We start from the raw sequence: 121,896 nt of genomic DNA, 5'->3' as shown, positions 1-121,896 counted from the left end.
AGACCTGCCCTACGACCCAGCAATTGCACTGCTGGGGATTTACCCCAAAGATATAGATGCAGTGAAATGCCAGACACCTGCACCCCGATGTTTCTAGCAGCAATGTCCACAATAGCCAAACTGTGGAAGGAGCCTTGGTGTCCATCGAAAGATGAATGGATAAAGAAGATGTGGTCTATGTATACAATGGAATATTACTCAGCCATTAAAAACAACAAATACCCACCATTTGCTTCGACGTGGATGGAACTGGAGGGTATTATGCTGAGTGAAATAAGTCAATCAGAGAAGGACAAACATTATATGGTCTCATTCATTTGGGGAATATAAAAAATAGTGAAAGGGAATAAAGGGGAAAGGAGAAAAGATGAGTGGGAAATATCAGAAAGGGAGACAGAACATGAGAGACTCCTAACTTTGGGAAACCAACTAGGGGGGGTGGAAGGGGAGGTGGGCGGGGGGTGGGGGTGACTGGGTGATGGGCACTGAGGGGGCACTTGATGGGATGAGCACTGGGTGTTATTCTATATGTTGGCAAATTGAACACCAATAAAAAATAAATTTATTAAAAAAGTTCCTTTAAATTCCTCACAGATCCTATACACAGAAATAGTTATTTACTTGTTTTGATTATGTAAAACAAGAATAGAAACTACACTACTATTGGAAACATTAAATTTCATCATAAAGTAAGAAAGCAATTTAGGTAGATAAGAGATAAAATTCTGTTGAGGTCTCTCTATGTAGAAAGATACATTTACATAATTAGCATCCAAGAAATTTCTATCATTTAAAACTAAAAATTAGAAATAATTATGTCATCCTTTCCTATATAACTTAGCAATTGTCAAGGATTTTCACCCACATTTTATTTTAAGTCAAGTGCATTCTTGGATGACTATTAAATCATTAATTCATTCATTTATCTATAGATACATGAACTCACCACGGCATGGCAAGTTCTCTGTCAGATGCTGAGCCTCCACTAGGGAAAATGTGTAATTTCTAGAACCAGACGTGGAGTCAGGTAAGTGGAGGCATGGGAATTTGGGTGAAAATTTTCCAGGCAGAGAGAACTTTGTGTTCAAAAGGAGAACATGGGGTGCTTAAGGGCTTAGTGGTTCTGAGTTCCCGGAATGAAAAATGAGAGAGCCAAAGTGATCATTTCTTTCCCCTTCTTGAGAGGGAGAGGAAAAAAGGCAAGTGCTTCATGACTTTTTCCATCAATATTTTACCAAATTTAGTTTGATAGAGGATTAAAATTCAGTGTTTAAAGATGTAATGTGTTATTCCCATTTAATTAGTTGATAATATCCAAATATATAAATAAATTTAGTAGTTTATATACTACCTATGTGTAATTAAAAATCAAAAGGAAAAATTTTTTTTCTACAAGTAACTCCATCCTCTGACCATGTTTTTATACTCTCAGTGCAGTGGTGTACTGGCAAATGTTTGTCAACCCACTTTTGAGAAAATGAGCGCATGAATATGTGTCATCATTTCTATGATGTAGGTGGTCCCCACATGAGAATCGTAACCCACCAGTTTGACTCTAACTGGCTCACAAAATCCTGAAAACCTAACAACTGGATTTTTCAGAGCAGAACAAGCCTGTTCTGGCACATTGTTATTTTTTTTTTTTTGGCACATTGTTATTTAATCTCTGTTAGCATTTTTTTTTTTGCTTCAATAAGTTATAATAGTATATAATAAACTTTCTCTAAACTGTAAGATTTCATGTTTTGACACATTTATATACTCAGGAAGCCATTACTACACACATACAATATCCCCATCATGTACATCACCACAGAAACTTCCTCCTGACTCTCTGTGAGCCCTCCCTCCTAACCCCCCAGTCCACCACCCCCAACATGGGCAGCCTCTTGATCTTCTTTCTGTCACTATTGATTAATTTGCATTTTCTCAAGTTTAGTAAGTAGACTTATACATTATCTACTCTTTTGTCTGGATTTCCCCACTCATGATAACTATATTGAGACTCACCTATTTGTTGCATGGACCATTAGTTCATTTATTGTTATGGATGGGTGGTGCTCCATTGACTGGATACAGCACATTGCATTTAACCAGTTACCTGTTGATGGACATTGGTTTTTTTCCAGTGTGAGGGCTGCTACCTAGAGCTAATATAAACATTCTTGTGTAAATAGAGTGGAAATAAGCTTTCATCTATTTTGAGAAAATACCCAGGGATGGAATGGTCAGATCTCAAGGCAGGTGTACATCTAATGTTTGAAGAAATAGACAGATTATTTTCCAAAGTGGTTGTGTTCTTTACCTTCTCAACACTAGTACATGAAAATTTCAGTTGAGTTCTTTTGCATCCTTGCCAATACTTGGTATGATCAATCTTTTTCACTTTAACCATTCCCATAGTTACGAAGTGGAGTCTCCCTGGGATTTTAATTTTCGTTGACCTGGTAATTGGTGTATTGAGCATCTTTTTAATCTCATATATTGTTTGATAAAGTGCTCAAATCTCAAATCTTTTAAAATATTTCTCTCCTTTCCTTCTTTCCTTCTCAAATGAGCATCTTTCCTTCTCAAATGAGGATCTTGGTATATTCCAGATATAAGTTCTTATTCAGAGATAGGGTTTACAAATATCCCCCACCCTGGTCTGAGGGTTATCTCCTCAGTCTTCTAACATTTTTGTTGAAAAGAAGCACTCTTTAATTTTTATAAAATCCAATTATCAACGCTTTCTTTTAGGGATTGTGTTTTTTTTGTGTCTTTTTTTTGCATATTCTTTTATTGGAGTTCATTTTGCCAACATATAATATAACACCCAGTGCTCATCCTGTCAAGTGTCCTTTTCAATGCCCATCACCCAGTCACCCCATCCCCCTGCCTGCCTCCCTCTTCCACCATTCTTTCTTAGTTTCCCAGATTTAGGAGTCTCTCATGTTTTGTCACCATATTTAATTTTACCTACTCATTTCCCCTCCTTTTCCCTGTAATCCCTCTCACTATTTTTTATATTCCCTGTATGACTGAAACCATATAATGATTGTCCTTCTCTGACTGACTTACTTCACTTAGCATAATATCCTCCAGTTCCATCCACATCGAAGCAAATAGTGGGTATTTGTCATTTCTGATGGCTGCGTAATATTCCATTGTGTACATAGACCACATCTTCTTTATCCATTCATCTTTTGATGGACACCCAGGCTCCTTCCACAGTTTGGCTATTGTGGACATTGCTGCTGTGAACATCGGGGTGCAGGTGTCCCGGCGTTTCATTGCATCTGAATCTTTGAGGTAAATCCCCAGCAGTGCAATTGCTGGGTCGTAGGGCAGGTCTATTTTTAACTCTTTGAGGAACCTCCACACAGTTTTCCAGAGTGGCTGCACCAGTTCACATTCCCACCAACAGTGTAAGAGGGTTCCCTTTTCTCCGCATCCTCTCCAACATTTGTTGTTTCCTGCCTTGTTAATTTTCCCCATTCTCACTGGTGTGAGGTGGTATCTCATTGTGGTTTTGATTTGTATTTCCCTGATGGCCAGTGATGTGGAGCATTTTCTCATGTGCTTGTTGGCCATGTCCTATGTCTTCTTCGGTGAAATTTCTGTTCATGTCTTTTGCCCATTTCATGATTGGGTTGTTTGTTTCTTTGCTGTTGAGTTTAATAAGTTCTTTATAGATCTTGGAAACTAGCCCTTTATCTGATATGTCATTTGTAAATGTCTTCTCCCATATTGTCTTTTAGTTTTGTTGATTGTTTCTTTTGCTGTGCAGAAGCTTTTGATCTTGATGAAGTCCTAATAGTTCATTTTTGCTTTTGTTTCCCTTGCCTTCATAGATATATCTTGCAAGAAGTTACTGTGGCCAAGTTCAAAAAGGGTGTTGCCTGTGTTCTCCTCTAGGATTTTGATGGAATCTTGTCTCACATTTAGATCTCTCATCCATTTTGAGTTTATCTTTGTGTATGGTGTAAGAGAATGGTCTAGTTTCATTCTTCTACATGTGGCTGTCCAGTTTTCCCAGCACCATTTATTGAAGAGACTGTCTTTTTTCCAGTGGATAGTCTTTCCTTTTTGTCGAATATTAGTTGAGCATAGAGTTAAGGGCCCATTTCTGGGTTCTCTAGTCTGTTCCACTGATGTTTGTGTATGTTTTTGTGCCAGTACCACACTGTCTTGAGGATCACAGCTTTGTAATACAACTTGAAATTCGGCATTGTGATGTCCCCAGCTCTGGTTTTTTTTTTTTTTCAATATTCCCCTGTCTATTTTGGGTCTTTTCTGATTATTTGTTCCAACTCTCTGAAGAAAGTCCATGGTATTCTGATAGGGATTAAATTGAACATGTAAATTAAAATTCGGCATTGTGATGTCCCCAGCTCTGGTTTTTTTTTTTTCAATATTCCCGTGTCTATTCCAGGTCTTTTCTGATTATTTGTTCCAACTCTCTGAAGAAAGTCCATGGTATTCTGATAGGGATTAAATTGAACATGTAAATTGCTTTGGGTAGCATAGACATTTTCACAATATTAATTCTTCCAATCCACAAGCATGGAATATTTTTCCATCTCTTTGTGTCTTCCTCAATTTCTTTCAGAAGTGTTCTTTAGTTTTTAGGGTATAGATCCTTCACCTCTTTGGTTAGGTTTGTTCCTAGGTATCTTATGCTTTGGGGTGCAGTTGTAAATGGAATTGACTCCTTAATTTCTCTTTCTTCAGTCTCATTGTTAGTGTATAGAAATGCCGCAGATTTCTAAGCATTGATTTTGTATCCTGCCACATTGCTCAATTTCTGTATGAGTTTTAGCGATCTTGGGGTGGAGTCTTTTGGGTTTTCTATGTACAGTATCATGTCATCTGTAAAGAGGGAGAGTTTGGCTTCTTCTTTGCCAATTTATATTGTAGCAAATAAGTCTTTGCCTTAAGCATGGCCACAAGGACATTTTACTGTCTTTTCTCATAGAATTTTAGTTTTAGGTTTTACATTTAAATTTGTCATTTAGGGTAGCCTGGGTGGCTCAGCAGTTTAGCGCTGCCTTTAGCCCAGGGCATGATCCTGGAGACCCCAGATCGAGTCCCACGTTGGGCTCCCAGCATGGAGCCTGTTTCTCTCTCTGCCCCTGTCTCTGCCTCTCTCTCTCTTTGTCTCTCATGAATAAATAAATAAAATCTTAAAAAATAAATTTGTCATTTATTTTGCATTAATCTCTGTATATTGTGTAAGATATGAATAAAAGGTTTAATTTGTTTTGTTTTGTTTTTGTATATATTCAATTTTTCCAGAATCACTTGCTGGGAAAACTATCCTTTCCTTATTGTACTTTCTTTATAACTTTGTCAGAAATCAGTTGTTCATACATGTATGGGTCTATTTCATAATTCTCTATTCTGTTCTATTGATTTATCTTTCTATGTGTTTTCAACAATACCATACTGTCTTGATTGGTTTTATAATGAGACTGTAAATCAGGGAATATTAGTCTTCTAACATTGTTCTATTGTTTCAAACTGATTTTGTCTCTTTTAATCCTTTGCATTTCCACATGGATTTTGTAATCTATCAATGTCTATAAAATACATGGTCATATTTTGGTTGAGGATGTATTGAATCTACAGGTCAATTTGGAGATAAGTAGCCTCTTAAAAATATCAAGTCTGCTGATACATGAACATGATATATCTCTCCATTTACTTAGGACTTACTCTCAATGTTTTACAGTTGTAAGTGGACAGCCATTGCACTCTTTTTGTCTCATTAATCTCTAAGTGTTTCATGTTTTTATTGTTGTACATGGTATCTTAAATTTCAATTTCTGATGGGTCATGGCTAACTGTGTTAGTACAATTGTTTTTTGTATATTGATTTTATATTCTGCAACCTCACTAAACTTTATTTGTAGTAATTTTTCATAGATTACATTGGATTTTTTACATAGATAATCATGTGGTTTGTAAGTAAAGGAACAGTTTAGCTTCTACTTTTCCAGCCTCAATACTCTATTTCTTGCCTTGTTGCACTGGCTAGAACTTCCAATATAATGCTGAATAGGAGCAAGATGAGAAGACATCTGAGTCTTGTTCTGCATCTTAGGGGAAAATATTCAGTCTTTATCATTAAGTATGTTGTTTACTGTAGGACTTTTATAGATGCCCTTTATTGGGTTGAGGGAGTTCCCTTGTGTTCTTTTTTACTTCTTATATTTGTATTTTCTTTCTGTTTGATAGACTTCCTTTAACATTTTGTAAACTGCAGGGCCCATTGGTGATCAACTCTTTCCAATTTATATGTCTGAAAAAGTGTTTCTTATACTTTTGTTTTTGAAAGATATTTTTGCTGGGTATAGAATTCTAAGCTGGTATTTTTTTTTTCTCTTCAGTCTCATAAACATGGGGCTCCATAGTTTGCTCATTTATTTCAATTGTTTCTTATAGAAACCTACTGCTGTTACAAATTTTGTTCCTCTAAATGTAATGTGTTGCTAAATGTAATGTGTATCTCTTTTTCTTCAAGGTATAATCAGCACACATATTTTCCATCTTACACATTGTAGTTTTTAACTTTGAAGGTCTGTTCGGATGTGTTTTTTTTAATTTTTTAAAAGATTTTATTTATTTATTCGTAGAGTCAGAGAGAGAGAGGCAGAGACACAGGTAGAGGGAGAAGCAGGCATCATACAGGGAGCCTGATGTGGGACTCGATCCAGGGTCTCCAGGATCATGCCCTGGGCTGTAGGCGGCGCCAAACCGCTGTGCCACTGGGGCTGCCCTGGATGTGTTTTATATCTTCCATGTCTCTACTTAGCTTTTGGAACATGTGGAATACAGTTATAAAAACTGTTTTAATGCCATTTTTTTGTTATTTCTAACATCCATATAAGTCTGAGAAGTTTTACAGGATTTTTCTCTTTGGAGGTTCTACTTTCCTTCATCAGTACATATGAAGTAATCTTTGATTATATACCAAAATTGAGTATTTTATTCTGTGCCATACTGAATATTTTTATATCCCTATAAATATTTTTATATTCAATTTTGGGATTCAATTAAAGTAGTTGGGGGCAGTTTAACACTTTCATGTCCTTCTTTCATGTCCTTCACAGGATGGAATGAAAGCAGTACATGATTTAGGGCCACTTATTTCCCACTTTCCAGGTCAAGAACTTTCTGAGCACTATATTCAATGTACTATGAAATGCAATTCACAGTACAATGATATACCACCTCACACTCATTAGGATGACTACTATAAACAAAATTAACCAGTACTGGTAAGGATGTGAAGAAACAGAGCCTTGAGTACTCTTGTTGGGAATAGACAATGGTACATCCACTATGTAAAACAGTATGATAGTTCCTCAAACAGTAAACAGAGTTACCATGTGATCAGGCAATTCCACTTATGGATATTTACCCAAAAGAACTGAAAGCAGAGTCTCTAGGAGATATTTGTACAACTAAGTTCATAGCAGCATTATTTGTAACAGCTGAAAATGGAAGCAAATTGAATGTACATGGATGGATGAATGGATAACCAAAAGGTGGTACATCTATACAATAGAATATGATTCAGTCTTATAAAGGAAGGGGATCCTGACACCTGTTACATTGTGGATAATCCTTAAGGACATTATGCTAATTGAAATAAGCCACCCACAAAATGCTAGTACTATAACATTCCACTTATATGAGATACTTATAGTAGTCAAAATCATGGAGACAGAAAGTAGAATGGTAGTTCCCAGGGGCTGAGGTTAGTAGGAAATGGGGAGTTATTGTTTAATGAGTATAGAGTTTCAGTTTTGTAAGATAAAAAGATCATAAAAGATAAATCAATTTTTTAGGTAGATGGATGTTGATGATGATTACACAAAATTATGAATATATTTAACTTCACTGAACTGTGCACTGAAAAATAAATCAGATGGTAAATTTTATATTGTGTGTATTTTAGTACAATAGAAAAATGTAAAAAAAAAATGGAGAGATAAAATTTTTCCCAGACAAACAGAAATTGAGGGAGTTCATCACGCCTAGACCTGCCTTAAAGAAGTGCTTTGAATATCTTCAATTTGAAGTGAAGGAACACTGAACAAACACAGAAGTGCATGAAAAAATGAACCTTGTAAGGATAGACAAAGACCTGATACATGCAGGAGGCCACAGCACTGCTGGGCAGCATGTAAATCACTTTAAACCCTAGTATGAAGTTAAAACACAAAATTATTAAAATAACTGTATAAAAGTAGATTTCTTAATTTGACCATAGATATGAATACTAGATAGAATAAATCCAGAGAAAGGTAAATAGCTATATCTTTTTTAAAAAGATTTTTTATTTATTTATCCATGATAGTCACAGAGAGAGGAGAGAGAGGCAGAGACACAGGCAGAGGGAGAAGCAGGCTCCATGCTGGGAGCCCGATGTGGGACTCGATCCCAGGGCTCTGGGATTATGCCCTGGGCCAAAGGCAGGTGCTAAACAGCTGAGCCACCCAGGGATCCCTAAATAGCTATATCTGAGTTAAATTGTAACATTTTAATATAATGCTTGGTTTGGGTCTTGGAAAGCCCAAAACTTATTGTGTTTTGTCCAATTTTCCTTTGGCTTTGGATCACTGGCTTCATTTTTGAATTGGCAATTTCAATAAAAAATATATGTATCACTTGTAGGATATTTTTTTAAACATTTTTAAATTTAAATTCAATTTAGTTAACATATAGTGTATTATTAGTTTTAGGGATAGAATTTAGTGACTTGTCTGTTGTATATAACACCCAGTGCTCATTATATCATGTGCCCATATTAATGCCCATCACCCAGTTACCACATTGTTCTAGGTGCTTTATCAAAAAAAATTAATAGGCTCTTTAAAAATAAATTAATTAAGAACATCTTATGTGGATTTTCTCAGTGTTCTTTGGAATGAATACAGTAAAATGTTTTATTAAACTTTGTAATTACAGAAAATTTTTATTATTTTCCCTATTTTTTCAATAGCTTCAAAACCAGACTGACAGTCTTTCCTTTTATACCCTTTAGTGATATCAGCTCTGTTGCCTAATCTGTTGACTGAGTAAAACAGTGCCCTCCTTCACGTGGGTGGGCTGCATCCAGGCAGGTGAAGGCCTGAGCAGCTCAAAAGGCAGACCTTCCTCTGAATTATGGAGCCCTCTTCTTGCCTGGCTGTCCTTGAACTGGGATGTTGGCTTTTTTTCTTCCTTTTGAACTCTAATGAAAAGACTGAATATTTCTTGGTCTTGAGCCTGCTGGCCATCAGACAGGAAGGACACCAGTCCTCCTGGATCTCAGGCTGTGTAGACAGGCTGGACCTAAATGATCAACTGTTCCAGGTTCAAGCAAGATGCCCTGCAGATCCTGACACTTGCCAGTCTAGTTGCTTCCTATGATAAATCTTGCTGTATGTATGGCTCTGTTCTGCTAGGTTCTGTGTCTCTGGAAAACCCCAGCTAATACACAAGGTCTGCCAAGCACTTTTGAAAACAACCCAAAATTGAGTAGAAAATAGAGTCCCAGGCAGCCCTGATGGCCCAGCGGTTTGGCGCCACCTTCAGTCCGGGGTATGATCCTGGAGCCCCGGGATTGAGTCCCACGTCAGGCTCCCTGCATAGAGGCTGCTTCTCCCTCTGCCTGTGTCTCTACCTCTGTCTCTCTGTATCTGTCATGAATAAATAAATAAAATCTTAAAAAAAGAAAAAAGGAAAGAGTCCCTGAGGTCTGCTTATGAGGTTGTGCAGCTTCGGACATCTGACAAACCAGACCTTACCACTAATTTGTAATGATATCGAAAAGGAAGAAGGAACTTCTGGACTCTTTCCTGTGATTGCACTTTGCCAGGTTGAGCTTGCTCAATACTGGGAGTCACATTTACATCTGTCCCGCTCACTGGGGTATTTTATAATTACTGGAATTCCTCTGCCCTTTTTGACTAAATAATGAATTCCATAATAACACGGTGCACACATGCACATGCCGAGTGAGTGGTGAGCGCAAAGCCGGTTGGCCCAAGTGCCTGCCCTTTGACTGTGCTCAGATTCCTGCCTAATTACAAAAATATTGTGTAAATGTCAGTCACATGAATCTGTTTGTGAAACCCCATTGCCATGTGTGCATTCTCCCAGGACAGCGCACGGCGTGATTCAGCACCAAGACGATTCCCTCCCGAAAGACACAATATGGGGTGAAACCCCACTAAAGTGTAGCAAATGTGGACAAAACGCTGCAGAAATGCCTTCCTGACACTAATGCTTCCTGATTTAGTAGGATGTACCAGCGGGGGCACAGGCCTGGCTGTGTCTGCAGCAGGCAGGTCCCTCTGGGGCCCCCGTGGTTCCAGAAAACCCTGGCGTTCTGCAGGTGGCAGCTAAGAGTGAGATAAATAAAAGTGCTAGTCTTGAGTGTCACGTTCAACAAACTAAATGTGAGTAAACACATATCCATGGAAAGAAACTGAGCAAACTTTGTTCTCACAGCTCTATGGAACATGGCAGGTGTTCTGAAGTTTGAGAACTTGCACCTTCCTGCAAGTGGACTCAGAGGCAGCTTTTGTTGGAGGCCTTGCTGGGGGTCCAGGCATCCTGTGTGAGATTGAGCACTGATGCTCTGGGCTCCCCAGGAAAGCCAGAGCCAGCTTTCCTTCCTGGTTCGGTCACAGAAGTTCCTTTTTATCCCTGACCAGGTGGGCCCCGGTGAGCACTCCCCACCCTGCAGGGACCCGTCCCTGGGATCTGAGCCCCTGCAAACTCCAAGCCCCACTGAGAAGCCCACTTATCTGCGCAGCATCTCCCAGTTCCTTCCTTCCTTCCTTCCTTCCTTCCTTCCTTCCTTCCTTCCTTCCTTCCTTCCTTCCTTCCTTCCTTCCTTCCTTCCTTCCTTCCTTCCTTCCTTCCTTCCTTCCTTCCTTCTTTCTTCTTTCTTTCTTTTTCTTCTTTCTTTCTTTCTTTCTTTCTTTCTTTCTTCTTTCTTTCTTTTTCTTCCTTCTTTCTTTCTTTCTTTCTTTCTTTCTTTCTTTCTTTCTTTCTTCTTTCTTTCTTTTTCTTTTTCTTTCTATTTTATTATTCATTCATGAGAGACACAGACAGAGAGGCAGATACATAGGCAGAGGGAGAAGCAGGCTCCATCTAGGGAGCCCAATGTGGGACTCGATTCCAGGACCTCGGGATCTCGCCCTGAGCTGAAGACAGATGTTCAACCACTGAGTCACACAGGTGCTGCTCCCACTTGCTTTCTTGTTAAGCCCAAGCAAATCCCTTCTGTGACCCTCCTCCTGGCTTCCACGGGTCCTTGCACCCTGCCTGGTTCTGCTTACTCCCTTCCTGTGGGCAAGGCACAGAATCCTGTCCTGTCCCGTGTGTAGCTGTGTGAACTGCTTGCTACAGGCTGCCAGCTGCTCACCCTCCCTCTGCGGCAGGTCACGCCTGCTGAGCTAATACCTGGTCCAGCAGCTGCTCAGGAGGCTGTGTGCACTGGGGCCGCATGATGGCAGGATTTACCAGGCCAGCTTCCCCGCAGACAACTTCCTCCAGCTACTTCTCCTTCTCATGGACAGTTCTCTGGAGGCCTTGGATGTGCCCTCCCCTTAACTACCTGTTGTGATATGACCTGGTGGATGACCAGCTGGAGGCGGGGTCCTCTGGGAACAGTGAGGCCCAAGGAGATGGAGGTCACAGTCAGGCACCTGAGAAGAACTTAATCCTTACTCAGGGCACCAACTGTGTCCTTCCTTCCAAGAGGCGGGCCTGCTTGCACGTGCACCTGCGATCTGCACTGTCTTGGCCTCCTTGCTCCCCCCCTGTGGTTGACCTGGGGGGACCAGCTGTTGCCCACACCATCCGGCATGGCCATGGACCAAAGCCACTGTTTGGATGGTAAGACTCTGCCTTCAAATACTTTCAGATCCTACCTGTCTCCCATCCCAAAGCCCAGAGAATGATCTGTACCCTTGGAAGTTGCTTACATATGATTTTGCAGACACTGGAGTCTTCATTCCAGTTCTGAGGGTACCACTTCATCACAGGGGGCTTGAATGTGCTCTCTGCAGCTCTAGGCTCCCCCTCGTGGTCTGCAAACTCTGACGGCATTGACTTGTGGCACGCTTCTGCCTGTCTGCCAGCTATCCCAGAGTCTTCCCTGAGCTCCCTTGTGCCAGGTTGGGGGGAAGGGACATGACATGAACAAAGTCCTCTTGGAGGAAACGAGACATTGATTCCCAGCCCTCATATTCCTGCTAAGATCCATTGCTGTCTTCTGAGGGATGCTGGAAATTTGACCTCAAGTCTTCTCTGCCGTTTCCAAGAAGTCCACCCAGCCCTGTAAGCGGGATGCCTTCCCTGGAGACACATTTGGGGAGACACAGCGGGCCAAGGAGGGCCGAGGTTCTGGTGCAGGCTGACCTCGGTGTGGTCAGCCCGATGGCTGTCAGCATGAGCTAGTGCACCGCTCGGACCCTATAAAATGCAGCTGGTAGCACCCACTGCATGGTTTTGCTGTGAGGACTGAGTAGTCCATCTAAGTGGCCAACAGGGGGCTAGTACACAGTAGGCACTTAATAAATGCTATCTTTCACTGTCAATACAGAACGTGCTCTGTGTGACTTCACCTCCTTGTCTAATCCCTGACCCACCAGCAGTTCTTCCAAATCAGATCCTCTCTTCTTCCTCCCCCCAGGTCACCTGGGTCTACCTTTGGGGGGTGCTCGTTCCTCTGAGCGCAGTGGCCAGTTCCCTCTGCTCCCCCTTCAGAGAGGGGCCAAACCCCCATGGGTCCTCGAGCTCCGTTTGCCTTCACCTGGCGCGTGGACTGCTGTACGGATGCCCCGTGGAGAAGACGACGCTGACAGAGGGTGTCCATCAGCAGCAGCAGGGGAAGCCCTTCCGTTGCTCCGGAGTCTCGGGATCCTGGGGGGAGGTACCCTACACCTGTCTGTACGCTCGCCACCAATGTGTCCAGGCTTCATCACGGAGGTCTTAAGAAGTCACAGCTCTCTGTGTCGCCAGCCTCACGACTACAGAGAATATACTCCGTGACTAGGGTGCTTTCAGGAGTATGGTGTTCATCAATTTTATACCGATTGGCTTAGTAGATGAACAAAGATATTGGTTAATGAGTGTCTGCTGGGTAATCAGACATTCTCCTCTGACACCACATCCCAAGGATTAGTCCGACTGTGGCTACAGCCAGAGGTGACTCTCCGTCCATCCCCAGCTAACCGTGTCCCGCACTCCCGGCCGAGAGCAGGGATGCTGCTCCTTCATTAAGTCAGCCGGGCCCACCCAGCAAGTCCTCCAGGTCGGCCCACAGCACAGCTTCTAGTGTGATCGGAGTCTAGTGAGAGGGGAGGCAAGGCGCGGGCAGCCAGCAAGGAGGTGTCCCTGTGAAACGGGCACGTGGACAGGTCGGGGCCTGTGGGGAGCGGCTGGGAGTGGGGAGTGTCTTGGGCTGGACGCTCCTGAAGGAGACCTGGGACCTGAGACCCAAATAAGTATTGGTAGAGAGATCCAGACGTCTGAGCAGCTGATGGGAAAGTGCTTCGGGCAGAGGGAGTAGGATTTGGACACAGGCAGGTGACGGGGCCTGGGGAGACGAAGCCCCGGGGAGGCGGCGAGGTGGGCAGGGGCCGACCACGGAGGGCACGCGGACGCTGCTGGTCACCGGGGCTCTAGCCGGGGAGTCCTGCGTTGTTCATGCGGAGTCCCTCTGGGTCCTGGGAACGTGTTGCAGGCACGGAGCACACAAGGGCCCGGTGACGGGCGCCCTTGCAGGTGGAGAGCATGCCCCGAGGTCGGCCGAGCAGCGTGTGCCCTGCGGGAAGGCACTCGTGTTTTCCCCGCTCTCTTGTAATCTTGTCCGTGCAGAGGGGTTAGGTTGACTCTGTGGGTGCTGGGCAGGGGCTGCAGGCGCGGCTGCGGGTGTGCACGGGGCAGATCGCGATTCCCAGAGACAGAAGCATCTGGATTCCTCAGGGCGTAGTGTGAGAAGGAGGCCCCTCGCTGACGCTTGCTCATCTGAGAAAGGAGGTGGCGGCCCTCTTGTCTGTGGGGGTGGGGAAGGCGAGGGCATCGAGGCTTCCTTCGTGGGCATGGGGTTGACACGATGGCACCTTGGGTAGATGGGTTTAAAGCCCCTGCCAGAGGACTGAGCACAGAAGCCAGGAGGAGGTCGGCAGGCATCAGCACCCCCAAGAGAGCCCCGGGCATGAACAGGGGCTTCCCTTCCTTTCCAGGGTGCTCCAGGGTCACCGACCCTGTTGGAGAGCAAGCGACCTCGGGTGCGGGTTCCGTTCCATTCACAGCATCTCAGAGTCGTCAAAGGAAAGTCGGTGCTCCAGCATTTCATAACCCAGACGGCTGCTCTGGGGAAAGAGCACCAGGCAGGGAGTCCAGTGGCCTTGCTCCTCTGCTCCTGGCAGTTGCCACCTGACTGGGGTTTTTATAGGTTGCCTGTCTGCTGTGCTCTCTGGACCGGAACCAAAGTCGTATCCCTGCTTCCTCAGTAGCCCCAAGATGTGTGTGGGGTTCTGAGAGGTTGGTGGGGTCTTGGCCTTGCTGATGTCATCAGAAGAACAAAGGGAGGATCATGAAGGCAGGGCTCCTCCCCCCGCAATGCGCACATGGGCCACCTGGGCCTAGCTCGGGAGCAGGGTCCGACTCACTGCGCTCTGGTTATTGCACCCATTTCACAGGGGAGAAAGCCAAGTCCCAGAAGGGCCCCTCGCGGCCTCGCAGAGCTGATGTGGGGCTAGACCCCAGGCTTTCTGCCCGGCACCTTTCGTTTTATTGCCTCTTCCAGGAAGAGGGGTCTCCCCACAGCTGCCCTGTCACCCGCATGCCCAGAGGCCCGTCCATCTGAGCCCCGGTCCCACCTCTAACATTTTTGTGTGAGTGCTCAGTGCACGCCAAGAATCTAAATAACCCATGACCTCATCCTGCTGGGCCTCCGTCCACATGAGCTTTTGTTCAGCAATTTCTCCTCGTGCTACCAGCCCTGGGCACACTCACACAGGACTCACTCACTTCCCGTAACCCCCGCCCTCGAGGAGGCCAGGAAAGCCCTCTGCTCACTCGTGGCCCCAGGAGAGACTAAGAGAAAACAGATGGCTGGAGCGGTGACATCTCACAGCGCCAGCAGCTCCCAGCCTCGGCGTGTCACAGGGACCTGGCGCCCTCCCCGGGCCTCCCCTGGCCCCCCAGACACAGCAGGGTGAGCCCAGCGCTTGCCACCAGCCCTCACCCCCAGGCACCCAGCTTCCCACAGGGACCCAAGGCCCCTTCCCGGGTGGCATGGAACCCTCCAGGCCCCAGCACAGGGCTGCTCCTCTTCCTGAGAGCCCTTTAAAAGCACCCACACTTGGGGCTCCTGGGTGGCTCAGTCGGTGAAGCGTCTGCCTTCAGCTCAGGTCATGATCTCAGGGTCCTGGGATCAAGTCTCACACTGGGCTCACTGCTCAGCGCAGAGCCTGCTTCTCCCTCTCCCCCAGCCGCTCCCCCTGCTTGTGCTCTGTCTCTCTCTCTGTCAAATAAATAAATAAAATCTTTAAAAAAAAAACCCAAAAAACACCCCTGCTTTCACTTTTCACATGGAAAGGACATTAAAGGCCACTTTGTTAATTAGTTCGTGAATCCAGTCCTTCATCCTTCAACTCAAAGATATAAATTGAGCATCTAATATGTACTGGGCGACAGCGATTGGCCTGCCAGGACCTGGGCCTGCCTTTCCATGGAGCCCCAGCCCCACTGCACCCTCTGTGTAGACCCTCTGCTGTGTGGACCCCTCTCCCACGAGCCCCTGGTTGTCACATGGACCCCCACTGCATCTCCCTTGGGGAGTGGGTGCCCAGCAGCCCGTGGATGCTCCAGTGTCGCCCGTGAATGGAGGCTGTGGCACTGCAGGCAGCTGTGAGCAGGGAGCAGGAATCCTAATCCCGCTTCCTTCGTGCATAAATTCTAAATCTGCCCCAGAAGCCACAAACTCCATTTCCCTGCTGTTCTCCAGCTCTGCACCCTGGGGTCCTTGTCAGGAGCTCACCAGGGTCACCTTTCTCCTAAAATCCAGTGCCTAGACCTGAGCCTGGGCCCAGTGTGGCCAGGACCTGGGGGTGGGGGGTGATGCTGAGCATGTCCTGCATGAGTACAGCCCAAAAGTGGGTCCCAGGGCCGGGTCCCCACCCTCACCCCACTTCTGCGGAGGAAGTCCTGGAAGAGGGGAAGTTTGGTCTGAGTGTGGCCTTTGTTTCATTCTCCAGACTGAGCTGCCCCAAGGTTTCCGATCTTCAGACTCGGAAAGGTCCCCGGGCTGGCCCATCCCTAGGCAGGAGTGTTCCTCAGCCCTGGGTCAGCAGCTTAGAAGCCCCACTCCTACCAGGCTCGATGCTGGGACTCTGGGCTGGGCCTGATTCCAGAACCAGCTCTCTGACTGGGCTCTGGTGTGGAGGTCTGTGCACTCCTGTCTCTTCCTCTGTCCTCAGGCTCGGACTGACTGTCCTCCATCACGAGACCTGATGACCGTTCACAGTCACAGGATACTCACAGGATACTCACGGTCCAGACCTCTGCCATGGCCATGGCTTCTAGTCACAAGCTAGAATGACCGTCCCGTCGGCAGGACTGGCAGGGCAGGTGTGGGCCTGGGTCTGGTCCTGAGAGGCCTGGACTCTGTGCTCCTCTGGGGGAGGCTGGTCCTCTGTCGGGTGCTGGTCTGCAAACCCCTTGAGGTACAACCAGCCCCATCACCTTGCTGTGTGTCCTCACATCTCAGCCAGGGCCTACCTAGCAGCAGGGACCTCAGGACACAGATGGGAATTGACTTGAGCTCTTTAGCAGGTGATGCCACTTCCATCGGGTGGCTTTTCTGCCTTACATCGGGCCTTCCTGTCACTCCTTCCTGTGTTCCCAGGCCGGAGGGCCTGCCAGGGTTCTGGTCCAGGCTGCTCAGGCCTCCCAGCTCCCCACGGGCTCCTTCTGCATCATTTGCTTCTCCAGGTCATGCTCTGTCCCCAGGACCAGTCCTGCTGTCCTGAATGTCCACCTGCCTCCTTTCACCTCCCCTGTGTCTCCTGCCTCAAACAAGTCCGTTTCCCACTAAGTCGGATGTTCTAGAAACTTTGGCCGGGCCCCACCTAGTGTCCACAGAGAACTAGGAATCTCTCATTATGACATTTCTGATGGTCACATTCAACCCATTTTTTAGCCTGTTGAGACCTTTTGCTCCATCATCCAATGTATTATCTGTCCTGGCTTCACCGCAGTCGGGAGTCTGCTGGCTGTGCCTCTGGTGCTCATGGGTCGCTGGATGGGAATGTTTGCAGGCCGGGGCTGGAGGACGGCCCTGCGCGGTCCCTGTCATGCTCTTCTCAGACCCCCCTCTATGCTACGTCCTCAGCATCAGACAGCAGCCTGCTCCCCTCCACAAAGCTCGTCTTAATATCATAGACCAGAAGATCTACCTGTCGCAGGAACGCTCACTGGATGGCAGGTCTAAGAGGGCCGCTCAGTAAGTGTCCACTCAGGGCACGAATAGAAGAAGAAATGCATTCAGAGCATCTTTGGCTGATACAGAAGAATGAGGGTATAACCTGCACTTTCTGGCCACAGATAGACCAACCACTAAGCAAAGTAAGATAAACTGATAAATGGACATTTATTCACTGAAGATTCTTTAAGGGAAATGTGGTTATACATTCTTATTTGCAATTGCAGATAACTAATATAGTGGTGCAGAGTCTCTCTCTCTCTATATATTTTTTTTTTCAAAAGATAACTTCACTATCAACTAGCTGGCCACGGGAAGGTATGTTACCTTCAGACACGCACATTCTTTGTATATCAGAAATCAGTACTCTTCACCAGGTGATAAATGAAGAGCTACATTGGGTAAAATGACTTTCAAAAATGCACAGTGAGGGACGCCTGGGTGGCTCAGTTGGTGAAGTGTCTGCTTTCAGCGCAGGTTGTGATCCCGGGGTCCCAGGATTGAGCCCCATGTCAGGCTCCCTGTTTAGCTGGGAGTCTGCTTCTCCCTCTCCCTCTATCCCTCCCCCTGCTCATGTTCTGTCAAATAAATAAATAAAATCTTAAAAACATGCACAGTGAGCCAGGATCGTCATCCATCCAGTTGCAGTCCTCATCTCTACCTGCCCCATCCTCAAATACCACGCAGAAGCTCCAGGAACTGGGTCACAGCTGCTGGGCTGTGTGCTTCCTGCTGTCCCTTGGCCCCTCTGTGGCCCCAGCCTGATGCTCTTGATCCCAACAGGGACCCAGGTGAAGTGAATGTCAGGTGCCACATGATGTTATCTGGCTAATAAATTTCCTTGGGGGCCTCACTTCACTCCATACACTCTTCAATATTCTTTAGTGGAAACTTGACCTTTCTATTGTAGTGGACATTGATGCCCAGGGAGCATGGGTGCCCTCTGCCCTGGACCAGCCTGTGAGCTGACCCCACATCTCCTCCCTCAGTCCACCCTCCTCCTCCCTCTGACCACGTCCTCCTCCCTCTGACCATATCCTCCTCCCTCTACACTCCTCTTCCCTCTGTCTACCTCCTCCCTCTGACCACCTCCTCCTCCTTCTATCCTTCTCCTCTTCCCTCTACCTCCTGCCTCTGACCACCCCTTCCTCCCTCTGACCACCTCTATCTCCCTCTGACCACCTCTTCCTACCTCTGTCCTCCTCCTCTTCTCTCTGACCATCTCCTCCCTTTGACCACCTCCTCCTCCCTCTGAGCATATCCTCCTCCCTCTCCACTCCTTTTCCCTCTGTATACCTCCTCCCTCTGCCCCCTCCTCCTCCCTCTCTCCTTCTCCTCTTTCCTCTGTCCACCTCCTCCTCCCTCCCTATTCCTCCTCCCTCTGTCCACCTCCTTCTCCCTCTGTCCTCCTCCTCCTCCCTCTAATCACCTCTTCCTCCCTCTGATCACCTCTTCCTCCCTCTCTACTCCTCCTCCTTCTGTCTACCTCCTATTCCCTCTGACCACCTCCTCCTCCCCCTGACCACCTTGCTTTCCCTCTCTCCACCTCCACCTCCCTCTGATCAGGTCTTCCTCCCTCTGACCACATCCTCTTCCCTCTCCTCTCCTCCTCCCTCTTTCCTCCTCCTCCTCCCTCTGTCTACATCCTCCTCCCTCTGACCACCTCCTCCTCCTTCTATCCTCCCCCTCTACCTCCTTTCTCTGACCACCCCTTCCTTCCACTGACCACCTCTTCTTCCCTCTGACCACCTCTTCCTACCTCTGTTCTCCTCTTCCCTCTGACCATCTCTTCCCTCTGTCCACCCTCCTCCTCTCTCTGACCTCCTCCTCCCTCTAGTCTCCTCCTCCCTCTGTCTACCTCCTCCCTTTGACCATGTCCTCCTCCCTCTGACCATATCCTCTTCCCTCTACACTCCTCTTCCCTCTGACCACCACCTCCTCCTCCTCCCCTCTACCTCCTGCCTCTGACTACCCCTTCCTCCCTCTGACCACCTCTTCCTCCCTCTGACCACCTCCTCCTCCCTCTGACCATATCCTCCTCCCTCTACACTCCTTTTCCCTCTGTCTACCTCCTCCCTCTGCCCCCTCCTCCTCCCTCAGTCCACCTCCTCTTCCCTCTCTCCTCCTCCCTCTCTCCACCTCCCTCTGTCCATGCTCTCTCCCTACTCCTCCTCCTTCTGTCTACCTTTTCCCTCTGTCCTCCTCCTCTTCCCTCTGCCCCCCTCCTCCTCCCTCTGCCCCCTCCTCCTCCCTCTGACCTTCTCCTCCTCCCTCTGACGCCTCCTCCTCCCTCCCTACTCCTTCTCCCTCTGTCTACCTCTTCCCTCTGTCCACCTCCTCCTCCCTCTGTCCTCCTCCTATTCCCTCTGCCCCCCTCCTCCTCCCTTTGATCACCTCTTCCTTCCTCTCTACTCTTCCTCCTTCTGTCTACCTCCTATTCCCTCTGACCACCTCCTCCTCCTTCTGGCCACCTCTTTCTCCCACTGTCCTCCTCCCCCTCCCTCTGTCTACCTCTTCCTCCCTCTGTCCTCCTCCTCCTCCCTCTGTCCACCTCCACCTCCCTCTGATCAGGTCTTCCTCTCTCTGACCACTGTCCACACTGGCTCAATGTTGAGCTCTGGTGAGGGGCAGGGCGTCTGACTGCTGCCACTATTATTATTCTCGAGTCCTTATCCTTCAAGGTGCCTGGCCAGGTGAGCCCATGGAGCTGATGATGGTGTCCGTGGCCCTGGGGACAAAGTCCCAGATGGATGTGGTCCCATTCTTGGCACCTGCGGGGAGGCCTCCTATGCAGTCTCGACAGCACAGTGAGGACTTGGATGGAGTAAATCCTCCCTCTCCTATTTCTCAGTCATCTAAGTGCAAAAATAACATTTTCCAACTTCTTTTTTTGATCCAATATTTATTCTGCACGTGATAAATGAATCCAGCCATGCAATAGCCTCATCCGTATATTGACTCCTTCCAGGGACGCATCAGTTTGCATCGCCGTGATTGTGACTCGTCTGGGTTAGAAATCCCTTCTCCGTCTGGCTGATGTGAAACTTACTTAAAACTCTAGAACTTGCAATTTTTGTCTTAAGCAAAAAGGGGAGTTCCAGCCAATCTTGCTGGTTGTATTTATAGCATTTTATTTCCTCAGAGAAGACAGGAAAAGCGAGCGCTTGCCTTCCCCTCTCATGTGGCTCCTCCTCTGCTGTCCCCCAGCTGGAGGGCTGGGGGGAGCGGGGCGGCACCAGCGCCCCTGTGCCAGGTGCTCAGAGCGAATGCAAGATCGGAGGGGGATTATGTCACTCCTTCGAAGGATGAATTAAACGTGCTTCCTTCCGTGTCTGATTGACAGCACCACCCCGGAGACCGGAGCATATAAAGCAGCGGCTGCTGCCCGGCGGCCAGTGCGGGGCCGACCCCAGCTCGCCTGCAGGGAGGGCTGAGCCTCCTCCGGCCTCGGTCCTGGTCCCTGCGCCGCACCGGCCCTCGCCACCCCTGGCTCCCGCACCGGTAAGCACTTGATGAAATCACTACAGAATTGGGACATTGTACTTTAGTTTTCAGAAGAGGCTGTTTTGATTTCTAAAGAGGGAGGAGGGAAAAGTGCCAAACAGATTCCTAATGTAAGGTGGGGGCTTGACTGTTAACTCGGGTTCATGCGGCGCGAAGAGCGGATGCCAGGAAGCCCTGGGGAACCTCCTGGTCGTGCTGGCAGCTTTCCTGGCTGTCTTGCGGTCGCAAGGTCCCTGTGGCTCTCCAGAGCATACCTGCCTGCGAGCCTGCTTTCGGCTGCGGAGTAGGAAGCTCCCGCAGGGATGTCTGTCGTTGATGGGGGCCAGGAGGGGGTCGTCCTGGAAAAATCCTCCTGAGAAAGTGAGGACACGGTCTGGGACATCATAGACTCCAATTCTAAATGTTACTAACAGCCCAGGAGCGTCCTGAACGTTGTTCATGGACAGTACTTGCCGCAGGTCCAGGGAAGTGTGCGAGGACCGGGGAGCCTGGCGGGGGCTGCAGGGGAGGGGGATGCTCTGCACAGATGCATGGGCTGGGGTCGCGCAGCAGGAGGCTGCTGTCTGGCGGGGGGTGGGGGTTGGGGGGGACAGGACGGTGAGGGCGGGGGTCCTGAGGGAGGGGACTACATGTGGCTCAGCAAACTCATTGTCGCTTTGCTTGAGGATATAAAAGAACTTTAGAAGCCCCTCGTGAGTTCTAATTACATTCCGCTGCAGAGAGGCTTTGAAAACCTTTCTTGGGGAAACAGAGCTGACATTACACCCTGAGTGCGTGGAAGCAAAGCGCACGGCGAGGGCAGCGTGTGTCCGTGTGTCTGTCCCGCGTGCGGCGGGTGACACGGCGTGCACGCAGCACTGCCCTGGAGCAGCCTTGGACACAGAGTGGCAGTCCCCGTGGCTCATGGTCCTGCTGTGGTGACCCCATGAGACACGAGGGGACCGCCCCTCACTCATTTGTCCCCCTGATACCCGGGGACACTCCTCTTTGAGGGGTCAGAGGCTGGATTTGGGGAGCAGGAGAGTTCAGTTTGCTCTGTTGAAGCTGGGCCTCCAGCGCTTGAGAAAGTGCGTGTTGGATGGAGCCACCCTCTGCTGGAGCGGCTGTCACCCCCATCTGCGGGGGACGGACCGCACACATCTGGGCAGGGCTCCCGATGTGCTCACCCCGGTTTACACTGACAGCACTTATGTGCAGCTCCCTGAGCGCCAGGTGTTATTCTGACTTTGGAGGCTTACGGGTGACCTCAGTCCTTTGAGAACCAGAACGATCATGTCCCTTCTGTGCTGGAAAGCCCAGGGAACGCGGTCTGGGGGCAGCCACGTGTCCAGCAGGTGCCCGCAACGCCGTGCGATGCGCCCTTCATGGTTTGAACCCACTCAGCTCCCTTCTCACCGCGCCCGTCAGGGGATGTTTCAGGTGACTACTCCTCATCGTACAGGTGACGGGACTGAGGCGGGGAGGTTGAGGAGGCCGCCGTCCCGGCCCGGCGTGGAGCCCGCCGTGTCACCGTGCGGCACTCGAGAGCACCCAGGCACAGGGACCTGTCTGTGTTGAGGCTGCGCAGACCTGAGAGGGGCCGGGGGCCCTTCAGAGCGGCCTCTGCTCCTGGGGCACATTCCTGCATCCCAGGAAGCTGTCCGGGTCCCATTTACCAGAGCCTCCCGGAGAGGGACACTCCCTGGGTTTCCCCGACCCTGCGACACTCGCGAGCTCTGCTGCCGTCCTGGGGGAGCGGTCAGGGTCTCTGCGTGGCTTTGGTCCAGAGCAGGAAGCAGCTCCTGCTGGGGGACCTCCGTGCCCCACGTGCCCGCGGCGGGTGCTGGCGCGGGAGAGCCCAGGCGGAGCAGGGGTTAAGAGCGGACGGGCTTCTGTCCAGGTCTCCTGAGTTCTGGCCCTGCGTCTGCTGGCCTGCACCACGCCAACTGAAAATCCTCAAGAATGGAAAAACAGGCCTGCAGGAAAACAGAACAGCCGAGTAAAAGTGATTGCTAAGTGGAATGCTATGTTTTTTTGTGGTTATGATACACCAAATTAAATTTATTTTTCCTGCATACAGCTAATATTTATTCTATTTAACTTATGCACAACTTTTTTTTTCTTGGTTATTTGCTCAGAAATGTCTTCGCAGTTGATTTTCTAAACAATGCTGACATTTTCCTGAATTCATGCGTCCTGGGTTTAAGTCCTGGTCACACGTCTCACCAGGACTGGTGGCTCTGGGCCAGCACTGAACATTGCTGGTTCTTCATTTTCTCATCTGTAAAATGGGCGTGATAGTGATAGCACTTGGCCCCTAGGTCATTATGAGGATCAAATCATGTGAATATTGAGATGGTGATTAGCACAGAGCTTTGCCAACACGTGCTGGTCCAATAAAAATCAGCTACAGTTACAAGAGCCCTCTTTGAAAAGCTAAATCCTTATCTAGCTTTTACTTCCCACAAATGCACTAGTTTTGATTCCGATGCACAAGCTGTTCACTAAGTGGAAATTCCAGGTGCCACAGAAAGTTGCCACCATGTGCGCCCACGTAACAGGAGTCTGATTCCCCCGCAGGGTTCGGCTGCGGACGGCAGGATGCTCGGGGCGCTCGTGCTGCTTGCCCTCTGGGCCTCGTCCAGCGCTCAAGGTGAGTGTGGGCCGCACTCCCGGTCATCAGGGCTGCTCGGGCCCCAGCAGGTAACGTGGCCGGTGCTCCTCAGAACATCTGGAACTTCCATTAAAGTAGTATTTACTTACTTTCAAGTCTATATAATAGGAAATGACTTATTTTGGGGAAATCTAGGCATTAGATTAGAGATGCAACTTTCGCTGTGCACATTGAGCCTATTTTTTTTTTACATGCTGAATTTATAACCGTGGAAGTGCTTGATGTTTTTGAACTCTTTTCTTCCACGTTTTTTCCTACTTGAAAATATAACTATTTCCCCCTGTGCTTATTTTCATACAAATGGTTTTTAACGACCATGTAATATTCCATCAAGAGATAACCCTGGCATTTTTTAGACCAATCTCCATCTCCATCATTACTTTATCATCATTAGCGTAAACGATGCCACCAGGAATCCTGTTGTGATTCATCTCTACTAGTACTTGTGATTATGTCCCAAGAATAAGTTCCGAAAATAAAATTGCTGAGTCGAAGGCTTTATTTTAAGGATTTCTGCTGGATTACCAAGTGGCTCTATTAAAGGTGGTAGAGTTCTCACTTTGATCAGCAACTCCATGGATATGACGTTTTAATGCACCCCCTAGAAGGCGGAAAGCTGTGCTTCCTTTAAACATTCTGTTGAGTAAATTATTTTGAGTTATTTTAACCGTCTTGTCTTGGGACGGTCTGCTCACTTTTCTGTTAGTCCTTCAGAGGGTGACTTAAAACCACGTATTTGTGGACTTGAGCCCCAGCACTGCCTCGGGGCTTTACCTGGAGCATTCAGTAAGAGTTGAGGAATACACCTTCTGCAAAATAAAGAGACACCCATGTAGCTTGTGTAAGTCAGACGATCTCCATGAGAAAGCAGCCTGTGATAGCAAGGGCGGAGACCCTCTTCTTTTTTTTTTTAAGATTTTATTTATTCGTTCATGAGACACACACACACACACACACACACACACACACACACAGAGAGAGAGAGAGAGAGAGACAGAGACACAGGCAGAGGGAGAAACAGATTCCACGCAGGGAGCCTGACGTGGGACTTGATCCCGGGCCTCCAGGATCACGCCCTGGGCTGAAGGCAGTGCTAAACCACTGGGTCACCAGGGCTGCCCTAGAGACCCACTTCTTTGACAGGATGTGTTCTAGGGACAGGGCCATAGCTTAGCCCCGATGTGGGTGGGAGGACAGTGGGGTGTACTGGGAAGGTGTGCAAGAGCCTCGCTCAGGGCAGCGCCTCCTCTCTTGAGAAAGTCCGGCTGCAGAAAGTGCCAGGCAATCTAGACAGAGTGCTCAGTTCGCCTCCCGGCGCTCGCTCCCCACACGGTCCCCCACGAAGCGAGCTCTGTGAACCAGTAGCTGTCTCGGGGGCCCCACGTGGGGAAGCAGCACCAGAAAATGAGGATCACGGTTTTGCATAACAGAGTCCACGAGCACCCTGGTGAGAAGGGAGGGGACCAGAGGGACACCGGCGCCTCATTAGTGCCCTCGCACCCGAGATCCCGGTCTGCTGCCCCGCCTGCTCGTAACCTCCTTGCTCTGTGCCCCCAGCAGCTGGTGACCAGGACGAGGACATGGCCTTTGACCTTTTCAGGATCAGCAACATAAACCGAAAGACCATCGGGGCCAAGCAGTTCCGGGGGCCCGACCCCAGCGTGCCAGCGTACCGTTTCGTCCGGTTTGACTACATCCCGCCGGTGAGCACAGATTACCTCAGCAGGATCGCCAAGATCATGCGGCAGAAGGAGGGCTTCTTTCTCACGGCCAGCCTGAAGCAGGACCCCAAGTCCCGGGGCACGCTCCTGGCGCTGGAGGGCCCCGGTGCCCAGCGGCAATTCGAGATTGTCTCCAACGGCCCGGCAGACACGCTGGACCTCACCTACTGGATAGACGGCACCCAGCACGTCATCTCCCTGGAGGACGTGGGCCTGGCTGACTCGCAGTGGAAGAATGTCACTGTGCAGGTGACAGGGGACACCTACAGCCTGTACGTGGGCTGTGACCTGATCGATAGCTTCACACTGGACGAGCCTTTCTACGAGCAGCTGCGGACAGAAAAGACCAGGATGTATGTGGCCAAGGGCTCTGCTCGGGACAGTCACTTCAGGGTACGTACGGCAGGCCCGCGGTAGAGGACTTTGGGGGACGTGCAACAGGCCCTCAGTAGAGGCTCGGAGCCGGAGAGCCGGTTTGGCTGGGAGCTGACCGGCGGGGGCCTCTTCACCTGATGCCCATTTTGGAGCAGGTCAGGGGACACATACCGTGTGTGGTATGTGTCACACTCTCACATGCACATAACCACACATGTGCATGTGCACACACGTACACATGCACATGCCCACACACCGGATCACACATGCATACATACAAATTGCATATGCACATGTGTGCACACTCACACACACACACACATCACCACACACGTACATAGGCACACGCACCTGTGGGCACACACATGGGCACACATGCGAAATGTCATGTGTGTATGCAGACATATGCACACATGTACATCCAAACACACACGTGTGAGTGTACAAACACTATGCATATGCATGTGTGTGAACACTCTCACACTCACACCACCACACACATACATAGGCACATACACACACACACACACCTTTCTCAGCCACAAATACACAGAGCAAATAGTCCCAGGTGCTTTCTTACTTGTGCAAACAGTCATTGGTTTCCAGTTTAAAGACTGATTTGGTGACCAAGGCATCAGCCTCCTTCGGATGTTCTGGCAACCGCAGGCTCTGTATGTGGAACCCACTGTCCTCTCCCCGTTTAGCCCTGAGACGCTAGGAGAGCAGGTTAGCAGCCATGCTTTTTAAGAAAACAACTGTTGATTTATAAGAGGATAGTATCATGTTCATCTTTTTTAAAAAAGATTTTTATTTATTCATGAGAGACACAGAGAGAGGCAGAGACATAGGCAGAGGGAAAAGCAGGGTCCCCGAGGGGATCCTTGGGACTCAATCCCAGGACCCCAAGATCACGACCTGAGCCAAAGGCAGATGCTCAGCCACTGAGCCACCCAGGTGCCACCATGCTCATCTTAAAATACATTCATGCTAAATATTTTTTGGAAGATCATTCTAAAATCACAAGCATTCAGAGCCTGCAAACAAGTGTCATTGCACTGTCCCCCTCCCCCCGCCATGTGTGGCTTCCTTGCAAATAAATGCGCATTTAAATACAGTTATTTGAGTAGAAAGTGAGAATTCTCACCGGTCATTGAACTCACATCTGGTGACTGTCAGTAAGCTCCTGTGGCCTCTGCTGCATGAGCCGCTGACCGCTGGTGGTGTGGAAGGCACTATCACCTATGGGACCTATTGTCCACGTCTGTGATTAGACCATCAGCCAGACACCAGGAGCCATCAGAGGCCCCTGCAAAGGAAGTGCAGCCTGGATGTGTTGGGAAGACAGAATTTAGCACACCTGTCTCAGGGCCACCCTCACTGTCTTCCTACATAAGGTCCCTCATCTCTGCCATGCTGAGAGCAAAGCATCAGAAGTACCAGACACAGGAAAACCTGTGGTAAAGAGCTCAAACCTGCTGGGTGTAGAAGCACAGCAGGAAATACTCTGTCTACTTTAAGATCCTATCTTGTATTTTTTAAATGTCACTTAGTCTCAGACATCTGATGCGTGTCCACTGATCTCTTTCTCTCCTCACATGCATTTCTAGGGTCTGCTGCAGAATGTCCACCTAGTGTTTGAAAACTCAGTGGAAGATGTCCTGAGCAAGAAAGGTTGTCAGCAAAGTCAGGGAGGTAGGTGTGTTTTGAACAACCTACTTCGTGTTTCCTTTCTTGTCTTGGATGGATTTCTACTATGAGGTGTGAGCTTGGTGTGTATATATCCATGTGTGCATGTATGTGAGAGTGTGTGTCTGTATGCGTATGCCTGTGTGTGACTCAGTGTGTCTGTGCATGTCTATACACATGTATGCATGTATGCTGTGTGCCTGTACACATGTGTGTCTGTACACATGTGCCTGTACATGTATGCACACACGTTTCCATGTGCATGTATATATGTGCATGTGTGCTTGTAAATGTATATGTGCATTGTGTGTGCATCTCTCTAGGGGACTGTGTGTCCATACGTGTGTGTGCCTGTGTGTCTTTGTGTGCATATGTGTATTAGTACATGTGTCTCTACATATGTGTATCTGTCTATGTGCGTCTCTGTGCATGCACATATGTGCACATGTGTATCTGTATATGTGCATGTGTGTGGGTGTGTTTCTATACATGTGTGTCTCTGTGATCCTGTACATGTGTGTATCTATGTGCATGTGTGTATCTGTATACATACATGTACGTCTCTGTCTCTATAGGCCTGTGTGTCTGTACATCTGTGTGTGCCTGCGTGTCTTTGTGTGGATGTATGCGTGCATATATCCGTACATGTGCATGTGTGTCTGTATATGTGTGTATCTGCCTATGTGTGTGTCTCTGTATGTGCATGTGCATATGTGCGCATGTGTATCCATATATGTGCATATGTGTCTTATATGTATGTGTGCCTGTGTGCATGTATATGTGTGCATGTATGTACGTGTGTGTGTGTGTATATGGGGGCACCCTAGTGGGGACTTAAGAAAAAATATTTTAATAAAGTGCTATTATTGTGTTTGAGTGAGTTTGCTGGTTAACTTAGACATATTGACATCTGAAAATGATAAAGTGCTTGAAAGATTAACTTTGAATATATTTTAATAATCCAAAATAATCAGTTTTACAAGCCAAAAAATCAATCCCTGCATTTGAACATGCATACTTGCAAATTTCCCCATGAATTAATGTGTGAACATCATCTCTGTAAGCTAAAACCACAGATATTGGCCCCATTAGGTTTAGGGAGGTTTCCTCATGCTCCTCAGAGTTGTCCACAGATCCCATCCTGAAAACATCGACGCTGCTTGAACCACTGGCCGATGATCTCACGGCGTCTGTTCCTTGCCTTCTGCATTTACCTGCAGCCGTAATTTGACAACACGTTCTTGAGCATTTACTTGACGAAGTTCCACTCTGCTGGGCTCTTTACACGCAATGTCAGTGAATCTTCAAATGCCTTTGAGACGGGCTTGTTAGTATTTCAGTAAAGAAGCTGCGGCGCCGGGTGGGGGAGGTCCCACAGTGACCAGGTGTGACTCCCTGTGGGTGGCTGCCCCATGTCCCCACCCTGGTCTCCCAGGGCAGGATTTATGTTCATTGACATCCTTTGTGTCAACCGTACATTCTGACACGTGTAAATCATTCCCTTGTGATGGATCGATGTGTCCAGAGCATGCAAGGATGTGCTATCTGTAATGTTTGATGGCAGCTCCGTGACCCGCACTCCCGAGAGCTGCAAGCTGTACCCAGCCCTGAGTAGATGCTGGACCCCCTGGGTGTCCAGCGTGCTGGTGCTGGGCGAGCCGCGTGGGCCGGGAGTCACCGCTGAGGCTGTGCACCTGTCCATCTGTCCATCTTCCACTGTCTGTCAGTTGAACTATGGGGCGGGAAGGGGATCTGGATAGCGATATTTGGCCAGACGGTGGAATGGAGAGAGGTCCGCAGCACCTGCCCCGTTGCACAGGCTCCCGTCACAAGCCTCTGGTTTGTAGGAGCTAATGGGGTGCAGCCCATCTAATAGGCCAACTGCTTGTCCCTGTGATTTAAGCCACTGCCTTATTTTAGGGAGAATGTGGCCATCACAAAGCAGAAAGTTCAGAAAAGGCTAGGATAGTAAATGGATCTGACAGTAACTGCACCAGGAAGGTTCCACAGACACAGAGAAAGAGGACGGTGGCCCTCAGGTGCTCTGACCCGAGGGGGCTGTGCTGGTGTTTACGGGAAAGCTGAGTGTCACTATTGGGGCTGAGCTCCGCAGGGTGCAGAGACCCCTCACCCTCCATGGCAGGACAAGGAGACTTCAGTCCCGGTCCCAGCCCTGACCGCCGGTGACCCTGCCTCACCTCTTGTCACAGGGGGACAGACTCCGTGATGATGGAGTACCCATCCTGAGTCCTGAGGAGGTGCTCTGGGGTCAGTCTAGAATCAGGCGGCCGTGGGCCGCGGGTGCGTGCGTGCGTGTGGTCTTGTTTTCAATCTGACACCCTTGTGCAGGGACGGACGTGCTTACATTGGTGTGGTGCATGCCCCTGGCTGCCCAGCAGGGCAGGGGAGCTCCCAAGGTCACTGCGACAGCAGCAAGGATTTATGACTGAGAATAAAACCCCAGCAGAATGAGGGCATTCGCAAGGCGTGACTCAGCATGGAGCCACCAAGACGTGGGGCATCTAACCCCCGTGACACTCACGTGCTGGGGGCCACGGCCATGTCGAGGCTGGCCCGGCCCGGCTCCCACGGGGGATGACCCCGTCTCTGGATGGGCCCAAGGTAGTTTCCAGCTTGTGTCAGCTACTCCGTGGGGAGGACCCCAGAGAGTCTGTGCAGCTCCAGGGGAAGCGAATCCCCCAGTGGCACTTCTGAGGGGTCTGTCCTTCCCTCCCGGGGATGCTGCAAGGCCCACAGACGGGCCGTGAGTGCAAGGTCTGCCAAACGACCTGAGTCCGCCTTGATGCGGAGTGAGGGGCCTAAATAAAGGATGTTTGGGATAGAGAAATAGGCAAGAGAGGAGCTGCTGGGGCTACGGGATTCACCGAGAACATGTGGGTGGAGGTCGACTCCGGTGGGGACAGACGTGAGGGCCGTCGGAGAAGGAGACCGCCACCTGTCATCTGGCTGAGTCACTGGTGGGGGCAGAGCTCCAGCCCGTGTGCAGACAGACAGTCTCCAGGGCTTCTGCCGTCTGTTGGGTCCTGTCCTGGGCACCACCCCCGCGTGTCCGGCTGCCGGCAAGCCCTGTTGGCAGGGTGTCGCTGTGGGCAGAGCCCTGCTTTGCCAGCGGGGGCCGTGACGGACACGGTGCCACTCCTCATCCCTCCCGTCTGGGGTGGACCTCGGGCGTGGCGTGGGCCTGGCCTTGTCTGGGCGCCGCCTCCATGCGTCCAGGCCGCACTCACCCCGCCCTGTGCTTCCCGCAGCCGAAGCCAACGCCATCAGTGAGAACACGGAGACACTTCACCTGAGCCCCCAGGGGGGCCCCGAGTACGGGGGCCCGGGCGCCCAACGGAGGCCGGAGGTGTGCGAGCGCTCCTGCGAGGAGCTGAGCACCATGATCACCGAGCTGTCCGGGCTGCACGTCATCGTGAACCAGCTGCATGAGAACCTGCGGAAAGTGGTGGGTCCCAGGCTGGCAGCTCCTGGTGGGGACGCATCCCTGCACTCATGGGGCGTCGGGTGGGAACAGGGCGATGAGGGAGGGCTGGGGGCACGGAGGACTCTGAACGACAGATGCCCTGGGGCTTTGCATCCTCAGGACGGTTCCAAGCCAGGGATGCTCATGTCCCCAGCGAGAGGGAGGGTGGGAGGTGGGGGTGAGGGTGCGGCCGCACAGGAGCAGCCAGGGTCTCAGAGGTGTGCCAGCCTAGGAGAGGGGCTGACAGAGCCAGGCCCCCTGGGACGCGCCCCCAGCTGGGCTCAGGGGACGGGGGCAGGTGGTGCCTATGCAGAGCCAGACAGGCAGCAGGGGGAGCGCAGGGCGGGGAGGTCTGCAGGTCTGGGGTCTCCTCCTGCCTTGGAGGCGTCGCAGAGCCGCTCTGCAGAGGGCACAGCCAAGGGCAGCTCGTGCAGAGGCCAGGGCGCTGCTTGGGAGGCCCCCACAGGAGGCTGTGCACCTTCTGGGGTTTGGCCCTGGGCAGGAACGGGGCAGGACTTCCAACGGCACCTTCAGCACTGCCCACAGTTTGCGGGGAGGAAGTTAGGAATTCGGAGGCAGGACAAGGGGTCTTCCTGGGTGCGTTGCGGGCATCACAGCCTCGGACCCCTGCAGGCTGGACTCTCATGGGGGCAGCAGGGGATAAGAAGGGCTTGGGAAGAGTCTGCCTGACTGGGGGGCAGGGACATGAGTGACCTCCCGGAACCTCACCAGCAGTGTGTTTCTGTGCATTTAGGGCAGAGAGGACCCTAACTTTCTTGTGATTTTCACGGGGCCTGTGGCCCCCACTCAGCAGCCCCGGGTGGGGAGACGAACCCACAAAGCATTACAGGGAGGGGGCTCTGGAAACACCTGCTGCTGGCAGTCCACGGCCCTTTCACTTGTTTGATTTTGTTTAAAACCCAGTAACTTTCCCTCTGGTCTGTGACAGTAAGAATTAGGTTCACACATGTCCTTGCTGTTGTGTCATCAGGCCAGGTCGGTTGTTTTTGGAGGTGCGTGTGAATTCACGAGTGGGGTGTTAGTTTTTAGCGGCACTGGGCGAGGAGGCCCCGTCTCCATCCAACACCAGTCGCCGCCGCTGGACCCCGAGGTGTAGGCGCCCCAGGGCTGGAGCTGCTGGACAGACGTGCAGGGGCAGCTCCCACCGTGTCAGCTGGGCACTGACGCACAAGCAGAGCCCTGGAGGGCGACGGCGGCTGGCCTGCCCCCCACGACCGAGATGACATGACCCTTCCACCTAGATCTGATCCCGTGTCCCCGATGGGGTCCTGTCGCCCCACGCAGAGCCTTCTGCACAGGCCGTGGGCGCGCTGCGGTTAAGAAGGTGCGGGAGCACAGAGAGTGGGTACGTTGTACTTGTCTACACTTCAACGATTCCCCCCAATCTTCCAGTCCAATGATAACCAGTTTCTCTGGGAGCTCATCGGTGGCCCGCCCAAGACGAGGAACATGTCCGCGTGCTGGCAGGACGGCCGGTTCTTCGCGGAAAACGAGACCTGGGTGGTGGACAGCTGCACGAAGTGTACGTGCAAGGTGAGGCGCGGGGAGCCCTCCCTGCGGGGTGGGCAGAGAGGCCCAGTGCGGGGTGGCCGGGCCCCCAGGCTCCCCAGGGGCGCGGCGGCAGGCAGGCCGTGTGCAGGAGTGTCAGGAGGCCGAGTGTGGGGCTGTGCAAGTGGCGTTGACCCTACGTCAGGCTCCGACCGCCTCGCTGCTTCACACAGAAGAAACCGAGCTCCGGGAGGTGACTGGCTTGTCCCGGGTCATGCAGGGGGCGGGAAACGGCCGGGGGGAGGCAGCCAGTGTGAGTAACTCCAGGTGGGTCTGCGGGGCCTGGAGGTGAGGTCACTGCCCACGCGGGGGTCGGTAGGTAGCCTGGCCTCTTCCCCTCCATGAGCTCACCGGCTTCCACTGCAGGTGGTCTTGGGGGTCAGTGGGCGACGCTGCCCTGGCCCTACTGCCCGTGGTGCCCACAAGGTCGCCGGGGTGGGCCCAGCATCCTCCCGGCCTTTCCAGTCCAGCCCTCGCACCAAAGCTTGTTCTGTTAAATGACCATTACACGGACCTTTCTCTGCTTGCAGAAATTTAAGACCGTTTGCCACCAAATCACCTGCCCACCGGCAACCTGCGCCAACCCGTCCTTCGTGGAAGGAGAATGCTGTCCGTCCTGCTTCCACTGTAAGTGTGCCGCGGAGCTCGGGGCGCCCGCCGCTTCACCCCTTAGTGCCTGCGACCCGCAGCCCACGGAGGGGCCTGCACCTGAGAGCGGATGGCAGGGAGGACCCCGAGCTGTCCACATGCATGGCCACAGGGATCAGGAGCCAGAACGTCCTTGCAGTCAGTGTCCTGTCCTGTCGCCTCTCAGTGGGGAAGCTGGGCTCGGTGGCCCCAGTGCAAGGACAGGGCACTGGCTTACAGCCCTCAGCAGGCGCCCTGTCCCGGCTCGGGTCCCACCCTCCAGCCGCTCGCCGCCGCCCTGCTCTCCTGCCACTGGGCTCCGCTGCGTTTGCCCCTCTGTGACCCACGTGGGCCCTTTCCCCTCCTTCCCTGTGTGAGCGTGCCCGCCACCCCGCTGGCATCCCTGCCCTGCCCCCTGGGACGTTTATTCTGAAATGCCCTGATTCACCTCTCACTGGTTTCCATCCTCGGTGGCCTGGTCTGGGGGCTGCGAGCCCGAGGTCACAGGCTGGGGACGCCCTGCAGGCTTTGCCCGCGGCCCCCTTCCCTTTCACATGCGCCCTCGGGGGGCAGGTGCAGATGTGCTCAGATTCCGCCACTATGATGTGGAGCAAAATATGACTTTACAGGTCTCAGATTCATTACCTGTAAAATACGGGATGGTTATCCCCACACATAGGGTTAGTTTTATGGTTAAAACAGACAATATTCAAGTAGACTTGTCTGTGTCTGACGTGCACATTAGGAGGTAGATGTGCCTCCGGTTGGGACGCGTGGCGTGAGATGAGAATAGGACCCCGACAGGCAGGGGCCCGATTCGGGCTACAGGGAGGTGCCCCGCGCCACCGAGAGCCCTTTCCATGACCGTACTGTCTTGTTTCCTGCTTTTGGGAACACTTAATCCTCGCTCGGCACACGACCCGAATATGAGGGCCGGAAAGCGGTGCCGTTTGTGGCTCCCAGGAAAGATCCCTCCCCTGGAGACCCCGTCTTTTCTCTTACTCAGAGATTGCCATTCGCTCTGAAGACTTTCTTTAAGGGAAATTCCCTTTTTATTTAACTTTTCCTGATTTAAATTATTTGGTACTAAATTTGGTGACCTGTAATCTCAACCAAAAGTTGAACAACTTCATTATCGTACGTAACACAGCCGTGGAGGTGAGAAGGGAAGCTATTGAAACCTTGTTAGTCCAGTGAGACCCCGTGTAGACGTGATTCCGGACTCTCTCTCCTGAGCCACCTTAAGGAATCCGTAGGCCCCTTCCCTGACGCAGGGGATTAGAGCGGCTCCGTGTGCAGACGGTGGACACCGTGGCCTCTGTGGCACTCTGTCCGCATCCCCATGTGCCGTCTGTCCTGCCTGGAGAGCAGCCCCTGCTCCCCGACCAGGTGTGGACGTTGGGTGACTCTGGTGGTGGCCCTGCTGGGCAGCGTGCTTGGGCAGGTGTACACACGCACACCTGCCTCCTGAAGCACGTGGGGTCCACCTCGTGGGCTGCCTCACGGGCTGCACCGGGCGGAGGCTTGACGGGCTCCTGTGCTTCCCACCCAGCGCTGGACGGCGAGGAAGGCTGGTCCCCGTGGGCCGAGTGGACCGAGTGCTCCACCACCTGCGGCTCCGGCACTCAGCAGAGAGGGCGGTCCTGTGACGTCACCAGCAACACCTGCTTGGGGCCGTCCATCCAGACGCGGGCCTGCAGCCTGGGCAAGTGCGACAATCGCAGTGAGTGTCGGGGCTGCGCTGTGTCGGGGTCGGGGTCGGTGTCGCCAGCAGTGGGGTTCTGGGGCCAGTGGGGGCGGGCTGCTGTCAGGGGACCCGGGACCTTGTCTGGGGGCTGCTGCCAGGGGATGCACTCTCTCTTGCTGTGCATCCTCCTGTCCTTCTCCTGCTCCATGTCCTCCTGTCCTCCTGCTGCGTGTCCTCCTGTCCTCCTGTGGCACATCCTCCTGCCCTTCTCCTGCTGCGTGTCCTCATGTTCTCCTGCTGTGCATCCTCCTGTCATCCTGCTGCGGGTCCTCCTGTCCTTTTCCTGCTGCACATCCTCCTGTGCTTCTGCTGTGCGTCCTCCTGTCCTTCTGCTGTGCATCCTCCTGTCCTTCTCCTGCTGTGCGTCCTCCTGTCCTTCTCCTTCTGCGCGTCCTCCTGTCCACCACTGTGTGTGAGCAGACGCCCAGGCCACAGCCTCCCCTGATGACCTCCTGCCCCCATGTGCTAGTCCGGCAGGACGGGGGCTGGAGCCACTGGTCGCCATGGTCTTCCTGCTCTGTGACCTGCGGTGTCGGCAACATCACACGCATCCGGCTCTGCAACTCGCCTGTCCCCCAGATGGGGGGCAAGAATTGCAAAGGGAGCGGCCGTGAGACGAAAGGCTGCCAGGGCGTCCCCTGTCCGAGTGAGTGGGGTGAAGGCCAGGGGGGAGAGGGCACTGCAGACAGCTGGACCGGGGCCCTGGGGCCAGGCCCACTCCTGTCCAGGATGGCGCAGAAGGGGCATTGCCATCCCCCACTGGCACCGTGCTGGAAGGCGGCCTGGGGTGACCTCAATTACCTGGGAGCTCTGACCTCATCTGGTTAGCTTGGTTAAAGGACAGCCCAGCCACGACTCAGGGAAACACCAGCCAGACCATGGAAACAGTTGCTGTGTGCCCGTTCCTGGGGGACGTGTAGATGGCGTGGGATGCTGGGGGGGCACAGCTTCCCCTGCCGCCGGGGACAAGCCAGACCTGGGACCCAGGGCACCGGGAGAGCTTTCTGATGCCCGATGCCTGCACGCTGGCAGCCAGGGAAAGGAGAGTGCAGGTGCCTTCTCTGGGGGCCCCTAGAATGCACCTGAGCTCCTCCGGCCCTGGCTGACCACCCCGTCTCCACGCACCATGCCCGCAGGCGCACCCGCGTGATCTCTCTTCCCAGAGCTGAAAACCAAGCCAAGTGCAATCTGTCATCTACATTACCCCTGAGCTTAGGGCTCTGAAAAGACACCTCCCAATGTTCCCACCATGGGTGGAGACCCCATTCCAATCTGGATCTTCCCTTAGGAGCCCCTGCGTGGGTCACCTTCCCCTCGACTGTCTGTGCTCTCTGTCCACAGTCGATGGCCGGTGGAGCCCCTGGTCCCCGTGGTCCGCCTGCACCGTCACCTGTGCCGGGGGGATCCGGGAGCGGACACGCGTCTGCAACAGCCCCGAGCCCCAGCACGGCGGCAAGGACTGCGTGGGTGATGTCAAGGAGCAACAGATGTGCAATAAGAGGAGCTGCCCCATAGGTGGGTGTGCGGGGAGAGGGGCACACCCCGGCCCCGCCGCTTGCTCACATCCGTCCCTGTGGTCTGGACCCTGCAGCCAGAGGGCTCTTCGAACAAGCCACCGGGTTTTTATTCTGATTGCAAACAGAAAAATAGAAAGTGTAAAATTAAAAGCAGAACAGTAGAAAACAGAAAAGAAAGCGCAGTTCTGCACACGTGATGACGGCTGCTTTCATCATCCCGCTCCTCAGTGTTTTTTTGTAAAAACAGGAAACGCACAGTGCAGAATGTTGGTGTGACAACCACTGTCCATGTGCCTGCGTAGCCTCCATATGTTTACCACCAAGGACCTATTCTGGGAGGTGGTGACTTTGGGGGGCCCGGGATCGCGGTGGCACATCGCCGGCCGCTGTCTCCCTCTGAGTAACTCAGTCTCCCTGTGGCTGAGCCAGAGTCGTGGGCAGATGCGTAGCCTCTTGGGGTGCAGGCGGCACTTCCGTCCTTCTGTGAGTTGCTCGGCGGTGCTCGCCTGAGCTCATCTGGCCCCGGGTCCTCCCCGCAGACGGCTGCTTATCCAACCCCTGCTTCCCCGGCGCCCAGTGCAGCAGCTTCCCCGACGGGTCCTGGTCCTGCGGCTCCTGCCCCGTGGGCTTCCTGGGCAACGGCACGCACTGTGAGGACCTGGATGAGGTGGGTGCCCGCCCCGGGGATGGGGTGCCCGCGGACACAGGGTCGGGGCTCACGCCCGCTTATCCCGCAGTGCGCCGTGGTCACAGACGTCTGCTTCACCACGAGCAAGGCCCACCGCTGCGTCAACACAAATCCAGGCTTCCACTGCCTGCCGTGCCCCCCTCGATACAAAGGGAGCCAGCCCTTCGGCGTCGGCCTGGAGGCAGCCAGGACCGAGAAGCAGGTGAGCAACCGGGCCTTCTGTGTTCTGGGGAAAGGCTGTAAATCAGTTGGGCAGAACCCAGAGCCCTGGGTGGAGGGGTTGTAGAGAAGAACAGGGCAGACTCCCTGGAGGAGGCGGCAGGAGGTGCTGACTGCAAGGACGCAGGTGGAGGGCTGTTGGAGCCTGTCCACCATCCTGACCGGACCACCCTGGTGGAGACACAGCTGAGCCTGAGAGGAGCCCGAGAGGACGCAGGGGCCACTGCACGCTGCTGACCACACGGTCACCTGTGGGCTTGGACGCCCTGCAGGTGCTGCTCCGGAGCCCCCCGGGAATTGCCTCCAGAGGGAGCCCAGCTCCGAGTCCTGGAGGCCTGCCCAGCACCTGTTGTCCCTGCAGCACCCCCGGGCAACCCTGCACCCCTGCGCCTGTCCCCAAGTGCCTGCCTCCACCCCTGCACCTGAGGACAGGGTCTTGCCGTATCCTAACCACGCGGCCCTCTCCCCACAGGTGTGTGAACCTGAGAACCCGTGCAAGGACAAGACTCACGCCTGCCACAGGCACGCGGAGTGCATCTACCTGGGGCATTTCAGCGACCCCATGTACAAGTGCGAGTGCCAGACGGGCTACGCGGGCGACGGGCTCATCTGTGGGGAGGACTCGGACCTGGACGGCTGGCCCAACAAGAACCTGGTCTGCGCCACCAATGCCACCTACCACTGCATCAAGGTGAGGGCCGGGGCGGGGGACCCGCAGGTGCTCCTGTCCACCACCTCCCGCCATCCAGGGATTCCCACATGGGACGGCTGTGGCCACTGGAGATAATTCTGGGGTCTGAACATCTGGGAGCTCTGGGGGGTTCCCTTTGCTCCCTGTGGCTTCTTGTCTCCAGGTGGTAACTTGCTGGGCAGGGCTCCCGTTTTGGTACATTTGCGAGTCTGGGGGAGCCTGGGTGTGATGGCAGCGGGCTGTAGACCTGGCCCCAGGTGGGACCCGTGTGGGACCCGGGGTCCCTGCTGCTGTATGTGGACTCTGGGATTCTGTGGCAGCCAGGGAACGGGACTGAAATGCGTGCTTCACCAGCCAGTTGGGTTTGAATTATAACATAGTTGGAGTTGGAGTGAAACGAAATGTCCTTCCTAATTACGCCCAGTTACCCACCGTGTGAAGAGCTGGTTGGGGAGATGGTTTGGACTCTATGTCTCAGTTTCCAAGCAGATGTCCACACCTGACTCCTGGCGCTGTTGGCCGAGGAGGGCGGAGGGCGTGTGAGCTGGCGCTGCGGGAGGAAGGGGACCCCCGGGCTTTGCCCTCCTCCAGGCTTCCAGAGTGGGGCCCTCACTCCCATGGCTTCTGCTCTTGTGTGACGGCGTCATGGGGGGTTCTGGGCAAGCGCCACGAGTGACCCTGCTCTGGACCCACGGCAGCGGTACGGCGTCTCCAAGCGCAGCCTCCCCTCCCTGAGGACAGCTCCTGACCTTGACACCTCAGTTCTGAGCCCACGGGGTCACTCCCCTGCCCCCCTGCATGTTGTATAACTCGGGCACATCCTCTGCTTGCAGGACAACTGCCCCCTGCTGCCTAACTCTGGGCAGGAAGACTTTGACAAGGACGGCACTGGGGACGCCTGTGACGATGATGACGACAACGACGGCGTGGATGATGAGAAGGTGGGGCCAGCGGGGCTGCTGTCGGCCTAGGGAGTGGGTGGCCAGGGAGGAGAGCTCCGACTCAGACCGCCGTATGCGTCCGTGATCTCCCTTCCTGCATCCATCACTCACTTCACTCACGCCTGTGACGTGGACGTATCTGTTCTCACCGTGATGCACGCACCACGTCATCTTTGCCATAAGAAAATCTCAACATTTGAGCAGGAGGCATATTTAATGTATAAATAATCACAAAATGGTTAGGTGGCAAGAAAGCGTGGCGGGGGCTGGCCGGCTCTGGGTGCGAGGGTGTCCGCGTGGCGGCCGTGACCTGCAGCCCTGCACAACCCCACTCGGTATCCTGGCTTCTTCCCTTCCCTTTCTGTAGGACAACTGCCAGCTTCTCTTCAACCCCCGGCAATTTGACTATGACAAGGATGAGGTTGGAGACCGCTGTGACAACTGCCCGTACGTGCACAACCCCGCGCAGATCGACACGGACAACAACGGCGAGGGGGACGCGTGCTCCGTGGACATTGACGGAGACGGTCAGTCCTGCTCCTTGCCCTGGACGCGGGTTTGCGGCCTCGCACGTCGGCGTCCTCCCGTGGGCCTGATGTAAGCTCGCAGCATCCACGGGCTGGCGCGAGGTTCAACGGCACCTCCGCTGTACTCGCGGGAGCCCGACCTCGCTGGCCCGTCCCTTCCTGAGGCCAGTGGGGGAAGTTTCCAGCCTCGGGTCCTCCCTTCCTAAGATGGCAGGTGTGGCATCTTCCTTCCTGTGACACGAGCCCCTGGTCCTGTGCCCCGTGTCCTTCGTGCTTACCCCCATCCGAACCCCAGGAGTGCTATCCTGTGTCCTCGCCACGCCGCGCCTCTGAGACACGCCTGATGGTAGTGGCTGCCTCCCTGTCCTGGGGCGTCTCCACCCGCACCCTTGGTTCCAACCATTCACGAGTCAGCCACAGTGAAGCTGCCCTCAGGGGACCCCCCAGTGTCAGGAACGTCCGACAAGTCCAGGTTGTGTTCCGCCGCAGAGGCTGGCGCCCTCGAGAGCAGCCCTTGTCCCCATGGTGGTCGGCCCTGCCTGTTGGCGTCTGTGGCCTGGGCCCAGGGCCGACGGGCACCTCTCTCCCCATGGCAGCTGGTGCTCATGCCAGCCCTCCTGGGGACCCGTCCTCACTGGCCTCCCTGTGCCGTCCCCGGGGTCCCAGCTGGCCGGGCGGGAGGCGCCTCAGCCTGTCCCACGCACTCCTTCTGACTCGGTGGTTGTGATATTTGGGGTTGCCGGTTGTGCACGGGGTTAAGTCACGTTCCAAGACTCCAACATTGATGGGATTCATCACACCTGGAAGCCCTGTCGGTCTCTGCTGCCATCACTTCCCTCCACGTAGCAAACGGGTGACGAGGAGGCAGTCGAACCCCAGGAGCCACTCAGTGTCTGGGGCTCAGGCCATATTTTCAGGGTGATGGGAGGGAAACAGTCCACACGGTGAACTCAGAGCTCGCACCGTGAGAACACAGCTCAGCGTGCAGCGTTTTCCCGAAACGCCGAGAGCGCCTCTGGTTTAAACTAAGGGGATCTAAACTTTAATGGGAAATCTGACATATGGTCTTCCATAAACCCAATAATATTTACACTTCACCATAATCTTAGATCCTTTTTTATTAAATAAAAGCGTGGCTATAAGTTACTCTAAATGCAGTAGGAAGGCTCTGGGCTTTTTCTAAACTCAGCCCACTTCCGTGTTTCCTCTGGAAAACCTGCAGATGTGTTCAACGAGAGGGACAACTGTCCGTACGTCTACAACACCGACCAGAGAGACACCGATGGGGATGGTGTGGGTGACCACTGCGACAACTGCCCCCTGGTGCACAACCCCGACCAGGTGATTGATGGTGCGATGGACCGGGTGTGTTCAGGGACACAAGGGGCCCGAGGGCCTCATCAGTAGTCAGTGGACGTGCCTTGTGGCTTTCTGTTAGCGCTGCCAACAAGTGACAGCATAGGCTTTTCAATAATTTTAATTGAAAACATTTACTGAACCCGGCACTCCACTCTCATATCTCGGTGGCTCCGGGCCAAATGCGTGGGTGCCTTCGCCTCCCCTGCTGGAGGGAGCCGTGCCTCCTCCATTTATCTTCCCATTTCCCTGCAGCAAACGTGGGAGCTGCTTCCCTCTTCCAGATTTTGCTCTGGAAGACGCAGCGATCGTAACGTCCTGCTGCCGTGTGTGGGGTGTACGGCTGCAAACGATGTCACAAAGGCGCTTGATTCCGTGGCGTTAATTCTTTCCAGTCCTCTTTCCATGTCACGAGCCCACGGAGACTGGGCATGGAAGGTGGAGGGCACAGCCCGTCCCTGGGGGCTCACATGGGTCCCTGTTCTGTCCCCCAGACTGACGTGGATAATGACCTCGTGGGAGACCAGTGTGACAACAATGAGGACATCGATGAGGACGGACACCAGAACAACCAGGACAACTGCCCCTACATCTCCAATGCCAACCAGGCCGACCACGACCATGATGGCCAGGGTGACGCCTGTGACTCGGACGATGACAATGATGGTGTCCCCGACGACAGGGACAACTGCCGGCTTGTGTTCAACCCTGGCCAGGAGGACTCTGATGGTAGGTGCTGAGCCTGGGAGCCCAGGGGCCCGTCTGCGGGGGGTGGGGGTGCCGAGCCTCCCCTGCAGCACGTGTCCACTAGCCCATGGGGCCAGGGCAAGCTCTTTGCATCTCGGGGCAGCAGCATCTTAGTGTGAAAGCTGTTAGTGGTCTCCGTGGAGAGGTGCCAGTCACGCACGAGATGAGGTGGGGACCTGGGGTCATGACAGGGAAGGTTGGGATTTAGTCTTTCAGGAGCAAAGCAAGCAAAACATGCTGGGTGTGAAATATCAGGAAGAGGACTTGGTTTTCCCGCAGCTGAGTCCATGCAGTGTGAGGCAGCAGGGTCTGGCCTCAGGAATTGGGGTTCTCAGGAGGGTCTCCAGTAGACAGTGAGGTGCATGCTGTGCTGGGGGCTCTGGGGGCCCCATGAGAAAGTGACTTTAGGGCTGCAAGTGCCTGTGGGGCTGGTTGGCCTTCAGGAGTGTAGGCGGGATGTGGACATCTGAGCTGACTTGGCTCATGGGCAGGTGGGGGATTCGGGATCTGAGGGTGGCTCCAGGGGGTCCCCGCACCATGCGGATGGTTCCAGCAAGACATAGGGAGCCTGTCTGGACCACAGCACTCCGCTCAGGCCATCCTGTGGGAGTCCAGGTACAGGCCAGGATGGGAAGAGGCTGGCTGGCTCGGAGCATTCAGTGCCATCCAGGCTCATGCACAAAGGGCATGCGTGCCTGCATCTCTATCGGTGGGACATGTGCTACTGGGTGGAACCAAGAAGTGGTTTTCAGAATGTGATGGGAAATTAGCTGAACTCAGTACCATTTTCTCCTTCTGAAGCAGGAGCTAGTTTAGGAAGCTGCCATCGGCCTGGGGATGGTCTCACTCACTGCAGACTGGCAGCTGTGGGGGCTGTGGGTCCCCCGTGTGCAGCCCGTGGTCTGAGTCCCCTGGGTCTCCCTCCACCCCTTCCAGCACCTCACTGGACAAGTAGAAAGAAGCTTCTAGAAAAACCAAGGTCATGTCTCACCAAGGAAAGCCATTTGTAGAAAGAGCTCTGCTTTACCATCCAGATAGATTTGGGGCAGGATGATGAAGAAAGGTCGTAACAGAAGTTCTGGAAACAGCTGGCAGTTCAGTTCAGTCTTCCATGTGTCAGCCCCCTGCCCTGCAGCCCAGTGTTGAGGGGAGCCCTTGGGGACTTGCCAGCTGTTGCGGCTACAACACACGGTTGTGGCCCTTGGGGTGTCACGTCTACTCGTGTGAGGACCCTCCTGAGAGGCAAATGGCAAACCCTCTACTTAGTTTCCTCGTTCTCCTGCTTGTCCTGGTGGCAGGTGATGGGCGTGGGGACGCCTGCAAGGACGACTTTGACAATGACAGCATCCCAGACATTGATGACGTGTGTCCCGAAAACAGTGCCATCAGCGAAACCGACTTCAGAAACTTTCAGATGGTCCACTTGGACCCCAAGGGCACCACCCAAATCGACCCCAACTGGGTCATTCGCCATCAAGGCAAGGAGCTGGTGCAGACGGCCAACTCCGACCCCGGCATTGCTGTTGGTGAGCCTTGGATATGCGCCAGCCGTGTGGGTTCCGGGGGGCAAGGCACCCATGGGCACTCTGGAGGCTAGTGGGGTGGGAGGATTAGGGAGGTCTCTTGGGAGGCCCTGTGCTCCCAGGTCTGCCCATGTGGTCTCAATGGAAGGACTGGAGCATCACACATTGAGATTCAATAAGCCTTTTTATTTTATGGATTTGGTCTGTGAGATGTTACACGATACAGTAGAGCTCTGCCAAAGCACGGTATGTGGGATCTGAGCGTATGAAACCCCACACGTTTCATTAATGCCAGAGTCACAGAACCCGGGGTGGATGGCAGAGAAGAGCCAAGACCCACCTCCTAATATCCACGTCCACTGGCCCCAGGGCTAATCCAGGCTTTTCCCTCAAAAGCCATTCTGACCAAATCCTATGATGCGTGTTCCCTTTGACATCCAGGGTTTGATGAGTTTGGGTCCGTGGACTTCAGTGGCACATTTTATGTCAACACCGACCGGGACGATGACTACGCCGGCTTCGTCTTTGGCTACCAGTCCAGTAGCCGCTTCTACGTGGTGATGTGGAAGCAGGTCACACAGACCTACTGGGAAGACCAGCCCACCCGGGCGTACGGCTACTCCGGCGTGTCCCTCAAGGTGGTGAACTCCACCACGGGGACGGGCGAGCACCTGAGGAATGCTCTGTGGCATACGGGGAACACCGAAGGTCAGGTAGGACGACAGGGCACGCTGAGCCAGTGCCCTTTGACGTGGCCTTGCAGCCGCCATGGCTTTTCAAGAGAGCAGCCTTCATCCAATGCAAAGACGGCTCATCTCCATGTTGTCATTAATTTTGGCTGAATGTACACTGGTTTTAACACTCTTTTATTGAGTATGAACCTTACTAAAGATGCCATGTCTGGTTCTTTTGTAAACGCCAATGATGATCCTCTTATAAACTGAACATATTTCTACCTTCTTCTAGAGGTAGGGGGAAATGGGTTTTAAAAGTTTAAGTGTTTTACCCAAAGTCCCATGTTGAGGAAGCAGAGGATCCAGAATCTGAATCCACGGCTCCGGCTCAAACACCTCTGCCCTGAGCTCAGGACCACATTGCTCCCTGTCAGTGGGTTTTGATCCACACGAGAGATTCATGCTACGAAATCCAGCCGAGGATGATGTAGCAGCATGAGCCTCAGGCGTGAATGTGCAGAGTAACGTCTTTGCTTCCCATTTGGTAGTGAGACTGTGGTCAAGACTCAGGTGCCAACGGGACTCAGGACAGATGTGTTTTCTCAGGTGCGCACATTGTGGCACGACCCCAAAAATATCGGCTGGAAGGACTACACTGCTTACAGGTGGCACCTGACCCACAGACCGAAGACAGGCTACATAAGGTGAGGGTGGCTTCCCCCAACTGGCTCCTACTGCAAGAGTGTCCTTCTGTCAGATGACGCGTCTGAACAATAACAGACAAATGAGCTGACATGAACGCTCACTTCTTTGCTGTCCTCTTCGCTCTTCCACTTTTGTGTATCTTTTTTCTATACTGCATCTTCTACTGCACATCACTTATAAAAAAAAAAAACAGCAACAACAACAAAAAAAACAACTATGGAAGAGGAGAAAATCCAGCTTGTCTTGTTTTGTTTTTTTTAAAGACTTTATTTATTTATTCATGAGAGACACGGGGGGCGGGGGTGTGCAGAGACACAGGCAGAGGGAGAAGCAGGCTCCATACAGGGAGCCCGATGTGGGACTCGATCCTGGGACTCCAGGATCACATCCTGGGCTGAAGGCAGGTGCTAAACCTCTGAGCCACCCAGGGATCCCCACCAACTTGTCTTGTTAATGTAACTTGGAGGATGATGAGCAACTCTCATCCTTGTGAATATCCCAGGCAGGGGACAGAAAGTGCAAATGAACCATGTCTTTGCAAAATTAACATGTGATTCCTTCAGAGAAGACATTCATATTTGTTTCTGATATTGTGGATGGCTGAACCTAAAACATTTTCCAATAAAGCTTTCACGAATATCAGACTAACAGTATTTTGCTCTTTTGGCATTGACAGCGTTTCTCATTGATCTTGATTGCAACAAACATGAATGATTTAAACTTGAGTAATAAGGGCAGGGCAGGTTGGATTCTCCACAAAGGCCAGGAGCGTGTGTGTCCCCAGCGTGAATAAGCAGACCAGGGCAAGAGAAGCATGGCCTCGCTGTCTGGGCATGATGTTCCCTTGTCCACGAGCTGTGACCTGGTCAGGGAGGCAGTGATGCACACAGTCTTGCTCTGGGCATGAGGATCGAGCCCTGTCCTTCTTGGCGTGCAGCTCTGGCCTAGTGGGTGGATATCAGTGGGTGACGCCATGTGAAGGCCATGAGGAGGGTGGCCTCAGTGGTGAGGACCTGATGCCAGGCAGAGAGTCTGGAAATGGTGGCTATCTGTCTGTCCACCAGGCAGCTGGGGACTGGAGGGCACTCTGCCTGAAGCTGGGGCGCCACTTACAGGTCGGCTGGGTCTTGGAGCGCTGGCCTATTTATTGCTGCCAGCTGTAAGGAGAGAGCTGGCCTCTCATCTCCGGCATTCACACCTTGTTCTTTCTCCTGTTTTCAGGGTCTTGGTGCATGAAGGAAAACAGGTCATGGCCGACTCGGGACCCATCTATGACCAAACCTACGCCGGTGGTCGACTGGGTCTGTTTGTCTTCTCTCAAGAGATGGTCTATTTCTCGGACCTCAAATATGAATGCAGAGGTGGGTGACATTGTCACTGTGCGGGCGGCTCATGGCACAGAGAACAGGGAAGGGACACACGTTTTATAAAAGTGGCACATTAGGGTGGTGAGCGGGGGCCCCGTCCAGAGCCACTTTCCAGTTATTCACTGGCTCTGCTTGTCTACACTGTGCTTGGTCCTGGGGCTGTGTACATTTTGTACACGTTCTGGACCTCTGGCAGCATTTTAGATTGCTACCCTTGCTTAGAAAGGGAAGGAGGGAAGGAGGAAGGAAAGAGGGAAGGAAGGAAGGAAGGAAGGAAGGAAGGAAGGAAGGAAGGAAGGAAGAAGGAAGGAAGGAAGGAAGGAAGGAAGGAAGGAAAGATGGAATGAGGGAGGGAGGAAGGAAGAAAGAGGAAAGGAAGGAGGGAGGGAGGAAAGAGGAAAATATGGAAGAGGGAAGGAAGGAGGAAAGGAGGGAAGAAGGGACAAAAGGAAGAAGGAAAGGAGGGAAGGAAGGAGAAAGGAAGAAAAGATGGAAGGAGGGAGGGAGGAAGGAGGAAAGAGGAAAGGAAGGAGGGAGGAAGGAAGGAGGAAAGGAGGGAAGAAGGGACAAAAGGAGGAAAGAAAGAAGGAGGGAAGGAAGGAAGAAAGGAAGTAAGAAAAGATGGAAGGAAGGAGGAAGGAGGAAAGAGGAAAGGAAGGATGGAGGAAGGAAGGAGGAAAATATGGAAGAGAGGAAAGGAAGAAGGAAAGCAAGGAGGGAAGAAGAGACGGAAGGAGGACAGAAAGAAGGAGGGGGAAGGAAGGAGAAAAGGAGAGGAGGAAGGAGGAAGGGAGGAAGGAAGGAAGAAAAGATGGAAGGGAGAAGGAAAGAGGAAAGGAAGGAGGGAAGAAGAGAAGGAAGGAAGGAAGAAGGAAAGGAAGGAGGAAAAGAAGGAAGGAAGGAGGGAAGAAGAGAAGGAAGAAGAGAAGGAAGGAAGGAGGGAAGGAAGAAAGGAGCAAAGAAGGGAGGGAGGGAAGGAAGGAAAAAGGGAAGGAAGGAAGGAAGGAAGGAAGGAAGGAAGGAAGGAAGGAAGGAAGGAAGGAAGGAAGGAAGGAAGGAGGAAGGAAGGAAGGAAGGAAGGAAGGAAGGAAGGAAGGAAGGAAGGAGGAAGGAAGGAAGGAAGGAAGGAAGGAAGGAAGGAAGGAAGGAAGGAGGAAGGAAGAAGGAAGAGGGTTCTCTGCCGTTCTCTCTCTGGAGCATACTTGGATCACCGTTTTGCAGACCCAGAAGCGAACCTGCCCCATCTAATGTGACCCCACACCTTCGTGGGGACGTGAACATATTCCCTCCCACTGACGGGGTCGGTGAGGCCCAGAGGTACTTCTCAACAACCACATGTTGAAAATTACACATAAAGAGAGAACGAGGACACAAGATCAAGATCGTTATTTCTTTTTCCCTCTGTTGGGTTGATGTGTTCCCCCCCCACCCCTTCCACACACACGTCCAACCATTCACACATCCATCCAAAGTGTGGAGGTTTTAAAAATTAAGATGATATTTTAGGTTACGGGTAGAAGAAAATAAAATCAAACCAAACCTGTGGTCCACCCATGCTAATTCTGTTTATTGTATTTTTATTTTGCAGATGTCTAAGCAAGACTTGCTCCATCTCCGGAAATGTACTGTAGACGCTGTTACCTAGGCCCCAGTCTCTGCTGGTGCTTCCAGCTTCTCTCTCTTTAGCAGCAGCTCCTGTCCTTGACCTTGACTTTGAGGGTCGCTCACCGTCGCCGACCCCAAGCCCACGTGCCTCCAGAGGGTGCGTGTTCGTGGAACCCGACGGGGAACATCCCACCCGCCGCCGGAAGACAGCCTGATGATGCACCAGACTCTACGTGCAGTGAAAATTGAACATGGCATTACATCGTTTTCTCTTGTTTGTTTAAAAAGAACGACGTTTACATATAAAATGTAATTACTTATTGTATTTATGTGTATATGGAGTTGAAGGGAATATTGTGTGCAAGCCTTTGTCATAAATTAAGCAGGAAAAATATTGCTACACGACTTTCAGTGCTTAGAGCCATTTCCATTCCTGGGTTAGAGCTGTTCCACAGCCGCAGGCAGGTGGCCACGGGGACGGGTCCACTGGAGTATGAAGTGGTGCCGTGTAGCCGAGAGGTCAGGGACGTCACACCTCGGGGGGCCAGCTCCATAGTGGGAACACGCACGGCAATTACAAGAACCCCGCTCCCCTGCCCACTGCCCGAGTCCGTGGCCTCGACAGGGCAGGGGTGCAGCTTCATCTGAGAAGGGACACCCTGCAAGGCAGTGCCCACATGGGTCCAGGCAGGGCCCCTCAGAGCCCCCGTTAGAGAAGTTAGCAGAGCCGAGCAGGCCGCTCCTGCACTGCAGACTTGGGGGAGCTCCCGGCCTGTTGTCCCTTGATTTTCTGATTGCCAGAGTTTCTGCTTGAGCTTCTTTCTCAGTCTCTGCTGCTGGAGATCAGATAAGCGGGCAAACACACCAGCAAATGCACTTTAGCGTCTAACTCCTAGGCTTCGACACTATGCAAGAGCTGCTTACCTAATCTGGCCAAACTTTCCCCCAAGGTTCCACTTATAAACGTTTTGTTAATATTTATTAAATGACTACAGAATGCAGCTCCATTCACTAATAACTTATTTTAAACATGTCAAGTAACACACGTAGTGTGATTCCTAGGGATGAAAACATACCACACGCATGATAATACAAAGATGAAGTTACAACAAAATACCTTCCTGTCAAGACCCAAGCTCTGCAGTATTATGTTGTCACGATAAAGCATGCTTAAAACGGAGGAGGATCAATAAATGATTGTGAAGAGTTTATAATGGAACCTTTATCTATACTGTCGCCAGCGACTGTCCTTCGGTCTGTTACTGTTGCCGACCTGCTGTACATAGGATTTGAGACTTTAATGCTGACGAAGAGTCAGCATCCAGCCTGCTGGGCACACCCGATAACCAGTCATATCATAATATACACACGTTTTCGTTTCTTTTTTTTTTTTTTGCCTTAAATTGCATGATCTTTCTACAGGAAATATTAATCTCACTCCACAGAAGGGGTTTATTGAGAGGAGTTGGTTTTGTCTAATGCAGGCGAATCTTTCTCCCCTTTCTGTCAACAGCGATCTCGTTTCTATGCAAAATAGAGAGGATTCACGACTTTTGTCTCAACTTCCACATTTCATTCGATAAAGTTACGTTTGTTGCTTCCTTTGAGGTTGATTTTTTTGTTTTGCTGCACTTTTGACCTTGTTCTGCAGAGCCGTGTCCCCAGAACAGCGGGGTTTGGGGACTGGACTAAATGTAACGGTCGTGGAGGCCGTGCAGGTTTCTCTGTTGGTGTCCCTTGGCCGAACAACACAGTGCTGTGGGATGATGATGTGAATATTTAGAATGTACCATAGTTTTTTTGGTAAATTATTTATGTTTTTTTTTTTGAACAAACTTCTCTTCCAGATTGATGAAACTTCATTTGTTTTGCCAAAGACTGTAAATATTTATTTATTTGTTCACATGGTCAGAATTTCACCACTGAAACCCTGCATTTAGCTAGAGCCTCATTTTTTATACTTTAAAGATTAATAACAGGAAATAAATTGTAAAAAGGTTTTCTATAAATGAATCTCTCTCCCTTTTTTAAAAAGAATTAGCAGAGTTTCTATTGGGGGGAAGGGAGACCAACCCCAGCTGGGGAGAGCTGACGTCTTGCTTCCCTCTGCATGAGCACGTCTGGTCACAGGGCTCCCCTCTGCCTTCCTGACGTTCAGGTGTAGATTTGGGGTCCAGTAAGGACAGGCCTCAGGTTCCGTCAGCTATCAGCCCTGCACCCGACGGTCACTAGGTGCCCCTTCCCGCCGGCTGCTCTTCCTCCTGACGTGAGAGCAGAGCCAGGTGGTGACTTTCAGCAGGTGTCCCTGAACACAGGACCCCCCCCCTCCCAGATGCACCTGTTCTTGTTCCAAACCAGAGACGGATTCTGTGGCAGTAACACAAACAAGCCCGCCCTTTGTAGGAGCTGTGGGGTGTCTCTGGTTCCCAGCTGCTTCGTGGGGTTTCTGAGGGTTATGGTGCAGTCAGATGTGGGGGAAGATGGGGAAATAAGTGCGATTGGCAGTAAAGCCAGAGGGGAGTCAAGCGCTGGAGCCACAAGATGCAGGACAGACTGCCTGGGGTGATAGGATGAGTCAAGGCCCTGCTTTGATCTGGGAGGTGAAATGGTGGATGTCGTGACATAAATGCCAAGGACAGACCAGCTCTATGTACATGGAACAGGAAGCCTCTGAGGAATCTAGAAAGAAATCAATGAGGAGAGTGATCTTTGCGGCCTGGAGGTGACTGTAGAGGGAATCTAATGAAACAAAACATGCTACATTTCTTGCCGCTGCTCGGGAGCCAGGCAGGAGGGTGAGACACATTTCTCCACACTCTCATTGTCTAGTGACTTAGAGCACAAGTCTGTGAGGGCTGCTCCAAATGCAGTCCAGGGCCCTCGGGACCTGTCCCCTCCCGGGATGGTGTCTGTGCCCCAACAGGAACGAGCATCCCTGGATGGAGACCCAGGACATGGAGACACTGCTCTGCAGGCCTCTCTCTTCCTTATGGGCAAGGTTCCGACACAACGTCATCCGGACGCCTCCAATGGGAGGTTTGGTTCAGGAGAAGCTGCAGTTGCTCAGTGCACGCCATGTGCATCCTCCCCTGCTGCACAACAGCTGGTTCATGGGGCAGTGGAGCATCCTGATTCACAGGGATCCAGAATGGGGCTGTAACCACTGGAGGGGAGGTGGTTCCAGGACACTGGCAGCCAGCAGCTTCCACTATAGGTTAACAGGGGTCCCTCCCGGGGTTTCTGTGGGTTTCGACATCTCAGACAGGTTTTGCTCTGAGTTTCACAAAGTGATGCAGCCATGGCTGCAGAGTGGGACATGGCTTGCAGAGCAGCCCAGACACTGCCACCCAACACCCCCAAGGCCCTGGTCCAGCAGCCCATGGTGAAGTAGAAACCCGGCACTTGCCATGTTCTGTGAAGGACAGAAAGACCCTCAAATAGATCTGATCGGCCACAGGCTGGAATCCCCGTGGGGGAGGGAACAACCCAGGACTTCTGGGGATGAGCCTGCCCTGGCCAAGCCGCTGCTCCCAGGGGAGTGACTTGGCGGGGGACCTGAGGTCCAGGGACGAGAGGAGCCACTGCCAGCACCGCCAAGGGCCCTCAGCTTTGGGGAAGCCGGTGGGCACTCCTGCCAAGAAGTCTAGGGCCCCGAGCCGCCAAGTGTTGGCCCACGGCTGTCCTTGTGGAGCGTGGGCGGCCCAGCCCCTTGGCGGAGCCGGGGCTGTAGCTGCAGGCTGGCCTCGCAGACCGGCTTCCAGCTCACGGTCCTGGAGCATTAGCGCCTGAAAACGCCCAGCACTGTCCGGACACTGCATTCTCCTTAGAGTGGCTGTTTCAGCCCAAACACATCAAATGCATTGTGAGAAGTGGTATTTTGACATCACAGCGTCCAGCAGATGCCCTCGGCACACAACCTGGACACCCTGGCTCTGGTCAGGACATCGCCCGGAGCAGAGTTAGGTCGAGTGCCCGTGTGGGTGGACGTGGGTGCACACGGGATGGCAGTGTTGGGACCAGCTGCCCAGGAGGCGGGAGGACCAGGTTCCCACAGCCACCAGCCGGGCCCACCCCCCTGATCCCCACGGGCCCAGGACACACGGGGACTCAGCCTTGCTCTGCCCCAGGGAGTTTGCTCTTGGCTATAACTTCATGTTAAAAGGATAGTCTGACTGCAAATTAACTGTGAGCATCCAAAGGGCTTTGGGGAAAAAAAAATGGAATAGAAAGAAGAAAAAGTGTTCGTATACTTGGTGACACTTTATTTTATATGGTATTTATTTACTTTCAAATTACTGTTTATTATTTATATAAATTTAGTTTGTTGTTCCACTGATTTATTTTGCTATTTGTGAAACTTGTTTAGTTATTCTAGATTGGGACAGAATGTGTGTAATTTTCCCCACTCTACAATGGAATTATTTTTCTTTTTAATACGGTTGCTGGAACAAATTCCATTGTTGAACAAGACACATGTATAAGGGGCACCTGGGTGGCTCAGCAGTTGAGCACCTGCCATCAACTCAGGGCTTAGTCCCGGAGTCTTGGGATCAAGTCCCACATCGGGCTCCCTGCATCGAGCCCGCTTCTCCCTCTGCCTGTGTCTCTCCCTTTCTCTTTCTGTGTCTCTCATGAATAAATAAATAAAATCTTTTAAAAAAGGACATATATATTAAATATGTTGCTGTATGTTAACATGGAATATTCACTATTATTCACACACCTTGTATGCATCTCACAGCCTCTTGGAAACTTCTGTCTGCCTGAGGCTCTTCCTGTGTAAGTGGAAGATGCGCTTCCAATGGCCAGTCCTGTAGCATCTGTACAGCCGACTGCCTTTGGGCTATTGCATGTCATTTGCAAAAGAATATGATATCTGCCCATTCTGAAATCTATAGCTAAAATGCCAAAATATCTCATTGAAAGAACTTTTTAGATAATTTCTTTATTTTATTTCTTTATTTATTTATTTATTTTCCAAAATCTTTCTTTTCTGGTGCCATAATTTTCAGAGATCTGAAAAAAATGGGAGCACACTTTGAATATTTATTTATTTATTTATTTATTTATTTATTTATTTATTTATGAGAGAGAGAGAGAGAAAGAGAGAGAGCATGAGCAGGGTGAGAGGCAGAGGGGGAGGCAGAAGCAGCCCTACCAAGCAGGGATCCTGATGCAGGACTCGATCCCAGGACCCTGGGAACATGCCCTGAACCAAAGGTAGACACCTCACTGACTGAGCCCCCGAGGCACCGCTGAGTATACCTGAAATGTAATGACAATGTTGTACGTCAATCTTAGAGCAACAAGGTGGGAAGCATGGGAAATGCAGGAAGCTCACAGTGTAGCATCAGTTGTGTTTCTGTCCACTTGCAACATGTGATAGGAAAGTGAAGTGAAGAAACAATCCCATTTACAAAAGCATCCCAAACAATAAAATACCTAGAAATAAATTCAACCAAGGAGGTGAAAGACGTGTGGAATAAAAATGGAAAGCATTGCTGAAAGAAATGAGCTCAAACCTAAACCAAAAGACCTACCATGTTTACAGAAGGAAGGTGTCAATATTGTGAGGACAGTACCGGTACGCCCTGTGGTCAAGGGGTCAGTAGGGTTCTCGTTAAAATTCACATGGCCTCATTTGCAGAAATGGAAAAGGTGACTCTCAAACTTTTATGGGATCCAAGGGCTCTGAGGAGCCAAAACAATGCTGAGAGGTAGGGCAAAAAAGCTGGAGAACTCACACCGTTTGGTATTAAAACTTGTCACAAAGCTACAGTACTTACAGAATTTTTAAAAATTTTATTTATTTATTCATGACAGTCACAGAGACTGAGAGAGAGAGAGAGAGAGAGAGGCAGAGACACAGGCAGAGGGAGAAGCAGGCTCCACTCAGGGAGCCCGACGCGGGACTTGACCCCAGGTCTCTAGGATCACACCCCAGGCCGGAGGTGGTTCCAAACTGCTGGGCCACCGGGGCTGCCTGTATTTACAGAATTTAAAACTGTCATAAGGACAGACCTATAGACCAATGGGATAGACCAGAGTTCAGAAACAAACCTATGTCCTTTTGGCTGGTTGGTTTTCAAAAGGGGCTCCAGGACCACCCAAGGAGGAAGGAATCATCTCCAACAAAATGATGCAGGGAAATTGGATTTCCACATGTAAAAGAAGAAAGTTGACCCTCATCTCACACTCTACACAAAAATCAGCTTAGGATGAGTTGGCAACCTAAGTCTAAGAGCTAAAAGTACAGAACTCTCAGGTAGAAACAGTTAAATCTTTACAACCGAGAATTTGACAATGGATTCTTAAATCTGGCACAAAAAGCATGAGTAACACAACAAACTAGATAAACTGCTTTTTCGAAATGAAAAGCATTTGTGTACCAAAGAACATTATCAAGGAAGTAAAAAGACAAATCACTTAAATGAAAGAATGTATTGACAACCCAGAGATCTGGCAGGGTCTTAAGAGTGTATAAAGAACTCTTACAACCCAACAACAAAGAAGGCAAAAACCTCAATTGAAAAAATGGGCCGTGCATTTGGATAGACGTTTCTCCAAAGAAGATAAATAAACAAATGGGAGGTGCTCAACATTGGACGCCTGGGTGGCTCAGTGGTTGAGCGTCTGCCTTCAGCTCAGGTTGTGATCCCGGGGTCCTGGGTTTGAGCCCCCGCTTCCGGCTCCCTGCAGGGAGCCTGCTTCTTCCTCTGCCTATGTCTCTGCCTCTCTCTGTGTGTCTCCCATGAATAAATAAATAAAATTTTAGGAAAAAAAAAGAGGTGCTCAACATCACTAGCCATCAGCGACATGAAGTGGAAACAACATCACACCCAGGAGAACGATGATGATAAGGACAGACAAGTGTCAGCTAGTGAGGATGTGGAGATATCAGCATCAGGTGGTGGTAGGACACGAAACAGATCAGTTGCTGTGGGAGACAGGATGGTAGTTCTTCAAAAAGTTAAACCCAGAGTTACCATGTGACCCCGCAAGCCCTCTCCTAGTCACACACCCCCAAGACCTGGAAATAAACTCAAATACGTGTCCCTGAAGGTTCTGAACACGTTATCCACAGTCAGAATGCAGAGCAGCTTACACATTCTTGCAGCAGGTGGACAGTAGACCAAATGTGGCCCATCCCCGCGGTGCAGTATTATCCAGCCGTAACAGGAGGGAGCTCAGAAGGCCCCAGGAAGCTAAACCTGTGCCAACCTAGATCGGATTGTATGGAGAGAAACAAGCCAGGCACAGAAGGTTACATCTTGTACTTGAAATATTCAGAACAGTCAAGTCTATGGAGACAGCAGCAGGGTGGTTATTGGGGCCTGGGCAGCGGGGCAGCAGGGTGATTGCTCAGTGGGCACAGAAGTTTCTTTGGGGTGATGTGTTCTTGGGGTGAAGTTTCTTTGGAGCTAGACGGAATGATGGTTTGGCCATGTCGTGAATGCACTAAGCCCCACCAGGATGTACACATTAAAATAGCTAATTTTATGTTTATGTGAGTTTCACGTTGGTGAGGAAATGGGATGTTGAGGAGCACATGGTCTAACTGCAGTACAGACCCAGGGAATGAGTCCCTCAGACACATACTGCAACTGAGCTCAGGACATTTGCTTCATGCAGAGGTTTCAGGTGAGTGTGGACAACATGTCAGTGCAGGGCTGTGAGGACGCCTCCAACCGCCCCCTCTCTGGTGGTTCTGCTTTTTCTCTGGGGTCTGTGCTCCTGCCAGGCCTCCTCGTTCCTGCTGATCTTGGTGAGATTCTGTCCTGGGAAGAAAGAGAAGTGAGAGCAGACTCGGGGGACCCCTGGGTGGCTCAGTGGTTTGGCACCTGCCTTCAGCCCAGGGCGCGATCCTGGGATCCTGGGATCAAGTCCCCTGTCGGGCTCCCTGCATGGAGCCTGCTTCTCCCTCTGCCTGTGTCTCTGCCTCTCTCTCTCTCTCTCTCTCTCTGTGTGTGTGTGTGTGTCTCATGAATAAATAAATAAAATCTTAAAAAAAAAAAAAAAGAACAGACTCGGGAGCTGACTGTAGACCACGACTTAGACCTTGGAGCCTCGTGCTTCCTGTTGGCGAGGCAGGACAGTCGTGTCCTCCCTGGGCCTCCCCGAGAGGAAGGGAGGTGAGATGTGGTGGGTTGGGGAACTCATCGTGGCCTCTGCCCTTCCAGAAGGGCAAACAAGCTGGGGTGTCAGGGGCAGGGAGTGGATCTAGGGTGAGGAGGTCATGGAGGTTTAACTCCACATCTGGAGGGATCTCTGGGCAGGCAGTGAGGGGAACGCCCTCAGAGTTGGCATTTGGAGAAGTCGCTGTGACCTGGCCTCCCACCCCCACCCCTGCAGCCTCTTCCGCAGCCCCTGGCTGTGGGATGCCCACCACGGGGCTTGCTCAGACACAGACTCCGAACTCCCCGAAGCCGCCCATGAAAGATGAGGGACAGGTGCACCTGGGTAGGGCTCAGGACTCCTCCTCGCACCTTATGGATGATCAGTTACCACCCTCCCCGCTCCCCCTGCCAGACCTGGGCAGGAACGAGAAATGAGAGCCAGCTGTGGGCCCCCAGGCCTGGGAGCCCGAGGCAAACGGCTGCAGAGTGAGGCTGGGAGCAGCCAGCCTGGGATGGGTGAGGCAGCTGGCCCAGAGGGTGACTTCCCCAAGCAGCAGCCTGCGAAGGAGACCAGAAGCATCTCAGAAACACCCAAATCCTAATCAGAACGTCCTGGGTGTAACCTTCCCCAGGAATGCATTTGTTAAAGCTGAAATGTGTTTCTCTGTAGGTTGATTTGCTAAGAGAAGATTGTGCTGTTGGAAAAAGGATCCTGAGCCGCAGAGCCCAGACAAAGGGGCGGCGGGGAGGGAGGGCCAGCCAGCCGCCTTCCCAGGAGGCGTGCAAATGGCCAGCCGGCTCCATCCTCAGAGGGCCAGCCAGTCATGCTGCGATGCTTATCAGAGTTTGGTGGTTACAGCTTTTATGATAACAAAAGATTAATTTCCTTGAGTCAGTTCTCTAATAACCAAGGGAACTTTATAATTGGGCTTTGTCTTAGCTGGCTTCCCTTAAAGCAGAGCATGGCCACGGGCGTGGGATCAGGTCATTCATTTTGGAGGTGGTTCTGGGAAGCCGGACCAGGAGCCAGGATGTGAGAGAGGATTAACACGCACACCGCAGAGTGCAAATCCCTGTGAGCCACCCCGCTCAGCAACTCCTGGGGATGTTGGAAGAACTGGATGGTCCCTGTGAAAGAAAGGAGTCGGGTGTTTGTCCCCCCCTAACCCGGGGCTTTCTGCACCCCAGTCCCCCGGCCCTGGGCGGCAGACACTCGTGGGCTGAGCAGCAAGAGGAGGGCGGCTGCAGGGCAGTGGCGCCAGAGGCCCTCCATGTGCACAGGAGGCAGGAGCTGTGGGGGCACAGCAGCTCACGCACAGCAGGTCTGAGGGCACGGCTGGAGCTCAGGGGTTCCTGCAGGGGAGGCAGTTCTGCCCTGGACCGTTCCTCCCGGCCATTTACATCCCAGTAGAGCAGCTGTCCTCCGAATGCACTCAGCCTCCACCTGAGAAGCGTGCCCAGCCCTGCCAGCGTGCACCGTATCCAGGCTGGGCTCCTGTCACATCCATCCCACAGCCCAGCCTCGAGGCCTCTCCTGGGGACTCACCGGCCCGAGTTTAAAACAGCATTTTGCATTGTGCCCCAGGAGTGCGGGGGCACGATCTGTGTCTGGGAGGGATTCCTGTTCCCAGAGGGGCCCCTGTCCTCTGTGGGATGCTGGCAGCAGAGGAAGAGGGGCGGCCTGCAGGTGCCAGAAGGGGCGTCACAAGCGCTGGGTGCACGCTAATGCTGTCCCGTCACCGTCTTCCTTCCCCATCTCGGGCCAACCCCGAACGGAACCCCTCCATGGGCACGGCTGCCTTTGTAGCACCGGAATATGAGGATTTCGCCTCAACAGATTCTACTAATTGAAAGAGCTCAAGACTTCTTCAGGAGCGAGTGGGAGTCGGTACAGCTCCCGGGGCTGGAGTCCTGCCGCTCGGGCCACTGTCCCCACTGCACGCGCCCCTCTGTCCTGCTGCCCAGCACCCCTCACTGGGCCCCGTGGCCGATCCCTCCATGAGCCAGAGCAGAGGAGGCCTGCTGGCCCCGCACCTCTCTCGCAGAGCCCTGGTCTGGAGGTGGCAATGCCAGCGGCTGGAACTGATGGCACTTCTGTGGGGCTGAAGGAGCAGGAAATGGGGAGGAGGGAGGAACCTCCTGGGATTCAGAAGGTGGGGTCCAGGTTATTTGGTGGAGATGGACAATTCTTCCCAGCATATGTGCCCACGGGGGGAAACGTGCTGAGGCTGAGGAGGGGAGCAGGAGCCATTCCCTGACATGCTGTCCCCAAGCAAAAGGACGCACACCATCCGTGCCACCTCCCCCAGGTAGAGGGCAACCCCGGGGACCATCTTCCCCATCTCGCTGTAGGATTAGTGATGGGGGCTGGAGGACGGAGCAGGTTCCAGGTGTGTCTTCAGCCGAGTGAGACGATGACACCAGGGGTTGGACCCACACCCAGTGAGGGGGGCTCCACGGTCTCCGTGAGTTCCCTGCCCATTCCTCCTGCCGCCCTCTGGGAAGGTGCTTAGTGGCAAGACGATGAAAAAGAAGTTGCTGCCAAAATACATTTTGGATGCAGTAAAATTATACTTAAAACATGATTCAATTATAAAGAGGAAAACTAGATCTGTTGATACCTTATTCTCTCACTTAGCTTTAATAACAGATGGGCTGGTCCAGGAAGGCAGTGGAGGTGCTGGGCCTCTTTGCACAATCTTAAAGCAAAATGTGAGGGACTAGGGTCCCTAATTTTGATCCTGGGACTCGTGGGATATGATTTTATCCTGGAATGAACACAAGTTAACTTTTGGAGAAGGCAGGCACTGCTTTGTAACGAGAGGCACAGGTCTCAGGCACCAACTCTAGGCCTGTCGTTTCTGATCCGCCTAAACCACCAAGCACACCAGGAATCGGAGCCCTGCAGGTGCACAGAGACCCCCGAGAGTCTCCTGGAACCCATAGGGTCTGTCAGCACTCCACTTTCCCTCCCCATCACCAAATCCCATAGTCAGTCACATCGCTTTTATCAGGTCCATCCTGGGGTCCAGAGACCCCACCTATCTTTCTTTTTTTTTTTTTTAAGATTTATTTATTTATTTATTTATTTATTTATTTATTTATTTATTTATTTATGATAGACATAGAGAGAGAGGCAGAGACACAGGAGGAGGGAGAAGCAGGCTCCATGCCAGGAGCCTGACGTGGGACTCGATCCCGGGACTCCAGGATCGCGCCCTGGGCCAAAGGCAGGCACTAAACTGCTGAGCCACACAGGGATCCCCCCCCACACACCTATCTTTCTTCCACCAGCATTTGGAAGTTTTAAGTCCTTCTCTCTGTCTGTCTGTCTGTTTTTCTGTGTGAGACCCACTTCGGTTATTACAGACACTGTTTTGTGTTTATTTTGTGTTCAGGGTCTGCTAATAGTTAAATAAACTATAAGTTTTGCATGTTTTAATAACACTAAATTATGGAGTGTTAATCTTATCACGGTGTTTCATGTATTTTCTTATTTTTAAACTGAAGTAGTCTTCAACATTTTAAGTCCAGACATCTCAGTCAAGGAAAGCTGAAAACCCAGAAATAGCTATTACATTACTTGCCAAAACATGACTTAAAAAACATCTCTGCAGCAAGGCATTTGTGGTTCCCTTAATGGCTAGTGAGACTACATCTAGTTTTTACTTTATTATGAAATGGAAAGTTTCAACATTTACATTAAATAAGTAACATGGATTTCATCAAACACTAAGATTCCAAGTTTCCCAGAAAAGAGCAATTAGGATGACCCAAGATAGGAAGAACCCGGATTCCTGGGGCGGCTGGCCCCTGGCCGCACACAGAGCTCCCCACACACATACCCAGACACTCGTCTCTTCGGGATTGGGGGTGTGGGACACCCGACCCATCAGGGCCCGGCCGGCAGACATGCGTGCCTGTGGCCAGACTCACTGCAGACTCAGGGCCCGGGGACTGTCGGGGCCAAGGTTTACGTTGCTCCCTAGAAACAACGTATGCGACTGCACTCCAGGGCTTGCGGCGCGGGGCACAGGGTGACCCAGGGCTCAACGCCCGGTTTGCTCTGAGGAAGGCAGCGTAGAGGGGCACAGAATTAGGAAGGCAAGTGGATCCAACAGAGCAGGATCACCTTCTAAGGGACATGCGTCATTCATTCAGTCCACCATTCAGCAGCGGTGCATCTGGTCCTGCGGCGCCGGAGCCCCTGCGCTGTGGTGGTGACAACACACGCCAGGCCCTGGCCATCCTGGGTCTTACACTCCTCAGAACAAAGAGAAGAGGCCCTAGCAGAGCGGACACTCCAGAGACTCGTTCAGGAACTGGATCCCAACAGTCGGCAAGCTGTTTTGGGGAGCTACAGGGAAAAGCTTCGGGACGATGTCCTGAAAGGGCTCGGATACACAGGCCATCCTGCAAACTTGCTGCTGTTATACCAGTGGACACGGTCATGCCTCGGTCTTTGTCCTTGGCAACCAGAGTGAAGTCTCACGTGCTGGATGTTAAACACATAGTTTGATCTTACGTAAAAATTTGGATATTGAAAAGAAATAGTTTACCGAATACGTCAAGTCCCATTGCACGATCCTCAATCAGACCCCACATGCCTGCTCTCCTCAGCCTGGATGGGCTCCCAGGGCCCGACCTCACCAGATCGGCTCCCGGGGTGTGAATGCCGGCCTGTGTCTAATCGGGTCTGCCTCTGCCTGTCCTTAAGCTTCCCCAGAGGCCAACTCACTGGCTCCTTGTTGAGAGCTTGTCCTGAACATCATCCCCTGTCCGAACCCCAGTCTCTCTGCTGGTGACTTGGGGGCTCTCACCCTGTGCCCCAGACTCTGTGCTCCTGGACCTGGGGGTCCTTCCATCCTGCCCCTACAGACCCCTGCCCAGACCCTGCGGCTCACAGCTCTGTAGGTGGAGAAGGCACACCCACGTGACTGGAAGCTTAGGGACAATTTCCTTCATTTCACGGCTGGGACCCTGAGCTGAAGAGGACATGGGGTCTTCCGGCCCGCACCAGCGCTCTGCAGCCTAGTGTTCTTCCCGCAACAGCAAACATAAGGTGGCATCATCCTTCTGATGATGAAGTGGACCAACATAAGCACACAACACAAAATTAAGTAAGTATTAAACAAAATCTGATTTCCTCATGATCAAGACTTCTCCTCGGACCCATGTGTGTTTTTTCATATCTATTACATTTCCTAAATATGTGCAAATTCTCGTTATGTTATTACATGAAACTGCATCCATCATTATTTTCCTGAAAACAAGCCAAGTTTTAAGCAGCAAAACAGTTTTGTCTACTTATGATTCCAACCATGCCGTGCTTTCTTTCAGATAACTATAGATTTAATGCCACATATAGAAGTTTTTATGTCATTGGAGACTTAAGTAAATTCGGTTTACTTTTCAAACATATGCCTTGGGATAGAGGACATTGTCTTTATAAACTATCTGTAGGTTAACGTTTTCTGGATATGGGTGCAATATTTCCAGATATAAATTGTTTCCTTACTCCACATGCACACAACATGCAGACACACACACACACACTGAGAGAAAACCACCTTGACACAGAATCCACCAAATCACCTGTGCACCTTTATAAACACACCAGCTCCCAGATGTGACCACACTGCAGTGGGAGAGACACGGAGAAGCGGGAAATGAGCCGAGCATTTCCAAGGGTGCAGAATTGCTAACTCTACATGGAAAGGGATTATATTCTCTAGCTGCTGAAAGTAAGAACCAAAAAGACTCACTAGGTTCCTTGGTCCCTAAGAGTGTTACAAAGCCGAGCATGGACCTGGGGCACATCCTTCTCATGGGTTCTCCTGGGGGCTGAGTTCTTAGGCACAGAACGTTTTGTGTAAAATAAATGCAACTGCTAATACTTGGATTTTGAAAACTTGAAAAACACCTTCCCCATTTCCTCTCCAATTTCTCCTAGAGCTAAATTATACCAAATGACAAACATAGATAAAAGGTTGTGGAACGGAGTTGGAACGTGGTACCGAAGGCATTTGTGTGCAAAAGTAGCGGATCTGCATTTATGAGCCATGTTTTCTTACTGCTACAGTGACGCAACGCTGTCACTCCTGGTTTCATCGGCAGGAAGAACCATGTATATTCGTCTGTCTACACCACTTGCCATTCTGCTGACGGACTGGACCATAATGGCTGTCACCACGATGGGTTCCACCAATGCGAGGCCCACTGACATGGACTTTCAATTTTCTCCAAGCAAAACCTGTGTTATAATTTCAAGGCTATTTTGCTCCAACAAATGGGAATATTTGCTACATTGCACCACAAGCATCTGTTTGTGAACCTGTCCTTCACTAGACAGAAATTCATCGGGAATAGGACCTTGCTTCAGGTATTTGTACATGTGACACCAGAAATAAAAACTGTTCTAGTGCCCTTGAGGACACAAGTTTGGCTGTAAAGTGTCCTGTGTTCCAGGAGGGGACCCAAGGGTCAGCTGGGACTTCTCAGTCTGCCCTGAATAGAATATCCTTCCCAGGAGAAGCTTTAAAAGGCTGAACCATGCCGTGTGTGCCAATGTCTTCCATAAAGCAGGAGGAAAGACTAAACCTTGATTTTTTATTCAGATCATTAGATGCCTGATGGAAATCATTGATGTTAAAATGCAGATCCTGCACATATGGGTGCTTTTTCCTAGTTATGAGCCCAAAACATCCTGGGGGAGACAAGAAGGTGGGTGGCGGGGGCAGGGGAGGCCAGGAGAGAGAGCAGGAGCCTATCACCAGGGTCGGCTGCCCTTCCACACTGAGCCTTGGCTGAAGGGCAGGCTTGTGGGGTACGTACACCTGTCCTTTGGGGTTGTGCTTGGGAAATATCTCGGAGAAGCTGGAGGTGCTCCCAGGGGCTGACAGTTGTGCTCAGTGCACTTACTGACCTGGGCTTGAGCTGAACACACTATCTAGAGCTTCCCTGGCACCTGCACAGGCAAAATCTGGTTACGAAGAGTGAAATATTTTGACAGTCAACTACGCTCAATGCTGTGTCCTCAGTGGAAGTATGATGCTGACACATGTTGAATAAGGAAAGGCATCAAGAGGTAGCAACAAATTTATCAAATTCCACAGATTTTGTATCTTAAGGCAAGATACCTGACTTGACTGCAGTGACTTGAAAGGGTCTGAAGGTTCTGTGCCATATTCACACCCCACCTTCAGAAGGTACAGAGGCCGGGGGAACCCAGAGACGCCCTGGTCGGGGAAGGCCAGACACTGTCCATCCCGCGCTGCGTCGTGCAGACACCCTGACGTCAGCCGTCGCTTCTGGAGTGCCCGCAAACCCTACCCCACTGCAGTGGGTCATGTAACATACACTCTGCTGAGTAAGAAAGCTGTAAACAGAGCAATAAAACACGAGCTCTGCAAACAGTCAACAAGCCACAGGACGGTCTAGCACGCTCAGCTGCCACCCCCCGCGGTCTCCGCCGGGACGTGCGGTAATCACTTGCAGGCAGCGCAGGTTTGAGAGATTCTGGACTGGCCCACTTGTGTGCCACACGTCACAGCCTGGCTGTTAATCTGGCATAATTCGTGTCTCCTTGTCCTCAATGATAAAAGCAAGGTGTCTGCCTTTCTGTCTAAGTGATGCTAGAGCACAAAAATCAGAACTTCTGGTGGAAGTCAATGTGTAAAACCCCATAAATATCTGCTCCTGACCATCTAGGATGGAAAACAGATCCTTGCTCCAGGAGCTTACAGAGTTTCTATGTCTCCTTAGTTGTGGTGAAGTGTGTCTCGTGTAATATTTCCAAGGGCCAAACACACCAGGAAACAACTTCCCTTCATCCAGCTGCGGGGCACGTGTTCTGTCCGGCTGCAGAACGGCATCTGCACGGGAGCATGGGAGCAGGTGCTCAGTAGATGTGGGTGCCCTCCCTTCTTCATCCTAGGTGAATTTTTAAATAAGATTTTATTTATTTATTATCACACACACACACACACACACGCACACACACACACAGAGAGGCAGAGACACAGGCAGAGGGAGAAGCAGGCTCCACGCAGGGAGCCTGACGTGGGACTTGATCCCAGGACTCCAGGATCAGGCCCTGGGCCGAAGGCGGTGCTAAACCGCTGAGCCACCCAGGGATCCCTGATCCCAAGTGAATTTAACAGATGATTGTTGACAGTGAATGAATGCTTACCTGAATCACCTAAGCCTCTTTCAAAGCCAAGGCTGTTTATACCAGACTCAGTTTTTACAAGGAAAAATCTTAATCGGTGGCCTCCCTTGGTGCCATGTCTCATAGTTGAGGACACCTGCAGGTGGCACCGGCGTGGCCTTCTGCAAACCTCCCCCGCCATGCCCACTGCCCCTCGTGCCTCAGCTCCCAGGTCCACCCACCACGCGGCTGGAGTTGGGCCTCCCCTGTAAACCCAGTGGTTCCCTCCCCGGGCCCCCGACCCACTGTCAGCTGGCTTCCCTCCACCCCCACTTAAACAGCTGGACGCCCTTTGGAAAGCAGAACGGGGAGGTTGTTTCTCACTCGCTCACAACCCTTCGGTGACTGTTGTTGCTCAAGTCCTAGCTCTGATGTGAGAAAAATCTGAAGATGCTGTGGGATGGGGTCAGTTCTGCTAAAGTGGGGAGGCCTGGAGGTGGCGCAGTGCCAAGCTCAGTCCTGGGGGAGGCACAGGTCCCTTGGCGCTGGCATCTCTGGGCAGGGTGGGCTTCCTGGGCAGGTGTCTCTGAGGCAGGGACCTTCCAGAAGAAACTCCCCTGGGGGGCGGGGTGAAGGTCATGGTGGGACCCGGAGCTGCCTGGGAGAAAGAGTGTCCTCTTTCCTGCCCCGGCTCTGCCCTTGGAGCCCCTGAGGCCCAGCCCAGCAGGCCCAGCTGCCAAGGCAGGCATAGCTCGCACAGCCCTGGGGCCAGCACGACGCCGTCTAGCCCAGTGGACCATCAGCCTAGTAGAAGTGGCTGCTGAGGAGCTAACCCCTCATGGTTACCAGCTCTACCACCAAGCCAGCCTGAAAGTCGCCATCCGTGGGACACACTTTCTGATTCCAGTTAGGACTAGAAGTGACCACCTGCTGAAGTGACGACCTCCACACCCCTCTGACCTCAGACTGGCTCTCTGGTATCTGAGGCCACCCTGGCACGACTGCTGAGACCAGGCGCTGGGTCCTGTCCGTCGGGGGTCATCCCAGGTGGCCAGCTCCCCGTCTGCTGAGAGCACTGTGGCCACACTTCCAGAGGCCTCACACCCCACAGGAGCCTTACCAGCATCAGCAGGGCAGGTCACCAGGTTGGTGAAATGAAAATTGTGTTGAGGAGAGAAGTGGGTGACTCTGGTTTACAGGGTGAAGTGTCTGGGGAAGCCATGCCCGAGAGGCACCCAAACAGCAGCAGGGACCACATGAGAACACCAGGGTGGACCCCACAGGGACTCCAGTGGGTATCCCACGAGGACCCCTGCAGGGAAGGAACAAGGACCCCAGTGGGGACCCCATAAGGACCCCAGGTGGGGACCCCTCAAGGACTCCAGGAGGGGCCCCACAAGGACCTCAGCAAGCACAGAGGACCCCCACAGGGACCACATGAGGACCCCAGTGGGGACTATATGAGGATCCCCACAAGGACCCCACAAGGACCCCAGCAGGGACCCCAAAAGGACCCCAACGGGCACAGAGGAGGCTCAGCACAAAAGTGGTGGGGAGCAGGACTTCAGGATGGGGTTGGTTCTCATGGAGTATCTCACCCGCGTGTTTGACAAGGGGGCAGAGGCGCAACAAAGTGACCTATGGGTCAGATGCTGGCTGAGCCATGAGGGATGAGTTCCCATTCCTGGGCCTCTATAGGACTTGGAGAGATTCCCCTTGTGGGGCCCAGTTCCTGGCAGGAGCTTTGCTGTCCTGCTCCTTCACGAGATGTGGTTTCTGTCGAATGACTCCCAGAACTGCTCATCAGAAGGTTTAGCATTAGAAGAAATAAAAAGATTGGTGCAAATAAAGAAAATGTTATCACCAGCATTTCCAAAGATGGACCCTTTCAAGTGAATCCTGTGATTCTTTTGTAGGAAGTTATTGATTATAGACTGATATTACATTTAGTATTTGCGACTCTTATTCTTATGGGATAACATATAAGATCAACACTGCTGTTTTGGTGTCCTCAGGCACCAGGAGCCTTGGAGGAGCTTGGAGGAGGAGGGTTCCCTCATTCCTTGGCCTGGCATAGTGGTCACAGGCATTGTCACTCCACTGTCACCACACAGATTTCATTGTGGGCAGGCAAGGACAAGCTCACCCACATTTCCTCCTGACTGATTTGGGCTGGGCTGCTGGGATGAGGTAGTTCTTCTTCTTCTTTTTAAAAATCTATTTATTTCAGAGAGAGAGACAGAGTGTGAGCAGGAGGGGCCGAGGGAGAGGGAGGGAGAATGCTCAAGCACACCCTGGCTCAGCACAGAGCCTGACACAGGGCTCAATCCCATGACCTTGAGATCACGACCTGAGTTGAAACCAAGAGTCTGATGCTCAACCGACTATGCCCTCTGGGAGCCCCAAGGCAGTTCTTAAGTGTAAGCACCACGAGCAAGAACATCAATATCAGAATATTGATAATAAAATCCTTATAATTAGTCATGCAGGGATGATTTTAACTATCTTCACATACACTATTGTACTTCGTCAAAACTTTGTGATACAGTTTTGTTAATTTTATCCTGTAAGAAATTGTATTTTATGGTCTCACAAATGGATGCTCAGGGGTGAGCTGAGAGACTCACTCAGATTCGCTCCTTCATGAGGAGCCAGAGTGGGACAGATGGGTCTCCTGCCTTAGATCTTTGTTTCTTTACAGTGTTTTCCACCAAACACCTAACTGAAGTGACTCAGCATGAGATGTCAGCTTACAGACTTGCAAATTCTGATATTGGTCCAATAAAAATGCCATTGTGGTCATTCTCACTGACAAAATACAAGGAAAGAAAGAAAAAGAAAGAAAGAAAAGAAAGAAGAAAGAAAAAGAGAAAGAAAGAAAGAAAGAAAGAAAGAAAGAAAGAAAGAAAGAAAGAAAGAAAGAAAGAAAGAAAGAAAGAAAGCCCCTTCCACAACTACCCATTTATGGAATTATCCAAGGACCCTGGTCCCATTCTGGGTGGGAATATCAGGCTATTTACTTCCATCTGATGGAATAACCCTGACGGAAACTCCCAAACCCCCAAGGCTAGGTGGGGAGACCTTGGATCCCATGATCTGCTGGCCTTGTTTCTCCCGATTTGCAAGATTAGCTACATACAACCTTTCTCATTTTGCAAACACGAAGTTGGTAGTTGCAAATCACTACCAATCCCTTTCAAATAAAATTCAAAATACTATCATAATGTTTGCACAGACAATAAGAAGCCACTGGAGAAGACTGACAACAAACAAGAGATCTTAAAATATTTTTGCTCCTACAGAACAAAGGTTTTGTCCAGCTGGTGAGCAAAGGGGGGTCCAGGAGCATTTCAAGGGCCTGAATACTGGGACCCTTGTGCTGTTTGTTTGTTAAAAGTCTTGGCTGATGACCCTGGGGACACTCACCCTCTCTCCCCAGGCCAGGACTGACCCCCTCCCTGGAGGAGCTGAGCCCGAACCCCGGCTCTGGGGCGCCTGTAGCCACACGGCTTCACGTTGAAACGGACACATCCTCCCTCCCGCCTCTGCTGGGTCTCAGTGAAGTCAGGCTGACACAGGAGTCAGAGCAGGTGGAAGCCTGTCCTCATCACTCGACACCTACACAGCACGGCAGGGAGCTGGACACCACCTGACAACGGTGGCAGGTGTACTTCAGAACCTTCTGCTGTTGGCCAGGAAGCAACCCACAGCCTCCTCTTCCAAAACCAGAGAGTTGCATCATGTCTTTCCATCTGAGAGGTAGAAACCTGGCATCCATGCTTTCCATCAGCAATAAAAAGGTCACAATTTCAAGATTCTGACCAAACTTTTACTGCTGGTGTAGGTAAGGGTTATATGGATTTATTCTTAGCAAGGGGCCAAAAATTTACCATGACTACCAAATCTCAAATTACAGTGGTCCGTCTCTTGTTTCTCAGCTTTAAGAGAATTTTAAACGGTTACCCGCAGAAGTGCTCACCGAGAGCGTGCTCTGTGCACAGTGGGCCCGTGTACGCCGCCGTCTCTGTCAAGGAGTCTCACATACAGTGGTGATTAATAAATGTGTGATGAGGGGTGTGTTATTGAGTGACCTGCATTGTTGTGTCAGCAGGAGGGACACCTGCGACTCCGGGCACAGCGTTCACACTCACACCTATAGGCAAGTATGCAAGCATGACACCCTCCCTGTCCGTGGAGGTGACGTGGCGCACTTTGCTGAGGCATGGTCTACGACTTGGCAGGAGGGGCAAAAGTCAGTGAAGGAGACCTTCCATCTGCAGGAGGGATTGCCCGAGACTTCCTACAACGTGAGGAAAGCTGCCTGTTGCTCACTCAGTGTAAGCGTTCTCGTGTGGGGCTGTCACTTAGACTCCTGAACGTCCCACCCACCAGGCCGTGGGTCATGTGGCTAACACCCTGGGACTGCAGAGCAAGCGTGTGCTGGAAATACGCGGGATGCCATCTCTCCACACACAGCACATTTTTGTCTGAATGAGCAAGGCTTTGCTGCCTTTGGCTGCGTTGGAAATTATCTCTGGTGAGATAAATCTTTTGGCTAAAATATGACCTTAAGGATTCTCAAATGTTCAAGCTTTCATTTCTGCATTAATTAAATGAAAATGGAGCCAGGGTCTCTGAAACTCACATGACCTTAGCTCACGAAGCTGCTCCTAATTATGGCATCCTGTTTATGTTCACCTTCCTGTTGGCCAGGAAGAGAAGAATCCAGTAAGTAAGCAGTCGTTCAACCTCAGAGCCAGGAGGAGGGTCTCGGGCTCCATGGGAAATGGGCCGGCCATGGAGCCAGGCCTCCGTGTCTGTGCTGCTTATTGATGTGTGTTGGTATATTGGCTTCGGTGTTTTCTTTTTTCCTGTGGGGAGACCACGTCCAGTAACTGTTTTATGCAGTACGGCCCAATGGCTATTAAATATGAAAATAATTAGAATCAGGAAAGATGAAATCATAGAACACAGATTGTAGCATCCACTAATAAAGAAAGAGACCTACTCCTATTTTCTATCTGTCCGTCCATGTCTTTGTTCTTTCACTCACTCGTTTATATCAGTTACGGCCTGTCTGCCTGCACTTTCACAACAGTCGGAAATTTGACTTCATTCTGTCCTTCCTACTGGATTGCTGCTCCCACCTCAGCACTCTCAGGGGTGGACAGGCCAGGGGGAGAGGGCGGCCGGAGGGGTGGGGTGTGGGTGGGAGCAGCGGGATGGGGGTGGCGGAATGGGAAAAGCACCTGGAAATCTGCCGTGTTCTTTCTCCTTTCTGGAAATCCAGTACATTCCTCAGAATGTGTCTTCATATGGAACAAAGTCTATCATTTTGTCAATTCTTTATGTTATGAAAGTCTGACGTCATAGAGCAGTGTCTCCTTTCTGGTTTTTCTGCTGTCCTTTCTTCTCTGAAACGTCCAGTGGGGGTATGTGTGGGGAAGTTTGGGCAGCAAAGACCCCAGGGAGACCCACTGCTCGAGCAGAGTGGACCGGGCCATGGAGGCAGCTGTGGCGTTCTTGCCATTGGAATGATTAGCAGGGGCCAGTGTCATGGAAGCTTCGATCATTTATATAGTAGCTTTTAACTGAAGGAGGAAGACTTACTAGCCGAGCACCATCAATACCACTCAAGGCAGCATCCTCTTGTGCGTCTGCAGCAACAGACAGTGCGCCACGGGCAGAGTGTGCACACCCTCAAAGCTCAGAATCTGAAACACGAAGTGCACGCGGCAACATTTACGGGCAACCTCCCGACACTCAGCTCTGAGCAACGATGATGTCACTCAAACTGCCCAGAACACCCGGTGCCTGCGTGTCACAGACCAGCCGGCTGGGTCATGAGCGGGAGGTGAGGTTAATGGCCCAGCCTGGCCCTGACCCCGTGGCTCGTGAATCCAGGCTGTGGTCCTCACCATCTGCTGTGCCCATCCCGGCTGGAACAGTGTAGATGTTCCCACAAGAAGAAAATAAATGGACTATTTTTGTCACCGGTCACCGATGAAACCAAAGTATTGAAGGAAACTTTCTGCCCCGGGCCCTCAGGGAGCCCAGTGGGCGCCTCCCAGCTGAGCGGCCTTGAGAGTCCGCAGGGGCTGCGTGGAGAAGCGGGTCTGCGGGCCCTCCCTGCACTGGTCCCGGGGGTTCGTGCTGTGGCTACGGTATTTCCCCAGCGCACTGGCCAGGTTTGTGGGCCACGGAGCAGGTCCAGGGGGACCTCACGACGAGCACGCAATGCAGAGCCGACCCCATGAGCATTCCGTACTTACTTTGCTGAACGTTGCAGTTCAGATCCAAACCCACTTGTTACTGCAAACTCCCACGAGCTCATGCGCATCGTGCCTCCGTCCACGGTGCGGGGGAAGCGTGGCTGCAGACTCGCTAACCTTCAGAGGAACGGCAGGGATGCGATTCTAACCCAAAAGAAGGATAGGATCCAGGGCTTTTGGTCAAGAAGCTTCAGGGGAGGGGGAGAGGGAATACGGTGCATCTGGAGGGGCCAGCAGCTGCGTCCTGCAAGGCTTGTCGTGGCCCGGGGAAGGAGGGGTGGTAACCCCGGGGCCGTGAAGGGGTGTGTGGGCAGAGGAGGGAGGACCGCTGGCTGTGAAAACCACGAAGCTCCTCTGCGGACCAGGCCCAGGGTACAGATGTGTTCCGTGTCACTCTCCAGAGCGCCCCGGCGGGGGGGGGGGGGGGGGTGAGCTCTATAACCAGCGATCATGTTTCTCAGCATCACCTAAGACCCACCTAAGCACCCAAGAGAAAAGGAGGCCGGGATTCCAGATGGTTCCTTCTGTGAGAGGTTGGGGGTTTCTACCAAACAGGACTACTTGCTGGGGATCGTGCTTGGTCATGGGTTGGACACCAAGTGCCAGGCAGTCGCCCCTCCCCTGCCTCCAGGAATGCTGGAAATGACAGGGGCCCAGAGAGCCTGCGTCTCCCTCGGGCGGATACCACGTGGTCTGGATGTAAGAGACTGTGGTTTGGATGCCAACCTGGTCACTCACGATCATACCATCCTCAGCTCCCTCCTGGGCTTCTGGACACCCCACCTCTCGGGGTCAGGTGCCACCACCACCTGCACATGGTGCTCGGGGCTCCCTGGACAGGAGCAGCACCCACATCCTCTCCACCACAAACCATTCCTCAGGGGGTTACATACGAATCATTTAGGAACTGGTCTTAACTGAGTAATATTTATTTCTTCATTTATCCCAAGGAGAGAACCTTTTTTTTGTTTTTTTTTTTAATAATATGAGAAATTACAGATGTAGTTTTGAAAACAAATAGAAGATGATTTATTTTTAGGTCATAAAATAATTTGAGCTTTTAAAATATAAAGTATAGGGACACCCAGGTGGCTCAGCAGTTGAGCGTCTGCCTTCGGCTCAGGGTGTGATCCTGGAGACACAGGATCGAGTCCCACGTCAGGCTCCCTGCATGGAGCCTGCTTCTGCCTCTGCCTCTGCCTGTGTCTCTGCCTCTCTCTCTCTCTGTGTGTCTCTCATGAATAAATAAATAAAATCTTAAAAATAAAATAAAATAAAATAAAATAAAATAAAATAAAATAAAATAAAATAAAATAAAGTAAAGTAAAATAAAATAAAATAAAATAAAATAAAATAAAATAAAATAAAATAAAATATAAGGTGTAGGCATAAGCCTGAAAGTATAGTTTTGCCAGACAAAATTGCTGGGGATTTGCCTATTCTTAACTCATTTTGCAACATAAAGTGACTTCTCTCTCCACTTCGGTGTGGCTGGTGGCCAGCACAGGCGGCCCGGTGCTGCCTCCAGGACAGGAGAAGGGCCCTGGGCGGTGTGAGAGGACCCCGGGCACAGCCTTCAGAAACCCAGCAGACGACTCGAAATGCTCACCAACCTGTCATCTGGTGAACAAGCCCCACTCACTCCTTCGTGTGAACCAGGACCGCTCGCTGTGTCCCTGACCAGTTTCCTCCTGGAGCACCTGCCGTCAGTGCCTGCGGTCCACTCCCGAATGGCACCCTCACTTAGTCACCGCGTCTGCATGGAGGCCTCGACTGCCCACGGACACCGTCCACCAGACTGCCACAGGGACCTCAGCCTGGACGCTGGGCGGCAACCACGCTCAGCGTTTCCCGCAAGGATCATCCTTTCTCCCCACCCTAAACCGCAGTCCTGGCTCCTGCCCCAGCATCCTCTCTCTGGCTGGCTGCAGCTGGGACCCCCCCAGAAGGGCCTCCTGCTCCCGGGGTCCCTCAGGCTCCTTCCCCACAGCACCTGGGGGTTGGGTGGATGGGTGTCCTCCTCGCATTTCTGTGACTGTGTGGAATTCGGCAGCAGCACCTGTGAAGTAGGCGTGTGCTCTTCTGCTGGACTCGAGGGCCCGAAGTGTGCCTGGAGCCTCATCAAGGGCTTTCCACCCCCGAGGCCTCTGCAGGCGGCTCCTGGTGACCCCGAAGCACACGGCTGTTTAGAGCGGTCATTCCTTTTGTCGCACTGGGTCTCCAGGGTGAGGCCAGGGCCCTCTCTCAACACCTGACCTATGGTTCTCATCACAGGGCATCTTCCATGCCTTCATCCAGTGGCTACCTGCCAGCACCTACCAGGAGCAAGGCAGCCTGGCTCCCTGTTCCCGTGACTCTGGGGTAGTAAAGAGCTGAGGGGTGTCAGGTGCTTGCACGCATGCACCCACCAGGGAGCACCTGCGAGTGACCCTGTCTGCGAAGGGCATTAAGCATGGTGAGGGCATGGTGAGGCCTGTGGGGTCTCAAGGGGCATATGGCAGGCACAGTGCACAGACAGGGTGCTGGCGCAGACAGCCAAGGGAGGGCAGGCGGGAATGAGGAGGAGCGGGGACAGAGGTGCGGGGTGGGGTGAGCACGTCCATCCCAGGAGCGGAGCTGTGGGATGGAGACCAGCCTTCCTCGGAGGGCACCCAGCCTTCCTAGGGATGTGTGCTCACCTGGGTGGGGGTGCAGGGGCTCCGCACCCTTGCTCTTGGCCCCGAGACTGACACTTAGCCTGTCCACTGCACACTTGCAGGGCAGGGAGGACGGACATGGGGTGGACCAGACACTGGCTTTCCAGGGTGGCAGCAGGCAGAGGCTGAGGCCCTCCGACCCCACAGACGGCCGGTGCACCCAGACCTCGTCCAGCCTGTACGGAGCCCCAGAGTGCCGTTCCCTGTAGTCTTTCTTTCTTTCTTTCTTTCTTTCTTTCTTTCTTTCTTTCTTTCTTTCTTTCTTTCTTCTTTCTTTCTTTCTTTCTTTCTTTCTTTCTTTCTTTCTTTCTTTCTTTCTTTCTTCTTTCTTTCCTCTTTCTTTCTTCTTTCTTTCTTTCTTTCTTTCTTTCTTTCTTTCTTTCTTTCTTTCTTTCTTTCTTTCTTTCTTCTTCTTCTTCTTCTTCTTCTTCTTCTTCTTCTTCCTTCCTTCCTTCCTTCCTTCCTTCTTCTCTTCCTTCCTTCTTTCTTCTTTCTTCTTTCTTTCTTTCTTCTTTCTTTCTTTCTTTCTTTCTTTCTTTCTTTCTTTCTTTCTTTTCTTTCTTTCTTTCTTTTTCTTCTTTTAGATTTTATTTATTTATTCATGAGAGACACAAAGAGAGAGAAGCAGAGACATAGGCAGAGGGAGAAGCAGGCTCCGTGCAGGGAGCCCTACGTGGGACTTGATCCTGGGACCCAGGGATCATGACTGAGTCAAAGGCAGATGCTCAACTGCTGAGCCACTCGGATGTCCCTGTAGTTTTCAACAAGGGCTGAGGATGCAGCTTTTAATTTTTATTTTGGGGGGAGGATGCACCTTTTTAATTGCAGAACAAAATTATTGAATATTTTTCCTTTTTCTAAAGGGAAAGAAATGTCTTCCATGACTCCCTCCCCCAGAATCTACCCCGGGAGCCCATGGGAGATCCAAGTGAGTGAGTCCCCTGCTTCAGGCCAGGGGGCCATGGGGTCGCAGGCCAGGATTTCTCCACATTTTCACTATCTCTGGAGACAAATGTAAGGGCCCCATGTAGAGAGACCGCGGCGCACCATGTGGAGAGAGGATCTGGCAAGGGGATCCTGGGCCGTCCTGGGAGCGCGGCCCAGACAGCAGACTCCTGTACAGTTCTTTGCTGTCCTTCCTCTCAACAAAGTCCTGTAGATTCAAGACCTGCTTTGCAAATGGTGCAAACAAAATTGTACTTCTGCATCCTTTGACTGCCAGCTACTTAATCAACCCTTTAAAACAAATGAGACTCCTTCGGTTCCCCATTTCCTTTCTCACTCTTTGATACATCATTAACTTATTTAAAATATTTAAAATATTCTTTAAATATTTTATGCTTGAAATATGCTCTTCATGCTTTAAAATATTCTTCCGATGAGCACAAGCTTCCTCATGCCAAGTGTCACCAGGCAAGTCACCCACAGCCCTGGCGCCTCCCGGACGGACGCTGCGGCCGCACACAGTGACTCCCCTGTGGGCCTTCTGGGTCTGGGCTGTGACTTTGGACTTCATTTTTGCTTAAGCTTTCAATTTCCTATTTGCCTGTGATAGCATGTCATTACTTACCACCTTATGATTCCCAGTTTGCCGAAATTCTTGTGGCACTAGTGAGAATGACCTAACGGTGCATTTGGGGATGAAGGAGCAGCTGCCATGTCCCCAGACACACACCGGGCTCCTGGGAGTCTAGGCGTCTCGAGACCAAGAAAAAGCCATTGTGAAGCAGCCGTGGCGCCCCATTAAGTGTTTCCTCAGTGTTTGAGCCAGAGGGGGAAATGTTTGTTAGACAGCTGGAGAGTAATAAAAATGCACACTTCTTCCCCAAGTTTGCAAATAAAGAGACAGTGGAGCCACCAGGCTGGGCTGGCCTAAGAGCCTCGGAAAGGCCACTCTGGGGACTTGGCCCTGGGGGCACTGCTCAGGGAGGCGGCTGTGTGCCCTGAGATCTCCACGGCCACTGGAACCCACATGCCTCACGGTGGCCATGTGGGTGGACGAGACCCCTGACCCTGACCTTGCTCATGATTCCGGCGTTCTCGGCAGGGTTGTGGCTTGAGCAGGAGGTCGCTCAGAAGGCCCACTGGCCCCTGGAGGGCCCGGCTGGTGTGTTCTCTGGTCAGGAGCCTCAGCGTCCTGATGGCTCTCTTGTCAGCGTGCCCCAGGTCAGCTCGCCCTGCTGGAGGGTCCCTCCACCTCACTGAGAGACCGCAGAGACCAACCCTCAGTGGTCGGGGGCCAGCCCCAACATGGTGTGGGTGTGTGCCCTCACCTCTTATGGGGCCATCATTGTGCTTTACTTCAAGGATATGAAACTTGCTGACTGATTCACTCATTTCAAGTCCCTCCAGCTCCATCGTCCAGGACTAGGGAACAGGGATGGTGCCATATGGTTCCCGTGGAACTGGCACCTGGTAGCTCTCAAGAGATAGTCATTCACGGTCTGATGTGCTGTCTATAAGATGCCCTCTGTGACCTAGATGTGACAGGGTCACTGTTGGTCATCCCTGGACCCAGCCTCCAGGCCAGGCTCTGAGTCGTGCAGAGCACAGGCTGCTTCTTGCCCCATGGCCATCCCAGGGCCATCCCAGTCTTGTGTGTGGTTCCAACAAGCCCCAGTGGCCGATCCCTGAGAGCTACACAAACAGCCAAACACCCTTCTTAAAATCTGCGGGGAGCTGGCCATGCCCGTTGCTCAGGCTCACGCTGTGAAAGTTGGCACATTAACCAGAGTCAAGAAACAGTTGTCTCCGTGTTGGTGAGGGTTCATCTCCATCACTTGTGCCCTCCCCTGGTAATAAAGCACAGCGGATCAGGGGGCCAGGGCTTTCACAGGCAGATCTCAAGCAAGCACCCAGAGAGGGCCCACAGGCTCTGCCCACACCATGTGTTGGTGAGGCTTCAGGGTATGAAACCATAACCCTCAGGAAGGCCTGTCAGTGCAGCCCTTGCCAGGGCCGGGGCAGGTGTCCTGTCTGAAGGTGGAGATTGGCACACACGGTGCTTGGTGAGGGACGGGGAGGAGAAGGGTGTGTGCTGGGAGTGGCACAAAGTGGTGACAGCCAAGCTTTGACTTGAGGTGTTGGGGTGTGGCCCCTTTTCAGTGTCCTTCTGTTATGTTTCCTTTGCTTTTGGCCTCGATTTTGTGGGAAAATTGAGTCTTAGTTATTCCAGGAAGGCCTCTGGCTTCACTCCTTGACTTGTGGGACATGAAGTCTGTGTGACTCAGGCCCTGCCTAGTCTCATCCAGAGTATGGATCCATGGGCTTCTTGGACCCTGACAGCAGCCACTATGAGAGACCTGCAGGCAGCTGGGAACACAGAGGTGCTCTGCAGGGTCAACTTTGTTTTCATGAGCTTATCCTTCGCGAGCTAACCTGTATGTGTCACCCTATTCTCAATTCATACACTGGACACAGAGCCATGGGGTCTTTGACAGTTCTGTGTGGAAAAATTTGGAGTTATTACAGTGGAGCAGTCCACTGAGAAGACCAGATAAATGGTGTTAGGAGTCCAAGTAGGATGTTCTAGCACACAAGCCTCTTCAAGCCAGACAGACTAGACGATGTCTTTATTAGCCATGTCTGACTCAACGTTTTACTGGTTACCCAGTGGGAAGGCCAGGAAGTCACTAGTAGGTGTCATGTTTGAGCTGAAGGAGGGCACAAGTTCTGTGGATGTTAGAACATCTCCCCACAGGGGCCACCCTTCTCCCACCTGTCCCTAGAGTTGCCCTTTGGGTTGGACACCGCTTAGGAGGCATCATCTTCAGAAGGGAGCTGACAGAGAAGACATGGCCGCACATACTCCCATGGGTGACCTGGTCAAAGCAGCAGGGCCTCCATGTGTGGAAGGTGTGAGGAGCCACCAGAAACAGCCTCAGTCTCCTCGTTTCCTTGGGCCTGCTTGCGTCTGAGACTATCCGATGGCCTCCAAAGGCACAGCTGCACCATTCAGTTGTTGTAGTAAATCCACATCCTTTTCATTAACCCATTTTAATAGACAGACTTTCTTTCTTACTGGAGGGACCAGACCACAGAAAGGATGTTAACACTGTTTTGACTTCAACCAGCCGATCTACCTACCAAGTAGCCAAGAAGTCAATGGGATGTGTTACATGGGGTGGCACTGCACCTGTGTTCAGATGCATGGGGCTTCCCTGTAGTCTGTGTGTACGTGCTATTCGAAGCTAGTGAGTCCTACTGGCTTCCTAAAGCCTTTCCTGGCTGCTCTGTTTCTTGCTAAAGCCTCCTTGGCATGCCTAAATGTGGTTATTCCATAGAGATAGGTAGATAGATGGATAGATCGATGACAGAGAATGGCTGACTGCCTGGCTGGCTGGCTGGCTGGATGGCTGGCTGGCTGGCTGGATGGATGGATAGATAAATGGATAGATAAATGGATGGATGGGTGGATATGTGGATGGATGGATGGATGGATGGATGGATGGATAGATAGATATAAATAGATTTGGAGAGATAGTTAAATGGATGGGAGGGTGGATGGATGGATAAAAATAGATATGGAGAGATGATAGATTGGTGAATATTTTTTCTTCTGCTCTTTAGTAGGGAGCAGTACTTTGGTTTGCATTTCACATGGTTTCTGTATTATTTTTCAGGAAATGGGTGATGAGAAGATTTATGTTTATTTTCTCATTGGTTCCCACCTCAAGCTGGATATGAAGCACTGTCTACAATATGGAGACCATTGCTGTAGGCCCACATGGCGATATGAGGTGTTGGTCAGGTTCTCCAGAGACACAGAACCAACAGGATGCACATAGATATGTGTAAGGAGAGAGTTGTTACAGAAATTGGCTCACGTGGGCAGCCCCAGTGGCCCAGGGTGTGATCCTGGAGATCCAGGATCAAGTCCCACGTCGGGCTTCCTGCGTGGAGCCTGCTTCTCCCTCTGCCTGTGTCTCTGCCTTTCTCTCTCTCACTCTCTCTGTCATGAATAAATAAAATCTTTAAAAAAAATAGGAATTGGCTCACGTGATTGTGGAAGCTGGGAGGTCCCATAGTCCGCCCTATAAGCTGGAGAGCCAGGGACACCAGTGATGGGATTTAGGTGGAGGTGGAAAGCCTGTGAACCAAGAGTGTGGATGTCTGAGGGCAGGACAGGACAGGCAGCCCAGTGCAGGAAGAGACAGCGCCAATTTGATCTTGCTCTACCTCTCTGTAGGGTCTTGGGGACCCCTGCCCACGTGGGTCATGACCCTTTTTGTTTATTCTGTGATCTACTGACTCGAATGCTCACCTTTTCTGGAATTACCCTCAGAGAAACACCCAGAGGTAACATCTTACCAGCTCCCTGAGCCACCACCACCAGTGCCTGGAAAGGAAGGAGCCTTGAGAACCCCTGTGCCATAGGGGTGATTAGCTCATGGAAACATGGTTGTCTGCATCTACACTACTCACCTTTACATGGCCTCAGGAGGGGAGTCCGTTTTCACCAACCCACGTCATATCAGAACAACTTGGTTTCAGCACAAATAAGCCTCCCACAGGTTATATTTTTCAAGTTTTTAAGTTGAGGAGAAGAAACAACACACAATTAGGATTTTTCTTTTTTTTTTTTTTAGGCTTATATCTGAAGACACAGTAAAATGATACACTCTGACTTGTCAACCACCTAAATTCCGTTACAAAATTGTAAATATACCAGGAAAACTGGAATCACTTCAGACATTATTTTTGTGAACTTTGGGTACAATCACGCAATGAAGAACATTCCACCAGATCTGCACTGAGTAGACCTCTGACTTTTAAGTAGTGACTTAAGAAAGCATGAATGTCCAAAAGAACCTAACAGAATAAACCTCGGGGAGGGGATTTGGTGAGAAAGAGTAAATCAAAAATGAGGAAGTCTAATCTCCGCTGACCCTACAAGCTGCCAGAGCCCTGGTCCACGTCAGAGCCATGGGAAGAGACGCGGGACTGGCCTGAACAGACTGGAGGAGAGTCTAACTCTTAAATGAGTGCTGACCAACTATTCATGTAATGAGGGTTTGACAAGGTGTTTCTCATCTGTAAGAGCACAAACTGTAGGATCCTGCAAAGCCAAGACACCTACGTCGATATGTAAGTGACCTTCTGATTCATATCTCCTGGTGCATACATAACACTACAAAGAAAACCAATAATTTAGAAGGGTTATTTACAAAATTTGAGCATGATAGAGGTTTCATAGGCAGGAAATTGATTTTTATTATGGTTTTCAGTAAACAAAGAGGCAAGCTGAGACCCCCCTGTGAGCTGGACGACAGGACAGGATGTTAGGAAGACAGACCCCGTTTCTCGGGCTGGCGACCACCCGTCTGCATCCCGCATCCTGCAGTCGGCCTGTCCTGACACCTCTGACGACGCCCCGTCTTCCTTGTTTACCACCCTGGTTCCTGTGTTAATATTTGGTATTTTGTGGTGTACGCGGCGCTGAACCAGGCCCAGGATCCGTGCTCCTCTGCTTATTATTTAAGAATGGATGCGAGAAACAAATATACGACTTTAAAAACATGCAACGCGTTGTATTTTTCAAACAACCTGACATCTACATGAGTAACATTTTTCAAAAATAATAAAGCAACCTCTAAACCACAAATCCCATTAACTTCTGAGTGAATGGTCTTTTGTGAATGTCGTAATTGGAAAACAGCAGAAAAAAAATGCTGTTTCTGTTTGTCCCCTCATCCTTGTGAGGGTCTCTGAATGGTGAGATCAGTGACTTTTACACTTGACACCGGGGCAGGGGGGTCTTCACATCTCCTCCCCCCAAGCAGGAAGGATTCCACCTGCAGAGCCACGGCAAGACATGCTCCAGAGCCCCCTGGAGAGGGTGCTGGAGATGCACTGAGCACAGATCTGGCACACGGGCTACACCGACCTCCCACCAGCGCCATGTCAGTGAGGCAGCTGGTGGATGGGGACACGGGCCCAGGAGGCCACACGTGCTCCAGCTCGCCGTCATCATCATGCAGAGGAAAGCAGGCCTTGGCCCCACTCGGTCATTTCTTTCTCCCACTTTTCTCTGTGACTCATAATAACATACCACCGATGTGAACGTGCCAAAGATCAAAGAAAATCAGTTAAATAACCAAAGTCCATCCAATTTCCTTTCTTGGAAAACATGATGCCATGTCTTCTGGTACGTTCAGGGCAATCGGCTTTTCTGGCCTGACTCACATTTACCATGTGAATGTTTCCCCCTTTTCCTAAAAAACATGCCGCAGGTGTCACTGCAGACAGAAGACACCCGTGTGGCAGTGCCACGTGGCCCAGGATAGGCCGCTCCCTGGAAGGAGCCCTGGTGCTCCCTGGGCGGGCGATCTGGTTCGTGGGAAGGCAAAGTTCACATCGATCATGCTCCAAAAACAACAAACACCCGCCACCCCTCCCAACGAGACAAGACCTGAGTCCACCTGGTCAGACACGCCCCTGGCGGTGGGGTTTTGCCTTGGAACCTGCAGGTGGGTTCATGCACAGGCCCCGCACCTGTGTGTCCCCTATGCCCAGTCAGCAAGCAGCCGTAGCAGTGAGGCCCCCGTCTGACTGGGGGTCTGGCAGCAGCCCCTCTGTGGCCCACTGCCCCCACCTCCGGGTCCCTGTCCCGCTGGACGCCACCCCCCCACACTGTCCCTCTGCCAGGGAGGCCTTCCTGGTGGCTCCTGGTCCTTGGTTGGCTCCTCATGTCTTCAGTCCTGGGGTGACCGCTTCTCTCCATCGCACCTGCTCTGACTGAAGTATCTGCAGACATTTCCATTCTCCCGATCAGAGCCGATCCACATGTCCTCCCAGGGATGTTTAAATTCCTTGCAGATGTGGGAGGACCCCTGAAAGGCTTTGTTGGCAAAGCTTAATGCTGCAGGTGCTCGTGAATGAGGGCACTGTTGGGGGTACAGCTGGTGGGTTGGTGGGAAGGGCCAGTGAGGACGATTCGGAGTCGTGTTCATGGAGAGACAGCCACAGCAGCAGCTGAAGGGGTTCCTCCCGGGTCATAAGTCAACATGCTAGCATTGCTAGATGGTGAGCATGAGCTAGATGGTAGGCATGAGCATGGCCTACAGAGTCGGATGCAGCTGCGCCCACCGTGTCCGACCAGTCTGTGCTGGTTCAAGGGAATGAAATCACCCTCTGGGCAGCAGAATCCTCGTCCACGACTGGAAATACAGGAGCCCACTCACTGCTGAAGTCAGGATTCAGCACAGCACCGGGTGGGGGGCGTCATGAATGAATGGCAGCCAATGGCTGCTGTCTCTCCATCAAGCCTCGGTGCCCACCTCAGCTGAGCAAACACACTGTTCTAGGTGCTTAGGATTCACAGTCAAACACAGACAAAGGTCCTTGGTGGAAGGCTTCGTGCGGAGTAGAGTCTACGAGCAGAACCAGCCCGCGAGGACGGAGTGTAAGTCAGCAATGAGCGTGGTTTGTCAGGGGCCGTGGGAGACCAGGGGTTGGGGACACTCTGTGAGGGCCGGGGGGCTGCCTGACTGAGAAGCTGGTGTGAGGATGCGAGAGGTGGCTTGGGCTGTCTGCACACAGAGGCCAAGGAAGTGCTGCCCACGGGCCGGGAGAGGCTCCGGCCGAGCCACAGCTGGACGCGCAATGCCGGGTGTCCCGGCCACGAGAAGAGCGAGTTCCGGGGGTGGGAGCCTGGGGCCAGGTTGTGGGGCGGGGGGTAGAGGCCGGGGGGCGGGCTGTGTCTGGAAGCACCCATAGCAGTTCAAGGGGCTGGCAGACAGTGCGGTTCAAGGAAGGTTTCTGCTCCGTCTTGTTTTGATTGTGTGTTAAAATGGGCCAGATAACAGCGTGCATGCCGGCTGATGGGAAGAATCCACTGGAAAAACAGTGAAGTAGGGGAAATAAGGAGAGATTTGCTGGAGGAAGGCTGTGGCGTAGGCGAGATGAGCCGGGTCCAGGGCGCACGAGGAGGTTTCCTTTGGATTGGACAAGGATTGTCCTCATGGTGGTCAGGAATGAAGGACAGGAGGACCGGGGAGGGTGGGAGGATGGGAGGATGGGCCCGTGGCCACAGATCAACAGGGAGCAGGAGGGGGAGGCCTGTGGGACAGTGAGTGGACAGTGAGAACGTGGCAGTGGGCAGCCGAGGAGGGAAGAGGGTGGATGGACAGACGGGCAGACACGTGGCCCTGAGAGCTGGGCCTGGGCTCCTGGTGACGCCGCCCAGTCATGGGATGCTCTCCAGTGTGGCCAGCTGGACAGCCGCCGACCAGAACTGGGAGGGACTGGAGTTTAACCACAGAGGGCACGGGGGTGCAGCAGTGGGACAGTAGGCCGTAGCTGTACGGGACAGTCACCGAGCAGTCGCAGGGCAAGAGGCCGAGGTTGAGGATCTGCAAACCCGGGTACGGGGAGACGATGCAGATGCCCGGCACGTCTGCCAAGAAAGTTCATGAGTCGGCTGGAAGGCCACACGAGCTGCTCCTTCCAGCTTGTTGCTTTCGCAGGAATGAGACTCTGTTCCCACGGGGTGACTCTCCTCGGGTCACAGAGAGGAGATGCTGGTCCCTGTCATGGACTGAAGTGCATCCCCCTGAGCTCACGGTTGAAGCCCTGAGCCCAGCACCATCACACTTGGGGATGGGGCCCCTTAGGAAACTATTAGAGTCCAGTGAGGTTCCCTTTATGGGTCCTGATCCCATAGGTCTGGTGTCCTCACAAGAAGAGGAAGATGCCAGAGCCCTGTCCCCACTCCCACAGGCAGAGGAAGGCCATGTGAGCACAGGGCAGGAGGGCAGCGGACTGAATCAAGGAGGGCCCTCAGGGGAAGCAGCCCTGGGCACCTGACCTGGGACTCCCTGCCGCCGGCAGACAGGGCTGGTGGTCCAGCCCCTGGTCCTGGTGCTTCATTGCAGGGCCGAGCTCACTGAGAGACCAGCCGTCTTCTTCCGACATCAGGGTGACCGTCCATCTGGACAGCGATGGCCCCAAGCCTGTGGTTCAGCCAGTATTTGGGGGACCTGGGGTTTGGAAAAGGAGACCCTCAGACCCTCAGCTGAAGCACCAGTGAGTCACATCCAGCTCCGTCGGCACCAGCATCCTCTCTGGCTGCTGCACTGGGGGCCGTGTTCCCGCTGCACAGAGGCACCCGTATCCTTGCCCTCTCCTCACCTCGTCACTCCTGACCACATGACTCCTCTCACTCAGTTTTAACATCTGGGATGCAGACGTGGCTGCCTCATGAAGCTTGAAGCTGTGGTCAGGACTGGTGGGTGGCAGGGGCGGCTGCTGGGCCCACACGGGGCCTAGGACACTGCAAACCCCAGCTGAGCAGGAGCCAAACTCAACTGCTGGCTCAACACGGGCCCTGAAATGCAGGTGCTGAGCAAAGAAAATGATGGATTAGTTCTCTGTCACGTCATGCTCCTGAGAGTGACCACTGGTCCTGGGGGGGAGGGTCCCACTTCACCAGCAGAGCCAGGTCCCCTGCTGCTCTGGCGTCCTTCTGCACAGGATCCTCCAAGCTGCTCACTGGCAGCGTGTGCAAAAAAAACCCCATCTCCTCCCGGAAGGAGGAGAGAAGCAGAGCACCAAGGCACAGGGCAGGGACACTCCTTCTCAGGGGGTCACAGGGACACAGCATCTGCTCAGACCTCGTGCAGAAGGACTCGATCTACAACCTGCTTCCCCACAAGGTGGGCTCTGGGTGGTCTCTAGGGGTGGACACGTCTGCTGAGAACCAGGGTCTCGTTACTACCAAGAAGGAGAGCTGTTCTGGGACAGTTACTCATCGTGTTAACAGGTATTTATTGAACCTGCAGGCCTCTTGTTCTTTTCCTTTTTTTTTTTTTTTTAAGATTTTATTTATTAATGAGAGAGAGAAAGGCAGAGGCACAGGCCGAGGGAGAAGCAGGCTCCATGCAGGGAGCCTGACGTGGGACTCGATCCTGGGTCTCCAGGATCACGCCCTGGGCCAAAGGCAGGCGTTGAACCGCTGGGCCACCCAGGGATCCCCCAGACCTCTTGTTCTAAGGTGACTCTGTGGGATGTGTCCAACAACGCAGGACACTGTCCCCTCCTTGGAGATGCAGTACTGCCCCCCACCCCGGGGTTGTTCCTGTCGTGACAAAAGGGGAAGCAGAAGGTGCCTCCTGTGCATGAAGCAACAGTAGGAAAATCTGGAGGGTCAGGACCAGAGGGGTGCCCAGGCTCTGTTAGGGGTCATGCGCAGGACTCTGGGAGCTTCTATGAGCTTCTGGAAAACCTACCAGCATGGCCGGAATTTTTTTCAATGAGAAACATGAATGTCCATTGCTAAACAACTTCCCAACCTTGGTCGTGAGATTTGCTCTGAACTTCCGGGGCCATCGTTGGCATTTGGCCGACTTCTGTCTCTGAGCCTCGCATGGGTGGCATGGTCCTGGGGAGACAGAAAACCGTGTCTGATGGAGGCACCTCTGGCCTCCACGGGCTCTCAGACACTGTCACGAGCCTGGGGCCTGCGACTTCGGTGTGCATCCATGAGCCCTGCACCCTTGCGGCAGAGAATCCCCGGCACCACCCGGCTCGCCCTGGACACTCTCCACCCGAACAGGACAACCTGTCACTTTGAAATGGCCACAAAGGAAATGTGCAGGTGCCCGCTGAGCGGGAGGGAGCCAATGTCACCCTGGGCTGATGTGGCGTTTGCAGTGTGCAGACCAAGCTGCAGGCTCCCTGTGATGCTCACTGCGCACCCTGGTCCCTGCGTATTCAGGCTCTCACGGCCGGGGCTGGGCCGGGCCGTCCTCCCGTTCGCGGGGGCCGGTGAGCCCGCGGGGGAGGCCGCTCCGCTCTCCCAGGCCTGGCCTCCGCGGCTGCCACGTTGCTCAGAACTTCTGGCAGCAGGAAACCCTCGTCTGCTGGCGCTGCCCCAGGCCGGCAGGAAGTCTCTAAATGTGCATTTGTTTCCTAACAGACAAAAAAATCCTTGACTCCAGAATGATTTCCAGGAACTACAGTGTAAGAACTTAGTATGTGAGATTTTAATTTTCTTCCTAAAAAAATAAAAATGAAATCGAAGTACAAGAAACCAGACTGAACAGAGTACTTTCCGCTTTGCACCACAAATGCCTGTTTTTTTCCCCATCACCTGCCCCAGATCGGGGTCGTCAGTTCCCTGGCTTTTCTGCTGGCAGGAAAGGGGGTGACAGGAGAGTCAGGGGCTCCCCCTTGCCCCGGCTGCCCACCTTGTCCTCTTCCTGGGGCTCCGCGGGGAGGCTCAGGGAGCCCTTCTGACTGCGGGTGTTGGGTCGGGTTGGGGGTGGACAGCAGCAGGCCGGAGGGAGGCAGTGCTAGTGGGTGGTGGGGTGAGTCCTTGGGCTCTGATGGCACCTGCGCATCTCGCCCGCAGGCAGAAGGTGAGCAGCATTAGTGAGTCCTGTCAGTCCTGGCCCTGGGGGTCCCGTGGTCCCTGTGGGACTCTGGGCAGGCCCTGTGCCGTCCATAGGCTCCTCACCGAGACGGTGGCCTTGCTGGCTTGACGGGAGCCTGTGAATACCCGTTTTTGGTCTCAGGTTCACAAGGCCCTGTCTCTACTGCATCCCTGACCTCCTCACCCACTCCTGCACATGCTCTGAACATTCTGGAACACATCAGAGGTACTCCTGACCTAAGGTGCTGCACTGGATCCCCGACTCGGGCCTTCTCTCCCTCCGAGAGCTCCTGGACAGTGTCCGAGTCCATACGTGGGTCACTTCTCAGTAGATCTGATGTGATTTTGAAGTTATCACCTGCCCTACTCATCTCTCTGGCCCCTCATCCTCCCCTGGAAGCCCCCCCTCACTGCTGCTACTCTTCCCTTCCCTGCACAGAACCATCCCAGTCCTCACCCCGGTTTATCACTGTCCTCCCACCGTGAGGGTGTGAGTCTCCGTGGGGCCCAGGCCTGTTTGTTTTTCTTTCTTGCTTCATACTTGTCTCCCCAGAGCCTGGGTTAGAGCCTGGCACATAGCAGATGCTCAGTAAATATTCAGTGAGTGAATTAGCTTGGGCGGAGGGCAGCCGAGTAATCCGGCAGGCACGGCCGCAAGCCTACAGGGGTTCGTTTCACTAGCAAAAGCCTGTTTGCATGAGGTTTGCATACAAAGATGCTTTAAAAATTTCACTGAATTGTCTAGATGCTCACCTTCCTGTGACATCAGTCTGGAAATGTGACGAGCAAATGTTTCACTAGCAGAGCAGATCGACATGAAGAGTGAGTGCTGAGCACACGGATTAACACTGTGGCTTTCACTTTGCAAGCATTCAGTGCTAACACTGTTTTCTGTAAAAACATGTTTTCAAGAGAAGCTAGCAGGATACTGAAACCTCACCAGCATCCGCCCCTTTGACGGCCAGTTTCTCCACTGGTGACACAGCCGACCCGCCTGTACCTGCGTCCTCAGCAGACCCCCAGCCCAGTGGACCACGACCCCACAGCCTCCACAGAGTGGAATGTGCCCGCATCCACGGTGCCAGCCTCCACCTTCAGGCCATCTGGTTATTCCCGGGATGATGCCAGTGTAGCCACAGGGAGAGGCGGGCGCTACGCAGAGTAGTTGGCCTATCTTCTATGGAAAACACAGTAAGGCAAGAAGTTTTAGGAAGAGTGTAACCTCTGATCACTGTGGCTGAATACTCAAGTACACTCGATATTTTGTTTATATAATTGCATCAATTGTTTGTATGACATGATGTTTCTCATTATTTTATTTTATTTTTTTATAAATTTATTTTTTATTGGTGTTCAATTTGCCAACATATAGAATAACACCCAGTGCTCATCCCAGTGGGCACTTGATGTTTCTCATTATGTAGAAGTAATGAGCATTTATGATTTTTGACTTGTAAACAGATGCAAAGAACACTGTTGAGTGCTACATTCAGCTGGTAAGTTTTCATGTAGCAATTGGACTTACTGAAGTGCATGCATTTATTCATCAGTTCATTCTGAAAGTAACTTTAAATGTTTATAAATACAAACAATGTGCTTGTTTTCTGGCCAAAATGTAAATCATGCTTACATTATACTTCTATCTTGGTGTCAGTATAATATTTATTTTCAAATGAAAGAAGATCAATTTTTTATAATTTGATGTCTTGGGTCCAGTAATTACATGCTAATCCATAAGGAATGGGTCAGATCTGAGTCATCATCAAACATGTCATCAAATGTACAGAAATAGTTCAAGGTGTTGAAAGAACAAATCAGAAAAGCCTAGCAACAAATTGGTTCCCTGCTCAGGAACTTGCCCTGGAAGGGTCATCTCTGTGCAGAACTGGTAAAGAACTGACTCACGAGTGGGACACGGTTACCAATGCCCACAGAGGAAGAGCCGGGACACACCCATAAGCTCCTGCTCGGTGGAACCACATTCAGCCCCAGGCACCCCTGAGGTGGCACAGGGCCCCCACTGTGGATGTGGGATTATAGCCTCTGCAATGCAGTGGGCTTCTCCCTACCTTGTCCACCAAAAACACCAAAATCATTTGATCTTAAAAAGGGAACCAATAAATTTTTTTAAGAATCTTTCTTAATGTCTGGGTCATCTGATCTCTCTTGCGTGTTCTCATCTCTCACCCACTCCTTGGTTGTTGGCAACAGATGGTGTTGGCCACCTGAGCTCACAGAGATGGAGTTCAGGATGGGAGAGTCACTAACTACAGTATCTGTCCCCCTCCCCAACTGAGTAAACATATGCTGGTGAAAGGAGTGCCCACAGAAGCCAAGAGAAGGAAGGGGAATTATGTAATGAAATTTCAGCAAACTCAGAAGATGGTGAGGGAATGAAGGCAGCAATGTGTCATTGCTGACACATGAAATGGCCTCGGATATTTGGAAAATGGCAAAAATAGGACAAAATCCAAGTGAGGTTTCAGGCTTCATACCAGGTGGGTGTAGAATGTGGACAAGAAGCAGGTGTGTGTGAGGAGGCTACCTCACTTGCTCCCCGTGCCCCCACTTCTTCCCACCCCTGTTCCATGCAGAGTTCAGGCAATCTGGCATTTGCACCCTATTTTAGGGACTGTGGAGTCCGGCGCCAAAGGATGGGTTTCTATCTGCTCAGCCCCATGCATAAATTCTTAATGTACCTTTTGATAATAATGGGAGTGATGTAGAGGCTGTAGAGCTCAGGGCTTAATCGGAGAAACAGAACCACTGAGAAGCAGCTATGTACACATATCTATGTGAGTCCCTTTATCTCTATGATGTTATGTGTTTCTTCCAGCGTTGGCATTGTGCAGGTGTGGGGACACACCAGCCCTGAAGCAACAGAGAAGCTCATGCTAATACCTGCAAAAACCATCTCACTGTCCCATCTGTAAATATAAACACTCCAAAATTAGACTTGAAGAGAAAACACATAGGATGAAAGAAAAAGACCAAGATGAACAAAGGTAAGTAATGACCCACCAAAACAACACAGAATGTTGAAGGAACAGTGATTTTAAGTACATGTAGTTGCCATTTGCAGAAAGACTAAAGGTGACAAAAAAATTATACTCTAAGAAGATAAAATAGTCCTTGGCTATTATTGTCAAATGGAAAATTAACTGCAAGAAACAGGAGACAAAGTAAAGGAAAGATTTCAAAGATACAGGAAAAAAATGAAAAACCAGTGAGAAATTTTGGACAAAGAACAGTTAAAGGGGATTTGTTTAGGAGATTTATTGCTTGAGTAATGGGAGAAAACAAACAGTAGATAAAAGCAGACCATTCACAGACTGAAGAGCTGCTTACGAGGTAAGGCCCAGGTGCTTACAGGGAAGAGACCCAGTCCATGCCATGAGAACAAGCAGACATGGGAAGAATGAGGCACATCCTTGTGAATTTTTGTGACAAGAAAATGGAGAGTATCCTAAAAATGGCCAATGAGGAAAAATACCATGAGAGGGTCAAAGCATTTCTCCCCCAGACTTTGACATGGTTGAGATTTCTTTGGGTAAAAACTAGTTTCATAATAGGAGGTAAGTAATATTTACTTAGGATTTCATCCAGTCTAGCTATCTGTTGAGTGAACACAGAACAAAACAGCACCAGTCCATGGATCTTTTCTGAAAAGATTACTGTAGGGTGTGTTCCAGAAAAATCATTGCTTAAAACAAACAAACAAGCAAACCAAGAAAGAGAAAGCCCATGGATATGCAGCATGCTTGAGGGTGGCAGGTGCCATGGTGCAAACCAAACCGCAAGTCCAAGTCTGTGGTTTCCAAGAACAATTCCTCAAGCCATTGCCCAGAATTGACCAGTGGAATGGTCTCGCAGGGCAGCGGCAAGGGAGCAGGGTGACTGAGGGAGCAGTCTTCTAATCGTTGCTTGTAAACCCCCTGGGAGAATTTTGTGAGACCATTGATAAAAAAGATGCCACATTTTTAAGTATGTTGGTACATTTTTCCTCATGTGTTTAAATAGTTATGATATCACTGATGGTTTAAAATAAAATGAGCACATCACTAAAAAATACAGACCAGCACACTTAGTGTCACGAATCGATACCATGATTATCCACATCAAAAATACAAGGAAAAGCTCATCTTTAACAGTCAGATCTTTAATTTCACTAGGGAATTTACATTAGTTCTCTAATGAATTTTTATTCATATATAATAGCTTTTTGGATAGAAATTATGGATAGCCTATCATATTCTTTAAAAAAGTATAATTTACTTTAAGAAAGTAAATTGAAAAATATTATAAAGAACTCACACCATTGTGGTTGCATATTTTTAAAAAGTTTCTGGTGTTATTATCAATCCTATTATTTTTAATACCTAATTTGTTGAACCCACATGAAATAGCACAAATTTTATCAGATATTAAATATAGTAGTAAAATTTGATGGGAAATGAGCCAAGTAGGGATTCTCTCTCATTTATTTCACATGTATATGTGTAAAAGTTATTTAATGCCATGATTAGACAATTTAATGTGTCAATTGATAAAAAAATGTTAGATTGGGTTTAAATGGCAAAACTTAATTATATGTTTTTTACATAGGACCTTGTTTAAATATACAGACATAGAGGAAAGAAAGACAAGGAAATTCTAGCAACACTGAACAAGGCAGAAGTTCCCACAGAGGAGGATCCCTGGGTGGCTTAGTGGTTTAGTGCCTACCTTCAGCCCAGGGTGTGATCCAGGAGTCCCAGAATCGAGTCCCACGTCAGGCTCTCTGCATGGAGCCTGCTTCTCCCTCTGTCTGTGTCTCTGCCTGTCTCTCTCTGTGTCTCTCATGAATAAATAAATAAAATCTTAAAAAAAAAAAAGAAGGAAAGAAGTTCCCGCAGAGGAAGGAGGTGGAGAATCCATGGAAGATTTACTTATTCTGCATCTGAGTAAAATTTAGACTTCTATCTAATTATAGTAATGCACCCAAATAAAATTACCTTAAAATATATTTTTAAAAAGTGGACAAATGTAAAAGAAGGAATAGATACATCTACAGCCATATTGTAAAAATTCAGTACAGCTTTGTTAGTAGCTGTAAAACGGGCAAGCAAAGACCCAGTGGTGATATTGGAGAGATGACCAAGGGGACTTACGAAGCCAACCTGGAAGACCGTTCTGGGCGTGGCTTGCAGAGACCCCACTAGGTGCATATGGACGATTCCCCAAAGGTAACTACATGTTGCAGGAGAGAAAATCTCCACATAATTTAGCAGACGATGCCCTTAGGATGTTGTACTTCCTGCAAAATGACGACGTTTGTGTCCTGACCCCCTTCTGATGCCCCGCTCAGCCCTGTCTGGCTTCTGCCTATAGGTCCCCGAGCTAACATACACAACGACGGCCGCATAACCAGCCCCTCGAGGTTTCTCCATCCTCACAGAGTGTATTTCTCAGCATCATCATGCTCTGTTGACTCTGCCCCCCTTACCACATTCTCTTCTTCCAAGTTTATGAGGAATCTCAGTTCCTCACCCCTGTGGAGCATGTCTTTGGCTGCAGATGCCCCACAAAGGCAGGGTTAAACCCGTGTCTGCTCACAAACCTGTTGGAGGTGGAGCCGCCACATGGCTGATTGCACACACGCAGCAAATGCTGGTCAGGTGACTACACAGAGGGTGTCCCATCCATTGTGGGGTGAGGCAAGGCTCTCCGTCCCAGGTGGTCGTGAGAGCGCACACTCCTGGGCTCCGGCTCATACTCTGGCTTTACCTCCTGTGGGCCCCATCAAGGATTGACACCTGTGAGCTGGAAATGCCTGGAAAGGCAGGCCTGGGGACTCCAGGGCAGGGGCCTCTCAACTTCCCGTGTGTATCCATGTCTTCAGATGCCAGAGCTCCCAGTCTGCCATCTGGGTGCTCCTCGGGGTGCTTGGGCCTCTGCTTCGGGCTGCCCCTGCCCGGCTGGCCTGAGCTGCCTGGCCGATGTGACCATGGAAGACAGGGCTGGTTCTGAGACAAATGGCAACTGTCTGTCTGGAGGCTGCAGAGAGAAAGGGCAAGACCTGACCCCTAACCCCTAACTGAGAACTCAGGGTTAGGGGATGAGTGGCCCCCCCAATGCCTCCCGAAACAGGGGAGGAAAAAAAACCTGTTTTTTGAGAAGAAGTCACCTCAGCAGCAGCCTCAGACACCCCAAGGGACGCCCAGTGACACATGCAGGCTGCGTGGCCACCGCATTTTCCGTGGATGGCGAAGGCTTGCGAGCCTGAAGCTTATGTTGAAGACTTAATTTCAGAATCCCACGCCCAGCTTTTCTGTGAGCCTGAAATCCCTTCCTTTCTGGTTGTCTCCGAGAAGAGGCTGCTAAGGGACGCCACCTGTGCCATGCTGAGTGGGCGCAGCGAGACACAGATGGTGGCTCTGCGGGAGATGGGGAGCACAGCCTGCTCCCTGCTGTGGGGAGTGCTGCGTCCTCGTCATTTCTTTTCTCAAGGAGGAAAATCACCCCATTGCATCTTGATAAACATGTGATCCTTCCACTATGAGGACAATGAAATGAGGGACGATGAGGCAAGTTGATGACAGTCTCCTGCTCAGGGACGGGTTTCTGCCCATGAGCGTGAAGAGCAGGTGCTCTGGTGGCTCTGTCTCTGCGCCCCTGCATACACGCTGTCTTCGTTACAGGGCCCGCATTGGGCCCGGCATGAAGAAGCCCAGGGATTCGCTCTTGGGCCCCATTCAGAATGTGCTTTATGCTTCCACTCCTCAGAGAAATTATGTCCAGCACGTGTGGGAGGCTCTGGGATGGGCCAGCCTGTCCCCGGATGCCCACCGCAGCCCGTGCGGAGCAGCCCTGATCCTGCCCGTGGGCCACGGCGCTGCAACGGACAGAGTAGCTGTGTTTATGCAGAATCTGCTACTCAGATTTATGTTTGGAAACCATTTTCTGTTTGTTTTGGTGATTCTGAAGTATGTCGGAGACCGCAATTGCCTTAAACTATGAGCTTGTGATCTTCGCGTCCACTGATGTAGCTCAAGATTTATTTCTTTACTCATGTTCTATAATTTCGTGTATCATTTTAAAATAAAATAAACACTGGCTTAGCAAAAGTGTCCAAAGGAGCTTATTTAGAAAACCCTGCCTCAGTTCACGATCTCAGGGTCTTCACGACACATTTTATGGCACGTTTATTAATTTATTAACAAATTTATATCACTTCAGTTTTCAAATTAATTAACATATATTGATTCTAAAAGATGGAGATGAGCAATGAATGAAACAGGCTGAATCCTGCTGCTATGGAGTCTACTTTCTAGTGGGGCATAGAGGCTTAAGAGAGCGGAACTCGATCTCAGATCTTCAATAGGGCCTGGGAAAGGACAGGGCCGTGCTGGTGGTGGTGCTATGCCCATGAACACCCGCACGACCTGCAGAAGCGGCCCTGCCACTGGAGGAGCCCGGGCGAGAGTGCGGTGCCAGCGACTGGGGACCAATGGAGCTTCATGAACGAACAGAAGGTGCCTGACTTAGATGCAGAAACAAATAGTGTCTTATTAACTCTGGGCTTTGATGTGCAATCATAAAATTGAATTTCTATTTTCTATAAAGTACAGTAAAAAGTAAATTTTAAGTAAAAAGTTAATTTTTCTTTCCAAAGAAGTTCTTTTTTTAATAATAAATTTATTTTTTATTGGTGTTCAATTTGCCAACAGAGAATAACACCCAGTGCTCATCCTGTCAAGTGCCCCCCCTCAGTGCCTGTCACCCATTCACCCCCACCCCCCGCCCTCCTCCCCTTCCACCACCCCTAGTTCGTTTCCCAGAGTTAGGAGTCTTCATGTTCTGCCTCCCTTTCTCAGTCACTTGGGGAATATAAATAATAGTGAAAGGGAATAGAAGGGAAGGGAGAAGAAATGGGTAGGACATATCAGAAAGGGAGACAGAACATGAAGACTCCTAACTCTGGGAAATGAACTAGGGGTGGTGGAAGGGGAGGAGGGGGGTGGGGGGGAATGGGTGACGGGCACTGAGGGGGGCACTTGACAGGATGAGCACTGGGTGTTATTCTGTAGGTTGGCAAATTGAACACCAATAAAAAATAAATTTATTATTAAAAAAAAACAACTTTATTTAAATATAAAAGGAACTTTTCCCAACTGGGATGTGTTTGTTCTCTGATCGGCTAATCGAATTCTACTTTTTCACAATGTGAATTAAATAGAATATGAAGTATTTAAGCTCTTACAAAAGGCTCTAAAATTAATACATAATATTCATATAGTGAAAAATATATTCAGTGTGTGCTCTTCATGAAAGATCAGAATGACACAAATTCTGATGGAAGTATAATCTGTTTCATTTCCTACACCTTTCTGAGCCTATTAATAATGATACATAAGGAACAAATTCATGCCCCCACAGCAAAAATCATTTCAAAAATATTTTCCGGGGATCCCTGGATGGCTCAGCGGTTCAGTGCCTGCCTTCGGCCCAAGGCATGGTCCTGGGGTCCCGGGATCAAGTCCCACATCGAGCTCCCTGAGTGGAACCTGCTTCTCTCTCTGCCTATGTCTCTGCCTTTCTGTGTCTCTCATGAATAAATAAATAAAATATTTCAAAAAAATACTTTCCTAAATGAAAAAAACATAATTCTACAGAAAAGCTGCTTCACTTCACAATTCATTTTAATATTAGTATCCTAGGAATGCTTATATCTCACTAAAAATTTATGTTTGAAGACAATTTTGTGGTTAGCTCTACAAAACTAGTTTTTGTAGTTTTGTAGTTTTGTTGGTAGTGATATTTGCAAGTCCTAGAGTAAGAAAAATACATGCCAGCATGTTGGACTGGGGAACGGAGATGCAGTCGGTATGATTATAGTTAGTTCATTAGATCCAGCCCATGCCTGCTGCTTTACCTGCCTTCAGCGTGGATTTGCAGATGTAGCTTGCAAGTGGCCTTGGGGTAGAAACACAGTCTCCATCATGATCCACACCCAGTCCTGCCACGTGGCTGTTCAAGACGCTTCACTCAGGCTGCGAGTGGCTGCTGGCTGTTGTCTGACAGTGCAGCATCCCGAAGGTCAACACTTGGAAGGAGTTGGACCATTGTTGATGGGGACAGATATGCTTGAAGACTCTGAGGACCCGTGTGTTGTGCCAGGATGGACACGGAGGGAGCCCAAGGGAAATGGAGGGATTGCTGGCACTCCCGGCCAGTGTCAGGTGAAAGAATTGACGTGTGCATTTGTCCTACGAGATGGCCTATTTGGGAAGGTCTCTGGCTGGAAGATCCAGGTAGAGTAGGAATGGGATCTACTAGCTTCTAGGACAGGTCTTGTCTGTTGTTTAAGGATTGACTGGCTTTACCTTCCCCGAGCCTCTGCTGTCCAGGAAGGGTGCTTCTCTGCACATGTGTGACCTTTCCAGCAGATCCAGCACAGCGTGCAAAATGCTCTGTTCCTAAGAAACCACATTCACTCCTTGTGCTCAGTGCCTGCACGCATGCTTCGTGTGTAGCTGCCACAACCATTACTTACGAAGGAGAATCAATGCATCATGTGTAACTATTGCCAAGTAAATAGTCACCTGGGCATGCATACACCTACCACCTGGTACATCAGGGCTGGCCGAAATAGAACTAGGCTTTTGTCAGAACGCACAGTTATGTTCACCAACTTGTTTCTGAGCAACGATTCCTTGTGGTCCCTTTGGTGGGATTTGTGCTTGGCTTCGTGCACCTGTCAGGCAGCACCCACTCTGTGACACAGCAATGCCTGCTGGCTCAGGTTGTGCATGAGGTCAACCAGAGAAAGGAGGCCAGATTCCCCTGGGAGAGGACAACCACTCCTGAGACTGCACCATGCTGTCCTGGGAAGACAGTCAGAGGCCCTCCAGCAAGTCACCAGTCTTGATTTGTGAGCCTTTCTCTAACCGTCCTCACTGGGGTGTCGCCGGAAACCACACAGAAGGCCGTCACAGCCTGTCCTGGGAGCAGATGCTAGCCATCATTTTAATTCCGCAACAGAGGAGAAAGCTCAGCTGAAAAGTATGCAACCTTGTTTTTTTAAGTAACCCAAGATTGTGTCAATATTAGCAGCATTTCAAAAGTGTAAATCAGTGGAACAAGTCCAGGGTTTTGCACAGAGCCTCCTCTTCTCCTCTGACCCTGGGAGCACCTCTCACTGTGCAGAAGAGAAGCCATGGAGGAGGGACAGGGTACCCTTGTGACACGGGCGCTGGCCAGGACGGCCTCCAACCAGGCTGAAGGTGGCACAGAGCCTGTACAGAAGGAGCCAGAACAGGTCCCCAACCTAATCCACCCCACGCGGTGGTCACGGGGTGGGCCATTCCCCGGCAGAGACCCCACAGTCCTGTAGGTCCCCAGCCCTGTACCGTGGAGGCCTCATCAGGTGCTCAGACCTCTCGTTTTGTGTGATTTCAGTTACATTTCCTTGAATAAGTAGCCTGGAATCGAATATTACTTTTAACACTGAATAATGTCAGCGCAGTACCTCAGAGCCAGAAGTCCCCGGAAGGAACCCGAGTTTGAGGACTCACTGTGCGATCAGAGACAGTGGTCACAGTGTGAGTCACACCAAATCACACCCATGTTGTCCTAATACACAGCCCGTGGGCTTTCAAAACACTGTTCCAACCTTTTGTCAACAAGTGTTTCCTGACACCTGCACCTGCTAACGGCAAACTGTGTGTTGCCTGATAGTTAATACCCTGAATGAGCATGTCTAATAGTAAATCCGAGACTGAGAACCATTCCCAGGTTTGCAGAGTGTGTTTTGAGCTTCTTAAGTGTTTTGGTTTGAGTCTATCTCCCAGATACTAACAACAACTCTGGGAGGTAGGCACAAAGTTCTTGTGCACAATTATACAGATGCTAATGGGCGCTGGTCCTGTGGGCAAGTCTGCAGGACTGTTGACGCCACACCCAGAAGCGACAACAGAGCCTTGACTTTTATGAATATTTGCTAATTACGGTCAATGATCTTTTAAAAAGAGTGGTTGTAGATGTTAGGCCAGGGTGCTTAAATCTACTCCTCAAAAGACAAGGCAAGAACACACACATGTACACACGTACACACACACACACGTGCACACAAACGTATATGCATGCAAGCACACACACGCACACATGCACACCAAAGAAACATAAATATTCATTAAGCATCTGTATGTATTTGATGATGTTTTGCAGTAGGAAGATGAAAAGAGAATGCTATTTATTTATTAGGCATTTTTTTTGTATCAGACAATACATGGCCTTTTTATCTACCGTTTATGCGAGACTCTGTGTCATCACCGAGCAGTGGGCATTCTCCTTTCCATGGTGGGATGAAGATTCACAGGTAAGTGCGTTGGGACTTTAGTAAGTGGGTGCCCGCTGACTCCAAACTCCTTGTCTTCTGAGTCCCCCTGCCCTGACCCTGCAGGTCCCCGGGGCCCCTGATGCCCCAGAGGGCATTCCAGAGCTGCTTGGAGGCCCCTGGTTTCAGAGCGGGGGCGTTTTAGGAGGGTTTTAGGGGGGAGGCGAGGAAGGGAGCCCTGGGAGCAGAGCAGCGATGAGCCCAGTGATGCTCTGGCTTCTGTCTCTCACCAAACCTGTCACTACGTGAAGGGTTACAGACACCAGTGAAGGTCACAGAGTCCAGGTGCCTTTCCAGCCCAGATGTCTGGGGCTGATGCTCACCTGCCATGGTATGCAGGTGCTCAGCAGCCATGCTCCTGGGGGCAGAGTCTGTGTGGCGGCCACCAGCCAGGTCCCTGGGCCTTCCTCCTTCCCTTCCAGGTGCCCACATGTGGTGCTCACTCTGGGCAGGCCTTGTGACTCCAGGAGCCCTGGGACCTCAGTTTCTCCTTCCGTAAAATGGGAATAAGAGACTTGTCCCTCCTGAGAAATAACGTCTCGGTGAGGGGCAAACCAGACATCTGTTCAGGTTCTCTCAGGCCTGGCCCACACACAAATAATATGTATTTTTACTGTTGATCAAGGGAAATTGGGGGGTGGGGTGTTCAGTTCTGGGCCAAATACATACCTCTGAGCAAAATCAGGATAGAAGGCAGACATCCTTAGAGATGGACCAGTGAGGGCCAGCTTCCTCTGGACGCTGCCAGATGGGAGTGGTTTGAAGCTCTGCAGGCCAGAGGGCCTCTGTCACCACTGCTCCATTCTGGCGTCATAACCTTAACCATGTGCAAGCACATGAGCACAGCTGTGTTCCAATAAAGCTTTATTTATAGGACAGGTGGCCCCTGTTTACTGACCCTACTCTCAGCTAACATGAGTCAGGGAGCAGCTGAACATCTGGGGAGTGTTTGCTGCTGGAGTTTGGGGCGCTGTCGCCTGCTTCCCCCTCCTCTGGCTAGGTCACCGGGCAGGGGGGCGGCTTCCAGGCCCTGAGCTCTGCTGCAGACAGTGAAGTGTAGAGGTGGGTTTGATACAGTCTGGGTGGATCACGGGAAAGGACAGTGGTTGACCCCAGCGCAGACAAGCTCTGTGAATAGGCTGTTTGCAGGAAACCGGGCTCACGATGGCGAGGTTCCAGCAGGAGCTGGAGCCTATCAGTCTGGGAATAAGAAGAGAGTTCCGGGCCGAAGCCCAGCCGGAGCGGACTGTGCTGTTGCCATGGCCACTGGTGGTGGTGAGCATCTGGGCCGAGGACTGTGGGGCCAGGCCAGGGCTGTGAAAGCCAAGCTCCTGGAGGGCCCTGGGCTTTGGGATCGCTCCATAGGCACTGAACAACAAAGAGGCCGGTCAGGGTCCTTCCATAAAGCCTTAAAAAAATGAGAGTCCACCAAAAGCCTCCCAAATACTGGTTTGCACAAGCTCTTCTGTGCAGACACTTCGTGCAGGCAGTCCATAAGCAGGGTTCCTGGTCCTGCAGGTCTTCCCCTGGAGGTTACACTGAGCACAGCACATTGAGAGGATGACAGGCAGGGTAAAATTATATTTTATGTAGCCTTCTGTTTCTATGAATTCTTAATTGTCTACTTACCTAAAATATCCTTTTACTTACCATTTTGGTTTTTGAATTTACTTTTTATTTGCATGCAGCAAAATTACATTATTTTGGTGTAATGCTGTGAGGTTTTTTTTTTTTTTTTCAAGATTTCATTTATTTATTCATGAGAGACACAGAGAGAGAGAGAGAGAGAGGCAGAGACACAGGCAGGGGGAGAAGCAGGCTCCATGCAGGGAGCCCGATGTGGGACTCGATCCCAGGTCTCCAGGATCACACCCTGGCTGAAGGCAGCGCTAAACCGCTGAGCCACCCGGCCTGCCCAAGTTGTGAGTTTTGACTTGTGTAAGTTTGTATACCTCATCCCCACTATCAAGGTGTTTCTCTGACCTGAAGAATTTCCTCATGCTGACAGTTTAGGGTCAAGCTATCTCCACATCCCTAACCCCTGAGAATTCCCAATTTTTGTCAGCATCCCTAGAGTTTTCTCTTTTCTTGAATTTCACAAAAATGGATTCATACAGTGTGACATTTTGAATCTGGTTTCTTTCACCTAGCATAATGCATTTATTCATCCACGTCCCCGCATGTATCAATAATTAATTTTTTTACTAACCGCTACCCTATTTAACCACTGAAGAACATTGAATGGTTTCTAGGTTTTAGTTATTATAAATAAAGCTTCTATAAAAATTCATATACAGGGTTTTGTGTGACGGTAAGTTTGCATTCCTCTAGTGTAAATACGTGTAAGATCATTGCATCACTTGAAAGTGTATATTTAACTTTGCAAGAAAATATCAAAATGTTTTCTGGGATGGCAGTACCATTTTGTGTACCCACCCACAATGCATATTTATTTCTGAAGTATACATTTTCTGTAGGTTAGAATCTGCACCAGCATTGTGATGTGTCTAAATGTGTGTGTGTGTCATTCTCACAGACATGCCAAGCAGTGGTATACCTTGTGCTTTGAATTTGCATTTCCCTAGTGAACAGTAACATTTAGCATCTTTTCAATTTTATTTCCACCTGTCCATCTTCTTCAGTGAAGTCTCTGTTTATATCTTTTGCCAATTTTTTAATTAGATTTCTGATTTCTTACAGTTGAGTGTTGGAAGTTCTTTATATACTATGCATATAAGTCCTTTGCCATGGAAGAGATTTGCAGATAATTTCTCCCATACAATCTTATCTTCTCTTTATATTTTGCTAACACTGTCTTTTGCAAATGTTTTGAATTTGGATGAAGTCAATTTATTGATTTTTTTTTTTTGCATGGATTGTGTGATTGGTGTTAGATATAAAAACTCACACTTTCATATCTAGCACCACCTCTTCCTCATCCTTTGGTTTGAAGTCTGGGTTAGCCTATGTGCTCTGTCACAGAATGCATTTTATGTACAGAACATTCTTCATGCCACAGTGATCCATTTCATAGTTTCCAAGCTCAATTCAGTGAGAACACTTCCACAATGATTTTATAAAATAATCTTTTGCAGTCTTCCCTAAATATTAACCTTCTTCTTTATTATGCCAATTCATATAAAAAAGGGGACACAGGAGAGGAGGCTGGGGTTGTGTATCCCAGGATCCTAATCTATCCTAACAGACCGAACTAGATCACTCAGCATCCCATGCCATGCCTCCAAAATTCTTTTTTTTTTAATTAATTTTTATTGGTGTTCAATTTACCAACATACAGAAAAACACCCAGTGCTCATCCCGTCAAGTGTCCACCTCAGTGCCCGTCACCCATTCCCCTCCAACACCTGCCCTCCTCCCCTTCCACCACCCCTAGTTCGTTTCCCAGAGTTAGGAGTCTTTATGTTTTGTCTCCCTTCCTGATATTTCCCAACATTTCTTTTCCCTTCCTTTATATTCCCCCAACAAATTACCTAGAAAGCCTTCAAATCATCCCAAAATTCTAAATGACATATATCACATGTAAAAGACAGGAAAAATTATGACCTTTCCTCTTTCTTTTATAGGGGAAAGATGTTTCCTAGTATTATGCATTAAAGAGGAAGAAACAAAAAGCATATAAATTATGGCTATTCACAGTCAGTATTTCTCATATTTATGTTACCTAATGAAAGGCAATCTGGTCATGCTTTGTAATTTTTTGCATGCAATACTGATTTTATTTTATATAGTTTTATTTTATATCATTTTTATTGCCCTACACTGTATAGGATGCTGCTAGAGAAAAACAAGTAAATATTTAAAATCAATATATTTAAAAATAAATAAGTGGCTCAACATTCACTTAAAAATAAAAATTTTATTTTTAATAAAATTTCTTAAAACTTAGAACACATGTATGAAAGATGAGTGAGGAATATGCTGTTGATATATGGAGACAGTTTGGGAAGGTGACAACATTTTAAATATTTTCACTGGGCAGCTGCAGCTGCATTTCTGAAATGTGCATTCAGACAGCCCAGCCTAATTTTTAAATATCACAGGTGACCGATGTTCCACTCTATGAGTCCAACTGAGTTTTCCATAAAAACCTTCCAGCTATTTCCCCATGTGAATTTTTCAGTCTTCCCTAATTGCTGCTTTTGAACATGTCTCTCAATGGGCGGTAGGTCATTTTTTGTCTAGGAAATTCTTTCCCTTGGAATTGAGCACACAGCTCCTGGAAGGGTGCCTATGGAACAGTGGGGAAGAGGTGGATACCATTTTATTTGCCAAAGCAGTCAAAGTAAGCCCCGTGGCCCAATGTGGGCGGATGTCACAGGGAAGCCACCCTCACACCTGCACCCCTCCTGCCCTGCCTGCACATCATTTTCCCCTCCAGGAAAGCTGCTGGCCTATTAAGTTGAAGTTCATGTCTGTAGGTCAACAGGGACTCATCCCACATCTGCATTCACAGAACATTGTACTGACTTTTCCCTTTCACAGAACATTGGCTATTCTCCATCATTCAGGACTTACTTCTCCCACAGAGCACTGCAATTTCTTTATGTTCTTGGTGAGTGTATAGATCTCAGTTATCACCCTCCCTTCTTCAGAAGCTGGAAGGTTCCATAGGCGCTCCTGCCCTCACATCAGTTCTTTGGAGGCAACTCCTGGAAAACCAAATGTGACCTGAGATCAGTCAGGTGGACTCTCTCTGGTCTTGGAATATTGAGCAGAAACACCCAGGATGATGAAGTGGTTGTAGTACTCCAACCAGCCTTCTGGTGCGCTGATTTTCTTCTTGTGGTTTGTATTTCACAGAGATCCTGAACTTTCTTGATTCCTCAACAGCCAGTTCTGTGAGCTCTTGATAGTCTTCAAATACATTATCTTTTTTTAAATTAATAAGCCAATTTCTATTGCTCTCAACCAAAGTACCCCAATATATAATCCATGTTTACTTTAACTGGATTATCAGCGGCTATGTTTCCCAAACTTTTTCAGGCCATGGCACACATAGAATGGTAATATTTTAACAACATCATTGGAGTTGGTGTCATAAGCTGTTGGTGGCCACGGAATACTGTTCTGGGAGCTTTGGCTGCTCTGCGCCCCATTTGGTCATCTTGTGGGGTGAGAAGCTGGTGACCTGGCACACCTGTAAACTATTCTTCCTACACATTGCATACAATTAAGGATTTCTGATTTAAGATGGAGCTACTTACTCTTTTATTCACACATGAAATGTCCCCAAGATAAACATTATGCTCTTCAAGGATGGGATGGTGAGCTGTGACAAGTTATCGTTGGTTGTTATGCCTGATAAAGTAGTTGCTAAATGAAGAGATGGTTTCAAAATAACTGAGTCTGCATCATCAGCTAGTGAGAAAATAAATAAAAAGGTATAAGTATCTTATTATTGGAAAGTTTCCTTTTTATTTTTAATATTTTTATTGGAGTTCGATTTGCCAACATAAAGCATAACACCCAGTGCTCATCCTGTCAAGTGCCCTCCTCAGTGCCCATCACCCAGTCACCCCATCCCCGCACCGACCTCCCCCTTCCACTACTCTGTTCATTTCCCAGAGTTAGGATTCTCTCACATTTTGTCACCCTCTCTAATTTTTCTCTAATTTTCCCTCCTTTACCCAATAATCCTTTTCACTATTTCATATAGTCCCTGTATGAGTGAAACCATATAATGATTATCCTTCTCCATTTGACTTGCTTCACTCAACATAATACTCTCCAGTTCCATCCACATTGAAGGAAATGGTGGGTATTTGTCCTTTCTGACGGTTGGGTAATATTCCATTGTATATATATATACCACATCTTCTTGATCCATTCACCTTCGATGGACATCGTGGCTCCTTCCACAGTTTGGCTATTGTGGATATTGCTGTTATAAACATTGGGGTGCAGGTGTCTGGCATTTCACTGCATCTATATCTTTGGGGTAAATACCCAGTGGTGCAACTGCTGAGTCATAGGGTAGCTCTATTTTTAACTCTTTGAGGAACCTCCACACTGTTTTCCAGAACGGCTGCACCAGTTCACATTCCCACCAACAGTGCAAGAAGGTTTCCCTTTCTCCACATTCTCTCCAACATTTGTTGTTTCCTGTATTGTTAATTTTCCCCATTCTCACTGGTGTGAGGTGGTATCTCATTGTGGTTTTGATTTGTATTTCCTTGATGGCAAGTGATGCGGAGCATTTTCTCATGTGCTTGTTGGCCACGTGTATGCCTTCTTTGGTGAAATTTCTGTTCATGCCTTTTGGCCATTTCATGATTAGATTATTTGTTTCTTTGCTGTTGAGTTTAAGAAGTTCTTTATAGATCTTGGATACTTGGATACCCTTTATCTGATATAGCATTTGCAAATATCTTCTATTGGAGAGTTTTCAGTAAAAATTTTTTTTAAAAAAGATTAAATCAAATCTGAATACTTAGAAGCATGGCATTTATTGATTCATTTACTCAGCAAATACTAAGTGCTTCACACATTTTAGATACTGTTTTACTCTGAAAGAAACAAATAAGCAAAAAAAGATATACTTCTGTTTCTGCTCTCTGGGAATGCATGGGAACTCACTTGTACAACCAAATTCTCAACATACAGTCTTATAGGAAGAGCTGGAATTAAACCAGCGGCCACAGCACAACCACACCGGTCCCTAGCCAGTGTGCAGTCTGATGGATGGTTGCCTGTGCCTTCTGAGTCTGCCAAATACTATGATGAATCTCACCTGTTTGCAGGTGCTGTAACGGTAGAGTGCCTGGCCCTGGGAATGCTGAGGCTGGACACATGTGTGCTAATAGCAGTGATGATGGTAAGGACAGGAGGCCTCTCAAGGTCAAGAGACAGATGACATGGAGCCTGGGAATGGAAGTGATCAACCTATAATGAAACGAGAGACAGATTTATGAAAACATCAGTGTTTCATATTTCCAAAAGCTAATTCCAATATCAAGCTACTCTAGCTAATTTTCTATGTTATAAGTTTTTTATAATATTAAATATTACAGTTGGGAGTGTCTCAAACAATTTTTTACAAGGTGGGGATATTGTCATTTTGGTTAGAACTCAATGTTAAAACTATAGCTATAAATCTTCTTAAAGAAAATGTAGGAAAAAACATTTAATGCTTAGGGTTAAAATCATTTCTTAGATGCAACACACAAAAAATAACCTCTATCAAAATTAAACTCCCCTTTAAAAGAAAGTATCAAGGGAATGAAATTTGTGATTTTGTGAATCATGTGTCTGATAAAAACGTATATCAGATTATATAGAAGATCCAACTCTCATCAATTCAAAAACAAAGAACCAATGAAAAAGTGGACAAAATATTTGAGCAGACACTTCACCAAAGAAGATCTATAGATTCCCAGTGATATTCCACATCAGCAGGTGATTCACCCCATCACAGGCTCAAATCAGGCAGACGGACCATAGCAAGTATTGATAGGAATGTGGAAGAAAGGGGGCTCTCAGACCTGCTGGTGAGGAAACTGCTACAGAGAACTGTTTGGAAGTTTCTTAAAATCCCAAACATATAACCATATATTCCATCCTAGATATTTAACCAAAAGAAAAGAAGGCATAGGTCTGACAAAGACTTGCATCAACTGCTCATAGCAACTTTATTTGTAACAGCCAAGTACTGGGAACAACCCTAATGCCCACCAGCAGCTGAGTGGGTAAGTGCTATGTAGGCATACAATCAAAGGCTCATCAAAAATGACAGGGAATAAACTACTGATATATGTCACAACACGGATGATTCTTAATTGTCCTGAGTGCAAGAAGCAGACTCCAGGGAGTAGGTACTATGTGATTCTGTTTATATAAAGTGACAGACAGATGTGTGGTCATCTGGAGACCAGGGACAAAAGCAGCAGGGATGGGAGAGGGATTGTCAGGGGCATAAGTAGATTTTGAAGGGGAATCAATCTGTCCTCACTTTGGCTGTGGTGACTGTTTCATGGATGCATACCTATGTTAGGACATCAAATAGTACATCTGAAATATATGAAATTATTTTCTGTCAGTTAAACCTCAGTACACATGTGAAAAACCTAATAGAGTAAGTTTCCAGTGGGGTGGTAGCTACATGTGTATGTGGAGAATCATGTGAATATAAGAGAGATTCGAGGGACTGCTCTTGCTGGGCAGAGTCGAGGGTCATCCCAGGCAGAAGTCTTCTGTACGTGAGCACCAAGGTAATGATTTCATTGAAAATGTGCCCCATTTCCTGTATTCGTGTTTGATTTTTGATCTTAACAATCACCTGGTTTTCTAGATCTAGCTGTGTATCCGATGCGGCACCCTGTTAGCATCCAGGGCTGCCGGAGGTGTTCTGTTGAGGATTCCCCGCTCTTCAAGGCCACGCTGGTCTCTCTTCCACAGGATTAGTGTGGCCAGGAGCTCCTTCTGGTGGACAAACACTGTTCCCCAAACCAGAAGACCTTCTCAGTGAAGACTCTCTGTCCCATCTCTTACACCTGACCATCTTTTCCCCCCGACCTCAGATGGCTCTTTCTAGAACATATTCCTGAGGATTCTAACTGCTTATTGTTAAGAGATATTACATTAAAAAGTTTCTGTGTTCAAAATAACTGAAAAGTAAGTTTAACAGATGTTTTTGTTTTGATTTGTATTTTCACTGCACACCTTCCAACAATCAAAGGAGGAAGTGTTTACACCATTTCCCCACATTTTGCCACCAGATATGGTCTTCTCTGAGCATCTCATGATGCTCACCAAACATACTTACACATTCAGCTGAAGGCTGTGCACCTGCAGTGAACAGGGTCAGTCGGGGAAAGGGAAGGGGGGTCAGTAGCAGAGCCCATTTCTATTTCTATACAGATGGTCCTTTATTCTGGAGTTATGTTTGGAGAAAAAATTCCATTCCTTCAACAGATTCTCATTGAGTATAGACTTTATATCAGATATGTTCAAGGGTCTAGGCTGGGGCTCCAAGAGATAAATAAGACAGACACATTTTATGCTCTCCCAGAATTATTATTATAAGTAGTTTCAGATGGTGAAAAATACTCTGAAGAAAATAAGCCAGTAATGGAGTAGGCCCAGAAAACTTAATCAGAAACAATGAGGGAGGTGAGCATTAATACTTTTTAAAGCTCCTCAAGTCATTGGAACCTGGATCCAGAGTCACAGCATGCTGGGGTGGAGGGGCCGGGGTGATGGCAGGGATGTGTGGTGCCCAAGTGGGGTCGGGGGGGGGCCTCTCCTAAGTCTGAATGATGGGGCGAGCTGCACAATAGCAATACAGAGGAGGAACAGACATACAGCTGTGAGTCAGGGGTAATCTCAGTGCTCAGGGAGCCCTGCTGAGGACAGCAGCTGACAAGGGAGCGGGGACAGGCCTGGAGATGATTTGATAAATTAATTTGAAAACCTTATTTTATTTCTCTAGACTAATATCAAAGTTTTACCCAATCTTACCATGTAGTTAGTACGACAGCAGGACTTTATAATCATACGTGACTCTTCCAGATAATTCCTTGAAACCACAGTTTTCATCTGTCTTGCGTTAGGAAATGTCTAAAGCCCTAAATTAGGTGATGCTGGTTGGTCCTGGCCTCGCTGCTGTGTCCACTTGTGGCAGAATGTTCCTCCACGACTCCTCCGGGCAAACGCAGACGCTTTCCGTGTCCTCTGACCCTTCTGAGAACACTGGGCTTCTTCTCAGACTCTGCTTCCCTGTAGCCCCATCTCTACTCGCTCCCGACTTTGGGGGCCCAGGACTGGGTCAGACATTTTAAGGACAAGTTCTGCATGTCTCTGTCACATAGTTCTGCATTTCTTGGGCGGTTGCTCGTTTCCCCTGTTGGACTTCTAAGCTCACTGAAAGCAAGGCCTTCATCTACGTCGAGCCCAGCTACACCCATAAAGCCTGCAGCCTCATTAGCTTTGAGAAATACAGGCTTCAGGAATGGTCACTTCCAGGTACAGTCAACAGAAGATGGCATTCATTTGAGGCGAACTATAAAGTTGGTAGTTTGTGGTGAGGGGTGGGTGGACGTGGGCACTGGGGGTGACACGCAGTGCTGTGGAACACAGGTCGGTCAGAACATTAAAACATGCTCTTCAGCTGCTTCTTCCATCATCGTGGGACCACAGTGGCTGGTGCTGGGGGCATCGCGGGAAGACACACTGCCTTCCTTATCCCACAGGGAGGCACAAACTGTTGGGATTGACTTTAGCCTGCTTCTCAGTCCCCGCATCCTTTAAGTGTCCAGTCCACGCATCCATTGGAAATTGTTGTAGAAATATTGTGATTCGCAATGTGGAAAGGCAGCATTAATAGCTATCATATGTGACTTCAAATTATTTTTATCTTGGGAAAGGAAAACTTTGACCAAGAAATTACTACATATTTACTTTAATATCTCTTGGAGAGAAACATATTTTCTTTGTTTCATTTTGCCCCTCAGCTATCATTTTGAGAGACTCGAAAGGAAAGGAGTTTGAAAAATAGAAAATAGGTGTAAGGCTTTTGGTTTGGTTGTTTGTTTGTTTTTGAGTTTTAATATATTAGGAATATTTAAACTTCCAACCCCTTTGTAATTTTATCAGAAACATCATCCTGAGGCTTAAAATCTATTATTGTCAACATGACAGATCCAAGCTTTTCTTGTGATGAATTACACCTCTCTTCTCTAGGAATTTCTGTTTGTGTTTTCACACATCAGAGGCGCCAGCTGCACTCTGAGTTCTGTTAGAGAAGAAGTAGTAGGGAGGACAGGCCCCGTAGCACTTTCTCAACCAATGAGAGCTTTCTCTCTATGACTTGCGTTTTAGGGCATTTTTTCATTAGTTCATCACAGCATGAAATTTGGGCGTTGTAATCTTTATCAAGACAAGATGGACCAAGGCTTAGAAATATTAATTAATGATGTACATCAAGATCCTAATGTCAAGTTCTTCCACAGGCTCTCCCACCAGATGGAGAAGAGACAATGGCTGTTGAGAACAGAATGACTCAGAACAAGTCTGATCTGAGGTCAGGCAATGAACATGAGCAAAGAGAGTGAAGGAGGAATAAGTCTCTGTGGCTAGTGAACTGTGGTGTGCGGATCGTGGACTTCCATGACCTATAAGTAAATCAGTGGTTTGTGATAAGGGTTTCACCTGAGCTCCTACTAAAAGAAGGTTCAGCTCCATGAGAGTGAATTGAAAAGCCCAACCTCCCCACTCCTGCTGGAGTTGCCCTCTGTGCTGTGCCGCAGATTGTTGGGTGGGGTGGGCAGAAGGTAAATCTGTGCTAAGTCTCCTATGTTGCTGATAATCAAAATATATTGCTTAATATACACATATGGCTTTATTACAATTATTTTAAATGCTTATTGAAGAAATAATGAAAAATGTGAAAACGTATAAGGAATACACTAAAAATAACTACTTGCATTTCTACTCTGCAAGAGTAAATTTACAAATGAGCCCAAAGACTTTCCAAAAACAGGAAAAGCAGGTGAGGGCTGAGGATCTTAGCTGTCTGGGAGCTCAGTGCAATTCAGAGTAGTAACCTGATCACTTCTGAATTACAGGCTTTACTAAGGAGACAAACTGGTTTTATTCTACTTATAACCTAACCTCTTCCTGTGTTCCAGGCACTGAATTAGGTTGTCAAGGTTGAAAGGCAAGCAAGATGGAATGTGCCACTATTTCATGTCTTAAGGGTTGAATTAAATATCCACTAACTTAAAAAAAAATTGATGAACTGGAGTATATCTCAAGAAAACTCACCCAGGTATTGAGGAGTCTTGAAACAGATGGAAGTAAAAACGTTGCATTCCAGGGAAGAATGGTTAAAACCATTCTGCGGTTGCACAGCAGACTTCTAAATACCAGGTAGCTTGGAGTGCCACAGAGAGGAGACTTTACTCCAGGTCACTTCCGAGGGGACACCCGTTCTGATGTAAGGACGTCTAAGGAAAGCCCCATTCGCTCAATGAAGAGAGGACGCCATCTAAGCAGGTCACATGGGAGGTCTTGAAACCTCCACCCCGCCAACTTTCCACAAACTGAGCAGTAGCTTTGGAAGGGAGGAGATATGTGCGTGGACTTATTTTCCTAAAACTCATCCAGGAAGCTGACTCTTGCTTCTCTCAACCATCTCTGCAACTGCTTGAGAATCTCAAACACAATTTAAACTTGAGGATTCAATTTCAAAAGAGAAGATCTGGATGATTTTAGGGAAAAGTGTGGCATTCTAAACATTCTTAAAATTTATAAATTATTCTTGAATGTACATCTCTGCTTACTACTCACCAGTTCTCATTATTGTTTCTCATCCCCTATGGCCTGAGTTCACTCCCTTGCTGCGTCTGTGTCTTGGCGCCACACGGCCCACGTTCACCACTTGGACGGAGGCAGGCCTGTGTGCACCCAGGTCAGTGCCGTGGACCCAAGTCGGGGCGTGCTGACTCTCCAGCGTTCACTAATCCCCAAATTTAACTGTCTTGTTTAAATCACAACCAAGTTTACATTGGACAGATCCTTGGGTCGTGTCAGGATTGTTAATGGTTCTATTCCTTAAAGGAACAAGAATCTATGTTTGCTCTGGGACTTAAATTTAATTCAGGAAGTTATTTCAACGTTGAAAATATACATCCATCTTATATTATTTGCTATGTAAACTTTTCAGAAGATTATGGTGCTGGGAAAATTAAATTAATGCCACAAAACAGCTACTCCTGAGGTTAAAGTCCTCATTTTTTTTTTTTGCAAATAAAAAATAAATATACTCTTCCTAACCCCTTTGAGTTGTAAAATTAATATTCATGACTTTAAATGTGCGGTTGACAAATTCTCAAGACTTGGAATTTACAGTAAATTAAAATACCTTATGTGGAACTAAGACCCCACTCGGGGGCTCAGAGGGAAGTACAGTAAATGTGTGTGTTTACACAGTCCTTCCAACCAAAAATGCTGGTTTGGAACGATCTGGAATACTAACATTCCAGTGGAAATTCCTTGCTCCACATTCACTGGGGCGGCATGAAGGAGCGCTTACATTCTGTAGGTTTCCCAGAATGTTTCTTTCCTTTGTTTGTTTTTGTGTCTCATGGAATGTTACTTTTTTCCAAGGCATTGTGCGTGCGCGTGGGGTGCACGTGGCCCCCCCCGGGGACATGGGGACCAGCCAAAGTGCGTAGGTGGCAGTGGCGGCCCTCTGTCCTTTCCTGCCCCACGGTGACCAAGCAGCTCCTCACCTCCACCCTCCTCTCTGCCCGGCGGTTGGGTCCCCTCCATCACGATTCCATGACGCCCACTCCCCATGGGTGTCCTCTTTGTCACTTGGGGCGCTGACTGGAAACGGTGCCCTGTTCCTTGTAGCATCTGTGAGCTACACGCCTCTTCACACTGTGGGTAAAAAAAAAATGTACATCATTTCATCACACAGGCAAACCCCAGTGAGTAAAATACGTTTCTTCTTCCTAATTATGTGTGTTTTAGGGTTTGCGCTTCCCATCTCTGGTAATAAAATGTGACGCTAGGTTTGGCACACGTATACTGTGCTCTTTGAACTATCAGGAAGCCTGAAATGATGTCAACAGTATGTTCTATAAAATAATCACTTTCAGGTATATATACCTTAGTATAGCTGTAGTGGAATCACACGCCTTTCTGGGTTCTTAGATGTGGTCAGCGCTGTGGGACGTGTGTCTACGGCCTCTGCTGAAGAGGTGACAGGCCGTAGAAAGCACAGTGCTTACGCAGGTACAGCCGCGGGGCGTCAGATGTTAACAGTGTCTACAAGTGGTTCGTGACTCAGCCCGCGGGGAGGTTCAGAGGCATCTTCCAACAGGTGGGAAGCTCGCTGATGAGTGAGGCCCCCGGATGCCGGGCAGGGGGCCCTTCCCACCGGGGCGGGGGGCGCAGGAGCGATGTGCGGGGCCTGCATTGCTGCAGACGGTCGTGAAGCATGGCCAAGGATCTGGAACGTGGGGGGACGCGTGCCAGCCAGGATGGAGGGCAGCACTCAGGAGCGAGCGTATCTGGCCGTTTTGGGCTTGTAGAGTGACATCTGGTCATTACTGTGACACGATGCTGGTGCACGGCATCAGCCGCTAACTGAACAACCTGTGTCCACACTGCCCCAAGGCGGGAACAGAGCACTGATACGACCCCGTATCTGTATCATGTAAGATGCTCTGGCTCATCCTGTCCACCGGGGATTCAAGCCACTTGCCCCGCTAGCTGGTTCTGTCGCTGGCGGACACCATCGCCTGTGAAGCCCGGTCCTTCTTGAGGTGGATTTGGTGGAAGAGCTCACACAGCTGTCATTTCAGAGTCCGGGGTGTGCAAAGTGTTGGGGAAGGACGGCGGACTCCAGCACTCTTCCTTACTCACCGTCCATCCTGCAGGTGCCGTGCTTGACCTGGAGGCCTGGGGTGGCACAGGGTGCGTGCCCGGGTCTGGCCACGTGGTGCTCGTCACTTCCAGCCTGGGTGTGTGACAGCAGGTGTGGGACCACGGTCACAGTCAGAGCGATGGCAGTGAAACCCGCCAACCCCAGCAGCAGTGGCAGGAACTGTGCTCATAAACCCGGGGGTGGTACCCGGCTGTGTGACAGTGTCGCTCGGTGACACTCAGAGGGGTCAGCTGGAAGAGGATGGTGCCCCTGTGACCCCACAGTTCTATTAGCAGAGGGCGGGGAGATGGTGTCCTAGCCACATCTGACAGGGTCCCCAAAACAAAGAAAACCATGGAATGAGGCCAGAGACCAGTTTGTAAGTGGGGATAAAAGGGAACTGAGAGATCCTGGGATCCGGGGGTTTGGGGGAGTCCACTGGGTTTTCAAAAGCAAACTCTAAATGTTAAAAGAAGATGGTGAAAAGAGAAGAATCAGGTAAATGAGGGCCCCTGAGAGACGCATCTGCTGGGAGCACATGGGGAAGTGGGTGTCACACCCGCCCTGGACACCTGAGGGGGTCAGGACATCTCAGGGCAACAGCATGATGAAGGTGTGAAGTTGTGAAGGCATTAGCTCCAGCAAAGTCTGGGGGACTTTGAGACATGAGAACAAACATGTGGCTCTTCCACTTAAGCTGGGACCGATGCAGAGTCAGGGCTTTGGAGAAAGAGCTGGATATTAATCAAATCTAGAAGGTTTTCTAGGGATGGAGTTTTGGCCCAGATCCATCTAGAATCAGATACAAGACAAATCCACTAAGTTTTGAAGAGCTGTGTTGCCCAAAACAAAACAACAGCACGTCATGTGCCTGGATGTGAGAGCATCTGTGACCTTCCCTATGGCTCTAGACTTTCTGGGGAGAAAGCGGGCTATGGGGGAGACATCTCCGGTATGGAAGTCAGGAGGGTCACCACCCCACCGGGCAGCCTGCAGGCCCAGAACCTCGTCCTGCAGGGGGTGCCTTGTAGAGAGGGGGGCCAGGGCTGCAGTAGGCGCTCTTCCTACTGAGAGAGGGGGACCTCAGGCATCTGCTCACCCTCCTCCAGTCTGTGTCAGCTCCACCATGGGGATGCTGGAGCAGAGCTGACCTTGATGCATCAGGAGGAGAGGTAGAGGTGCATCCCCCTTGGCCCGATGTAGCATGTCCCTCAGAGATCCTGGTCTGGGTGGTCCCTGGTGCCATTCCTCAGTTTTCCCAGGTCTTGGTCTCCTGGGCATAGTAGGTTATACTTCCAGCCTCTCGTCTGGGTGAGGCCCAGTGAGCCCTGGCCCATGTGTCGGGATGGGGAGTGGCCAACCTCCCTCCGGATACAAACTTTGCCTGGTAAGTGATGCTGTCTCAGGCCCAGACAAGCAGCTGCTCTACCACCTGCCCCTGGGAGCTGTGAGCACCAAGGTCAGGATGGGTGAGACCTGGCATGGTGCCCGCAGGCCCTGGGATGGGAGGTGGGATTGTCCATGACTGGGCCTCACCTCTCCTGTTTCGAAGTGGGTGTGGGGAGGGTTTACAGAGTTGGTTTTGCTGCTGCATTGGTGAAGTCAACAACTAATCTTTGATTTTGTGCTTCCAAACTTTCTAAATATGAGGACTCTGTCCTTCAAATGTTAAGCAGGTTTTCGGATTATTTGTGCATATAATAATAATTGCACTTTCTTGCATGAAGTCTACCCATAAGTTCAGTATTCCTATAGGATCAAGAATGTTCACAAGCACTCGAGGTAGGACTTGGATCATGAGTCAGGAACTGCAGGGTCCTGTTCTGGAAACAGGAAGTCTGAGGTCATGCTGTGGGCAGGTTCCCTTTGGGGCCCAGAGGAGGAATCTGCTCCAGGCTTCCACAGCACATGGGGGTCAGTAGCATAACCCCAATCTCTTTCCTGCTCCTCATGGGAGGGCTCTCCCTCTGTATGTGTCTGTCTCCATATTTCCACTTTTTATGAGGATACAGTCCCATTAGTTTGGGGTCACCCAATGACCTCATTTCCACTTGATTACATGTCTGAAGACCTGTAACCCAATCAGGTCACATCGTAAGGCACTAGCGATTAGTACTGGAACTTACAAATTTGGGGCAACACAATTCAACTCATGACATAGAGAAATTACAGCTTTTTAGTGTTATAAGTAACATTGTAATAAACATCATTTTATGTGAACCATTGACTTTTTTTTTTGTATTAGTATTTTCTTACTGTGGATTCTTAGAAGCAGAAATACTAGATCAGATAATGCCGTTTAGAAGATTTACAATATATGTATCCATATTGCCTTCCAGAAAAGATCTTCTAATTTTCACTTCCAGAAGCATTTTGTATTTCTAAATTTAAGTCTTAAACAATTTAATATGTATTATCTAATGTTATTAGTGTGCTTCTCTGATTTCTAGTGAGGTAGACGCTATCTCACATGGTTTTTTTTTTAAGATTTTATTTATTTATTCATGAGAGACACATAGAGAGAGTGAGAGAGAGAGGCAGAGACACAGGTAGAGGGAGAAGCAGGCTCCATGCAGAAGCCTGATGTGGGACTCGATCCTGGGACTCCAGGATCACGCCCTGGGCCAAAGGCAGGTGCTAAACTGCTGAGCCACCCAGGGATCCCTATATCACATGATTTTGTGGTTGAGGCAGGAGCTATATTTATCCTGATGTTGTTTCACATGGGAGTGTCTGCATAAGTCGCTGGTTGAGATCTGCAACGGGAAAACTGTCACTGAGGTGGAACCCAGCGTGATAAACCCAGTGATGTCATGGATTATCTCACAGGGTGGCTCCAGGTCCCACGGCTCCACTTCTGCTCATACTGTGGGATTGCTTCTGCACCAAATTGTCCCTTGCTTAGGTGGGAGTCATTGTTGCAACATGTTTTCCTTAAAACTGGCATCCTAACTGCATTGGGTGGATGTAACACTGACTACGGAGTGCTGTGTGGATCTCCAGTGCAGGCGGCGGCTTCCTGAGTCCATGTGCTCCCTGGCAGGGAAAACAGGTGTATTTGGAAGTGGACACATGGCATGACGTCATGAACAGCAGGCGGCCAGCCAGCCATGTCCTCTCCTTGAGTTAACGTGGACCATGAAACAAGTTTCGAGGGAAAAGCTTCCTTTCTCACCAAATGAAATATTACCACCTGCTTCAATAACTTAAAGCCTTGATGTGTCATTTAATTATTTTTTTTTTATTTTTTTTATTTATTTATGATAGTCACACAGAGAGAGAGAGAGAGAGAGAGGCAGAGACATAGGCAGAGGGAGAAGCAGGCTCCATGCACCGGGAGCCCGACATGGGATCCGATCCCGGGTCTCCAGGATCACGCCCTGGGCCAAAGGCAGGTGCCAAACCGCTGCGCCACCCATGGATCCCTCATTTAATTATTTTTTTGTTGTTGGAAGAGCAATTAGGAAGCATAGTTTGATAATTATAGTTAAAATAACATGAGCAATGTAAGAGCCTTATGCTCTCATATACTGTAGCTGGTTTTATAATAATTAGGTGATGCCACATTTTAAGATTTTATTTTATTTATTTTTTTAATTGGAGTTCAACTTTCCAACATATAGCATAACACCCAGTGCTCATCCCGTCAAGTGCCCCCCTCAGTGCCCATCACCCAGTCACCCCCACGCCCCACCCACCTCCCTTTCCACCACCCCTAACTCCCACTCCAGAGTTAGGAGTCTCTCATGTTCTGTTATTTATTTGGGAGAGAAAGAGAGAGAGAGCACAAGGAGGGGAGGGGCAGGAGAAGCAGAAGCAGGCTCCCCGCTAATCAGAGAGCCTGACGTGGGACTTGATCTCGGGATTCTGAGATCGTGACCTGAGCCAAAGGCAGATGCTTAACCCGCTGAGCCACCCAGGTGCCCCAAGATGATTTCAGAGTTCAGAAAACACATCACAGAATTGTAGAATTGGGATGTGCTGTGAAGTGAAAATCCACACAGCAAAGTTTGATATAATATGGCCCATAAACTGCTAGCTCAGCTTAGATAAGAGGATTTTGAAAGGCATGTTTATATGTTTAAAGTGCTATCATACAAAAGAATATCTCTGTTCTACTTGTTTCCAGTAAGTCACAGTGTAGATGTCTGAAAGAGGTGGTGTTCTCTGTGGCTCTAAGATTTAGGCCAGTGGTCACAGAACTGATTGTGTTGAGAATCTCAACTTGTTGGAGTTTAAGGTTGGTTTTGTCCTCATTAATAGCTACCTCCTGAGCTCTGTGCAGTTCCTATCTTCTGATATCACAATAAGAAGACAATTCCAGTCACCGTCCAGTGTCTATAGAACACGTGTATATGGACACACACACATGTACAGGTATCCTCTGCTTTTCAAATTTCATGAAATGCCATTTTCCTTTTAGGAAAGACCTACATTAGTACCTGCTTTTATTGACCTAAAGAAATCTAAAGGCTATTTGTGCTTTTAAAAACGAAGACACAGGGAGGAAAAAATCATTCAGCTTTGGTCTGCAGTGGGCTCGCTAGGCAGCAAGGAGGCAGCGCACACCCGGCACGAGTTCCTTCCCTGGAGGCCACTGCAGCATCTCGGCCTCCAGCCCCCCAAGCCCTGGCTGTCTCTGTGCGCATCTGGGCTTTATCTCTGTGGATTTTGTGCATCTGTTAGCAAGATGTGTCCTAAGGAATCAGAAAAACCTAAAACAAGTTATATTTTAGATCTGGGAATACTCAAAGAATTTTCCATATAAATTAATGGTAATTGCTGCTTTGCTTTTGGCCATTCTGGTTCTCCAAAGCTGCATAGGGAGGCTCTACTTTTGGGCAGAAGGGAAAGCTGTCTGTAGGTATGTCCATGTGAACGTGTGCACGTGCACGTCAACATGTCTATGTCGTGGTGCTTACCGTTCTGGACGTAGAGGAAAGTTACAAAGGCAGTGGAGAGCTCCCACGGGTCCCTCACCTGCCTTCCCAATGCTAACATCTTGCAGGGCCATGACACCTTTCAATCAACCCCGTGGTGATTGGAGATGGTACAGACCGTTCTTATTTCTATAGTTTTCCCCTGTGGTTGCTCTCCCATCCCAGGTCCAACAGGACAGCCCATGGCATGGAGCTGCCAGGTCATGCAGCTTTCGCTGTGTCCCAGGACCTCGGTGTTTCTCAAGAGTCAGGTTGGGTTGTATGACCCAGGGGCTGATGTCACTCGTGTCTGTGCTGATTTTTGCCTCTCTTCTACCAACGACTAAGAGGAGTGTCAGCTCACAGCTGTAATACTGGGTTCATCTACCCTCCCTGTCGGTTCCGGGAGCTTCTGTTGGTGCATACAGAAAACTGACCCCTTTATCACCGGGTGCTAGGTGTTCCCGTTGGTCTGGAGCCCACCCCGATGTGGGGGTAGCTATTCCAAGTCTCTTCTGGCTAGACGTGGCGTAGCACCTCTTTCTCCAGATTCTCTGCATTTATGCATAAAGAGTTTCTTATGAAAACTATATGCCTGGGGCTTTTCCTGTTTTATCCAACCTGACAATTTTTGTCTTTGAACTGATGTGCTGAGAAAAATCACTTTCTATATTATCATTGTGAGGGAATGAAAAGCTCCCATCTTGCTAGCTGCCCTCCATTCTACGTGTTCTGTGCCTTTTTTTCCCCCTTGCTTTTTCTGCCTCCCATTGGGTACACTGGGTACTTTTTAATGTTTGATCTCCTTTATGGGCTTATTATTTACAGATATTTAAAAATTTCTGGTGGTTGTCCAAGGATTTACAGTATTTTTAAGAAAGATTTTATTTATTTGAGAGAGTGAGCATGAGCAGGGGGAGAGGCAGAGGGAGAGGGAAAAGCAGACTCCCCGCTGAGCAGGGAGCCTGATGTGGGACTTGATCCCAGGACCCAGGGTCACGACCTGAGCTGAAGGCAGATGCTTCACTGGCTGAGCCTCCCAGGTTCACCTATTTTAATACAGCATGTATTTTAATTGATCTTAGTCTGAATTGCCCACATTGACCCTCTCATATGTAGCTCCCATGATTCGTGGTCATCCTGGGTTCTCAACCCCACTTACCCAACCCTGCCTCAGGGCTGGGGCACAGCTGTGCCACACCTGTGCTACCTGCCCAGACCAGAGGTTTCATGGCAAATCCCCCTTCATCTATGTCCAGTAGTATTTCATCCTGTGCTCCTTTGTGCTGGAATCAGACCTGCGGCTGGTGATGCTGACACGAGCCAGAGAATAAGCTGTTGGTCTCCAGCCATCCTGGGGCTCCCATGATGCCCCCCCCACAGCCCCTCCACCAGCCTCTGGAGTGAGGTGGGGATGCAGGTGTCCTCTCCCAGGTAGTGGTAGAGCAGGTGGTGGGGCTTCTCTCCCCGCCCCAGGTCTGCTGTCACACATGGGAGGGTGCATGCATGCCACTGAGCACATGTGGTGGAGGGCACAGGGCGCTGGTGGGCTGTGCTCCACAGCAAAGCTGATGACAACTGGTCCTACAGGATTCTGGCAGCCCTTGCACGTGGGGGTTCATGGAGCCTCAGCCTCCTGGAACCTGTGTGTTCTGGGCCCTCCCCCGGCTCCACACACCGTGGACAGACACTCCTCAAGCCTAGTGTGGGGCTCAGTGACAGGACTACCGGGGGGGGTGGTCCTTTCTCACTGGGGGGATCTGAGGAAGGATTTCAGGAGCTTCTGTTTGCATTAGATGCTTCTGAGATTTTCTCAGCTCTGGTTGTATGCTTAATTAGCAGGAGACTGGAGGGTCTCCAGTGTTTATTATTTTTATAAAAGTCAATGCACTGTAACTCTGTTAGTCTCTTTTATTCATGAAAACAGACATTAACTAAATACTAATCAGCCAAATTGTGACTTTTTTTTCAGAAAACATGGCTAGGGCCAGGGGGCACCTGGGTGGGTCAGTTGGTTGAGCATCTAGCTGAAGGATCGAGTCCCCACATCATGCTCTCTGCTCAGCGGGGAGTCTGCTTCTCCCTCTGCCCCACCCCCTGTTCTCTCTGTCTCTCTCTCTCTCTTTCTCTCAAATAAGTAAATAAGTAAATAATCTTGAAAGAAAGAAAGGAAGGAAGGAAGGAAGAAAGAAAGAAAGAAAGAAAGAAAGAAAGAAAGAAAGAAAGAAAGAAAGAAGAAAGAAAACTTGGCTCTAACTATGACTTGTAGAAACTCTCTAAACGGACATTCAGTGCTTTCAAGATGCTGAGCCGCCTCCCGGGCTGCCCCTGGGGAACCCCGTGTCCTGTGCATCTTGCGTGCACCCTGTCTGTGCTCTGGTACTGGCCGTGGTGTAGCCCCCACCTGCACTCCCGTCACCCTGCAGGGAGGGCCGCCGTGCAAGGCCAGCCTGCCATGCCAGCAGGGCAGGCCCCCAGCTGCCTCATCAGAAGACACCTGCTTTGTTTCCCTTCTGATTCCCAGACCCTTCGTGCTAAAAGCCACAAGATGCGTGCAGCCTCAGTGTTTCGGTGTGAGCTTTGCAGCATTTCTCTGCTTGTTTGCAGTGAGAACACAGGAGACACATGTGCCGGCGACCCAGCGAAAAGTCCCCCTCTGTTGGCACGCCTCTGCGGGAGCGTCTGTAACCCGTCTTCCCTTTGTCTGAAGTGCTGGCCACATGCTAGAAACAAAACCCAACATGTGTTTCCATAGTTCCTCCAAAACAGTGACCCTGCCTGCTGCTCACAAGCTCTGAGGCGCTTCCTGGGCTTCAGTGTTTCTCCCAAACTGCCAAGTGGATAAAGCTTTTGCCGTGTAGCTTATGCTGCTGAATTTGGTTTCTCAGGTTGATCTTTCGTGCACTAACACTGTCTTCTCCGTTAAACTCTGGTGGGCTCCACGGAAAGCAGGTGGCAAATTTTAGTGAGTGTTTATTTAACATCTGCTGTGTGGCAAGTAGCCAAAAACAACAGATCCCCTGCCTTCTTGGAATCCACCAGCCCTGGCATACCCACCCCCGCCAGCGTTCTGCTGGGAGTTGCAGCACCCTGACTTAGATCTTTAGGCCGAGAGCATAGGTTTCCATAGCACTGGGAGCCCTCCGCTCAGGTTCAAGTTGCCCGATAGGTTTTGTTTGTTCATTTTTCCCAAATCCATAAGGCCAACATCCCCCCAGGAGGAAGGAGAAACATGCAGGCCTGACCTGCAGTGGCCCCAGGGACTATGGGGACAGACAAGAAAGAGGCAAATGGGCACCTTGGTGGCCTGGATCCCCCCTAAAGGCGGTTAGTGCCCTCCATGGGAGTCACGACGCTTGTAGGAGACAGAGTGAATTTCACGTACCACTTTTTCTGAGTACACATTCACTAGGAAAGCAATAAACACTTAATCAAAGCACATGTGGCCATCGGTGGGACAGGCGTAGAGATTGGTGCAGGCCAGAGGCCAAGGTGTTTCTCCATCATTCCATGCTCAATAGCAGGATATGTGGCCAGCCAGGATCGCCTCAAAGATTTCTCTGTTCCCCTGATCTTGTCCTTCAAAATACATTGATTTCTATCTCTACTGAAAACACTTCTCCCCAGGAATAGAGTCCAGTGACCCTGGTAATTGCCAGCACCTTTGCAACACTTGCCGTCTGCTCCCAGGAGGTTATTTTTTCCCATTTTTTGTGTGTGAGGCCCGAGGCCTTGGCACATAGAATTCTCTGGGACAGAACAGAAGGGTGGGAGCTGGGACCTCCAGCTTGAGTCTGACCACAGGAGCAGCTCTCCTAGGAGCCTGCCTGCCTGGCCCAGCTCCTCTGGGCCCCGGGGGGTCTCCGTGGTGCGTGGCAGGTCGCATAGTTTTCTGAGTCTGCAATGCAGCCATTACCAAGGGTCAGGATGAAAAACTCTGGAAGAGAGGCAGCTGGGATCTCTTGGTCTGCTCCCAAATATCTCTATAGCTACAGTGTATTTATGAAGGCCCATGGCGATGGTCAGAATTCCAGCCAGGGGCGTGGAGAACTCTGCGTGACCGCCGTCCCTAGCCACTGCCTTGGTTCAGCGGGAGCTGCTCTGGGGCTGGTGCGTCATCCCACATATGGATGGAGAGGCCCAAGCATCACGTGACTTTCCCTAGGCCACCCCGCCCTAGGGGTGGAGCCTCCGGGCGTCTAGTCTGCACAAGCGTCTGTGACAATCTCCTGTACAAGGCTCATCCTGGAACGTGGTTTCTTCACCGGTTTAAGTTTTCCCCTTAAAAATCTGGTTTTCATCACTTCCTAAATGCACACTTTTAAGTTAAAAAAAAAAATCATTTACTGTCAGGTCCTTTTGTTTGTCTCTGTTTCACATGCAATGTGTTGACTCAGCAAAGCCACTTATAGAAGCTAGATACATTGTGGTGACGATGGATTTGGTGATTTTGGAAGAGTGCTCTTTTTGTTGGCAGGAAGGCCAGGGATGGCCCTGGGGGGCCTGACTCCTCCCTCTGCTCCAGTTAGGGTTCCTTGGTGGAAACGTCTCCCAGCTCCCTGCAGGGACCACCTCAGCTATCGCTGCTGTCTTCGAACAGAGGATGCATCCTCTTGTCTTTTATCCTGTAAGCAGGTGACTCACTTGTGCCTGCTACAGTCATTCAAAGGGACGTCTTGTCATGTTCCCTTTTTCCTTCTTGTTTTGAAAGTTTTTACACTGACATATAGCCTGGGCATAAACTCACCTCTGTTAGGTGTGCAACTCACTGAATATTTACGTAGGCAGTTGTGCAACCAACATCCAGACCAAGATGTAGAACATGCTTGCTCCAGAAAGTTCCAGCAGGAAATCTCCTCCATCAGCGAAGAAGGAGTCATCCAAGCGTCCTGATAGAGAATGACATCTACCTTTGCTGCATAGCATGACCTGCTGGGGAGTGACATCCATCACCTCTGACAAATGGCATGGTAGGAAGGAAGTCTCAAGCCCAGGGCACTCAGAGAGAAAGTTACACAGAGAGATGAGCGCCTGGAGGTGGGAAATACAGAGGGTGTCCTGGGTGCCCGCCTGCCTCTGAGGGCATGCGTCCCGCAGCTGACGTTGTAGGGTCACCAGGCTGATCATCACGTTCTGCTTCCGAAAACACAGAAAACCACTAGTGAGTGTACTAGCTCACGTTCCTCTCCAGGTTCAGAGTTCCCACGCTCCCCACCTTCTCCAACACTGACACGGTGGCTTGGGTGCGCTTATCGCTGTCCATCTGCCCTGTCAGGGGATGGGTGGGGGAGCACTGATGAGCTAGGCTATGGAGCACAGTTTTGCACACTTGTCAGCCATTTAGATGTGTTTTTAAAGTAAATTCTCATTTCTGGGGTGCCCACAGCATGGGGGGAGGCGATAGTCTGCATATATGTGTGATGCATGGAGATTCCTCCTAAGGGATGGGAAATAGGTTGTTACCAGTCAACCCTTACACTGGGAAATACGTAAAATGCTAAAACTACACTATGGCACTATTCCTGGGGACGTGACTGTGTATGTAGAAAACAGAGTCTAAACATAGATTATTAGAATCTGTGGGCAGCCCGGGTGGCTCAGCGGTTTAGCGCTGCCTTCAGCTCAAGGCCTGATCCTGGAGACCCGGGATCGAGTCCCATGTCGGGTTCCCTGCATGGAGCCTCTCTCTCTCTCTCTCTCTCTCTCTCTCTCTCTCTCTCTCCTTCATGAATAAATAAATAAAATCTTAAAAAAAAGATTATTAGAATTTGTGAATAAATTTAGCAAAGTCACACACCACAAGGTCGACATACAGCATTAATGGCATTTGTATATACAACAAAAACACAGATACTTAGATTAGAAAAATTTAGATGGTGATATTTACAGAATAATAAAAAAAAATCAACAGGAAAAAGTCTAATGAAGATGTACAAGAGCCACACAAACACTCACCATCATCGAGAGAAATTGCAAAAATAAAACAGAGGCATGAATCAACCTCAGGATCTAAAGATTCAATACAATCCCAGTCAATACACAGACTTTTTGTTTTTCTGTGAAAACAGATGTACTATAAGTTGACTAATGAAATTTAAATTAAATTTTAGAAAAGGAAAAAGAACAGATGATTCTAAAATGCATCTGGAAATGCAAAGGTGCAAGGACCCTGTGGTGATCTCAGACAAGCAAGACA

General features: G+C 50.2%; 1 protein-coding gene across 2 annotated transcripts; it reads left to right on the top strand.

The window, feature by feature from the left end:
* Positions 1 to 20,513: 20,513 nt before the first annotated feature.
* On the top strand, positions 20,514 to 49,414 carry THBS2 (thrombospondin 2). 2 transcript variants are annotated; one of them, XM_041745491.1, is made up of 22 exons: positions 20,514 to 20,980; positions 23,543 to 23,615; positions 25,194 to 25,750; positions 27,340 to 27,424; positions 30,688 to 30,884; positions 32,316 to 32,456; positions 33,002 to 33,098; positions 34,651 to 34,821; positions 35,315 to 35,491; positions 36,187 to 36,360; positions 36,902 to 37,029; positions 37,100 to 37,252; positions 37,742 to 37,960; positions 38,794 to 38,901; positions 39,269 to 39,428; positions 40,651 to 40,769; positions 41,279 to 41,513; positions 42,830 to 43,057; positions 43,496 to 43,767; positions 44,335 to 44,432; positions 45,655 to 45,794; positions 47,389 to 49,414. In XM_041745491.1, exons 2-22 carry the CDS (start codon positions 23,564 to 23,566, stop codon positions 47,394 to 47,396), a joined length of 3,519 nt encoding a protein of 1,172 aa, XP_041601425.1. In that variant the 5' UTR covers positions 20,514 to 20,980; positions 23,543 to 23,563; the 3' UTR covers positions 47,397 to 49,414. The 2 variants fall into 2 exon arrangements, with proteins under 2 accessions (XP_041601425.1, XP_041601427.1); XM_041745493.1 differs by having other exon boundaries at positions 20,549 to 20,980; positions 25,197 to 25,750.
* The last annotated feature ends 72,482 nt before the right edge of the window (positions 49,415 to 121,896 follow it).

The sequence above is a fragment of the Vulpes lagopus genome, chromosome 2, assembly GCF_018345385.1.
Source record: "Vulpes lagopus strain Blue_001 chromosome 2, ASM1834538v1, whole genome shotgun sequence".
In the NCBI taxonomy this organism is placed as follows: domain Eukaryota; kingdom Metazoa; phylum Chordata; class Mammalia; order Carnivora; family Canidae; genus Vulpes; species Vulpes lagopus.
Note: the sequence above shows the minus strand (reverse complement) of the source record. Positions and strands in the feature narration are given on the sequence as shown.

Bases quoted from the DNA above. Each gene is read 5' to 3' on its own strand.
- THBS2 (XM_041745491.1), top strand. From the start codon at position 23,564: ATGCTCGGGGCGCTCGTGCTGCTTGCCCTCTGGGCCTCGTCCAGCGCT. The intron at 37,253-37,741 runs GTGAGCAACCGG...CTCTCCCCACAG, and splicing joins CAGCCAGGACCGAGAAGCAG to GTGTGTGAACCTGAGAACCC. The intron at 40,770-41,278 runs GTGATTGATGGT...TCTGTCCCCCAG, and splicing joins TGGTGCACAACCCCGACCAG to ACTGACGTGGATAATGACCT.